Source organism: Prionailurus viverrinus, chromosome A1, assembly GCF_022837055.1.
Source record: "Prionailurus viverrinus isolate Anna chromosome A1, UM_Priviv_1.0, whole genome shotgun sequence".
NCBI classification, from domain to species: domain Eukaryota; kingdom Metazoa; phylum Chordata; class Mammalia; order Carnivora; family Felidae; genus Prionailurus; species Prionailurus viverrinus.
The window spans coordinates 123,310,217-123,454,395 of record NC_062561.1 but is presented as its reverse complement, the minus strand read 5'-3'; the positions used below and the strand labels follow the sequence as shown (position 1 = coordinate 123,454,395).

At 43.7% G+C, this 144,179-nt stretch overlaps 1 protein-coding gene across 2 annotated transcripts; it reads left to right on the top strand.

Annotated features, from left to right (window-relative positions):
- Nucleotides 1-24,327: 24,327 nt before the first annotated feature.
- DPYSL3 (dihydropyrimidinase like 3) lies at nt 24,328-139,197 on the top strand. 2 transcript variants are annotated; one of them, XM_047867215.1, is made up of 14 exons: nt 24,328-24,988; nt 104,147-104,235; nt 109,327-109,511; nt 112,224-112,388; nt 114,435-114,496; nt 115,412-115,492; nt 119,763-119,831; nt 122,714-122,834; nt 126,733-126,889; nt 127,571-127,712; nt 129,647-129,817; nt 131,055-131,234; nt 134,134-134,296; nt 135,880-139,197. In XM_047867215.1, the coding sequence occupies exons 1-14, from the start codon at nt 24,599-24,601 to the stop codon at nt 135,966-135,968; spliced, it is 2,064 nt and encodes a 687-aa protein (XP_047723171.1). In that variant the 5' UTR covers nt 24,328-24,598; the 3' UTR covers nt 135,969-139,197. The 2 variants fall into 2 exon arrangements, with proteins under 2 accessions (XP_047723171.1, XP_047723178.1); XM_047867222.1 differs by lacking the exon at nt 24,328-24,988 and adding an exon at nt 75,717-75,926.
- The last annotated feature ends 4,982 nt before the right edge of the window (nt 139,198-144,179 follow it).

The following is a 144,179-nucleotide window of genomic DNA, read 5'->3' as shown; positions in this document are numbered from 1 at the left end:
ATTTTCACCAGAGGCCTTCACAGCGGCTATTTTGCCTGTGGGAAGCTCCCCTCGCCCTTAGCTCACTAACCCTCTGCATCCCACCAGTCCCAATCCTCCAGGGAGGCCCTCCCCAGTCACCTAAGCCATCGGCTCTTGTGGCATGGCCTATAACAAGCACCTAACAAGTGATAATTATACACTAACCTCATTGTCATTTAGAAGCTTAATGCTGTAAATCCAATACATGGGAGAAGATAGCTTTATAAAATAATGATGTTATAGCCAGTGACATTATAGCCAATGTCTTTCCACCTCTTGTTGTAAGTAATCAGATTATAGCAGAATGTATCACATAGTGTTGGCTGGGTCTCAATAATTCTTATATTAATATCATGGGTTTTGCCATGTCTGTACAATATCTATATTATTTGCCCAGAATTCTCTTTATATTGTTTAGGTTAATTTGTTTTGAGGAAATAGTAAATATCATAACCATTAATGAGAAACCAGTCTTTGGGAACCACTGATCTACTTCACCTCTATCCTTTTCCACGTTAGGAAACAGGCCTAGAAAAGGGAAGGGACTTATATACCTTTTTTACCAGGTAAAAACTTACCTACCTACCATTCTTTTACCAGGCATATATACATCAGTGATAGTAATTCAGCTCTCCCACCTAGCCTGCATCCTTTACAGTGTTCCACACCACCTTGAGTAAATTTTATCCCTGACAGGACCTGTTTCAGTTTGGTTGACGCATGTGGAAGGGAATAATAGAATAATTCATACTCGTTTTGAATAACTTACAAAACTAACTTAAGGTTCACACTGGTGACAGCTGTTTCTAACAGAAAATAGTGCCTTGATCCAAGGGTATGATTTGTGTTTCCGAAACCATGATAGACCAGTGACTTTCTTTCCTGTCTCTTAAGATCCACTCCAGTAACTTCTCCTTAGTTTATCGACAAGTAAAAACAATAAAGTTAATTAGAACAAATTTCATCATTGCAGTAATGGTATTGTAATGGAAAAGCTGCCTCTTCTTTTTAAAAAGCTTTGTTAAGATAAATTTACATGTCCTAAGATTATAGTATGCAATACAATGTTTTTGGTATATTCCCGGGTTGTGCAACCATCACCACAATATAATTTTAAAATATTGTTCCTCCCACCCCCCGCCAAAGAAACCAGTATTCATTACCAGACAATCCCCTTTTCCCTTCTTTCCTACTCAGTAGTGTTCCCTCAGCACTAAGTAATCACTAATCTATTCAACCTACTTTCTGTCTCTATGAAATTGCCTATCCTGGACATTCCATGAAAGTGGAGTCATATGAGATGTGGTCTTTTGTGACTGGCTTCTTTCACTTAGCATCATGTTTTCAAGGTTCATCGTGTTGTAACATGTATCAGTACTTCATTTCTTCTTTAAAAATTTTTTTTAATGTTTATTTATTTATTTTTTTGAGAGAGAGAGCATGACAGAACACAAATGGGGGGAGAGGCAGAGAGAAAGGAAGACACAGAATCCGAAGCAGGCTCCAGGCTCTGAGCTGTCAGCACAAAGCCCAACATGGGGCTCGAACCCATGAACTGTGAGATCATGACCTGAGCCGAAGTCGGACACTTAACCAACTGAGCTTCCAGGGTGTCCCAGTATTACTCAGCTTTATTTTTTTTAATTTTAATTTATATTTTTTAATTTCCATCCAAATTAGTTAGCATATAGTGCAACAATGATTTCAGTAGTAGATTCCTTAGTGCCCTTTACCCATTTAGCCCATCCCCCCTCCCACAACCCCTCCAGTGACCCTCAGTTTGTTCTCCATATTTATGAGTCTCTTCTGTTTTGTCCCCCTCCCTGTTACTCAGCTTTAAAAAGGGATGAAGCACTGGGGCACCTGGGTAGCTCAGTCGCCTGGAGCTTGATTCAGATTCTGTGTCTCCCTCTCTCTCTGCTCTGCGCTCTCCCCCACTCATCCACTCTCTCTCAAAAATAAATAAACATTAAAAAAATAAGGCTGAGTAACACTGCATTGTATGAATATACATTCATTAGTTGATGGACATTTGGGCTGTTTTCACTTTCTATTATAAAATGATGCCATTATGAATATTCAAGTACAGGTTTTTGTGTGGATGTATGCTTTCATTTATTTTTCCTCTTCTTTCTTTCTTTCTTTCTTTCTTTCTTTCTTTCTTTCTTTCTTTCTTTCTGAGAGGGAGAGCACGATTGGGGTTGGGGAGAGGCACGGGGAGGGGGGGGTGGGCAGGGGATCTGAAGCAGGCTCTGTGCTGACATCACTGAGCCCAACACAGGGTTCCAACTCACAAACCCTGAGACTGAACTCACGAACCCTGAGATCATGACCTGAGCCAGAGTTAGATGTTCAACCAACATCTGAGCCACCCAGGTACCCCATGTATGCTTTCATTTCTTTGGGGTATATATACCTAGGAGTGGGACAACTGGGTCATATGGTAATTTTATGTAAAACTACTGTTTTTCCTGCCTAAAATCCTTGGCTCCTCCTTCTAATAACAGTTCTTCCTGCCTCCATTCCATTTTGCTGTATAATTTCTTCCATGTTGGCTGCAGTCTTGGTGAAACTGTCAATCTCCTAGTCTGGAACTTCCCTGCCAAGGGGTGAGCATGTGACCCAGGTCCTACCAATCAGCTGCCTTTTCCCTGGTATTTGATTCTTTGTTAGAGAGAGAGAGTGAGGCTAAAAGGAACAGGGTCTCATCCATCACTGTCCATTCACTTCCTACCATCTACATCTCAGAGCTGCATGTACACATCAGCTTTTTAAAGTACTGACTTCTACCATATCCTTCCAGTCACTTCTTTGATTTTGTTTTTGCCTTAAGCAGGCCAAAGATATCTTTGTTGCTTGTTTCCACCTTTAGCTTCAACTGGAATACTTTCTTTGGATCAATAAAAAAGTATGCATATTTATTACCCCAAATGAGTCTTTCTGTTGATGCTATCTATAATTTAATCAACTCAAATCCTCTCCCCATCCCAGTCCATCTTCTAAGAAGGAAAGGAAAACCACCCTCCCTTATATGCCCTGATCCCAAAAGCCCTGAATTCACCCTTTGTCCCAAAGACAAAGATACAGATGCCAGAGCCACAAGAGATGGCTTTTTCCTGGTCAAGCTGTGTTCTGAGGCTTTCACAGAGCATGTCCCTGCTTCATCTATATGAAAAGGGTACAGTTAAAACAAATTAAAGATTTTCATGCCTTCATCCTGCATTAAGCCACAGACCCACAGAAGTGTTCTTCAAACCCAGAGATTAGGTTTTAAACCCTCTTCTTTCCAATGGTGAAACATAAAATGCACAGGACAATTAAAAATATGATTTTATTCAGGTTGTTGCAGTAAGGAAAATGTTCATTAATGAAAAGCATCTCAAAGAAATGCATGAGGACCTGTGGTTTTATAGAGGGAAGTAGACAGGGGAATCATGAGGTAGACAGTGGAGGTGGGTCTTAACTGAGGCATATGGAAAGAGTGGTTCTTTGTGGTTAGCTCTTTCCTGAAACAGTGAAGCTAGGGGAGTTCTTTTTTGGTAGAAGAACTTTTTTGTAGCAGAGTGCCTAGTTAAAGTTCAATGTCTTCCCTCTGTCCCTTCCTCCCTCCCTCCCTCCCTTCCTTCCTTCCTTGTTGCCTGCCTGCCTTCCTTCCTTCCTTCCTTCCTTCCTTCCTTCCTTCTTTTCTTCCTTCCTCTCTTCCTTCTTCTTTCCATACTTTTGTTCATTCTGGAAATACGTATTACGTATCTATTTTTATGCTGGCACCAGAGCTCTGGCCTTAGGAAGGGAGTCTGATGTCAAGGTCCCTATGGAAGGAAACAGAGCTTAGTAGATGCTGGACCTGCACAGGTTGAGAGAGCACTGGGTTTTGAGCCAGATGCTTAACTTCCTCTTTCCTGTCATTCCCATGTCCATGTCACCTCCCCTCTCTTGGTCTCTGTGCTTTTGATCAAGATGCCCCTCTGTCATGTAAAATGTAGAATAGCACTTCTAAGTTTTCCGACTCCCTCTCAGGTCAATCTTAGTGCTTTTTCCTGCAAGGAACTTTTCTAGATTTCCAAGTGAGTACATGAAATGGCTTTAGGAAGCTTCCATGGTCCCATCTAAGCCCCATGGCATTCTTTAATAGAGATGGTTTACTTTTTCTTGTTTTATGTAAAGTGGTTTCTAAAACCAAGTGCTTTCTTACCAAGAGGTAAGCTTGAGGATAGCCTCCAGTCCTCTCTAACTGGACTGTCTCCCCTAAATGCCTCATATACAAATTCTGTTAGTTTCCTATAGCTGAATGAATCTCTCCTTCTCTTACTTATATTCTTTAATAATCTGCCTTCTTAAAAGTATTTATAAATGTCTGCCCTGGGAGTTTGCAAAACTCTTTTTATTCACATGACTGTCTCCCAAAATGCCTTTTATACCGATCAGGTATAAACCTTTCTGAGTTTGAGGAGCAAGGGTGAATTGTAAGCATTGTTAAAAAAAAAAAAAAAAAGCTAGTGCTTTAGCAGAAAACTGTGCATTGCCTGTGGCACATCATTCTGGTGTTATCTTACTCTGATTACATGGGAGCTACAATTCTGTACAGTGTAAATAACTGATAACAATGCAAAATAATTCTTGTCTATAGATGTAAAGATTCTTTTTTTTTTTAAAGTTTATTTATTTATTTTGAGAGAGAGCATGAGTGAATGGGGGACAGGTGGAGAGAAAGGGAGAGGGAGAGAGAGAGAATCCCAAGCAGGCTCAACACTGTCAATGCAGAGTCAGACGTGGGGCTCAATCCCATGAACTGTGAGCTCATGACCTGAGCCAAAATCAAGAGTCAGACTATTAACCACTGAGCCAGCCAGGTGCTCCTGTACAAATTCTGTTCAGTGCATTTCTGTCTTCCATTGTGGAGAAGTTCAATTTTGCCTCCATTTAACTTTCACTTCAATATTTCTGACTTATAAATGTGTCTCTTTCGTGTCTATATCATTTTAACACATCTCTAATTTCCTCATTAATGAGTTAATAACTTTGACACATGGTCATATATATATCTACATGAGAATCATCATTTTACCTATTTTTGAAAATTATATTTTAACAAGATTGAATTGCATTAAATCACTCGGATAATCAAGATACTCTGAGGTAATGCCCAATACGCCTGAGCTCGAGGGTAGTAGAGTGTAGTAAAGAGTGTAGGATTTGCAGTTAGACTCCCTGGGTCCAGATCTAAGCTCTGTGTTTTCCCTCACCTCTGTGACCTTGGCCTGTCATACTCTCTGTGCCTCAGGTGGAGATCACACTACTGACTTGATAGGATTGTTGTAAGGATTACATGAGCTCATCAAACAATGTGTGACATACAGTTAAGAGCTCAGTAAATAAATACCAGCTATTAATATTATTATTTAATAAGGAGACATGTATGCAAGTAAATCCTAGCCCCATTACATTTTAGCAGGTTAAAGACAAAAAGCATAATTTTGCCAATCATATGTCCCAAGTATTCACAGCCTCAATTCCATTTACAGGAGGACAAGTTGAAATGAGAGAAAGAGGTAGAATAAATCTCACTGGAGATATTATTCCACAACCTTGTCCCACTTTACAAATAAAGCATTAAAATGTTAGCCCTGGACTTTTCAAACCAAGGCCACTTAATTGACAGACAACAGGCCTTTTCTGATTCTCTCTCACTTTTAGACACAATCTCTCATATCCTCACTCTCCCAGGATTTCTTACAAATCACCCCTCTGACTCAAAATGGAAAATGGGACTGAGGCACAATTATCAGGGTTATATCTGTCTCAAGAGACCCATTTTCAACATGCCCATTTAGAATCCTTTTCCAGCCAATTCCTGTTAAAGTATTTTCTGGGACATTATTAGGTCCTTCATGACCTTACATTTTATCATGTCCCTTTTTGGCCAGATGATATAGCAGACTCCTTCATGGGTATATCTGATTGGGCATCTGGAAGATAAAGATAAGAAAGAGGATGAACAGCACAGAAATGGTAGTGGTAGGGAAAGGCAGTGTCAGACTGACTTGGGAAGCCAGATTGGGAAAAGCAGTCTTATCTGCACACACAGGGCAATTTGTGATCTACTGCTCAGGAGGAAGAAATTATCTCAGGGAAACAATCGCAGTGCTTGGGGGTTTGTTTTGTTTTTGTTTGTTGTTGTTGTTTTGAGGGAAAGATTTTTTTTTTTAGCCGCTTTTGTTTTCTGTATCAGAACAAATTTTAAAAACATTTTCATGCATAGCTTTGCTTTGCATTGTCTTGTTTTCTACTCTGTGCCTGTTTCCATAGGTACTAGACGAAAGCCATATTTATTTTTTTCCCGTAGTGTCAAGTTTCTTAATTATGCATTTATTGGCCCATCAGAGGTCCAGACAGATAAACATTTTGAAGCATATATATCTTAATAAGTCCTTCCAGGGACCTTCTTTTGTTAACTACTTAAAAGGGCTCAGGATTAACCCAAATTTAAGACTCACTGCTTCAGAGGATTTTTAAAAAATGGAATAATTTTATAATTTCTTCTGGTTTGTAGGCAATAGTGACAGGCAAGCAAAGAAGGGATTTTGACTCAGTCTTTGTCCCATCTCTCCTCCAAGGCTAGCACTTGATGTGAGTGTAATTCAGAGGGAGAGAGAGAGAGAGAGAGAGAGAGAGAGAGAGAGTGATTGCAAGAAGCCAGAGTATGTGATCACTGCCATTTCCAGAATAACAGAGACTACTTTTCAAAATTCTTGTCTATTCAGTGCCATAAAAAAAAAAAAAAAGAAAAAGAAAAAGGAAAAAGAATCATCTTTCTTACAGAGAAGTAAGCCTTCAAGTTCAACTGGTTAAGTGATGTGGACCAAGTTCATTCAAGTGTTAGATAATGTTCTGATTATTTAGAATGTTTGGAGAGATTTGTTCTCTGATGAGGCAGAAAAGGCATCACATTAAGGCTATCAGTGACTCATCAAAAAGGTCAAGGGAGACAAAAACTATTCCCTCCCCTCCCCCAGTACAGAATAAATGGTTGAATTCATTCTCCCAGCTTTGAACCTACTTCTGAAATACTCTGAACTGGACAGCACAGATGGGTATGGGGAGAGGAGGGAGTCCATTTATTGTCCAGGTTGATTCCTCAGTAGTCAGCACAGCCATATTGAAAAAAATTTTTTTAAATCCTGTATTTAGCAAGCCTTAAAAAAGGAGGTTGCTTTTGACCAAGGAATTTTATATTTAAGAATTGTTTACCTTTGAACAACTCAAAAGAATCTTCAGGGGTGGGCCCTGGTCATCATTAGTTTTAAAAAGTCCTCCAAATGATTCTAATGTGCATCCAGAACTGTGAATTGTTGGAGTCTAAAAAGTCTCGATTGTAAACTCCATTTCACTATGAACCACTTGAGACTCAAAGCCTGTTTCCTTATCTGTAAAGTGGAGACATAACAAATTTTATACTAGACCTTTAATAAATATGGAAAAAGAAAGAGAAGGGCACACCCTCAAAATTACATGTTAATCCTTTTCCATCCTACAATAGACACTCTCCCCCACAAAGAGTTATAAAAGTGACAAATGTCTCATTACCATATTCAAATGTAATGAATCTAAAATCACTGGGCTTTTTGAGATGATTAATTCTGACCAAGCATCTTTTTCTCTTTGCTGAGTGAATAATAATAATTAATTTACAGTAAGCAGGTGATTCACATTCTACTCACACTTAGACATTTCTTGGCTGGAACCAATGGAAAGGATCAAGCCATCTTGGCTGGCTGCCTATTCATCCATGGGATTATTCTTCTTTGCAAACAGACCCAGCCACAGCAAGACGAATTCATGCCCAGCTGAGACAATTGTCCTTATCACCATGCATCTTCTGGGAATGTTCCCCAATCCCTGCCACATGTCCTATGTCTCCTTTTGTAACGAGACAAGCAACCATTTTTGAGTGCTTTCTCTGTGCCAGTCAATTTGTGCTAATTATTTTACATATATTATTGCATTTAACCCTCACAACAGCTTTGTGAATGAAGTACATTATCTCCATTTTACAGATGATGAAATAGGTGTAGAAAGGTTAAAACATTTGCCCATGGGCACAGAGCTAAGATTTAATATATGGATTTGAATTAAAGTCTGACGAGCATTTGTTGAGGGCTTACCAGGCACCAGATCCCTTACATGCCTTCTTCTTTCCTTTGAATCATTTCCTCTAGAGTTTCTACGTGTATTTTTATTTTTTAAACTAATGAAATATTTTACATATTCAAAATTATGTGTATGTACTTACATACATATATCAGATCTACCCATTTTATTTCTCATGTTCTTTGCTCCTCCCCCTCTGTTCATAAAAAGCTTTCCAAGAACCAGCCAAGATCTCTCTTGCCTCTGGTCTTTTGCACATACTGTTGACCCTTGAACAACACTGTTTTGAACTGTGCATGTCCAATTACATACTGTTTTTTTTCAATAGACGCAGTACTGTAAACGCATTTTCTCTCTTCCTTATGATTTTCTTAGCATCTTCTTTTCTTTCTCTTACTTAATCATAAAAATGTAGTATATAATACACATAACATACAAAATATGTCTTGACTATTTATGTCACTGGTAAGTCTTCCAGTTAACAGTAAACTATTAGTAGTTAAGTTTTGAGGAAGTCAAAAGTTATACACAGATTTTTTACGGCATGGTGGTGGGGGGGAGGTCAGTGCTTTTAACCCCTGCTTTGTTTAAGGGTCACCTGTGATTTTCTGTAGCATGGTCTTTCAACACCACTCTCCTCCCTACTCATTGTTTAGAACTAACTTGGTTTCTCTTACCTTCCAAAGATGGCTGTATATGTCCCATGACTGAGCTCATCCTTTTGATAACACTTAGGTTATATTTTAATTTGCAATTTATTTGTTTGTTTCCCTCATGATGTTGAGGGAGACAAACAATAATGACTGATGCACCAGCTGTGTAGAACAAAGTGCCCACAAATGATAAACTCAGGAAATTCTTTTAATAAAGGAATTATATAATTCCATTTTTTGTGATCCACATTAAACCACTTAGTCTGCATCTTGTGTCATATTGCAAAGCCCCATATTGCCAGTCTTCTTGAAGTGGAACCAAAAGCTATTTGGTACCAAATAATAGATATGTACAGAACTGTTTTACATGATCAATGACTTTCTCTTTTCTTTTTTTAAAAAAAATTTTTTAATGTTTTTATTTATTTTTGAGACAGAGACAGAACATGAACAGGGGAGGAGCAGAGAGGGAGACACAGAATCCAAAGCAGGCTCCAGGCTCCAAGCTGTTAGCACAGAGCCCAACACGGGGCTCAAACTCACAGACTGTGAGATCATGACCTGAGCTTAAGTCAGACGCTTAACCAACTGAGCCACCTAGGTGCCCTGACTTTCTCTTTTCTATTTCAGTTATTAGCTTTTTCTGGGCCATTCTCAAGTCTTACCTTTGTTTTTAAAGTTTATTTATTTATTTTGAGAGAGAGAGAGAGCAAGGAGGGGGCAGAGAAAGAGAGGGAGACAGAGAATTCCAAGCAGGCTCACCATTGTCTGCACAGAGCTTGACTCGGGGCTCTGTCTTATGAACAGTGAGATCATGACCTGAGCTGAAATCAAGAGTGGGATGCTTAACTGACTGAGTCACCAAGGTGCCCCTCGTTTTTACCTTTTGGCAGACATGGAAACATTAGCTAAAATATCAGTTTGCTTCAGATGTAAAAACGGCAATAGGGAACAGTTGGATTAATTAAATTGCTAACCTCAGTCCAGATTTCTTCTTAACACCTGGTACACAATTTCAGCTCTTTGAAATTGATGTTAAAATTTAAAACAGAGGGGCGCCTGGGTGGCTCAGTCGGTTAAGCGGCTGACTTCGGCTCAGGTCATGATCTCGTGGTCCGTGAGTTCGAGCCCCGCGTCAGGCTCTGTGCTGACAGCTCAGAGCCTGGAGCCTATTTCAGATTCTGTGTCTCCCTCTCTCTCTGAACCTCTCCCACTCATGCTCTGTCTCTCTCTGTCTCAAAAATAAATAAACGTTAAAAAAATTAAAAAAAAATTTAAAACAGAGTGTTACGGCTTAAAACACAATGAAGCCCAAACAGGACATTATACCATAGAGATTATGTTCAGGACCTTTTTCCTGACTGTAAAACTGTGAGTGTTTGCCTCCTAAGAGAGAGTTAAGTCACACTCTTCAAGGAAAAAAAAAAACAGTTAAAACATTCTAGTGTATTAGGAAAACCCCCAAATTTTGTGATTTGCAGTCCATATGAGGCTGTTACCATTTAAACTGGAGAATCCCAAGAGTTGGGAGGATTTGCTCTTTGAAGAGGGACCCCTCAGTTCCCCATGGGCACTCAGGTGAGTGAAGGCCCCTTGAAAGAACCTGTGGAGTGTGGTGCTGAAAGAACAGCTCCTACAGAAGTGTTTTCACCTATACCAGCATAGGCAGGGAAGTGAGACCTGGGGACCTTCCCCAAGTTGGAAAGCATCCACACCATGTAACAAAAAAAGAGTTTCAATAGAAGTGTTTCCAGAGACACAAGAGAGTACCATTTTGGATAACGTGCCTTGGCTGAGAACCAACTGCAGCAGAAATACCCAACAGATGCATCTTAACATGCAAATTTCTTAAATATGTTCGGACTCTTAATATCTATTGTCAACTGTCCTTTATAATCACTGCATGTTATAAACACTCCTGGAAGCAATGGGAACCTATTTTGCAACACATTCACCAACCTGAATGTGGTTTAGATCAAGAGTTGGCAAACTTTTCTTGTAAAGAGCCAGATAGCAAATATTTTCTTTTTTTCTTTAAATTTTTTTGATGTTTATTATTTTTTAGAGAGACAGAGACAGAGAGAAAGCAGGGGAGGGGCAGAGAGAGAAGGAGACGCAGAATCTGAAGCAGGCTCCAGGCTCTGAGCTGTCAGCACAGAGCCTGACATGGTGCTCGAACTCACAGACAGTAAGATCATGACCTGAGCTGAAGTCGGGCACTTAACCGACTGAGCCACCCAGGTGCCCCAGAAAATATTTTCAGTTTTGTGGATGGTGCAGTCCCTGTTGCAATTATTCATCTCTGTCATTCCAGTGTGAAAGCAATCATAGGCAATACATAAATAAGTATGACTGTCCTCCTAGAAAACTTTATTTTTATTTTTTTATAAATTTTTTTTCAACGTTTATTTATTTTTGGGACAGAGAGAGACAGAGCATGAACGGGGGAGGGGCAGAGAGAGAGGGAGACACAGAATCGGAAACAGGCTCCAGGCTCTGAGCCATCAGCCCAGAGCCCGATGCGGGGCTCGAACTCACGGACCGCGAGATCGTGACCTGGCTGAAGTCGGTCGCTTAACCGACTGCGCCACCCAGGCGCCCCTCCTCCTAGAAAACTTTAAACATTGAAAATCAAATCATGTGATTTTCATACATCATGAAATCTTTTGATTTTTTTCCACTATTTAAAAGTGTAAAAAACATTCTTAAGTTGTATGGCACAGGAAAATAGGCACTGGGCTGGATGCGGCTGTAATTGGCTAATCATTAGGATGTATGCTATTAAGTCAGATGTAGTAGGAATCATAGAAATTATTTTTGGACTAGCACTTAACTTTCACAGCATGTATAACATGTAGAATTTGTTTATCTTCCTCAATGCAATTTCATCATTCCCTTTTAACAAGATACAAGAAAAGAAGAAACTTATATTTCAACTCAATGGAAAATGCCTTGCAAGGGTATCTCCTGGAGAGGTGCCTGGAGACTTAGCCATGTGCACTTGAATTATGTTCTCAAGTCTTCAACTTTAGACCACTTCTGAGCCTTATCATGATAATGTTTGAAGCCCACCTCAAAAGGAAAGGGGCTGCTGAGGCTGCATCTGAAGGTTGCATTGCTGGTAGAATTATTTTATTGTGTTGCAGGAGTCTGTCACTGTTCTGGCTCACAATATTTGACTCCTCTGGCTTAAATATTTGGAGGGCCTTGCCCAGCTAGTAACTCATCAAGATTTTGCCTAGGAGTTTCTCCCTAAGTTTTACATGAATTTCTGTATTATATACATTTCTACAACCATTATCACTTCATCCTAACAGCATTCTTGCTTGATCCTTATAGCAACAATGCAAAATAGGTAAGTCTGTTAGGTTTATTGTTTCGTTGTACAAATTGTAGAGATTCAGAGGACTGGAATGGGCTGCCTGAGAGCACTCTGTTAGTAACTGATGCTGCCTGAAATGAAATCTAGATCCCTTAATGCACTCTCCCACTGTTCCACAGGGCTCTCAAAAACAGACAAAACGTTTGATTTAATTTGGTATATACATTATTGTATATTACTAGGCACTATAATATCATTTTGTGCATTTGTGCTGGTACCCTGAATATCACATCGTAAAATTCTTTTATTAAAATATAATTTGGGGGGCACCTGGGTGGCTCAGGAGGATGAGTGTCTGACTCTTGTATTTGACTCAGGTCATAGTCTCAGGGTTGTAGATCCAGCCCCGAGTTGGGTTCTGCGCTGAGCATGGAGCCTGATTAAGATTTGTCTCTCTTGGGGCGCCTGGGTGGCTCGGTCAGTTAAGCATCCGACTTCGGCTCAGTTCATGATCTCATGGTCCGTGAGTTCAAGCCCCGCGTCGGGCTCTGTGCTGACAGCTCAGAGCCTGGAGCCTGTTTCAGATTCTGTGTCTCCCTCTCTCTCTGCCCCTCCCCTGTTCATGCTCTCTCTGTCTCAAAAATAAATAAACTTTAAAAAAAAAATTAAAAAATAAATAAATAAAAGATTTGTCTCTCTCTCTCTCTCTCCCTGTGACTTCTCCACATCTCTCATTCTCTCTCTAAATATATATATATATATATATATATATATAATTTTGAATCAAATGATCATATAGCCATCATCAAATATTACAAATGTAGCTATTTTAACAGATAGTAAAATTTCAAGCACTGTGTGCTAAACTGAGTTGTATAGACATACAAGAAATGGTTGGGCTGGCCCACTTTTCAACAACTTTCCCTATAGAATAAGGGCATCGGTATGGAATTCTCACGTATTAAAGATTCTGGCATGACTCTTTGTGACTAGCAAAATTCTGGTATGGCTCCCAACTGTCCCACTACTCTGGTTGTATACACATTCTCCCAGTTATTCAACAATTAATCTTGGTGCTGCAATGATGTTGCAGATGTAATTAAGGCTCTTAATCAATTGATTTTAAGGTAGGGAGATAATCCTGAGTGGGTCTTACCTAATCAGATGAGACTTGAAAAGAGGTCAGGGACTGAAAATGAGAATGTCCTGCTGAGCTGGAAGAAGCAAACAGCCATGTTGTGAATTGCCTTTGAAGGGGGTCACATGACAAGGACATTAGGGTGGTTTCTAGGAGCTGGGAGTCACCCCAGACTGATAGTCAGCAAGAGAATGTCTGGCAGTCTTGTAACTGCTAAGAACTAAATTCTGTCACCAACCAATGTACTTGGAAAAGGACCGCAAGCCTGAGATGAGATCTCATCCTTGAGACCTGAATGGATGACCCAGTTAATTTGTACCCAAATTCTTGACCCATGGAAACAGTGAGATAACAAATCAGTGTTGTTTTAAACCGCTAAATTTGTGGGGTATCTGGGTGGTTCCGTCAGTTGAACTTCGGACTCTTGGTTTCAGCTCACATCATGATCTCATGGTTTTGTGAGTTCGAGCCCAACTTTAGGCTCCCAAGTGGAGCCTGCTTGGGATTCTGTCTCTCTCTCTCTGCCCCTCCCCAATCTCACTGTATCTGTCTTTCTCAAATAAATTCTAAAAAATTTAAAAAAAATAAAGCCTTTACAAAATTTTTTTAATGTTTATTCATTTTTGAGAGACAGAGGAAGACAGAGTATGAGCAGGGAAGGGGCAGAGAGAGGGAGACACAGAATCTGAAGCAGGCTCCAGGCTCTGAGCTGTCAGCACAGAGCCCATCACCGGGCTCGAACTCGCAAACCGTGAGATCATGACCTGAGCTGAAGTCAGACACTCAACCAACTGAGCCACCCAGGTGCCCCAAAATAAAGCCCTTTTAAAAAAATAAATAAGCTGCTAAATTTGTTACACAGCAATAGAAAACTAGTACACTCTCATACGGGGACAACGAAAACCTTTCTTTGATGCCTCCGTGTATAATTTAATCTTCCATTTCACACCCCATCCCCAGTAAAGCAGACATCTATCTGCTCATCTCATCAGTCACAGCTCTGAGCTTGCTGCACTGTTGTTGGATCTCTGATTTCGCAACAACTGCTCTCCACCCACAGCCCCAGACAACAAGAGATCACCTCTTATCGTGAACACACTGCCGATTCATTTAGAAACTTGCCGCTTCCATGGTGAAAATTTGCCTCCGAGTTCCAACCCCTTCTCCAAATATTCCTTGCACTACACATTGAGATTTCACACTCCAGCCTTCACTGCACCTCCCAAGCCTGCTTAGCAAGGGACGGGAAATTCAGGGGCTGAGGGCGGCAGGAGTGCTCACTGTCAGGAGAATTTGTATCTACAAAAGCTTTGAGGTCTTAAGTAATAGAACAGAGGCCACTGGGCATCAAGCCGAGGGACTTAGGACTGTAAGTAAGGTTAGTATTGCAAAGCAGGTATGAACCAGCGTATAACTACTTTCTTAATCAAAAAGTTTCTCGCTTTCATGCAGGGTGCCCCACATTCAAGCCCTGTTCATTCTTCCTGGCCTCATCCATGACTCCCCTACAAGCATTGTGCTTTCCAGCCAAGCAGGCCTGCTCACTGTTTCCCATTTCTAACTCTGCCAGGAATGACCTCACCCATCTTCCTCTGTCAAAACCCAACTCACCCTTTGTGACTTGTGGTTTGCTTTTCAGAAGGCCTTTCTTGATCTGTAGTTTTCTTTTTCTTCTTGTGACACTTACTACAGTCTGAGTAACATTTGATTTCCCTACTTGTTTTATCTCCTGTATGCTAAGCTCCCTCAACACCTTGAATATTCCTTGGCAAAAAATCAGTACTCACTACATATGTAATGAATTGAATTGATTAAGCAGACTGTTTCCCTTTTGTTACTCCAGCAGAGTTCTGTTCTCCTCTTGGCTAAGGGGGACTGGACTTGGCTCAGATTTTGTCTCTTCTGCATTTGAATTATTTTAGGACAACAAACAGAACTGATCTTTGGATTAAAAAAAAAAGAACAAAAAAAGGCTTTTTCAAAAATTCATAGTTGTTTTTTGTCACAAGGACACATTTCAAAGTGGTTTCTTAGACATTATTCACTGTCTTCAAAGGTAAACAAAACAAAGCAAGCAAACCTGATTTCTGTATCATCAAGTATACTATAATTTTGAGAAGAGTACTTAAAGATCAACAGAAATACTTATGTTTGTAATAAAATTGGATTTGCCTTCCCCATGAGGAATTTTCATTTATGCCTTGTACTCAATTAAAGATTTCTCAGGATCCAGATGTAAAAGATACTGGTAAATGGTGAAATTAATCATCATTATATGATTTAAGATTATATTATTTTAATTACTGATTATTAAATTTTTAAGTAAATAATTATGAATTTGCCAGCCAATGTCAAAAATTATATCCGTTACAATGAATAATCCAGCTAGCTAACAATATTACATCTTTACTGTGTTTTGCTAAAAGGCTAATTCCCAAGTTCTATATCTACCAGACTTACCATAATGTTATGGACGTTTTATGAATCCTATCTGTCTTAAGTCATTCAAATTTTTTAACGCAATTAATTTTTAGCTAAAATTAAGCCATAAGAATAATGATTATATTAAAAATAAAATACTTCATCAGATAATTAATCTACTATAATTTTCACAAAATATTTAATCTCAGATTTTCTTTTGAAAATGCTCCTAACTTATGTATTTGATAAATGTATGGTTTTGAGTTTAGATTAGCCCACCTTGATATACTGTAGTTATTCCCGGAACTGCTCAGTCCATTTTATTGCAGAAGACAGCAATATATATTTTTGAAGGTGTAAATTTTATAGCCAAAAACTCCTTTTTGATACAACTAATGATTTTGTAGTATATTATTTGGATGTATGGTCACACTGAATATTTTTTGGTAAGAAATAAACACTTCAGCAAGTTGAATTGTACTTTAAATGTTATAATTCCTAGTGACCAGCCGATATTAAGAATTATTAACTTGTTGGACATCATATAGTCAAAACTGAGTAAATTTTAATGTGGGCTCTGCTTTAAAACATCAATCTTTAAAAGTGTTTATCCATATCTTATTATTTTTAGTATATTTTTATATAATAATAAGTTTCACGCATACATCTGACTATACCTTTGGTTTAGGATACTTTTAGGGGACAAATGTCTAAAACTTTTAGGATTGGAATAGGAGGTAATCTGACTTGGTTTCCCAAAATAAAATTTTCACTTCGATCACATGTAAGACTGATTAGTGATTGTTAGCTATATACTACATATAGTTCTATCTACCGTTGAAAAACAAAAGTTCCAGATAGCATTAATGCAAGACCTGTTGATTGTTACATACGGAGTCTTAGAAACTGGGGCAAGCACTGAAGAAAATAACAATTACTATTTGTAGAAAGCAGTTATAGGTTAGTATGCAATGATTCACTTTTTTTTTCTCATACCACAGCTTTTTATCCGCATTTTATTGATGAGGGAACAGAAAGAGAGAATTAATGTAATTCCCCCAAATTCACTCAGCTAGTGATGGACCCATAATTGTAGTACAGATTTTGTGACTTCAAATACTGTCATTTTTCTCAAACTCATCATGTTCCATGTAAATACTGATATTTTGTAGTAAGAAAAGGAAATTAGGGCTATATGCTTAAACTAATTGTCTCCTTATTTTTTCCTTCATGTTTCCAATATAAATCACTATAAAAGCTTGAAACATTGACGGGATACTATTTCCTATCCATTCATCTTAATTATGAGGGATCTGGAGGAATAAGGCGTTCCAAGGAGCTGCCTAGACAAGGAGTTATTTATCAACAGAAAAATGAACTCAGACAAAAGCACTGGGGTAAGAAGGCATTACCAATGCATTTATGTCTTCTGAATTTATACAGAGCTATAACATTCTCAATGAAAGAATTATTCACCATGTTTCCTTTTTTTTTTTCTTCCATATCTCTTAGTATCTGTCATTTATACTCTGGCCTGTTACCCATTTAGTTGGAGCCAGGATGTGGCCTCGTCTTGTGGAGCCAGCAAATTTGTGTCTGGAATGAAAGAAGCTTCTCTTTTCAGATTGTCATTTCATTTGACTACCTTTCTTTGTCCATTATTTATTTAGTTTATGCTCAAGGGGATGCTAAAATGAAAGTTATCTTTTTCAATGTTAAGAGCGAGTTTTATGTCCAGTTTCCTGGAGCCACTCAAATCATGATAATAGCAAAAATATTCCCTTCAAGAGGAAAATGGTTGGTTTTTGAGCTTGCCTCTCACAGAGCTAGTATCTGTTGATCCAGAAACCCAGTGATCTGAAGACACACACCTACTCATATAGCATGAGTGCCCTGGTCCATGAGTTATATGATTACCTTCATCTAGCAGGACAAACTCTATTTCTGCAAGTCTTAGCTTTCTAGGAGTGCGGGGCTTCTGTATATCAACAATGTCATGGTTATTCTTTAAAAGCAAATAATTGGGGCGCCTGGGTGGCTCAGTTGGTTAAGTGTCCCACTTCAGTTCAGGTCATGGTCTCACTGTCAGTGAGTTTGAGTCCCGCATCGGGCTCTGTGCTGACTGCTCAGAGCCTGGAGCCTGCTTTGGATTCTGTGTCTGCCTCTCTCTCTGCTTCTCCCCCACTCATGCTCTGTCTCTCTCTGTTTCTCAAAAATGAATAAGCGTTAAAAAAAATCTTAAAAAAAACAAATAAAAGCAAATAATTAAACAAGGACAGTTTATTTGGCAGGACACAAGTTTTAAAAGTCTGAATCAAAGAATCAAGTTAGAACAGATAGCAGTCTCTAGAAAAATATGAGAGATTAATGCAGGTCAGTGGTTCTTTTTCAGAGGGAAGAAGAGAGAGAGTAGAATAAGTAGGGGGCACTTGAACTCTGTTATGTGCTGTTTCTTGAAAATACATGAAAAATATGATGAAAAGTTACATTTACAAATTCTAAAAGAGTACATGGGAGTTTGTTATATGACCATCTGCTTTTCTGTAGTTTTGAAATTTTCATTGAAAAGGAAGGAAGGAAGGGAGGGAAAATAGACAAAGGATTCATTACTGTTTTTTTTCCTCTTTAGATGGCAAAAGAGAGAATTATTTTTATTTTCAATAATCAGAATGAGATTGTCATAACAATAATTTAAAACTAATGTGATTCTTTCATCAATGGACAAAAACCAGGAAATGTAGCTGGAAAAGTAACAAAAGGAATACATTTTTTAAAACCTTGGAAATATATTGTGAACTGTGGTAGCTAGTAAAGAGGTTGGACAGATTATTGCTTTTTTTTGTCTTTGTTTTGTTGTTGTTATTCTTCTTCTTCTTATATTGTTCTACCCCGCAATTCATTTATTGTCTGTCCCTTACTTAGAGATTTTTCACTTAGGACAGTCAGTTGTACCTGTGAACCTGCACTGAGGAAACTAGAGCATCAGAGCCTTTGAGGTGAATATCTGTTTTATCATATTGGTCAGCAACTACTTAACATTTGTCTCCTTCCCACATAAGGCAAAAGGAAATCCTGTGATTGGAATTGGCTTTTGAACATTTGAGAATAGAAACATCAAAGAGAGATGCTCAGGGTATAAAAATTGGGAAAGAAACGCCAACAACTCCTCAGTAGGAAGGTGATTATGTCATGTCTTATTAACTAATCCTTTGGTGGAAAGGATTTGCCTCAAGGACATTTATAAACCCTCACTTCATGTCCTCCCTGTAATGATCATTTTCTCATTCACTTGTCCACCTGCTGATTCACTTTGCATGAGGTGACAACTAGATTCTGATGAAGAGTCTATTTGTCTTTTCCTTTGATTTTTCATTTTAGATCATACATCTTCAGAATACAGTAGGGAGCCAACAGCTGGGTTCAATAATTCTCCATCAGCAATTTTCAACATGCTCAATAAATGTGTTTTTATCTAAAATAACATCCTGGACACACATTGCAAAATAACATTCTTTGTTTATAAAAGTAACTCACACTAAAGATTTTGGAAAATATAGAAATGCATAAAATAAGAAACTAGAACTTACTCATAATCCTACAACTCACCTTTTACGAATATTTTGATATATATTCTTGTTCATTTTTCTCCCTATATACATATATTTATGAGATAAAAGGAGTTTTTTCTGCATGCGCAACTGGGATTATTAAAAATGTTAATGAACTGGTTTTAACACTGTGTATATATTTGAAAAATGACCTGTTTTGGGTTTCTTTTTTTTAAATATTTATTTAATTTTGAGCGAGCGAGAGAGAGAGAGAGAGAGAGAGAGAGAGAATGGGGGAGGCACAGAGAGAGGAAAACTGAGAATCCCAAGCAGGCTCCATGCTATCAGCACAGAGCCTGATGCAGGGCTCGAACTCAAGAACCAAACCATGAGATCATGACCTGAGATGAAATTGAGTCAGATGCTTAACAGAGTGAGTTACCCAATGCCCCCCTGTTTTTTGGTTCCTAATGAACACTTTAGTCACCAAATATTGAGCTGACTTTCAATAGTGGTCTGTCAGAATTCTTTAAAAAAATTTTTTTTAATGTTCTTATTTATTTTTGAGACAGAGAGAGACAGAGCATGAACGGGGGGAGGGGCAGAGAGAGAGAGGGAGACACAGAATCTGAAGCAGGCTCCAGGCTCTGAGCTGTCAGCACAGAGCCTGACGCGGGGCTCGAACTCACAGACTGTGAGATCATGACCTAAGCTGGAGTGGGGCGCTCAACCAACTGAGCCACCCAGGTGCCCCAAGGTTTGTCAGAATTCTTAAGGTGTGATGAAGGTATATTGAAAATAGAAGTCACTTTTTAACATGTATACTAAACATTATCATAATTTCAATTTGTTCCATAAAATCCTCCAAAGCTAAAGTTACAGGACAAGTTCAAGCTCATTAGGAACTCTGTGATATTAATGACACATCTAAATATACCCTGAAGAAACGGGGGACTAATATTTCCTGAGCATCTCTTGTGTGTCAGGCAGAGTGCTGAATATCTTGCAAAGGTTGCCTCATACATATATGTCATCTGAAGGGTGAAAAATGATGTTTCCCATCTCTGTACCCTTAAAATGGGATAGAAATAACTGAGGTTCAAATTCCTGCAATTCAAGGATGGAAAAGATGGGATGGGTTTTGATCAGAAATATTTAAGTTCACTGTTGAGTCAAGGTAAAATGTATAAATCCTCTATTCTCCCCTTATTTTAAGTATGGAGTCATCACCTTAGTATGAATATCGTATCTTCCGTTGGATAGATTTTTGCTTTTAAGAATTCAGCACAATTTATTTTCCATAAAAGACACTCTATGCTGTATCAGGATTACACGTGCACATATTGCTTACTATAGAGGAGTCTCTGCCTTCCACTGATCTATAGGTAATAGAAGATGCCTCCAGAATACATTTCCCTAAAGTTATAATTGGATATGCCATGGGCTCACATAACAAGTCATGTCAATGCAAAGTGGCAAGTCATTTACTGCAGAGTTACAGGAAGTGCAAATTTGATCTGGTGTGTGACAAGTTGAAAGCTCTATTTTGCTGCCCGTGTTATAGAAATAGCTTGCTATTTGTGCATTGTTTTAGATAAACCCTTCGCTGGAAAGAGTGACCTGAGGTGGCCATAGACATATAGCTGACCTTATGTTTGTGACTGTCATAAGTAATGTTTCCTCTACCTTGCTAGAGACAGACATGATAAAATCAGCAGGTGTTCATGCAACTATGATGCCTTTGTTAGGAGGACACTGGAGGGATATTTCTTTATGTGAGTGTTTGTCTTAAAGTTTACCTTTGCCCCAAACAGCTGGGACACTTAGGATTTTTCAATTTGTTAACACCTTACTTCTGGTGTTCCCGTTATTACCTCTCTGAATCCTTAGAACAGAGCTCTGTCGTGGGGTGGTTTTTAGGAGCACAGTCTCTGGACCAGCTATCAGGGAAATGAATTCTAGCTTGACATGCTAGTGTGATACTTTGGGCAAGAAACTTAACTTGTGTAGGCCTCATTTTCTCCCCTGGTAAAATGAGGATAGTAATCACACCACAGTTACAGAGTTGTTGTGAAGGTTAAGGCAATGCAGGTGAAATTCTTAACACAATGGTTTATTCAAGGAATGAAATCCTTACAGTCCCGTTAGGTGGGTGAGGCAAATATGAAGCAGAAAGACATCAAGAAGTTAAGTAAGACACTCGGCCTAAGGCCACATAGTTGCAGAGTTGGATGGAGTCACATCAGCCATTCCCATTTTAGTCTTCTTTTAAAGGCTGCCTTGCTCTCTTAATTAAACACATATGTGTATATGCAGCTGTTGACTTTCAGATGTGATGTTTTGTCAACAAATGTAATCATGGAGCTTATGCATTGCAACAGACATAGTTGTGAGGCAACGTGGCTGCCGCGATGGGGCTTATCTACGCCCAAGCGCCCACACACCTAAGCACAGACAGGCACGCATCTACATTCAGAATGTTCCCCTCTCAAAGGAAACTTCAGACTCTTTGCGCATATCTTCCTTCTAGTTATGGTTCTGTCACAACCTGGGCACTCACTCAGAGCCTCAGCCTCCTTGCTAGTAAAACAGAAATAATAGTACATGACTTGTAGTATTATTAATTAAGAGATTACTAATCAGAATTTAAGATAGTGTATGGAAAGTCCTTAGCGACTGAGCCTGGCACAGAATAAAGTCCTAATAAATGTTAGCTAATATCTTTATTGTTGCCCTTGCTGATGGGGCACCGTGCTGGTGTCCGTGGTGTTTGTGAGGAGTCAGAGAGGGAAGACTCTCCTGACCAAACAATCTAAAAGTTGGCTATCTTAGGGGCCCCTGGGTGGCTCACTCGGTTAAGTGTCCGACTTCAGCTCAGGTCATGATCTCGTGGTTCGTGGGTTTGAGCCCCGTGTCGGGCTCTGTGCTGACAGCTCAGAGCCTGCATCCTGCTTCGTATTCTGTGTCTCCCTCTCCCTCTGCCCCTCCCCCACTCATGCTCTGTCTCTCTCAGTCTCTCAAAAATAAACAAACGTTAAAAAAAATTAAAAGTTGGCTATCTTTTCCTCTGTTATGTCTCATAACTCTTATGATTGACAATCTGAACTGATCTTTCTTATTTATCATCTCTTTGCCCCTATTAGAATTATGTTCCACAGAGGAGGGAACCCAGGACAATGCTGGACACATAGCAAGTGTCCCCCTAAAAGTCTGTAAATGAGTTAATGAGTAAAGAAGAGTTTGAAAGCAACGGGGAAGAGGAAGGAAGTAACCTGTGTGAGCAAAGAGGGATGGAAGAGCCTGTATTACCAACCTGTCACATGAATTTCTGGGTCTGTCAGCCACCAGCATTTGTTAAGAAGGAGGCAGCTTCCCAGAGGCAGTCTGCTAAAGAAATCAGGAATAATGTGATAGAGCACATGCAGTGAATGAAGCAAGCGTCTTTCTCCTCATGGGGATGGGGGACAAGTAAAACCTGTGTCGACATACTTGTCTGTGATCAGAGTTCAGGTCAACCTCATCCCCCAACTTTTCATGACTGTCACGATCCTGCTATCGAAATCCCGTTTTCCAATATCCTAGTTACTCTCCAAAATTGCGGTTGCAAGTTTCAGTCGACCAAATTGATTGCAGATGCCTTCAAAGATAGTGTCTGTGTGCACAAAGAAGCCTGCCATATGCTGATGAGCTTTAAGTGAGTTACTATATGTGACACAATTACAGTAGTGACTGGCACACAGCAACAGCTCCATAAATGTTCCCTGTTGCTGCACTTGTTATTATTATCATTACCATTTATTCAAAAGGGATTTACGGAGCTCCTATTATGTGCCTGCAGATGTTCTGGACTCAAGATATTTCATAGTAAACTAAACAGACCAGCTCTTGGACTTCATGAAGTCTATGATGTAGTGGCGGGGTTCAGAAAATAAAGTTTAGTATGTCATGCGGAATAGTGATTGATTGTGCTCCCTAGGTGGGTGCCTGGAGACTACACTCTTGGTGAGGACAGGCCCCCATCTGACTTGTTAAACACTGTCCCTTTAGTATCTTGCGAAGAACACAGCAGGCCTTCAGTTCACACTGGATGAATGACTAAAGGAGTGAAATTCTGAAAGGGGGCCTAGTTTAACGTGGGCGCTGCAGATTCTTGATTTAGGCTCTGTGTGCAGATACCATGCGAGCTCTGCAGGTTCGAGGACTCTGTGTTTACTGGCAAAGTCTGGGTTAGAGTATATGTGGGTGGACAAGGGGGAAGAGAATGAGGCTGTGAGAGCAGACATATACATAAGCAAAATCTGTGTGGAACTGAGGTAACGCGCAAGGCAAAGTCTTTGGTTGTGTATTTTTGAGGTAAACCTTAGCTTATGTGTGAGGCCACGTGGAGGGTTCTGACTGGCGTAAACCTGAGCTTGAGTCACCTTGTGGGGTATTAGCGATGGGTTGGTTGTATGAGGACAGGGTATTGGAAGTATTCTGCAACCCAGGGACCTGTGCATGCCTTTGACCTGTAATGTAATTGTCTGGGAGGCAAATTATGGGTGCTTAAAAAGCAAAATCTAGGGTGCTAAATATGAGGTGAGAATGGTTCGAGGGTAGATTTGTCTGTGAGTCAATTACAGGCTTTTGTGATCGTCAGCGAAGAGGGTACCCATTCAGAGGTTCTTTATTTGAGGGTGCAGGTTTGTGAGGCAGATTCTAGAAGCGGGGACAATTGTGAGACAATTCTAAGATGAGGAGGAGACAAATCTGGGATTATGGGTAAGCAAAGTCTAGGATTGTGAGTCTGGTACATCTGTGCGGGTGCGTGTTGTTGTAAATCAGAGCCCGGCTTTGACACGAACACACCTGAGCCCACTAGGTTTGCGTGCACGAGTGGGGCAGAGAGGTTTGTGTTTGAGAGGCACACTCGGAAGTCAGTGTGGGTGAAAGAGGGTTTCTGTGCCTGTGCGAGAGAGGCGAGTTCTTGAGTGTGAATCTGGGGGCCGCTGGGCGAGCGGGAAGCGTGCGTGCGTGTGTGCGCGCGCGCGCCAAGTTGGGATTTCTACTTTCCAAGGGGCCCCCAGGCCGCGCGACCCTGCGAGGCCACGTTAGGGTCGGGTGCGCGCCGAGGGGCGGCGGGCGGGCGACAGGTCCCGAGCCGGAGCGCGCCGCTGCCCCGGCCCCTGCGCCGCGCGCTCGCTGGCTGGCTGGGGACTGGCAGCAACCGGAGCTGCACTGCCGCCTCTGGCGCGAACGCTCAGGCGCCTCCTCCCGCCCCAGTCACTGTGGCTCGGAGCACGCTGCCGGCGGCTGCCCTTTCCGCCTCTGGGGGAGCAAAGCCGCGGGCCCGCCGTGCGCCTGAACCATGGCCTCGGGCCGGAGGGGCTGGGACAGCTCCCACGAGGACGATCTGCCCGTGTACCTGGCCAGGCCGGGCACCACGGACCAGGTCCCGCGGCAGAAGTACGGCGGCATGTTCTGCAACGTGGAGGGCGCCTTCGAGAGCAAGACGCTGGATTTCGATGCCCTGAGCGTGGGGCAGCGGGGCGCGAAGACTCCCCGGAGCAGCCAGGGCAGCGGCCGCGGCTCCGGGAGCCGGCCGGGAGTGGAGGGGGACACCCCGCGCCGGGGCCAAGGCCGGGAGGAGGGCAGGGAGCCCGCGCCCGCGTCGCCCGCGTCGCCCGCGCCCGCCGGGGTGGAGATCCGGAGCGCCACCGGCAAGGAGGTTTTGCAGAACCTCGGCCCCAAGGACAAGGTAAGGGGGCCCGCGGCTCTCCTCCTCCCGCCCTCGCTCCCTTGGCAGCCCGGGGCGACGCGGCCCGGGCACAACTTTCTCCCGCTCACTCAGCTCGGGGGAAGGGGGACAGGGAGGTGAAGGGCATCCTCTGCTGAGCGTAGCGCGACCTCTCAGCCCGGACCGATATTCGCGCGGGTTCCTAACTGCAGCATCTTCGTGGGCGCGGGACCCGGGTGCGCGGGTTTCCCCCGCTTCCCCGCAGCACCCCCGGGCCGGCGGGTCTGGGTGGGTGTGTCAGCCGGGCCAGCCAGGAAGGCTTCGTGATTTCTAGCCCTTCTCTCCGTCTGAGTAACCATTGGCACAATTGTCTTGGCCCCACTCTGGCCCTCGATTAAATCTCAACCGGGGTCACCAGGGCAGAGGGCACACTGGCGCTGGGAAGATGGGGGTCATCTCCATAGTCCCCGGATGAACGTACAGGATGGGCGGTCCCCCCTCTCACTCTTGAAACATCAGCTCTGTCCCTGAAACTTTCGGGTGTGGAGCCACTAGACTAAACACCCTCATCTGCGTGCCTCTCTTCTGTCCTAGGTCGACATTTCACATCTGTGTTTGTAAAGTGTACATTTGTGTACAAAGCTTGTTGCAAGACTGGGTACCACAGGGATCCAGCTGTCTCTGGAAGACTATCACTTATTTTTGAAAACAGGCAAGAGTATTAAGGGTGCACTTTAAACCAGCACAAGCTGCAAATTCTCTGCTGCTTTTCCATGTGCCAAAGCCAATTTCTTCTGTATGTGTGTTTTTGAGAAACTCGTGACACCCTGAACTGGCTGAAGGTATGGCACTGAAATCCAGCCTGCTCTCATCTATTTGTTTATTTCATAGAAAATCAGAACTGTAGTTCAGAAAATTCAGGGTCTGGGCAGGGCTGGAGTATTCGAAGTTCAAACTGACGCTTTTGAGTTGGGGAACAATAGTAATCAGATACGTCACTCTTGTGTAGATAATGGCTGCAAAATCCATCCACATATATTATTCTCTGTGAATACTGGTATGAATAATAACCCAAAATGGAAATGTCTGCCCCAGAGCAATTACAGTTAATGCTTACCCAAGTTTTAGATGTTTTTCCATTCAAATGCAGTGAGGCAGTCAAAGGAAGGCATATCTCTGCACTGTTTGATTTTGGGAAGTTTAAAAAAATAAACAAAGCTTTAATTATTGATACCACTAGGGAAAGAAAGCACTGAAGTTAGTATTGTGTAAAGACACCTTTGGGAAACAATGTCCGTGCCCCTTGGAATCACTCGTTTAGTTGGTGATTTTCATATCATCCTTAGAGTATGGGATCCCTGTAGGCCCTGCTCAAATACCCTTTTAGGAAAAACTTCGGATATTTTGGAAAAGCTGTGGCTGATTTCTAAACTTAAGAATGGCGTTCCAGGAAGATTATCGCCTCTCTTCAGGTCTGAGCTGATCCCTATTGAAATGTTCCCTTCCTGACTCTAAGGGGTGGGAAAAGTGATGGAAACGGTCGGTAACAATTGCTGTGAGTCAGTGCTATTCCCTTTGCTGGAACACCCCTGATGTAAGCCAGATAATATGCCTGGTTTGCAAGATTTAAGGATGGTAACTAGAGAAAGGGAAAATGTTCCTCCTTTAAACCCAGACATTCTCTTCGTTTTCTTTCCTTTTGCAAACCCTATACTTTTGGCTCCTAATTGAAAAATAATAATACAACTTAAGCATCAGCAGGATTTCTAGTGCTACATGGTTATTTGTAAGTTCAGGCTTGCTGTCAGCTTCATTCAGGCCCTGTTATTATCTCTAATTTGGTTGAATCACACTGCTACAAGAGTCAGCAGACCTTATCTACTTCTGTTCTTGATGGCTATTTCCTTGAGGGAAGGGATTGTGTGTTTGGATTTATCACTATAGCTGAAATGCCTGGAACACTGGAGGTGTTCCAGAAATGGTTGGTATATTAAACCTCCTTAATGAATCCATATTTTTTGCTACATAGATGCAGAATGATTGTCTGGTCTCTCATTTATTTTTTATATTTTAGTTTTGAATGTTTTAGAAGTAAACTCTAGGCCCAATGTGGGGTTTGAATTCACGACCCCAGGGTCAAGAGTCCCATGCTCTACTGACTGAGCCAGCCAGCTGTCCCTTTTGGCCTCTTATTTAAATACCACCATTTTCAGTGAGCCTGTACCTTGAGAAGCAGCTTTCAGAAAACGTCACTTTAAAAAAATTAAATTAAACCCAAATCTGCCTACTTGCGGTTTCTATAAACTATTCTCGGTTCTGACCTTTTAAAATATAAGAATAGAGTTTTTTTTTTAATTTCTGAGGTATTTTAATGACTTGAAGCATGTGGGTTTGTTTATCTGTCAGAAAAGTTGGGTATTGCCACAGTAACAAGCAATCCCCACATCTCAGTGGCTTAACGAAACAGTCACAGTTGATTTCTTGCTCCTGTTACTTGTCCACCATGGGTCACAGGGCAGCTCTGCCCATCATTTCCCCCCCAGGGACCTAGACTGATGGAGGTTTCACCTCTATGCTCTCATGTTAGGAAGAACATGGGCGCGTTGCTCATAGGCTCTGGAACTCCCTTGCTGAGGTTGTGAACATGACTTAGGTTCACATGTCACTGGCCAGAGCAAATCACTAACCTGTGTCCAAAAGAATTGGGAGGGTGTAATCTTACCATGATCCTGTAAGACAGAGATTAGAAATATTTGGAGGGGTTCCTGGCTGGCTCAGTGGGTGGAGCATGTGATGCTTGATCTCAGGGCTATGAGTTCGAGCCTCATTTTGGGCATAGAGCTTACTTAAAAAAATAATAAAAAATGAAAAAAAAAAAAACAAAGTATTTGGAGTATAGCTTTCATATCTCCCCTATACCTGGGGCCAGACTATTGGGATGAGCTCTGGCTCCACCCATCCAAATTATGTGACTATGAGCGTATAACTCGGCCTCTGGGCCTGTGCTTTCTCACCTGCAGAATGTGAATAACACTGAGTACTTTACACATATTGAGTACTCAGCACATATTAGTTATGATTACTCTTTGAGTTTTCACTGCCCTTTATATGTTTGAGGGCAATTGTATTCTTCCTAAAATTCTCTCTTTTAGCCTTATCATTCCTGCCTTCTTTAGCCCTCTCTTATGTAAGCCTTTCACCCTTCTGATTTACTTTTCAGGTTTTCCTATATTTTATAAATATTCTTTCAAAAAATGCAGTGCACAGAACTGAACACAGTGCTTTAGATGGGATATGGTCGTGGCAAAGTATATTAGGCTAGTTAATTTCCTTGACTTACATGGACATCATATGCTTTTGTAGTAGAAGAGCCAGAATTCAAACAGATTTTTCTGAGTCCAGAGTCCATTTTTCTGAGTTCTGACTCCTTCTTTCCAGACAGGGAGGCTGCTGTTTTATTTTAATTCAGTGAGCCTGACCCTGGTGTCTGCTCCTGATGTGTTACTGTCATGCAGGGCAAGGACAGAACTTTCTGCCACACCTCTAGTACTTTCCTCCATCTTGCCGCCAGCCCATTATTCAGAGCAGTTGGAGAACAGTTGCCCAGCCTATGAAAAGAGTTGCTGCAAAATCCTTATTTTTTCAAGTTGAATGCAAAGTTATTAAAAGAGATTAAAAAAAAAATGTCTTGATAAACTCACAGTATGCTTTGTCTACAGCATACCTCCTTATTAACCCCCACCTTAAGGAAATAAGTTTAGTTAATAAATGCATAAATTATGAAGAGATTCTACAACAAACTGTGTGGGAGAATAAAAGTAAAAAAAGGTCTCTGAGTTATACTTTGAATGACAAGTGCCATATTTGAGGTATGATTGGGTGTTTATATTGTGGTTCTGGAGCTACCTGTAAACACCTTGTTAAATAATGTACCTAGATTTTTTTCTTCTGATAGGCATTTATACTGCCCAAATCCTCCCTGGTTGGCTCACATAACTTTTCGTTTGTAACTTTTGACAGTAAGTGCATAAAAAAGCAGTTGTAAATGAAAAGGAAGTATTTTTCACCATTTCTCAAGATGGTTTCCAGAGTTTTTCTTGCAGCAAAGAAATTACTAAGGGGAGGAGAATGATGATATATGGTCTGCCAAGAGCAAATGATACTGCAAAAACTCTGTCATCCAGTGAAAACAAAGTAATGACATTATGATTACATGGGTCTATTGATAACTCCCAGTCAGGAGCCGTGGGTCATTTCTAGTCCCCTGTTTCCCACATGGGCCACTTTCGTGCAAGTTGTTTCCTTTGTGAAGTCAGTAGGGGTTCTGGGTGTAGGAGGAGAGCATTTGAAACGGGCAAGTTGTGGCTCTTAACCTTTTTTTTTTATTTTAAATCATTCGTCCTGTGCCTGTTTGCTCCTGGGTGGAAAATTTTCAAAACGATCCAGAGAAGCTGAAGTTGTCCTCCTTACCCCATGCAAGAGAAGACAGCTGGAAATAGAATTCTAGGTTTATAAAGTCCTCTCCACATCATCAGAATCCCTGGAGTGTATGAATTTTTCAAAGCTGCTCTGACAAACCCAAAGTCCGCACTTAGGCTGGGAGAAAAGGCTCTTGGGTACCTGGCCCCCAGGCCACACTCGAATCAGGAACTATATTAACTTACCCAAACTTGGAAGTGTTTGAAACCTTTCAGAACTTTGGTTTAGTTTGACAGTAGGCATTTGAGGAACATAAAAAAACGTACTTTCCAAGTAATGCTGCGATTGGCAGGGTTCCCTCAAAGTAATGGTCCCTGAAGACAGGGTATTGCTGACGGCTCTTGTAAGTAATGTCTAAGACGGCCAGGGGACTGTCCGTGATGTTTTTCTGTCAGTGATTTCTATAGCTGATTCTCTTTATGATTAATTTCCCCTGGGCGTTATTCCTGCAGATAATGTTCCTGTGAGACAGTGGATAGAGCTTACTAGGAGTAGGGCAGCCTGCCTGAGAATGCAGGCTATGACTGGCAGCTCAGCTCTCCATTTTTGAGAAGAGGCAGAAGTCCATTTATGTGTGTAAGCACTTTTTAAAAGTTAAGCTTATAGGAAGATGGAATGTTAAAGTTTATCTGTACTCTTTTAGAAAAAAATTTTTTTTAATGTTTATTTATTTTCAAGAGAGAGAGAAAGAGAAAGAGTGTGAGCAGGGGAAGGGCAGACAGAGAGGGAGGCACAGAAGCCAAACCAGGTTCCGGGCTCTGAGCTGTCTGCGCAGAGCCCGACACGGGGCTGGAACCCATGAACCGTGAGATCATGACCTGAGCTGAAGTCAGACGCTTAACTGACTGAGCCACCCAGGCACCCCAAAGTTTATCTGTACTCTTAACCTGGACTTATGTGGCTTTGAAAAACCAGTTCTACTCCATCAAAAACCAATGAGATGAGGCAAACAAACAATAAACAAAGCAACAAACAGAAACTAAACCAAGAGGATAAAGCATTAGCAGTCTCAACTTGGAGACCCAATCTTTACCCAGCTTGGGCAACTCACCTCCCTTCTCTCTGAGACTTAGCTTCCTCCTTTCTAAAATGAAGGGCCTTGGGGCGCCTGGGTGGCTCAGTCGGTTAAGCGTCCGACTTCGGCTCAGGTCACGATCTCGCGGTCTGTGAGTTCGAGCCCCGCATCGGGCTCTGGGCTGATGGCTCGGAGCCTGGAGTCTGCTTCCGATTCTGTGTCTCCCTCTCTCTCTGCCCCTCCCCCGTTCATGCTCTGTCTCTCTCTGTCCCAAAAATAAATAAATGTTAAAAAAAAAATAAAAAAAAGAAGTAAAAAAAATAAAATGAAGGGCCTGGACCAGGTCTATAAGCTTCTTTTATTGTACACCTCTATGCAAAAATTTTTTGAGCATGGTCTCTCTCTCTCTATGTATAGGTACACACGTGCATATGTATAAATTACATGCACAACATACATACAATTGACCCTTGAGAAACACAGGGGTTAGGGTGCTAACCCCCATGCAGTCAAAAATCCATGTGTACCCATGGACTCCCCTGAACCTTAACCATTAATAGCTTGCTGTTGACCAGAAGCCTTACTGATAACATAAACAGTCAATTAATACAGTTTATATACAGTTTGTATATAAAATACAAACATTTTGTATGTTATACGTATTGCATGCTGTATTCTTATGAGAAAGTAAGCTAGAGAAAAGAAAATGTTATTAAGAGAATTGTAAGGAAGAGAAAATATATGTACAGTACTGTATGGTATTTATAAAAATAAATCCACATGTAAATGGACCAGTGCAGTTCAAACCTGTGTTGTTCACTGGTCAACTGTATTAATATCTTATGACTGTTATACAATACAAAACAAGTACAAAGTAAAATATTGTATATACAAATATAGATCCTGATATTTTTCTCTTGTGCCCTAGTGGCTTGTCTTGCCCACACAATTCGGTAAGTGCTCGTGAGTCCTTTATCTTCAGATCAAAGCCATAACAGTCAGTGGTTCTAATATTATGGTCATTAATGAATTCATTGTCAATTTGAGTTCTTCAGTGATATATGCTCTTTTATTGACCAGTTTCTAAGAGAAATAAACTGTGGAAGCCTTGCAGTGAGGCTACAGACTGAGTGTTGGTAGTGTTCAGTATACTCTCTTTCGGTATGTGAGGTTGGGCCAGTGGGGTGTGGACAACAAGGTCACCATAAATAGGGTGAGGAGTCCCCAGACCTCCCTTCAGCGTCTAATTTTTTCTGTACTCCTTTATTCTAAAAACACTTATTAAGCACCGGCTATGTAGGTGCACAATCAAAACCTAAGACGAACCAAAGAGATAAACAATAGGAAAGCATTAACTGCATTTCCTTGTAGTCTCCCATTGAAAATTGCTGTTACTACAATGATGTATTTTCTTTACATCTGTGTGTGTGTGACACATATGTTTTTCATTCCAAAATAAAAGTGGGAATATACATTATTATATATTTTTAAACTATTTTTGACCACTTTAATGCATTTTAATAAACTTTATTTCTGAGAACAGTTTTAGGTTCACAGCAAAAATGAGTGGAAAGTACAGAGATTTCCCTTGTTTCTCCTGCCCCGACACTTTCATAGCTCCCTCCGTTATCCACATCTCCCACCAGAGCAGTACATTTCTTACACTTGAAGAACGCTCACTGACACATCTTTATCACCCACAGGCCATAGTTTACATTAGGGTTCACTCTTGGTGTTGTACAGTCTGTGGATTTTGACAAATGCATAATGATATATATCCATCATTATAGTAGGAAACACAGTATTTTCATTGCCCTGGAAGTCCATTGAGCTCACCTATTTATTCCTCCCTTTCTTCTAAACGCTGGCAACTACAATCTTTCTATTGTCTCCATAGCTTTGCCTTTGTTAGAATATCATATTTTGGGAATCATACAGTCTGTAGCTTTTTCAGATTGCCTTTTTTCACTTAGCAATATGTATTTAACAATCCTCCAAATCTTTTCATGGCTGGAAAGCTCATATCTTTTTAGCATGGAATAATATTCCATTTTCTGGATGTACAGTTTATCCATTCACCTACTGGAGGACATTTTGGTTGCTTCTCAGTTTTGGCAATTATGACTCAAGCTTCTATAAACATTTGTATGTAGCTTTTTACGTGGACATTTCATTTGAGTAAATACCAAGGAGTGCAGTTGTTGAATGGTGTTGGATGAGTACTTTTAATTTTGTAAGAAATCTCTAAACTGTCTTCCAAAGTGGTTGTACCATTTTTTGTATTCCTACCAGCAATTAATGAGAGTTTCTGTTGCTCCACATCCTTGTCAGCATTTGGTGTTGTTACTGTTTTGGATTACGGCCTACAATAGTAGTAGATGTGTAGAGATTTCTCATTGTTGCTTCAATTTACAATTATCTGATGACATAATGTTGAACATCTTTTCATATGCTTATTGTCATCTGGGTATCTTTTTGGTGAGGTGTCTGTTCAGGTCTTTGGCCCATTTTCTAACTGGATTATTCATTTTCCTATTGCTGAGTTTTAAGAGTTCTTTGTATATTTTAGATAATAATCCTTTGTCAGGTGTGTCTCTTGCAAATATTTTTCTCCCAGTCTATGGCTTGACATTGTTTTTTTGTAGAAAAGAAGTTTTTAATTTTACTGAAGTCCAGCTTATCAATTTTTTCTTTCATCAGTTATGCCTTTGGTGTTGTATCTAAAAAGTCATTGCCATACCCAAGGTCCTCTGGGGTTTTTTCTATCTTATTTTCTAGGAGTTTTATAGTTTTCATTCTACATTTAGGTCTATGATCCATTTTGAGTTAATTTTTGTGAAGGGTTTAAAGTCTCTGTCTACATTCATTTTATTGCGTGTGGATGTTCAATTGCTCCAGCACCATTTGTTGAAAAAGACTATCTTTTCCCGTTCTATTGCTTTTGCTTCTTTGTCAAAGATCAGTTGACTCTATTTATATGGACCTATTTCTAGGTTCTCTGTTTTGATCTATTAATCTGCTTGTGTATTCTTTTGCCAATACCACATTGTCTTATTTTTTATTTATTCACTTTGAACGTTATTATTATTATTTTTTAAGCAGACTCCACACCCACTGTGGGGCATGAACTCATGACAGCAAGATCAAGAGTTGCATGCTCTTCCAACTGAGCCAGACAGGCACCTCTAATACCATATTGTCCTGATTAGTGTAGCTTCGTTGTAAGTCTTGAAGTTGAGTGGTGTCAGTTCTCATCACTAAGTATGAGGTTAGCTGTAGGTTTTGAATTGATGTTCTTTATCAAGTCGAGGGCATTCTCATCTATACCTAGTTGGCTGAGAACTTTTATCATGCGTGGGTGCCAGATTTTGTCAAGTGGTTTTCCTGCATCTGTTGATTTTGTTCACTGTTCTTTTTTAGCCTCTTGATGTGGTAGATTACATTAATTTTCCAGTGTTGAACCAGCCTTCCATTCCTTGGATAAAATCCACTTGGTCATGGTATGTAATTCTTTGTATACATTGTTGAATTTGATTTGCTAATATTTTGTCAACAGAATTTACATCTGTGCCTAAGAGAGGTATTGGTGTCTCCTTTTCTTTTTTGTAAGGTCTATCTGGTTTTGGATTCGAGTAATGGTGTTCTCCTAGAATGAGCTAAGAAGTATTCCCTTTGCTTCTGTCTCTGGAGGAGCTTGTAGAGAATTGGCTTAATTTCTTCTTTAAATGTTTGCTAGAGTTCACGAGTGAACCCACCTGGGCCCAGTGCTGTTTAGGAATTAATTATTGATTAAATTTCTTTAATAGATATAGACCTATTCAGATTGTCTATTTCTTCTTGTGTGAGTTTACTAGATTGTGTCTGTCAAGGAAATTATCTATTTTATCTAGATTATCAAATTTGTGGGCATAGAGTTTTTCATAATATTCTTTCTTATCTTTTTAATGTTGATGGAATCTGTAGTGATGTCCCCTCTTTCATTTCTGATAAAAGTAGTTTGGGTCTTCTCTTGTTTTTCTTAGTTATCCTAGCTAGATGCTTATCAATTTTATTGGTCAAAGAATGGGCTTTTGGCTTAGTTAATTTTCTTTATTGATTTCTTATTTTCAATTTCATTGATTTATGTTCTAATTTTTATTCTTTTCTTCTGCTTACTTTGGATCTAATTTGTCTTCTTTTTCTAGTTGTAAGATGGGCGCTTAGATTATTGATTTTCAGTCTTTTTTTTCCTTTTTAATATGTTCATTCAATGTTATAAATTTCCTTCTAAGCAATGTTTTAATTGCATCCCACAAATTTTGTTATACTATATTTTCACTTTAATTTAGGTCAAAATATTTATAAATTTCTTTTGAAAATTCTTCAGTGACCCATGTGTTATTTGAAAGGTATTTAATCAATTATTTTGGGGTTTTCCTGCTATATTTTTGATACTCATTTATGTTTTAATTGTGTAAGAGCAGACATTATATGATTTATATTATTTTAAATTTAAGATGTGTTTTATAGGTCAGAATGGGGTCTATCTTGGTGAATGTTCTATGTGAGCTTGAGAAGAATGTACATTCTTCTTTTGTTAGATAAAGTAGTCTGTGGTATCAGTAATATCTAGCTCATTGATAGTTCTATTGAATTCAACTATGTCCTTACTGATTTTCTGTCTGCTGGATCTGTCCATTTCCTACAGAGGGGTGTTTAGAGTCTCCAAATATAATAGTGGATTCATCTGTTTCTCCTTGCAATTCTACTGGTTTTTCCTTACATACTTTGATGCTTTTTTTGTAGACACATATATGTTAAGAATTATTATGTATTCTTGGAGAATTGACCCTTTTATAATAATACCTGATGAATAACTTTCCTACTTTGAAGTCTGCTTTGTCTGAAATTAACATAGCTATTCCTGCTTTCTGTTGATTAGTGTTAGCAGAGTGTGTTTTTTCTCTACCCATTTACTTTTGGTTCATTTGTGTCCTTACATTTAAAGTTGGTTTCTTGTAGACAATGTATAGTGGGGTTGTGTTTTTGACCCACTCTGACAATTTCTGTCTTCTCATTCGTGCATTTAAACCATTGACATTCAAGGTGATTATTGATATAGCTAGACTCATATTTACTATATTTGCTGGTGTTTTCTGCTTCTTTTCCTTTTCCTTGTTCTTATTTTGTCTTCCATTCTTTTTCTGCCCTTTGTAAAGATTTTAATTGAGCATTTTATGTGATTCCATTTTCTTTCCTATCTTAGCATGTCAGTTACATTTAAAAAAAATGATTATTTATTTATTTTGAGAAAGCGAGTGAGTGGAGGAGGAGCAGACAGAGAGAAAAAGAGGGAGAGAGAGAATTCCAAGCAGGCCCCGCACTGTCAGCACAGAGCCCTACGTGGGGCTCGAACTCAGGAACCATGAGATCATGACCTGAGCTGAAAACAAGAGTCCAAGCTTAACTGACTGAAGCACCCAGGTGCCCCTCACACTTCTTTTTTACTTTTTCTAGTGGTTGCCCTAGAGTTCGTAGTATGCATTTACGACTCACCCAGGTATACCGCCAAATAACACTGTACCACTTCATGGGTAGTGCAAGTACCATAAAATAACAAAATATTTGCAATTCTTCCCTGCTCTGTCCCTTGTATTATTAGTTATTCACTTCACTTATACAGAAGCATATATAGACATATCTAATTGAATGCATTGTTGCTATTATTATTTTGAACAAACCATTACATGTTAGATCAATTAAGGATGAGAAAAATTACATTTTTATATTAGCGTCACTTATTCCTCCTGTAGTGCTCTTTCTTTTTTTCATGGACATTCACATTGCAGACCCCTATCATTTCTTGTTTGTGAAGAATTTCTTTTAACATTTCTTGCAAGGCAGATGTACTGCCAACACATTCCCTCAGTTTTTATTTGTCTGAGAAAGTCTTTATTTCTCCTTCCATTTTTTAAAATGATAGTGGACACATGTCATTAGTTTCTGGTATACAACAAAGTGATTCCACAAGACTACATGATATGCTACGCTCGCCACCCGTGTAGCTACCTTCTGTCACTATACAGCCCTATTACAGTACCACTCACTATATTCCCTGTGCTGTTCCTTTTATCCCAGTGACTTACTCATTTCATAACTGAAAGCCTTTATCTTCTGCTCCCCTTCACCCATTTTGCCCCTCTTTGACCCTCTTGGCCTCTGGCAACCATCAGTTTTTTCTCTGTATTTATGGGTCTGTTTCTGCTTTTTGTTTGTTTGTTCATTTGTTATGTTTTCTAGATTCCACACATAAGTAAAATCATATAGTACTTGTCTTTCTCTGACATTTCATTTAGCATTATACCCTCTAGGTCTGTCCATGTTGATGCAAATGGCAAGATCTCATTTTTTTATGGCAGTATAATATTCCATTATATGTGTGTGTATACATATATATGTGTGTGTATACATGTATACATATATATGTGTATACATATATATGTGTATACATATATATGTGTGTGTATACATATATATATATGTATATATATATCACATCTTCCTTATCCATTCGTCTGTGGATGGACACTTGGGTTGCTTCCATATCTTAGCTGTTGTACATAATACTGCAGAAAACATAGGGGTGTATGTATCTTTTCAAATTAGTGTTTTTGCTTTCTTTGCGTAAATACCCAGTAGTGGGATTACTGGATCATCTGGTATTTCTATTTTTAATTTTTTAAGGAACTTTCATGCTGTCTTCCCGTATGTTTTCCAGCCACTGTTGGTGGCTCCACCAATTTACATTCCCACCAACAGTGCATGAAGGTTCCTTTTTCTCTGCATCCTTACCAGTGCTTGTTGTTTCTTGTCTTTCTGATTCTAACCATTCTGACAGGTGTGAAGTGATATCTTAACTGTGTTTTGATTTGCATTTCCCTGAGATGAGTGATGTTGGGCATCTTTTCATGTGTTCTTTTTCACTTTGGAAGGATATTTTGCAAGGTCAGAATTGTAGGATGGTGGGTTTTTTCTCTCAACACTTTATTTTTTGAATTTCTTTAAAAAATTTTTTAATGGTTAGTTTTGAGAGAGAGAGAGAGAGAGAGCACGCGCGCGAGAGCAAGCACTGGTGGGGGAGGGGCAGAGAGAGAGGGAAACACAGAAGCTGAAGCAGGCTCCAGTACAGAGCTGTCAGTACAGAACCTAACATGGGGCTCAAACTCACAAACTGTGAGATCATGACCTGAGCCGAAGTCAGACACTTAATGGACTGAGCCACCCAGGCACCCTTCTCTCAACACTTTAAATATGTCAATCTATTCTCTTTTGTTTGTATGGTTTCTGAGAAGAAATCCGATGTAACTTTTATCTTTGCCTCTGTTGTGATGTATTACATATTTAGCTACTGGTTTCTTAAAAAAATTTTATTTAAAAAAAATTTTTAAAGTAACTTATACACCCAGTATGGGGCTTGAACCCACAACCCTAAGATCAAGAGTCGTATGTTCTGCTGACTGAGCCAGGCTTGCTGAGTTACTCATTTCTTTTAGTTGGGCATTTATATTTTTGCTTTCAGTTTCAATTTCACTTTTACTTCTCTTCTTTTGTCATTGTAAATAAGGAGGTGAGAGATGTTCTTCTAGCCAAATCTTTGTGTGTATTCATTTCTTTATCATTCGTGAATGGAAACTTCCTGGAAACGGTTGCATGTGGAGGGGTTGTTTTCATGCTACGGGAAGAGTGAGCATGGGATGCTTGCTTGCCATGTGGGACTGCAAGGGCAGGACTCTGGGTAAATCAGGGAAGAAGAAGGAGGAGTGCAGGCTGGGCCACAATGCTCAACAGCAGAGATGAAGGGGCCACAGGAGCCAGGCAAGGGGGTGGGGTGTAGAGTAAAAGACGTTGGAAGAAGATTTTAGATCTTAGCTGGAGATAAAATGTAGAAAGAAAAAACAAAGCGTCTGTTCTCTCTCTACTAAAGTAGTTGTCAGCATAATCTCTTGGAATTCTACCTTTCCTTGGCTTTAGGGCACAGAGACGAGGTTCACGGTGTGTTCTAATGAAAAGCTCCATTTATGGAGTACTTGCTCATGCAAGGAACCGCTGCTACTGGCAATCCTTACACTAACCCTACGGAATAGGTATTAATATCTACATTGACTGGAAGAGAAACCGAATCTTGGAGAGGTGCCTTGACTTCCTTTAATTATACAACTAGAAAGGGATAAAGTCCAGATTTTGGCCTAAGGACTGTCTGATGGATTTTTGCATACTATTTTGCTGTTCTTTTATGTGGTGGCAGCTAAACATTGGTACTGAGTGGGGTCCAGCACTAGAACTGGCTTGGTTAAGAGGATCATCCCAATAAAATTTCTACCAGGGGGACTTTCTGGAGAGTGAGTGGACGGGGCTCATAGAATCAAAATAGGGAAGCTGAATTTGATCAAGTCCAAAAGGTGAACACAGTTACTGAACCGGAAGACATTAGAAGCTCTGAATCCCGGGGGCACCTGGGTGGCTCAGTCAGTTAAGGGTCCTACTTCTGCTCAGGTCATAGTCTCATGGTGTATAAGTTCGAGCCCCGTGTCAGGCTATGCACTGACGGCTCAGAGCCTGGAACCTGATTTGGATTCTGTGTTTACCCCCCTCTCTCTGTCCCTCCCCGGCTTGTGCTCTCTCTCTCTCTCTCAAGAGTAAGTAAATAAACATTAAAAAAGAAGAAGAAGAAGAAGAAGAAGAAGAAGAAGAAGAAGCAGCAGCAGCTGTGAATCCCTAGAAAGAGGCCAAGAGGCGGAGCAAGGGAACAAGTGGAGAGGCTCAGAGAGTTTTCATGGTATTCCCCAAGTGCTGATGATAATTTTTCTTGGATGCTGTGACTTGTTGGTAGGTTTGCCTCATTTAAAGCACTTTTACTATCTGCTAAGGGCAGATCCTATTCAAAGGATGGTGCCAGAGATAGGGCTCAAACTGAGATCTACAGGAGGCCTGGGGATCGCTCACACACCACTTTTCTAGACAATCCGTACCAAGGACAGAACGATTTGGTTTATTTCCAAGAAGCTAGCCTGTGTCCGAAGAGAAAAGATTCAGTGCTTATGTTGAGTTGAAAGTGGGCTAGGGAGGGACTGTTTTCCTCTTACTAATATCCTCACATTCTCTCACTTGGATAGAAAGAAAGAAACCCACTGAAATGGGAAGTTGAAGTTGTGGGATAAATGGATCCTAAGCGAGAAGTAAAAAAAACAAAAAACAAAAAACAAAAACCATTGATGAATAATAATATCTCACACAATTGGTAGGGAGACAAAACCTTTCCAGAGATACAGTTTTCTTCTACTTACCAAGCAAGAGTGAGGAAGCCAGCCAGATCTTTCAGTGAGATTGTAGAGTGGAGTATAGGGAGTTTCTCCTGGGTGTTGGGGAGTTGAAATGAAGGCAGTATCTGGCAATGCATGCCGTCAACTAAGAGTTTGTAAATAAAGGATGAGATATCCCTCACGTGCCTACAACAAGAGTCTATAAAGGCTTAGATAATAAATATTTTAGGCTTTGTGGGCTATCAGGTGTCCACCCCAACTTCCAGAGTCTGTATAACAAAGTTATCCATAGACAATATGTGTGTGAATGAATGAGTGTGGCTGTGTGCCACTAAAACTTTACAGAAATCAGGCAGTGGGCTGGATTTGACCCAAGGGCATTTGTTTGTCAGCTCTTGGTCTTGAATATAAGAGGGGCATAAGGGTGTATGGGATTGTGTGTTTGCATGAGCATTGGAGTAGCAGAGGGGACCTTAGCAGCTTTTCAATATGAAAAGATTTAGAAATTTGAGGTAACTAGGCAAAACCATTTGAAAGGCTCAGAAACACTTGCGCTCCTTTCAGGATGTCTGGAGTTTGGAGGAGGAAATTAAAAATAAACACATACCTGGCAATGAAGAGGAGAACACTGCAAGATTTTTTAGAGATGGCAAATTTACGAAGCGGAGACAAGGTTTTGTAAAGAACAAAGACGGGGAAAGGTGGGGGGGGGGGGGGCGGTCGAATAGGATAACCTGGAAATGACAGTGAGAAAGAAACAAATACAGGAAGTCCGAGTGATTAGGAAGAAGGAGGTCAGGCTGAAAATTAAGCTTTCCTGCCGCGCTAGAAAAAGCAGAGGTGTGAAGGCAGCCAACATCTTGGAGCTGCAAAGAGGAGAGCAAACGGTGGAAAATAGGTTCTCTTGGAGTCCTTAACAGAACGTGACATTGTTAAGTGAATGGGGAGAATGCTTACTCACACGGAGAACATGCAAACAGATTTAAAAATGGGAAGTTTGGGGAGCTGAAATAATGCCTTTATAAATATGTGCTTAAGAGTGTTCAGAGAAAGGGTGTACTCGGGAGGGTGTGTACTGCCTTTTGGAACATGTATGCTCACCATTCAGGAAACCTGACTTGAGGTCAGGAATTCAGCTGGGGCTAGCTCCCCTCGGGGCATGCAGTGAGAGTCAGTGGCTGTCCCTCTGAGCTTTCATTCATTTATTTATTCTTTCATCCATTCATGAGTCCAACAGATACTTACTAAGACTCCATCCTTAGCCTTTTCAGGGTCACTAGCAATCAGAGATCTGTCAGGTACTCGAAGGGATTTGCGAAAGAGGTGATGGCAGCTTTAAAGTGAGTGCTCAGAGGAAGGGCACGGGTTCCCCTTCCACCAAGGGAGGGAGAAGGAAGGAAATAGATATTCACAAAAAAGATTTCTCTGTCACATGGCAGATTCATCCGATTAGACTGTAGAATCTCAGAGCAAGGAGCAATTTCAAAGATTATTTTTCCTTTTCACTTTATGAATAGGAAAACTGAGACCCCAAGATGGGAATAAGGGTGAAAAATAAAAATTTTTGAGTGCTTATTATATACCAGGCACTCTTTTTTTTTTTAACCTTGGTAAAATATGCATAACATAAAAGTTTTCCATTTTAACTTTTTAAATTTTATTTTCTTTTTTTTTAATTGAAGTATAGTTGACTTTTTTTTATTGGAGTATAGTTGACATTAACAATTTTTTTGACATTAACGATTTTAAAGTACAGTTTCCATTTACAGCATTGTGCAATCATTACCACTATCTTGTTCCAGAACTTTTCCATGATCTCAAATGGAAACTCTGTACCCGTTAGCAGTCCCTCCCCATTTGCCCCTCCCTCCAGCCCCTGGCAACAACAAATCCTCTTTCTGTCTCTATAGATTTCGCTATTCTGGACATTCCATAAAAATGGAGTCATACAATATGTGGTCTCTTTTGGTTTGGCTTCTTTCATTGAGTGTAATGTTTTAAAGGTTCATCTTGTAGCATGTGTTGGTATTTTATTATTTGTTATGGCTGAATAATATTCCATTGTATGGCTATACCACTTTTTTTTCACGTCCTTTCTGAATAGATTTTTTTTTTACTTAATAGACTTTATTTTCTTGTGCAGTTTTTAGAAAAACTGTGCATTTTTTTACAGAAAAAAATGAACAGAAAGCACAGAACCCCAACATACCCCCTTACCCTCACCCATCATTGATTTCCTCTATTATTAACATTTTGCGTTAGTATGGTATTTTGTTACAATTGATGGGCCAGTGTTGATACTTTGTTATTAAGCCCACAGTTTACATTAGGATTCAGTCTTGGTTTTGTATATTCTATGGGTGTTGACAAAAAGTATAATGACCTGTATCCTATAGGATAGTTTCATTGCCATAAGTGAGTGTCCTATAGAATGTTGTGCTATAGAATAGTTTCCTATAGAAACTATGTCTCCTATAGAATAGTTTCATCGCCATAAGTGAGTAGGATTTAAAATTTTATTATTGAAGTGTAGCTGACATTCAGTGTTGTATTCCTTTGAGGTACAGGATATGCCACATTTTGTTTTCCCGTTCATCAGCTGATGGACATTTTGGTTGTTTCTACTTTTTGGCCGTTGTGAATAGCGCTGTGCCAGGCATTTTTTTTTTTAAAGGACTTAACATTTATTAATTTAGTCTGTTCACAGAAACCCTTGGAGGGAGGCTTTATAATTACACTCATTTAATAGACAAGAAATGAGAGATTAGATCATTTGCCAAGTTACACAGTTCATAGAAGGGGGCTGAGGGGAAGCTAAGACCCAAATGTCCTGTTTCCCAGCCTCCTGCCCCTTCCGCTCTCCCCACTAGCTCAGCTCTAAGGGCAGGACGCTCCACTGTCCCTGTTCTTCCTCAGTGTTCACAGTCCCATGTGCTTAGTGTATATGCTGTAAATTAGGTGACTCAAGCCCCTCTGCTGAATAATACATAGGAAACAAGAGGAAAACCGGAGATTATTTATCAGAAGTCACTCTCTTGTAATGGTGAATATATAAAATAACTGACTCACTCAGTAACAGGATATTGTAAATAATTTATGGCATAGTCACACGACAGAATACCCTAGAGCCATTAAAAATGATGCTGTACAAGAATAATGGTGTGAGAACGTGTTCCTGGCTTATTTGGTCCTTCATCATTATCAAGTCCCTGGGCAGGAACACAGAGGTTTAGAGAGGTTAACTGATCTCTGCAAGTTTAGACAGTTTGCAGAGCCAGAATTCTGTCTGAATCTCCAAACCATAAAAATTACACGGAAGTTGAACAGAATCTTAGCAGTGGCATATTTCTGTGCAGGACAATAATACCTTGTGTTTTCTTCTATTTCTTCAGCAACATTTTCCACATTTTCCACAATGACCTAGCCTTGCTTTGGAAATTGAGTAAAACCATTACATTTTCTCTTACAAAGAAGAGAGGCCTGTTCACATTAACCTCAAAACATGGTTGACAAAAAAAGGAAAAAAAAAAATTTAAACCTGTCACGGAAGAAAATACGGGCCACAGCAAAAGTAAGGAGGGGTGCTGGCGACAGAGATCCTACGGGGAGGTAGAGTTCTGTGCCTACTTTCTTCTTTACCGGCTCAACATTTGGGAACTATTAATGGCTGCTGACCCCTCCTTTTCCCTTCATAAGCATTTCTGTTTCCCAATTCTGTACAAAGTTCTCGGGATGACTTGGGAGAGTGGTTAAGGAGCCACACCAAATGCTCGGCGGTCGCAATGTGGTCTCGTGGGACACGGCAGAGGTTTGCAGTGTGGTTATTCAAGTGACACCCCTGCCTGAAGTTTTCCCTTGCTGGCACTGCTGAGTGTGGCCGGGGAGCCCTTGGTTGGGGCCTGACTTTTGTCTTCTGGGTACTCTCCAGGAGGGATTTGAGAAACAAGCCTTCCGCAGATTGTTCATACAGGAACAATATTCACGTGTTAGTGTTTGTTACCGTTGATAGGAACGACGTTCCAAAAACCAGTCATTGTCTCCGAGGCCTTAGGTTGTTGATGTTTAATTCCAAATTTCCCCTTTTCAAGTCCTGACCCCTCATTCAGTCAGCCCTGATGCAGCTTCACAATAGCTGTAATATTGTCATAATATCCATAGAAACCGTCAGCAAAGCTGCAAACACAGGATTACACCCTCCCTGCCGGCTGAGGCAGGAAGGCCAGATGGGCTTTGAAGGGGAAAAGGCCCTCAGTGAGACATCAATCACTTGGTAGCGGGGGAGGGGAACTCGATGGAGGAGGGGTGGGGAGGAAACCACTTTAGGAGGAAAATTGCGTTTGGTACAGTGTTTGCCACAGGGTGAATTTCCCAAATGAAGTGGCCAGCAGTGCAGGCTCCTTTCCAGGGCCCGTGTCTGGGCCTGGTTACTTGCTTGGACTCTGATGCTAATGAGGCGGGAGACAAAGATTTCTTCCTATATGTGTTCTCGACTTCATTGATTATTAACCACAGACAGACATAAGGTCCTGGTCAGCACTCGTGCATGTGAACATGGAGACGGTAACGTGTAACGCCATGCCATTGCGATGGGCCAGGCCGGCCCCTTCATGTGAATGTTTCTTTTGCATTCACAGCATCCCAAAGGGGAGGATATTATTATTCCCAGTTTACAGAGGAGGCAACTGGGCCTACTCTTACTTGCTTTCCTTCCTACCTCAGCTTCATCTTGAGTGTTTTCAGGGATTTTCCCTGAGCCCTCAAGGTCAGGTAAGGTTCTCTTGTGTGCTTTCTGAGATGCTTGTGGCTGTTACTTATTCTGTATTAGAAATTCTTGTTTGTCTCTTTCCTACTAGCCTGGGAACTTTTTTTTTTTCTCAATTTCAAATGTTTATTTATTTTGAGAGAGATAACGAGCCAGGAACGGGAAGAGAGAGGGAGAGAATCCCAAGCAGGCTCCACGCTAACAGTGCAGAGCCGGACGTGGGGCTCAATCCCACGAACTGCAAGATCATGACCTGAGCCGAAATCAGGAGTCTGACGCTTATCTGACTGAGCCACTCAGGTGCCCCTAGCCTGGGAGCTTTTTGAGTCAATGCCCTTCATTTCTAACACAGGGTTTGACTCATACATAGTAGGTGGTCAGTACATACTTTTGAATGAATAAATGGATGAGTAGGAAAGTTTCAGTAACTTACTTAAAATCTGTGTTCTGTACAATTCTGTCCTGGCAGTTAGCACAGTCCCTGGCATGTAATGGACCCTCAATAATATTTGAATGAAATAGTGAATGAAGGAACATCAATTAGCTCATCACTCAGTGCGTCAGGGAGTCATGCCAAGCTTTTCTGACTTCCGAAACTGTTTTGAATTAGCTGGTAGGAGCGATCATTCTCGTGTCTGGCCAGACAATTTAAAGTGCATGGCTTCCTGATAGTGGCTTGGTCCTGTCTACTTTTAGAAGCACATCTCATTATATAACAGCTCTTACACTTATCTGAGGCCACCTCCACCCTGGTGGAAAGAACATTTGTCTGAAAGCCATGAAAGCAAGGGAGAGACATGGTTCTGTTAGTCACTATGTAAATTTGGCCAAGTCCCTTCACCTTCTGGGCCTTCGTGTCTCTATTTTTAAAACAGAATTTTATAATTGTTGATGTTTTCTCATTAACACGTGGGGTTTGTTATACTTTCCTCTCCATGTCGGTGTATGTTTGAAATTCTTAAGAAATAATGGTCTTAAAATACTGAATTCTAAAAAACAAACAAAAAAACACTCCCCAACCCCTCAAATTTTAGTTGAGTGAAATTTGAGATTTTCCTGGAACGTGTAGGTTGGCACGGTGTTTTAGAAGTCCAGTGCACTATCCGTTGTGCCACGGAGCCACCTGGCACAGTGTTTTAAATGGAAGTATAGGTTGACACAGTGTTACATTAGTTTCAGGTGTACAACTAGTGATTCAGCAAGTCTACATCATGCTATGCTGTGTTAGGCATATGTGTTATGTTCTTGCTACAAGTGTAGCTACCATCTGTTACCCTATAAAACTGTTACGATATCATTGACTATATTCTCCATATTGTGCCTTTATCCCTGTGACTTACTCTTTCCATACCTGGAGGCCTGTGTCTCCCACTTCCTTTCACCCATTTTGCCCCTCTCCCCTACTCTCCTCTCCTCTGGCAAACCCCAGTTCTGTGGTATACCGTCCCTTAAAAAAATAAAAACATAATCTTATGCAGAGTCCCAAAAAAACAAACTTTATGCCTAGAGGTCTTTCCCAATCTTCCCTTCCTGTGCTCACGCACACTTTTTTTTTTAAATTTTATTTTTTATTTTTTAAAATTTACATCCAAATTAGTTAGCATATAGTGCAACAACGATTTCAGGAGTAGTTTCCTTAGTGCCCCTGACCCATTTAGCCCATCCCCCCTCCCGCAACCCCTCTGGTAACCCTCAGTTTGTTCTCCATATTTATGAGTCTCTTCTGTTTTGTCCCCCTCCCTGTTTTTATATTATTTTTGTTTCCCTTCCCTTCCCTTCATCTGTTTTGTCTCTTAAAGTCCTCATATGAGTGAAGTGATTTGATTTTTGTCTTTCTCTGACTGACTAATTTCACTTAGCATAATACCCTCCAGTTCCATCCACGTAGTTGCAAATGGCAAGATTTCATTCTTTTTGATTGCCGAGTAATACTCCATTGTATATGTGTACACCACATCTTCTTTATCTATTCATCCATCGATGGACATGTGGGCTCTTTGCATACTTTGGCTATTGTTGATAATGCTGCCATAAACGTTGGGGTGCATGTGTACCTTCGAAACAACACATCTGTATCCCGTGGATAAATGCCTAGTAGTGCAATTGCTGGGTTGTAGGGTAGTTCTATTTTTAGTTTTTTGAGGATCACTCCCACTCTTGATAGCCTCTGAGAAAGCTCAGGGGACAACTAGCTCCCTGGTAAATACAGTTCAGAACCTACTAGAATAGACTAGATTCTAAAGCTTAGGAATTTTAGAAATATGGGCCCTAAGCCCTGCAAACTATGTAGCCAGTTCTGAGCTAAAGGTAAGCGTGACCTATCTTTACAAATAGGTGTCTTGATGGAGATGACTGGGCATGGGATTTGGGGTCATGGTTTCTGATTTTTGGACCCAGAACCACAACTTCCCCAAAGGTTATTACCATGGAGCAAGTCCTTTCACTTCTCTGAGCCAGTTTCCTCGTCTATAAATTGAGGAAAGTATTCTTTCACGATTGGGTTTTATGAGACTCAGTGAGAACTACCACTTACTATATAATTACTGGGTATTTAGTGAATTTTGTGGAAGAGGCAATCCAACAGGGGCTTTGAGTCTCCCTGCATATTTCTGTGGTTATCCCCAAAATGCCAGGCCCTGACTACTCTTTACCTGGATCATTGCTCATGGTTATGTTTTCACTGAGCAAGCTTGAGAAATGAGGTAGTGTTTCTCTCAAAGACTAGTCTTACTTCAACTTACTATATAAAAGTAGTGAATTCCCCAAGCACAGTGTTCTCTTATAACACAATGCACTGTATGTGCAGGCAGCCATGACAGGCCCTTTGTGTCATCCTGTGAGACTTGAGGGGCATGAACAACCAAAGAAAACCAACGTGCGACTGTGGCTAGTGCTTTTGTCATGAGTAATGAAGTTGTTGGTCTCTGACCCAGGAGTGTCCTGTCTTCTGACACCAGCCATGACATAGTAATAAGCTCACGTGTCAGGTTGTAAGTGTGATAAAATCTCAGGCACTGCACAGTTCTCGACATGTTATATATATTATATTACATGAGTTAAATGATTACAGCAGCCATATGATGTAGGTAGTTCTAGTAACCAGATTTCATAGAAAACAAAAGTAAGTTTGAACGAGGTTCGGTAACTTGCCAAAGGTCACACAGCTGTTATGCAGTCATTCTTTAACTGAGATTAAACGAATGTCTGTCTTATTCTAAAGGTTAAATCCTTAACTATAATATATTTATTTTCTGAGTCATACGAAGTAATGGCTATGAAATCCCTTCCAAACCTAATGCATTATACACACAAATTATTATTAATAAAACTATAATTATCATGTGAGCACTAAGAACGTGGTTTATTTCAGTGTATCTGTATTGATTGTCTGTGGTGATCCTGGCCTCCCCACGACAGATAAGCTGCCTATTCCAGCTTCTGTGGAAAACCTGAGTTTAGTAATGGCCATGCTGCTCGCTGGCTGTGTGACATTGGACGAGATATGTAACTGCTCTGTATCGGTCCATGTGGAGTCGTAAAAACAGACACAGTACTAAGTACATCAGATAGAGGGGATTTAACAGAGAGAATGGAGTATATACATGTTAGAAGCTGAAAGAACCCAAAGGAACATGCATGTAAATCCAGAGAGAGGGGCAAGAAGCAGCAGCCACCCAAGGCTGAGTGAACAAAGAGATAAGGCTTCCAGAATGGAGGCGTGTAGAGGGGCTGACCCACAGGGGTGGCGCTCGGATTTCTGAGAGACTCCAGCTGGCCGCTCTTGGTGCTATTGAGCGAGTGTGCAAAACTAGAGGTAGCAGTGCCCGAAGAAGCTGAAGCCTGGAGACAGCTGCTCTCCAGGAGTGATGTGGCAGGAACAGAGAAGCAGGAAGGAAGTTCCCTTTCCCTTTCTTTAGCTTTCTCTTCTCCATGTGCTGCCTTTTATTTACAGAATTTAATAGGACACTAGCTGATGGAGGGTCCTGGGTCATGTGGTGTGCAGAGTCCCAGCCAAGTCGAGATCAGAGAGGAGGGACCGTGGAAGGATGGATTTGGGGCTGAGAAACAGTAGGCAAGTATCAGGCACGATTGCCGTCTCTTGGTCCCACGTCTGTAAAATGGGGATAATGTTGATCTCATTATATCCTTTTGGAGGATTAAATGAAATAACCACTCACTTGCTTGAAAGTGATTGCAAGTGCCCAGTAAACGTAAGCTTTTATCATTCTTATTATGCTAAGCTTGCTTTCTGTATAATCTGCCTTTGCCTGTTTTCCAGTGGGACTGGGGTGTTACGCTGGCTTCAGGGATTATCAGGCCAGCTGGAAAGCTGGCTTTGCTGAGCCCCATGTGGAGAACAGGCTTCAGAACTCAGCACTTGCCCTTGTGAGTCAAGACGGGAACCCTCTCCCCAGGGATGTTTAATTAGCTGCTTGTCAGAATGGTGTTGATGAAATGCTTGTCTCAGATGGGCTCTGGGGCTGCTCTGATGTGGGATTCTCAGTTTACTTCCTTTGTCATCCTGCTTCCTCTCTTTCCCCAAATAAAGCCCGCCGTGGTCCTTTCCCTTCTCTCTCTTCATTCTTCAGGCAAGATAAAATGGCCTTCAGTGAGTCAGCAAGGATGGCACTACCAACCAGCTGTTTGCTCTTCTGGAGTTTCAGGCTGTGGCACCTTCTCAGAGTATACGGCCCCCTTGAGTTTCCATGCTGTAGCCTGGTAGGTAATTCAGGATTTAGACTGTGGAGTGGAAACAACCAGGTTCAAATCCTGGCTCAGCATTTTATTAGCTGTGTGACCTTAGGCAAATAACCTCCCTAAGCCTCAGTTTAGTCATCTGTAAAATGAGCATGGCTGTTACATGTGTATCATGGGGTTGTTGGGAAAATGAAAGAAGATAATTCCTGTAAAGCCCTAAATCCAGCATGCCTCAGATTTCATAAACCCTCAGTACGTGATACCTTTTATTACTGCCTGTCACCATTATTTTTTTTATGAACCCCTGAAGCAGGTTGAACTTAGGAATTTATTCCACAAATGTTTATTGGTCACCTGTTAGGTGTCAGATGCCGTGGAAATAATTGGTGAACCCAAAAGGAGCAAAATGCAAACCTGACCTGTGCAATTAGAAGAGAGTTCTTGCCTTTAAGGTGCTAACAGTTTGGGAAACGTGGGGTGGGGTGCAGGAAGGTTGGCCGTGTTTGAAACCACACTTATAGTACAGTGTGATGGGTATTACAATAGGGGTGTGCACAAAGGGCCAGAGGAGTCAAGAGACAGATGGGGGACAGAACCAAGACTTGGGGGACAGGGAAAGCTTCCCGTGGCCTCAGTGCACATTTGAGTTAGCTTCTAACATGTGGTATTAGAAATGTATGCTTGTGTGTGTGGGCAGGGGAAGAGGGACTGTGGCGTGGGAGGTGGGGGTTCCAAGCAGAGGATCTGTAAAGGAGAAAGCATGGCAAGCTTAAGTACCTGAGGTTCTATAGATAGGGCGTAAGTTGGGTAAAAGTCAAAGGCAGAGAGGTCAGCCAGGGCCAAATTATGCAGAGTCTTACAGAGCATGTGCAGGGCCACACATCCCCGGAGCCACCGTGGACTCTCTTGGCTGCCTCCGTCTTCGCGGAGATGCCTTCTGCATCTCGGAACATAAGTCCTATATATTATGGCATTTGTCTAACCAGTAATCGATTGTCTCCTTTCTTACTAAGACAGCCCTAATTTTGTTGAGGGAGCCAGTGTACCCTGCTTGAAAAACTCCCATTTTCCAGCTTCCCTTACAGAGTTCTGCATAGCTGAATGCCAGTCCTAACTGACAATGATGTGTTCAGCCTGGAGATACAATGAAAATCATGAAGTCAGAATGGATATTAAGAAGATCTGTAAACCTCCACTAACAGACCAATAAACACAAAGGGAATGTTTGAAGCTTTGACAAATGTGTCATCTTCTACAGTGCATAACCCAGGATAAATCCTTTATTAAAGAACATTTTTATAAAAGCAGTAATTAAAGAGAGAGCTCAAAATGTTAGGACACAGGAGATATGAATTCTGGTCCTAGTTCTAAACAGTCTAATTGTGATCCAAAATGAGCCATTAACTATCAAATAATATAATTCCCTGGGAAAATGGAAACAAATAAAGTCTCTACTACAGTGCTGTTGTGAAATCAAATGAAATATGGTAATGACAGTAACACTAGCTAACGTTCATTGTTTCCTATATCGCAGGCACTGTTTTAAGCCTTTTACATGTATCATTTCACTTAAAGCACGAAACATTCTGATCATCTACGAGTGCTACCATTTTATAAATACATGAAGTGAGGCAGTATAAATAACTTGCCCAGGGTCAGAAAGCTTCTACTGGGAAGAGTCAGGGTTAGAATCACTGTGGTGTGACTCCAGAGCCAGAGATCACATTCTTACAACCAAACTCATCAGGTAGTAGAGATATTGAAAAACTATATTGCACACAAAGGGAAGATTATTATCATGTCCACCTGTGACTTGATGGATTACTGAGAATTAAAATAAGTAAAATATGGTAAATACGAACGTTTATTTGGTGTTTGAGGATTCTTTTTTTTTTTTTTAATTTTTTGTGGTTTTTTTTTTTTTTTTACTTTTGAGAGGTGGGGGGCAGAGAAAGAGGAGACACAGAATCCAAAGCAGGCTCCAGGCTCCGTGCTGTCAGTACAGAGCCACACACAGGGCTCGAACCCATGAACTGTGAGATCATGACCTGAACCAAAGTTGGACGCTTAACTGACTGAGCCAACACGGTGCCCCTGGTGTTTAAGAATTCTTTAAAAATGCCAGGGGTGTCTCAAAATCTGATATAGTTTCAGAATCAAAATTCCTTTCTCTCTGACTACCTTTGACATCTTTTCTTGGTTTTCGAGTTGTATAATTTTAGTAAAGGCTTAGGTGTTTTTCTTTTTCCTTTTCTGAATTTAACATAGTTTCTGAATCTGAAGATTCATGTCTTTTTACAGTTCTGGAGCTAAACGTAGGGTGAAACAACCTCATTGATATCCAGGGCTCTCAGCCTCTTTATCCTATTTTTCCATTTCTTTTCATTCTTTGCCACAATTAAAGTTATTTCATCATATTTACATTCCAGTTCACAAATTCTCTTTTCAGTTGTACTTAATCTGCTGTGTAACTGTCCATTAAGGGTTTGCTTTCATTGGCTATTTTTTTTTTCATTGCTAAAAGATCATTTCTAGAAGATTTTGATCATATCTTATTCTGTCCTTGAACTTAAGTTTTATTTGTATTTGGAATTTTATCAGTTTAAACATTCTGATTTTATTTAATCTATCTGACTGTTTTATTGTATGGAGTTTTGAGAAGTCTTAGCATATTATATTAACTAAATCTTGTTCACAGTAGATTATTTTATGTGTTTCATCATTTATAATTTTGAATTGATGTTAGGTAGTGCTTTTTTAAAATGAATCTAACAAACCTAGGTCCAAGGTGTCTCTTTTGAGTAGTTTTGCTTTTGCCAGATGCCCCAGTGGTATGTTTGCCATGACCATTTTTATTTTTTTAGTTTTATTATCATTATTTTTTAAAGATATAATTTATTGTTAAGTTGGCTAACATACAGTGTATACAGTGTGCTCTTGGTTTTGGAGGTAGATTTCCATGACCATTTTTAGTATTAATATTTCACTTTAGGAATTCCTAGTCTGTGAGAATGGAATCCAGGGGCACCTGGGTGGCTCAGTCAGTTAAGCATCTGACTCTTGATTTTGGCTCAGGTTATGATCCCGATGGTTAGTGAGTTGGATTCCTGTATCAGGCTCTGTGCTGACAGTGTGGAACCTGCTTGGGATTCTCTCTCTCACTCTCTCAGCCCCTCCCCACTCTCACTCTCACACACTCTCTCAAAATAAATAAAAAAAAATAATAAAATGAAATCCAAACCTGGGTGAGGGCCCACCCGTAATTACAAATTCTGAGGAGACTCACCCTAGAGTTCAGAACACCCAATACCTAGAATACCCAATCAAGAGCATGGACCCTCTTCTATTAATAAAACAATGTGATGCATATCCCCCTCTTGTATTAATAAAAATATTTTATTAGTTTATTTTTTTCACAGAAGGAACAAGATTTACATGGGAATCTCTGCCTAATCCCTCTTGTTTTAGTGTGGACCAAAGGGTCTTCCTTGTTTTTTGTTCTGTCTGGAGTTTAAATGCAAACCCTTGGTTACTAAGGTAGACAGATTCCTGTAAGACAGACGAAGCATCATCTCTTGCTTACTTCTATTTTTAACTCCCTTGTTTTGGCCTTAACTATGCATATACATATTCTGTGTTGGAATAGCTAGTTTTCTAATCTAATCTACTGTATTAAAAAAAATAATGTACTCTATTGCTCTGCTCATCATTATGTCAGTTATTTTATGTATGTATGTATGTATGTATGTATGTATATGTATTTTTTAATGTTTACTCATTTCTGAGGGGAGAGAGAGAGAGAGAGAGAGAGGGAGAGAGAAAATGAGTGGGGGAAGGGCACAGAGAGAGGGAGACACAGAATCTGAAGCAGGCTCCAGGGTCTGAGCTGTCAGCACAGAGCCCGCCATGGGGCTCGAACCCACAAACTGTAGATCACAACCTGAGCCAAGTTGGATGCTTGACTGACTGAGCCACCCAGGCCCAGTTATTTTATAGTCATAAAAAACTGTCCTCTGATTGTACCCTGGACAACTAACAATTTATGTTAATTCAAATTAAATGAATTTATTTCTTCTTTTGCCTAAGTAACTAAGGAACTAATGGGTATTAGAGCTTAATTTTCCATGCTAAAATTATAGACTAATTCATATCCTTTATTTAATTTTGAACTTCAAAATGTGGTTTATGACCATTTGTAACTATACCAGTTCCAGCCCTAGCTTCACCACTTGCTATATGAGCTCAGTCAAGGAACAAAATATTGTGCATCCATTTCTTCATGGTATGAAAGGACCATAGCAATAGTATCAACAATAGTAGTAATGATGTCTTGGCAGGCTGTTGTGAGAAATAAGTGAATATGTGTCAAACATCTACAGAAGTTCCTGAGCACATGACACTTACTCGTAACTTCTGTCATTATTACTGTTACTGTCTGTAGAAGCAGTATAATAATCACATACTCGTTTCTGAGGATATCTTTGTTCACTGCTGCTACTTTGTGTGTGGACTTGTAATCTAAATAAAGTAGCCTCAGATTGTTTTCACTGTAATATTCCCTGTAAAAACCGTTAAGAGTGTTTTCAGGAGTTTGAGTCATTGTCCTCGTTACGATAACATGTTAAGACAATCCTTTACGTGGGATTTTTTTCTGTAGTTCCTAATTAGTAGTTTCTAATTACTTTGGTCTTTCCACCTTTCTAAAGGTATCTTTTACTTCTTTAATGTAGTAGCCTTGAAGCTCTGCTTTTATTGTTCTCTCCAGGCGCTCTTTCCATTCTCTTGAATAATTTTCCATGATGAGCAATTTGCGTTGTGATTTCGATCTTTGTATCCAGTCTTTAGCAGTGAGGATCACATTTATAAGAACAGTCAGGAAAATCATATACATGCCGGCTTTCAGGTCTGGGTAACTTCTTTGAAACTCACCTTGACTTTGCTTTTGAAATGCCACTGTTTTAACTTTTTTATTTTGAAATGATTACAGGCTCCCACAAAGTTGCAAAAGGAATACACAGAATTCTTCGAACACTTCCCTCAGCTTTTGCCAATGGTCACATCTTATATACTAGCAGCACGATATCAAAACCAGGACTCTAACAATGGTACAATGATGTTGACTAGATGCCAGGGCCTTAATCAGGTTTCACCAATTTTTACATGCATTTTATGTGCTTGTGTGTGGTTCTGTGCAATTTTATCCTACGCATATCCATATAACCACTCTTAAAACCCAAATACAGGATCGGCCCATCACTACAAGACACCCGTCACTGCCAGTTTATTGTCACACCTACTCCATTCCTGTCCCCTGGCAACCACTCATCTGTTTTCCATTGCTGTAGTTTTGTCATTTTGAGGATTATACAAATGGAATCACACAGTGCATCACTTTGTGAAGTGATTGTTATTCATTAAGCCTAAGGCCCTTAAGAGCCAGCCTAGTTTTTCGTCTGTGCAAGGTTTAACCCTTTTTATTGCTGAGTAGTATTGCACTGTGTGGATGTACCAGACTTTATTTGCCCATTCACCTCTTGAAAGACATTTGAGTTGTTTCCACTTGCTGGCTATTGTGAGTAGAATGCTATGATCATTTGTGTACAAGTTTTTGGGTTTTTAAAATAATTTTTAAAAATGTTTATTTATTTTTGAGAGACACACAGAGTATGAGTGGGGCAGGGACAGAGAGAGAGGGAGACACAGAAGTGAAAGCAGGCTCCAGGCTCTGAGCTGTCAGCGCAAAGCCTGATGCAGGGCTCAAACTCAGGAACCGTGAGATCATGACCTGAGTCAAAGTCAGATACTTAACCAACTGAGCACCCCTGTGTACAAGTTTTTGAAGGAACACAAGTTTTCATTTCTTTGAGATAAATGCCCAAAAGTGCAATTGCTAAGTTGAATACTTACTGCATATTTAGTCTTGCAGGAAGCTGCCAAATTAGTTTTTGGAGTAGCTGTGCCATTTAACATTCCCACCAACAGTGTATGAGAGGAGTACTATTTTTGACACAATGGTATTTTCTCTTTTGAGAAAGCTACGAAGGGGCGTCTGGGTGGCTCAGTCAGTTAAGTGTCTGACTCTTGATTTCAGCTCAGGTCATCATCTCGTGTTTCATGAGACTGAGCCCTGCTTTGGGCTCTGTGCTGACAGTGCAGAGCCTGCTTGGGATTCTCTCTCTCCCTGTCTCTCTGCCCTTTCCCTTCTTGTGCACGCGTACTCTCTGTCTCTCAAAATAAATAAATAAACTTAAAAAAATATAAGACTATGGAAATCCAGATTAAAAAAATAGTCATTTGGGCCCCTGGCTGGCTTAGTTAAGCATCTGACTTTGGCTCAGGTCATGATCTCACTGTTCATTCGTGAGTTTGAGTCTCGCATTGGGTGATCACGAGCCCTGCTTCTCCCTCTCCCTCTCTCTCTCTCTCTCTCTTCTTCTCCTTCCCTCCCTCCCACCCTCTCTCTCTCCTTCTCTCCCACACACTCTCTCTCTGCCCCTTGCTCACTTGCCGTCTCTCTCTTTCTCTTTCTCTCTCTCAAAAAAAATTACTCCTTAGGTTGTGGTGATGGTTGTATAACTCTGTGAATATGCCAAAAAAAACCATGCTGAACTTTAAGTGGTGAACTTTATGGTATGTAAGTTATATCAATAAGTATGTAGAAAGAAAAAGGATGTTACAAGAAGGGATCCAGTGGTATTAACGAAAATCTTACTCTTTCACCAAATTTCTATTGTTTTTTAAGAATTTACCATGTGGCATGCATTACACATAATGTTTTGTACACATCAAAATCCTGACCCATTTACTAGCTAGGATGTCATTTACCCATTCTCAACTTCCACATCCTGTTCGGTAAATGGGAAAAAGAAAATTACCTCCCTTTGTGAGGATTAAATGAAATAATGCATATAAAAGCATTTAGAGCACTGCCTGCATAGTATCATTCCCCTTATTACTAAAATCATGAAAGGACATTTTCCTGTGAGCAGTTCATAACTGCCTGGTAATAGTGTTATGAGAAAGTGAGCCATGTGTATTAATAAGAGCTGGCAGGTTTTGTGCACCATTGTGTTTATAGGACAAGGGAAGCAGCTGATACTTACTGATCACCTACTATGGTCCAGACACCGTATTTCCTGTTTTGCACACTTACTCCAAACATTGTTCTGCAGCAGAAAGTAGTATTCTCCCTATCTGGTGGAAGAGTAGTAAGCAAACCCAACAAAGTTAAGATTTCCCAGTTTCGTAGAGCAAGGATATGATGCAGCCAGGATAGAAACCCACGTCTGTATCCCAAGTTCACGCTTTTCTCCTTTCACACATAAATTGATGTAAATGAGACTTTTTTCAAACACTGCAGTTAACTTACAGTACTTTGATTCTTGCAGCTTTTTTCTCCTTTTTATTCAGAAACTAAAATTTAGCATATCCATGGTTGTTGTTTCTAGGTGTTTTAAATGTGGGGCTCCTGGGTGGATCAGTTGGTTAAGTGTCCGACTCTTGACTTTGGCTCAGGTCATGATCTTCATGTTCATGAGTTTGAGCCCCACATCGGGCCCTGAGCTGACAGCGCGGGGCCTGTTTGGGATCCTCTCTCTTCTCCCTCTCTCTTTGCTTCTCCCCTGCTTCTCTCTATCTCTCAAAATGAAAACAAAAAATAAATTTAAAATAAAATAAAATATTTTTAATATATTTTTAAAAGATCCTTAGGGTAGTTCAGAAAGAAGCCCAAGGTTTCATCCAACATGAATGTCCATCTGTTTAGAGCTTGAATGAGAATTGAACTACAAAGGCAGAACTCTATCCAGGGAAGTCCATTGCCAGAAGTGCTCAGGAAGAGAAGAGATATATTCTAGAGGTTAGAAGAAGGCAAAGCCTCCCTGTGCTGAACTCAATTAAACAAAACAAAACAAAACAAAACACTAAATCCAAGCTCAGAAGAAAAGAAAATTGTTTGCAATAATATGTGATTGAAACCATTTCTCAAGTTTATTCACCCATGGATTAGTCTTTGTGTTCTTTTTCTTCAGAGTCCTTCCTCTTTAGAAACTGCCAAGTGTTGTAATGGAAGCAAAGATGGGACTCTAATGTCAGCCAGTTTACTGAGAAAAACAACAAAGAGAAGTTTTTTCCTTTGTAGAGAGCCTCAAAGATTATGTATCCCATTCCTCAGGTTTATGGAGGAACTTGGCTGTAGGTTTCCACTGGAAAGAAACACAGGATTTGGAATTCCACTTGGAAAACTTAGGTCTTCTTGATTTCTGGATCAACCCAGAGACAGAATCCCTGTGAGCATTCTCACATTGATGCGAGACAGGGGATCTTTGGCTAGGAACCCACTGACTTATTTCTCTGGGCTTCAAGTGCCCTGCTTCATGTGTTGGCATGTTATAACTTGTTTTATTTTAATTTCTTTTATTGATTGTATTATGGGTAGGAGAAACAAGGTCTGGTTCCCATATGATTAACAAAACAAAACAAAGCAATCTTGGATTGGGTTAGGAAGGTTCTGTGAACCATGCAAAATGACCTTGAAACTGGCTGCAAACCCCACCGAGAATGAAAAATGGCGTGCACCAAGTTCCAGGAGGATGCTGCAGAGATCAGCCACAGGCACATTTCATTATGTGTTGTTATGAATGACTTGGAAGGAGGCTGTAAACCTTTTCTGGTAATTAGATCTGCAGATGAGGGTAAATAGGGTGGTGTCACAGACCCTGGTGAGGAAGAGACATAGTGCAGAGCAACCTAGAGAGTAGAAAGATGGACAGGAAATGAACAAATGAGATCAGCCTGGAAAAGTAGAAATGTACATCTGGAGAAATACATAATTTGAAAAGCAGAGAGGTATTTAAAGGAGGGTCATACTTGGAAAGCAACAATGGTAAATAGGGCTTTGAATGGATATCAGTCCTGGATATGTTTGTAACATGATAGAATCATAATAGTAAGGCTTAGTGTTCATATAACATTTTGTAGTGCATTTTTTTTCAAAATGGGCATTTCCATGATCTCATTTGATCATCAGCTTAAAGACATTGGAAGCGAATAATTTATTCTCTATTAAAGAGATGAAGAGAAGGTAAATGAATTGGTTGAGGTCAAGCAATTTGTTAATAAAATGGTCATGGCTAAAACTTGGGTCTCTTGACTCCTTATTCGTTTTTTCTTTTCACAATGATACCTTCTCGTTATGTCTTAGAGCTCACAATAGTTAATTGTGGCTCAGCATTTGCCTGTCTCTTTCTGATACCGTGCACCATCTTATTTCATTTGAGACTGAATTTAGTGTTACTGAAACTTTGATGAGGGCATGAATCCCGCCCACCCCACCCCTGTATAACTAGGATGAAGTGAGACAGCGTGAGACGGATGGCAGATCTCTGGATGAAGGGTCAGAACCCCACATTAGAACCCCACATAGCCGTTAACTATGGGCTCAGGGGTGCACAAACCACATGCCTGCTCTAGTCTCATGTGTTTCATCTGTAGGACTGAGTTGATAGCTGTGGTCTCGCAGAGTGATCTCTTTGAAGATCTAAGAAAAAAAAAAATGAAGCTAGTGCAAACAGAGATGGAGCCAGAGAGGCTGGAGAAGTAGCCGGGGGCTGTGGGTACAGATACATGAAAACACCTGGACTGAGGACACTTAATTAGCATATGGCAAGCAGACAGACTTAAGTTTTCAAGGATCACCTTTACAAAGTTTATCTCATTCTATTCTTCTGTACCCTCTTAGAGATTTCCTATCTTGAAGTTCACTGTCACTGGTTTCTTCTCCTTGGTAATGATGTATGGGTGTCTGTGCACCCTCGTCTGTCCCTTTTGTGTGGACAGCAGATAAGAATCTGCCTTACTCATCTTTCTGGGTTCTGCCAAGATCACAGTGGCTGCCTTTGCTCTGAGAAGTGCCCGTGTGTCCACATGGGTGGGCTCCTTGCAGCCATGTGTGTGTGGTGATTCCTCCAACCCTTCTCCATTGGTGAGTAGATTGTAGAGTCACGATGGACTCAAGAAGAGCCAGTGAGATGTTTTCCAACTGGGAGTTGGAGCCCAGAGATACTCATTTTATTCTCTCACTGTGATTAGAATGAAGAAATATGGAGTGGCCGAATGTTTAGAGAAAACCTGTAGCTAATGTAAATAGCACTGCATGCAGGACTGTGAGGCCTCAGAAGGTAAAAGTGTCTGTGGCTGACGGATCCTGATTCCAGCCTGTCTGGATACTTACACTTGAATCCTTTTGATCTAGTCTCCTTTTTTAAAAAATTGTTTTACTGCCATGGTTATCTTAACTTTTTAACTAAGAGCCAACCTTAGGGATATCCCATTAACATGCGAGTGAGTCTATCCAAAACTTTCTGCCACTTCAGCCAGCCCAGTATCCTTCAGGATTCTGCTCTCAAGTAGGGTTTACGTCTGGTTCAAGTTTGTTTATGCGTGTGTGTATGTATGCAAGCGTGCAGAGATGTAAATATGTATGTTAGCATGTATTCATCTAAGGCAGTCTTTCAACAAACATCTCAGGGGTGCCTTCATCTGTATGCTAGGCACTGTGCTGCCACTGGGGAGACAATGCTGAATTGTATCAGAGCCCCACCCCTTCCTCAAGGAGCCTGGGGAAGAGGGCCAGTTAAACAGATAATCATAACATACTCTATAAACCCAGTGCTGGAGGTTGGCAGAGGCTCTGGGAAGCACCAGGGGGCACTGAGATGTTGTGGAAAGCTTCCTGGAAGACAGGAAGATTGAATCATTAAAGATTGTTTGGAGGTTTCCAATTTAAGAAAGGGGACAAGTGTTTCTGGCAATAGGTCTGATATGGACAAGTGCTTGGAGGCAAGGAACAGCGTGATGTGAGAGAGGAGCTCCGTATTCCTAGGGTTACCTGAGCCTAATGTGCAAGTCGTGAAGAAAGGTGAGGCCGCAGAGGTGAGCAGAGGCCAGGTGGGAGGGTGGTTTGTGCATGACATTCAGAATCTTAGACTTCAGCCACAGAGTATTGGGGAATGATTGGAAGCCCGCAGCTAAGTGAGGAGGTGACATTCAAGATGACAGCTGAATGATAAGAAGGACACCAACTGGCTGAGGTTGATCCAGACTGAAGGAGCAGACAGGACAAAAGCACCCAAGATGGTTAAGGTTCACCCAGGTTTCTGGTTAAGATGACCAGGTAAGGCGAGGTATCACTGGCTGCACTACTAAGCACTGGAGAAAGTGCAGAAAATTCTGGAACCTATCTGAGACATGCTGAGTGTACCAGTTTCCCTAGAAAACAGATTGGCAAAGATTAACATACCAACAATTTATCAAGAGGATGATATTGAGATCATTACCAGTGGAAGGGAAAGGAAGGGAAGGATGCCAAAGTGGGCCGATGAGGTTGCAGACTCACTGTTCAAAGAGAGAATGAACCTCCAGCTCTGTTCCCAGTTTGGATAAAAGGGTCAGACACTTGGTACCAGTGTGGACCACCCCTGCCCCCAGGGCAGCGTCCTCTCCGGCAAGGTGGCTCTCCTCAGCTGAAGCAGTCGTGTTCAAAGATGGTTGACAACTGTGAGCATCTGCCACGGGCACTTGCAGCATCTGGGATCATAAGCCCTTTTTCCCAAAGGGGGATGTGGGCTGTGCACCGCAAGGAGTGAGGTGGAGTGACACGCCTGTGCATCACTCACATGGACACTTCCTGTGTGCACTTGGATGGATGAGCCTGGAACTGAGGAGCAAGGGCTGGCCAGAGGCAAGGTTTGGAAGACAGTATCTTACAGTGGCATGAATGCATGAATTTGGGGGGTCATGCACACTTTGAGAGCTTGAAGAAAAAAATAGAGACACCCTCTCCAGAAAACTATTTGTTTGGCTATCTTTGAAGTGGGTTCACTTAATAACTTAGGTCACTTAGTAACACTCTGTACTCTGAGCAGCATCACACAATATTTTAATTAATCTGAGTTATTAATCCCATTTCTTGGAGCATTCGCAGAACATCAGGTACTCCACCTCCCATGATTTCACCACTTGTTCATACTATAGGAGTTAACAGTGTTATCCCCCTGTTAGCAGATGAGGAAACTGAGAATTTGTCTGAGGACTCCACAGTCAGTGTAAGACAGAGCTAGAACTGAAATAGCCATCTGTGTGACTAGTAGAATTGAATTCCAGAATTCCATTTCTGGGCTCCATGGCAGGTTCTCTGTGCTCCCGCTTTGGCACTCTCAGGGTAACAGTGAATTCTTGCCAAGTAGGGAGGAGAACAGTTGACCCAAGGACCGGTGAAGCAGGTTGATTGGTATCACCTCTGACGGCCATCACTGATGCGTGACGTGCATTGCTGGGGAAAGAGATTACTGCTGGCCCCTCCAGCATTGGGGGTGGTGCTGGCCAAGTCTCCTGGGGTGCTATGTTAGCTTGAGGGTGCCCCAGTGGTCGTAGGAGTTTTGTTAGGGGTGAGGAGCAGCTAATCCCCCCATTCTGTCCTTAACTGTCGATGATTGGGTGCCTCAAATATTTTTCTCGTGTGGATGTCATCATGGAGAGTAGAGGGCCTATCTTGTGTTCCCAAGTTAATTGGCTAGTTATTGTCTATTTTACTTGAAAACAAATTTCGTATGAGTGTCATTAGTTCTGTCTGTACTTCCAAGAGTTTTTTTTAATCTTCTAATCCCCTTCACCCATTTTGCGCACCCCCCCCCCCCGCTTCTTCCGCTGGCAACCGTCACGCTGGCAACCGTCAGTTTGTTTTCTATTTATGGGTCTGTTTTTGCCTTTTGTTTGTTTATTCTTTGTGTTTTGTTTTGTCTTTGTTTGTTTTTGTTTTTGTTTTTTTTAATTTTTTTTTTTCAACGTTTATTTATTTTTGGGACAGAGAGAGAGACAGAGCATGAACGGGGGAGGGGCAGAGAGAGAGGGAGACACAGAATCGGAAACAGGCTCCAGGCTCTGAGCCATCAGCCCAGAGCCCGACGCGGGGCTCGAACTCCCGGACCGCGAGATCGTGACCTGGCTGAAGTCGGACGCTTAACCGACTGCGCCACCCAGGCGCCCCTGTCTTTGTTTTTTTTAGATTCCACATAGAGGTGAAATTATGGTATTTGTCTTTCTCTGTCTTACGTATTTCACTTAGCATAATGCCTTCTAGGTCCATTCATGGTGTCTAAATGGCAAAAATCACATTCTTTTTTATGGGTGGATAATACTTCATTATATATGTGTGTGTGTGTGTGTGTGTGTGTGTGTGTGTGTGTGTGTGTATCTTCTTTATCCATTCATCTATGGATGAACACTTGGGCTGCTTCCATATCCTGGCTATTGTAAATAATGCTGCGGTAGACATAAAGTACATATATTTTTTCAAGTTAGTGGTTTTTTTTCCCTTTGGGTAAATACCAATAATGGAATTACTAGATCATATGATATTTCTCTTTTTAATTTTTGGAGAAATATCCATACTGTTTTCCACAGGGCCTGCACCAATTTACATTCCCACCAACAGTGCACGAGCATTCCCTTTTCTCCACATTCTTGCCAACACTTATTACTTCTTGTCTTCTGGAGTCTAGCCAATGTGACAGTATAAGGTGATCTCTCATTGTGGCTTTGATTTGCATTTCCCTGATGATTAGCAACTGACACTGAGCTTGTGTCTATTGGCCATGTGTATGTCTTCTTTGGAAAAATGTCTATTCAGATCCTCTGCCCCTTTTTCAATCAGATAATTTGTTTTTTAGTGTGGAGTTGTACAAATTCATTATATATTTTGGATGTTAGCCCCTAATTGGATATATCACTTGTAAATATCTTTTCCCATTCATTAGGCTGCCTTTTTGTTTTGCCAATGATTTCCTTTGTTGTGCAAAAGCTTTTTATTTTCATGTAGTCCCAATAATTTCCATTGTCTGAGACGTATCTAGAAAAGTGTTGCTAAGGCCAGTGTCATAGAAATTACTGCCTATCTTTCTTCTAGGAATTTTATGGGTTCAGGTCTCACATTTAGGTCTTTAATCCATTTTAAGTTTATTTTTGTGTATGGTGTAAGAAAGTGATCCCGCTTCATTCTTTTGTATGTTGCTGTCCAGTTTTCCCAACACCATTTGCTGAAGAGACTGTCTTCTTCCCACTGTATATTCTTTGGCTCCTTTCTTACAGAGTAAAATTTTTTTTTCTTTACTGTTTATTTATTTTTGAGAGAGAGACAGAGTGTGAGGAGGGGAGGAGCAGAGAGACACAGAATCTGAAGGAGGCTCCAGGCTCTGAGCCATCAGCACAGTCCGACATAGGGCTTGAACTTATGGACTGTGAGATCATGACCTGAGCTGAAGTCGGACACCTAATTGACTGAGCCACCCAGGAGCCCCCAGGCTGTTAATTCTAAAGTTATACAATTTGAAATGAATTCAGAAAATCAAACAGTATTTCTCTATTTCAGTCTCTCGTTTTGGTTGCTTATGTTCACTGTCCTCAATGAAAAAATGTGTACCTGGACCTTCAAAACTGACCAAACATTCTGCTTAGGCCCAGGTCACCAATTGATACTGAGTGTCCTGAGCTCAGAAATCCAGGGTTTCATGTGGAACCAGTGTGTAGAGGTGAGCAGTCCAGGAAGCAAGTACTCATTTGTTGACTTACCACTTATATGCAAAAAGAGCCTCTTTTCATTCGGTAGCTCCTTAGGGAATTTGCTCAGAGAAACCTGTGACTAGACCCTCAAGCATATGTTTCTGCCACTCCTGCTTCTCTGCAAAGATAAGGATCCAGAGGCTGATGAGGCTCCATAGCCCTGGAGCATTTGCTATGACTGAATACAGGAAAGCAGAGGAAAAAAAACCCCAAAAGACGTGCAGCCAAAGTCCCTTCTGGAGAGGGATAGGAAACCTGGAAAATATAAACTGGGGTTGCCGCTTTACATTTGGGGGCTGGCTTGCTGTTTGAGCCTCCATCCAAGAGTGTGTCTCATGTCCCTCATCTGGGAGTGAGCCCTTGTGCTGTACAGGGAGAGGGCTGAATCCAGTCACGTGTGTTTCCGTTCAGCCCAAGGGTGAAACTGACTGCACTTAACCGTAAATTCTGCAGCTCCAGTCATGCTTTCACACAGGCTTTTAACACATGCACGGTCTGGTAGTTCCGGGATTCAATCTTGTGGTTTAGGGCGCAGTGGGAGTGGAGTGGGGTGGGCCAGGGAGGAGGTAGTTCCCTGGAGATAACTCACTGCTCTCTCAATTCTGAACAGGCAACAAAGACTGCTTTGGAAAGAACAAAACAAGACAAAAACAATCCTCACCTTTGAGGCACAGAGTCCCTATTCTCTAGTGCCTAAATAACACAAGAATGTCTTAATGATCTAATGTCAGAAATTCACATGACTCTATGCCAGGCAGGTGGCATAAGAGAAGCCAACACTACGTCAAGGAAAAGGAAGCAGCAGACACACATAATGCAAAAGTACGTGTTCTATCCAAAAGACAGCCAGTATTTGACTTTAGCTGATGGGCTCCAGTGTGTATCTGGAAACATGGAATCACCAAGTTTTCCAATTAAAACATTTTTTTTTCTTTTTTATTAAAATTTTTTTAATGTTTATTTATTTTTGAGACAGAGAGAGACACAGCATGAGTGGAGGAGGGGTAGAGAGAAAGGGAGACACAGAATCTGAAGCAGGCTCCAGGCTCTGAGCTGTCAGCACAGAGCCTGACATGGGGCTTGAACTCACAAACTGTGAGATCATGACCTGAGCCGAAGTCAGACACTTAACCGACTGGCCACCCAGGTGTCCCTCAGTTTTCCAATTTTTAAAGATATCTAAATTTGAGTGTGAAATATGTACTTTTAAAAATATCGGCTAAATTAAAAAATTGTCATTCCACATATATATTCATTTAATACCAGCCTCACTTTGCATATTGGGTTTCCTAGGAAGCAGATTCTGAGAAGGGTAATGTGTAGGAAGTTTATTAGAGAGTGTTCCTGGGATCAGGATCTGTGCAAGGGAAGGGAAGGGGATGGTTAGGCAGAGGGGGAAGTTGAACTGTGATGTGGTCTACAACGCTTTAGCTAACCTGACAGGCTTTGGAGTTGTTACCCTTTTGTGGTTAGGAGGCCAGGCCTTTTTATGCTCACATTAACCAATTACTGGATCAGGCTGCCCTTGGGGTGGGGACAGGGTTACCTGAAATAAGGGCAGTTTTCAGAAAGGGCTGATGCTGAAGGACGAGAGCACCCGGAGGACCGAGTCCTTCCATCCTAGATAAGGGGGGCTGGGTGGAGTTACCTCATGTCTGCTACAGACCTCTCCTTGCACTGCCCACATTCACTTCATTGTGTAAGTTCTGGAATCACCAACTCTAGAACCTAGGTGTGCCTCTTCTTTTGGGGGGTCAGGGCCTTTTTCACACAGCCGGTCTTAGAGCCACACTAATACTCATTATTGTTCTCTACTGATCATTCTAGATTCTCTTCATTCTTAGCTAACTTCTTCCCTGGTCCAGGTGATTTGCTTGGTGTTAGGACACGGACCCTCCTCTCCAAGGGTTAAGAGTCCCTGGTCACCATGCCCTTCTCAGGTTATGGCTGATGTACTTGTCTATTTATTGGCAAGACTGGGCACGGTAGTACCTACAAGAACCCATGTGGATCACAAGGGTGTCATACGTACTCTTCCCTGCCCCCATTGTGTAACAGCAGCCCTTCCTGCTCCTGATAATATGGGTCCTATAAGGATGCCCCTTCTTTCCTTGCCTGTTTAGTCCCCTGGCAGAGAAAGGTCTGTGTGCCCCATAGCAGCAGTATCTTTTCAGTCAGTAGGACTCTTGCTATGCCCCCTGGTGGAAAGGTTCCCCCTTTGGTGAAAATATACGAGACAACTCAGAGTTACAGGGATGTGAAGCACATATATATGTCCCACTTGGGTCCCTCGGAGTGATGGTCAAAGGGGTCACTCTTGCTTCTTCCCCTTGGTTCTTAGACTCATGTAATCTTCTTTTGGGGACATAGTACCTTATAAAGGGCACGGATTTAAAATTTACAGTGCATTCAGGAGGATGGTGCCTTATCCTTGCAAGGAATCATTTCTGAATTGGTGCTGTGGTTGTGCCTTCAGGAGATCATCCCTCCACGTTTAGGATGGCAGCTTCTAGGTGAGGCAGTATTTGATATAACTACAGCATCCTGTAGTCACATGACCTTTCATGCTCCTTATTTACTATTAAATAGGCACCTTAGTCTGATGTGATGTTATGGAACCCATGTCAACGCATCAAACACTCCTTAGTGTTGAGCTCAGGCTCTAGCAGCAGCAGAGACAAATCCATACCTGGAATATGTGTTCATTTCTGTAAATGATGTGTCTTTACTGTGTGAAAAGTGTCACTGTGTCTTCCAGTGTGAAAGCTATCCAGTGTAGTCAACTTGTCTCCCTTGGGTGTGTGGATCTTTGAGGGGTGGTGCCATACTGAGGAGGCAGTGTTGGTTTCTCTTGCTGGCAGGATGGACGTTGGACAGCATCGTAGTTGAATTAGCACCTATGGGTAGGTATCGGTTCCCCCATAGTCTCTATCTGTGTTACTCTGTCTACTCCAGTCATGTACCCATTGAACCAACACTGGGCGGTTGATGATGGAGCCTGACCGATGTCAACTAACTGATGTCACTTCATCTACCTTGTTCTTTAGTTCCTCTTCTGTGACAGATGAGTGTTTCTAGAGCCCCCAAGTAACCCCTCTCAGGCTTTTTTGATCTCTTAGGACATATCTTGCCAACAGATGCACAAAACAAATCAAGATAAAGCACAGATGCTCACAGTTCAGAGCTGTGGCATCTTTTTTTTTTAATGTTTTATTTATTCTTGAGAGAAAGACAGACAGAGCATGAATGAGGGAGGGGCACAGTGAGAGAGGGAGAAACAGAATCTGAAGCTGTCAGCACAGAGCCCGACGTGGGGCTTGAACTCACGAGCCGTGAGATCATGACCCGAGCCGAAGTTGTACGCTCAACTGACTGAGCCATCCAGGTGCCCCGAGAGCTGTGGCATCTTGATGCTGAGATGCTGAGTGTAGCTCCCAGGCAAGGAGATTGGCGGTGTCCAGGGTGCACATTGCCTCTCTCACAGCTCACTGCCAAACAGATGCCAAATGCTATTGTCACCTTTTTTTTCAAAGAAGCAAAACTCCTCTTCAAATTTCTTTTGGTTAGCAAAAACAGGTACTAAGATAGGTCTTTCATGGTAGCGAAGTGGTGTAACATGAGCTTTCAAAGAGCGGGGCGTACCTGTACTCCCAGTGCCATGGGATAGACAGCGTCCTGTGGCTAAAGTGGCAGGGCTGTCAGCACTGTGCCAAGGATCTGCAGAGAGCCGTTTCCTGCTCCAGGTATCACTCAGAGCTCACAGCTTTGTATATAAACGGGCTGTGAGAGCATTTCCAGCTATGGAATATGTTGCTCCTAAAACCTAAAGCACCCCCCCCGCCCTCCCCCCCTCCCAGGCTTTGTGCTTTTTTCTTTGCAGTGGGAGTTGTCCAATGTAGTAATTTGTTCTTTACTCTAGAGGAAGTGCTGTGGCATGTCCTGGTCCACGGGACTCCCGAAATTGTCAGCTCCCTGAAGCTTTGTGGTCTTTATCTCCCCCTCTCTAAAGTTCTGGTGTCCTTTGTGAACACTCTGCAGCTCATGTGTCTTACCAAAGCCTTCAGCGAACTTGGCGCTTCTTGTTCATCTCATCAGTTTTGCGTAATGTCATCAAAAGAGTGTACCAGTAGGATGTTCTTCAAGATGTCTGGACAACTTAGATCTTTTCAGGCTGTATTATAATGGAAGGAAGGATAATTAACATGGCCCTGGGGTCAGACTCTTCACGCATATTGTCATCGGTTTGAAGGGCATGCAAAGTGCTTTTCTCTTCTTTTCTGACCAGGATGGAGAAGAACTCATTGCATAGTTCGGTGGCTGTGTACCACGTACCTGAGGCCATGACAGTATGTCCTAGAGAAATATCACAATACCTTCAATTTGGGCTATTAATTGATTGAGTTATGCATTGGGCTTTGTCTGACTTTTGTAGTATCCAGACTAGTGAATTAAATGACTATATAATGGGGAATCCCAGCCCCATAGCATTTCAGTCTCTTAGGGTGTTGATGACCTCTGCCATTCTCTTAGGATGCAAAATTTTTTAAAATTTGCTATCTTGATTTAACATCCTGGGGTAGAGGTGGGGAACAGTTTTAGAGCCTTCTGCTTGGTCTTCCCAACTTGATTGCTGTTACCCCACAGGCTAAGAAACCAACGTGGGTGTGCTATTTGCCATATTTTTCCATTGCAATTAATCAATAGTGGTTTGTGAAAATGACCAGTAGGTTGATCTGTAAGCCTAATCAGCCAAAGGTAAGGCAGAACTAGACCAGGAGTCCATTTATTACCTGGCCTTAGCATGCTTTCACTGTAACAGAGGAGCTATGTTGATGCCTCGTCTCTTGGTATCATTGTCGGCTGGGAACTCATATCCACCTGCCTTCTCAGTGTTTAGGGCCGTATTTCCCACCTTACAGTGGCATTAGTATTTGGCCCTAGGACTCTTGAGGAAGGACAAAGGACCAGAGGAATCATTACCATATGTACTGGTCATGGTGTTGCAGGATCTTTCCTCATGATAACCCAGCTTCTCCTTCAGTTAACATTTTGCAAGCCTCAAAACTAGGTCAGATCTAGAAAGTAGGCGTGAGGCTAGGACTTTTTAGTGGAGTAACTGCCTTCAGCCTGATGATCATCCATCCTTGATTCATTTTGACTACTACCTATTTTAGTTTCCTACAGCAGTTGTAGTACATGTGACCTCACCTGTGTGTCTAACGTGTTGGGCCAGAGATGGAGGTGAACACAGTAATTTATCCCTCCACCCTCCCAACCTTACCCCCTAACCCTAGCCAGTATGGCCCTGACTGTGGCTTTGAAATGAACTGCCATCAAAGCTTATGAAGGTTGGAGGCCTTCAGAACCATCCTCTACTGAAGAAATAAATGAGAATCTCTATCTAGGGAGAAGTAGGTTTGCACACCTTCCTCAGGCTGGTATCAGTATAATTTTGGAATAAGTTTGTGGAAATATTTTGTGTGTGTCTATGATATATTGTTTTTCTTTTCTGGCTTATATGTATCAAAGGTAGAATTGTTTGTCAGGTTATTTCTGTGTATTTAGTGTATAAACATCTAATTATAGCAGGTGAATCACCACCTTGATTTTCATTTTGAGATACTGGAAGTACATGACTAAGATTTCCTTTGTTTGAACTGTGGGCAAAATTAATGGACCCAAATGACTTAATGGACAGTTCTGAGATTAAATGTGTATTTTTACTGATATTAGAATAGCTTATATGTTTCACAAAGGCCTGGTGTGTGGTTCTTGCCCCTTCAGAACTCTTTCTGTATTTGTTTGGAGCTATTTTTTTCCTCCATCCTTCAAAGCAGGACCAAGGGAAATGATTCCCCATATTAATATGGCAAAGTATAAATTTGTTTTTAAAAAAGTAGAAAATATTTTCAATGGTCAACACTGTGTAAATGGCTATTTCAGATATTTTGGAGATTAAAAGGAAGGCAGAGAATATTCTTGAGTTTCCCCTCTATTCAATGTATTTTTTATTGCATTAATTCTACTCTATTTCAAGCATTGTGAAAGAGCTGGGGACTGCAAAAATAAATAAGACATAGTGCCTGGCATAAACAAGTTTGGAAAATCAGAACAGTAAAAGTCATGGCAGAATAGTCATGTCATACCATCTAGTTAACTTGCTTTGTGCTAAAAATTTTACATGAATGATCTTCTTTAATCTTCAATATGTTCACTATCTTTCATCTCTCTGTGCACTGATGCCCTCCTTTCTTGCTTAACCAGCCTAGATCCCATACTTCATCCTCAGTTCCCTGTGGAGGAACCATCTTTGCTCTTTGCTATGGGCAAGACCTCCATTTGAACACTAGATGTCACCTGTGTTGCCCATCCGAGAATGATAGGGCTCTGGTCTCAATTCTCTCCTGGCATCTTGAAGTTTCTTCTCAGCCCCATCCGCCTACAACCATGCTGTTATTTCTCTCACATGAGATTCTACTCTTTCTCCCTGTTACTGCCCCATTTCCCTGTGCCCATTTACAATAAAATCCACTGAGAGAGGTGTCTACATTAGATGTCTCCAATTTCCACTTTGATGGTCTCTTGGAAACGCTCTGATCAGTTTCCACCACCACGACTTCATTAGGACTGAGCTGGTACACATACATACATAGAAGGTACTCGGTAAATATGACTTGAAGAATTTAATATATGGTCCCCAGAAAACCACTATGAGGTGCCTGTTAAGATACTCATTGTAGGTGAGTATAGGTGCTCAGGTCAAGGCCTCAGAGACCTTGACAGTGTTTTTCATGCACAGATTAATTCTCACTTCTCCAGTAGCGTTTAACAAAGTGAACACATTCCCTCTTTGAAATAGTTTAGAGTCTTGACCTTCCAAACACCATGTTCTCACAGTGTACCGTCTGTCTCATTGACCACTCTCTCCACTTCTTTTTCTGGTTGCTCATTTCTCCTCAGAACACTTACTTCCTCAGACCTGTCTGCCCTCTGTCTCCCTCATTTCGTTGGTGGTCTCCCCCAGCATTGTTAAATAATACCTAGAGGCTGACACCTCCCAAATCGGTGCCTCAGGCCCAGATCTTCCGTTAGCTTTTCAATCCCAGATACTCACCTTCCTGCTCAACATTTCAGTTCGATATTTAATAGGAATATCCAGAGACCTATTCCCAATCTTTCCCCCAATGCTATTCCTCCCACTTTTCCCCTGTCTCAGTGAGGTACACCTTCATCTTTTCAGTTGCTCAGGCCCACAAATTTAGTGTAATTCTCAATTCCTCTTTTTCTCACACCCTGGTCAAAAGTCCGTCAGCAAATACTGTTAGCTTTACCTTGGGATATATCTGGTATGTGTCCATTTCTCAGTGCTTCTCCTGTTACCATTTGGTCCAAGCTACCATCATCTCACCTGGCTTTCTGTGACCTTCCTATGTAAAATTCCAGCCGAAACTCAAGACACTGGAATGACTTTCACCTTCCCACCCTAGGTTTATTTATCCTCAGTTCACTTCCTACCACTTTAAACAATACATATTGTAATTCTTAACCCTTGACTTGTTCCTTTACTAAAATGTAAATTTCAAGAGGGCATGGATTTTGTCTACTTTATTCAAATATTTGTATTCCTAATGTCTAGGTGCCTATCCTATACAATCAATCAATCAATCAGTCAGTCAGTCAACCAGTCAATAAGAACCAAGATCCCTCTGTTTCCAAATCCACATCCTTAAACAACACACCATTCTTAGTCCCTAGTTTTCCCTCTAAACCCAGTTATCAATTGTTTTTTAATTCTTTAAGTTAACACAAGGCTCTTGATGTTCTTATACATTTTGATGGTAGCTCCTTTCAAAGGCATGGCTCTGTAATCAGTGCTCAGGCACCAAATCTATTCTACTGAGTCATTCTTTGCCCCATGCATTGCCTTAGAGTCTTGTGACTGTATCATATTAACAAAGGGATTTCCTCACCAGCTTGAATTCACCTGCTGTGAAATCTGGAATCAGGAGACTCTAAGAAGCCTTAGGAGAAGGAAAAATAGATATTCTTAAATCTAGATTCTAACCACATGCACTTTAGCTGTAGAAACATTTTTATTCCTTTTATTTACTCTTTCTTCAGACACAATTTAAAAATCACATAGTTACTCACCTAATAATTATTGAGCAATTTCTATGGGCAGAGTCCTGTTTCACACACTGAGGATAAATAAAACCAATACATTCCCTGCCCTCGAGAAGCTTACATTCTAAATGATGGGGAGAAGAATACTCCATGATAAATTAATATAGATAAATGAATATACATATGGTGAAAAGTACCATGAAGATAAAGCAGGCATGAAAGGCACCAATAAATGCCTTATTTTAGAGTAAGGGTATAATGTAAAGTGCATGAGATCTGGGATATTATTATTATTATTATTATTCACCTCTATAATACTAGCCCCTGGAAAAGTATTAGTGTGTAATAAGCTCAAGATAAACATCATGTGAATATTGTGAAAATGAATGGATGAATGAATGATGGAAGAGACCCAGGGAGGAGGTTACTGCATTAGTCCAAGGGATACATGATGGTAGCTAGGCACAGAAAGAAGCTTTGCAGATTAAGAGATCATAATATTTTCAGACGACATGAAGAATACAACTGATTAACTAGTTTGATGTCCTTTATTCAGTGGAAAACAATCCATAGATTGGGGGAGTACAGTGCCTCACAAGCAGTGAAACATACTTCCTGAAGGATTTCGGGCAAGAGTGAGTTTTACAGGGAGTTAGAAGAAGCAACTTGGAAACAGGGCATGGTTGACTAGGGATTTCCTTATAATACTAGCAGGTCCTATTTTCTAGGGTAAAGTAAGCTAGCTAGACAGGTTGGAGAATTGGGATGGATGTTTATTAGGTTTCCTTGACTGGTGTTTCTTCCTGTAAGCGGAAGCTGACTTAGGTTTAGGTTTGTGACATGGTGCTGACCACTGGAGCAGTCTCCATTTTGTGGGTCTCAATATATGAATTAACTTTATCATTCTGCATATAGTTAAGAGACAGAACAAATAGCATTTCCTGGAAGACTGGATATGGAGTGCAAATTGGATGGATTGAAGGAGAAGAGTCAAGGACGATGCCACGCCTTTGGTCTGAGTAACTAGAATAAAGTAGCTTTGATTGAGGTGTGGAAGTCTACCAATATGATAGGTTTGGTGGCCAAAATTAAGTTTCTTTGGGGCCATAAATTGTCTCCCTGTGTCTCCTTTCCTTTTTCTCATAGTTTCCTGAGATACCTAAAGCCAAGCACTGCTGTGTGCCCAAGGAAAACCATTCAGAGTCATTCTTCTGTGGAAAACATTCATGCTGGTTCCACTCCTCATTCTCTTGGCCAGACACAGAGGCATCCTGTGTCGATGGCTGCCTTTCTTACTCAAAGACAGGCCCAGCCAAGGAAGGCTTTTTCCTTCAAACTCATCCTGGACACTTTCTTTTGATTTAAGAAAGAAAAAGACGATTGAGGGGACACCAGAGGGGGAAAATAGTGTTTGTTGTACATTTCTGATTGTAGCAACAGCTTGAACCGATTAGCTGGTTATTATGCATTCCTGTGCCTGGCTTGTCACTCTGGAGAAACACATCACAAGTCCATTCTCCATGGCCTCTAGCATGCAAACCTGACCTCAAAGAGTTTAACCCCAAGTCTTCTAATTTGAAACAACACACACACACACACACACACACACACACACACACACACACAGTCGAGTGATCAAAAATATGGCATAAATCTTTTTAGTACGGAGTGTTCTGGGTTATAATGACAGGAACACGGGAGATAAATAGGATGCAAGGAAGGGAAAGAAACTCATAATATTAAAAAAGAAAAAAAGGCAGTGGTATTTCCTTAGGATTGTAAATATCCCCTACATATTTTTACTTTTCTGAAGAACTTGCAAGAACCCTTCCAGCAAGTTTACAGCACATCTTTGGGAAAGATACAGAGAGAGCTGTGCAGGGTTTCATAGTATGTAGTTAATTCTCTTTTTACCCTGTTCTAAATATAATCCTGCTCATTTGCATGCCAATCCCCAGAATGCTTTGTAATTTCACAACTCTTGGCTAGTGGTCTCAGCATAAGAACAAAGCAAAATGTTTTGGGCGTGACTTTGGCCTTAAACCCTGCTTGGGCTTTGCAAAAGAGTACGGTGACGTGACTTTGCCTGGCATTCATCCTTCTAGCCAGAGTATCACAGAAATAAAGTGGGAACGGCTGTGGACTTTTCCTGGGAAGACTGCATTCAGTCCAGTTATCCATGAATAACCAGAAGCTTGGGTTAATTCACTTGAGAGGAGGGTGTGTTTCAGGAGGCTTGGTCTCCCCTTCCTTTATGTGACCAGGCTGGTTCATTTTAGGTTTATGGAAAGCTCAAGCTGGAGTATTCTGTATCCTCTTCGGGTGGATGCTTTATATAGTTCCTCTATTTCAGAGAAGGCCTTCAATTTAATGAAACGCTGTCCAGAAGTGTGGTCAGTGGCCTGCCTTATAGAAATGTGAATTTCAGATCCTTAACAGACCTAGTTGTGCATAGTGACATCTGCAGAATATTTAGTAGGCCATTAGCAATGACAGCTGAGGAGTGGGGATGGTATGAGACTGGTCTTGAAAGGGTTTTACAATTCTCACATAGCAAGCCATTTTTGTTATTTAAATGGTGTTTGGAATCATTTTTAAGGAGAGCCTAGGGACCGCCAGTTAACCCCCACCATAAAGGCCCCTCCAAAAATGTCTCCTTTGGCCATTTAATTTTAGTGGGTAGGCGAAGGACCATATATTCCCGCGTCAAAAGGCCATGTTTTTGTTTGCAATAACAATCAGCCCTGCCAAAAGTAAACCAGGGATTTTGAGCAACGCACATGGTTCACTACCCAGGGCAGGCAACAGTAGTGAGCACACATCCATGGCTGCGCACCAGTAATGTGCCAGGGCCCTCCACGTACAGGTGTTTTCTGCTCTGCTCTTCACCCACAGAGCAGCTGTAATGCTCTTTCATCCGTTCTGAGAGCCAGGCAGCGGATCCTGTAAAACATACTGTTTTGAGAATATTTTTAAAACACAGAGAACTGTTGATGGTAACTGACACGATAGCCCCTCGCAGCCCTGCGAGAGTGAGTGGTTGCTTTACATTTTCCGATAGGTATTGCCAGGGTCTCCGGAGAGCAGCGGGCCTGCCGGGCTGCACAAAGTGTGAGCAGGTCTCGGCTTTCTCGGGGTTTGCGCCGCGGGTTTACACCCGCAGCTACCGGCAGAGGCGGCCCTTCGCTGTAACAAAGACCGCGCCGCCGCCTGTAGCCCGCGCGAAGGCGGAGCAGAGCGGGCTCTGCAGGAGGGTAGTCGGGAGCCGTCCTCTATCCAAAATGAGGATCGGGATGGTGGGAAAGCAGACCCGGGGCTGGCCGAGGGCGTTGGCGCTTCCCGGCCCTCGGCCCCAGAGGCCAGGGTTGGGCAGCCGGGCGAGGGGGCGGGGGCGGGAGGCGACGCTCGCGCTCTTCTTCCTCCACCCGGGACTGCAGCATCCCCGCCCCGAAAAGTCCCTCGCGCCCCCTGGTGGCTGTGAGCGGGCTGGCTCCGCCGCACTCGTAAGGCACAAAAAAAAGCAGAAAAAGAAAAAGTGGGTGAGGCAGATGCAAAGAGGGAAATCAATAGGGATAAGAGAGAAGAGGGAGGAGTCGCGGAGCAGCCATTCCTGTCTCACGGGGTCCCAGCTGGCACGGCAAAAGAAAAAAAAAAAAAAAAAGCCCGGGCGTGAACGCGAGTGGAGGAGGGTGTGTGTGGCGGGGGGGTCGGGGGTGAAAGGGGGACCGGGGAGATTTACTATTGTCTCTGGCAGCCGCCGCGGGAGCCTGGGAGGGGGGCGGAGGCGAGAGGAGGCGGCGGCCGCGGCCAGCGCACCATTCGCTCCACCTGATCTCCGGCGCTGCGCGCTGAGGACGGCGCGGGCGAACGGGAGCAGGAGCAGGAGAAGGAGGGAGGGAGGCAGCTGCTGCAGCCACCGCCGCCACCATGTCCTACCAAGGCAAGAAGAACATCCCGCGGATCACGGTGAGTGGGGCTCCGGGCGCCGCCGCCTGCGTCTCTCGCTCGTTGCTCGCTGAGCTGCGGGCGGGGCGCCTTGGATCCCGCAGGCTTCCCGGTCCGGTCCCCCGGGAGGGACTGGGACCCGGGGTCCCGGGGGTGGAGAGCGGTGGTCAGCCCAGCCGGCGCGCCGGGCGCCACCCAGACGGAGCGACCCTGCCGTTTGGGGAAAACAAAACAAAGAGGAAACCCAGAGTGGCGCCGAGAACTTTGGATTATGTATCCTCTTTTCCCACCAGCCGGTAGTTTCCAAATAACGCCTGGCTCACGGCCCTCCCTGGACCCTCGCGCCGCCTGGGGTGTCAGTATGCGCTTCCCCGGGCAGGGTGTGCTTTTTGTGTTAGGTGCCTTTTGGCGAGGTGGGCTATGGAGAGGTGACACCTTTCCCCAGGGGTGCCTGGTAGCACGACCGCGCCCCTCTCCCAGCTCCAGCCCGCGGCTCTGCCTCCCGCGCCGCCAGGGTGGCGGGGTGTCTGGACCTTCTGTCTTCACCCTGTCCCCTTCTTGCCTGCATTCACCCTTATTCATATTTCGGTACGTCATATTCGGGTCTGAACTAACGTGGCTGTGGCGGGAAGGAACAACTTTTTTTTTTCTCTCGATGCATTTTATATTTTTCGTGTCACCCCCCCACCCCTTATCCCAAGAATAGGCTGAGTTTTAAGGTCAGATTTTAGTAGGGGGTCGCAGACACACGCTGGGTGCAGTCCGTGCCCAACTGCCATTGTGTGCAAGATCGAGCCACCCGCGGCGAGCGGGTGTCAAATGCCCTGGGCGGGGTGGAGAGGGGACGTGCCGTTAGCAGGTAGAGAAGCCCCATCTTCTCCAGAGCCAGCTCTCAGCGGCAAAAATACCGCGCCCAGGCTCGGGATTTCTTTGCGCTGCGCTGAAATGAGGCTTACCACAGGCTGGGGTGGGCATTACTGGGAAGGAAAAAAAGGGTAGGGGGCAAAACGACAATGACAAAAAACACTGACATTTATTAGTTTAGCATGCAGCTGTGTGGTAGTGCTTTGTCTTTAGTGAATGGTGTGTGTGTGTGTGTGTGTGTGTGTGTGTGTGTGTGTGTAAGTGGGGGAATGGGTCGCTACTCCATCTTTGCAAGGCGAACAAAGGAAGTGATCCACTTGCCCCTGGGAGACTCTGCAGCTGCCCTAGGGTAGAGCTGTACCTGCTACGATAGTTCATTTGCCAGGGATCCACCAGGTTTTGCTGCGGGCATGCGTCTGTTTGCACTTGTTCTGCTATGTTTGGAACGCCCTATGTGTGTGAGATTGCCAATGGTGGACCTTAGCTCTGTAGGCAGGAGGTCGCTGTTCTTGCCTCTAGTGCACTTTATTCTCAAGTGGTTTATTTCTGTTGAAACATTCTTTTTCATGCACCTGAGCTTCACCCCACACAAGTGCACCCCACCTCCAGCTGCTGTCCAGCTGGTATTAGGGAACAAACACTGCTTAGGAGAAAGAGTGGGGATGGGTGGGGGTCCTTTTTCCAGGTAAAGGTGTGGGGTGTAAGCACATCCTCCTTTATCACTTTGTGATACTGACTTCAGGTGTTTTTGAAACATTGTGGATCTTAGCGTTGGCCTTGCATTATTGAAACATTGTGGATCTTTTACAATGCACTGGATTTTCTCAGTGCCAGTTGTCTTTGCAGAGAGCTGTGGAAGGTATCATTAAAAAAAAAAAAAAAGACTGGGACAAAAGCTGAATTTTTATACTGTTTCCCTAACTGAGGAGGGATGAAGCCCAGCTCTCATGCTCTTACATGTGTATGAGCGCTGTATGCCACTTGCCTTACAGCCAGTGTACCTTTGCCAGTTCTCCTGTGTGGGGTAAGCAGAGAAAAGGTTATTTGTTTTCTTTCTGGTGGGAAGACTGCAAGGTTCTTCTTATGGACTCAGCCTGTGATATGGCATTGAGGGCCACGCCCATTCTTGTAGGTATCACTTAGGCTACCTTTCAAGAATGATGGAGAAATATAGTCCGGATAACTTGCTTTCCAAGCCCCCATAACGTGCCTATGCCCTAATCCCAGGGCCCGGTTTGCAAGGGGTTCCCTTTTGTTCCTGTCTGGATGCTCTTCCCTGGGGTGCATCCTTCATTTTCAGTGCAGCTTCCATTCTTTCTTTCTGTGCATGGGGCGTGGTGCTGCATAGCCACCTCTCCCTTGAAGCTGGGGCTGGGTGTCTCCAGCATTTGTGACAGGAATGGACAGTGGTTGTGAATTTCTTCAAACCAGACTACCTCGTATTCACATTGTTGGAAAGGGTGTGGGGCCAGTGGGGGTTGGCAGGGGGAGGAGGAGAGGAGCATGGCAGGAGGGGTGTATTGGTCTTTGGGGGCAAGGAATCCATTTGTAGATTTTCCTCAGGCTTTGTGTTTGTATTTCTGTGAACAAGGGTCCTATTAGATTCAAATGTTTTTGTACGTTTGCATGTCTTTTGATGATTATAGTTTTCTATATACTAAAAAGGTTGAGATACCCTTCCTAGATATAATCAAAAACATGAAAATATGGACACAGATATACATACACATAAAATGTCACTGAAGACCTAAATGCAACATATATCCCCTGCTGTCATTCTAGCATATTTTTTTTTAAATGGTAAGATTATGGAATTTGAATTAAGTTTTCTAGCCTCTCTGTATTCCTTTCCCTGAAGGCTGCCCCACCCAGTAGCTAAAATGTCACTAGAATCTGAGGACTGATGGGGGCAGTCTTTCTTGCCGGATACCTTTTGCCTCCCCAGACACCACCCTCTGCCACAATTTGGGGGCCCCTGTAAGGCTTTGTTTGTATTGTTTTTCCTGCCACCTATTTTTGCTGCCTTCCTGAGATCAAAGCCTTCTTACTACCCTGTGTTTATTACTTTCTTGGAAAGAGAAATTTCTCTTTGCTGGTAGAATTGCCTGGGGCTTTCTCCATGAGTGTCTCTGGCCTCACATCTCATTGTTCCTACTCAGGTTATCTATGTACATGACCTGTATGGTCTACCTCCACACTAGCCCTTGCTTCTGAATGTCAGGCTGGCAGTTTAGGGTGGTTCTGCAGATCAGAGCAGGGACCTTGTGCTGCTGTTCACCTGTCTCCACTATCTGGCATGGTGCCTAGCACATCGATGTCTCATGGTCATCAGTTAAATCAATAAGTAAATTAAAAATTATAACTAATAAGAATAGCTCACACCTCTTGAGAGTTTTTGTGCCATTTATTGTGTTATTTGCCTTATATGCATTGTCTCATTTGATCCTTGACTCAACACTGTCTGAAAGGTACTATAGTTATCCTCATTTTATAGATCAAAAACCTGTGGAAGATCAAATGCCTTTGCCCAGGATCAGTGATAGAAGAAGTGTTGGAGGCAGGACTCAAACATACACACCTGATTGGAATCAAAGTGCATGCCCCTCACCACTGCATTCATTTTGGGGTTTCTGCTTCTACCATTACTATTACTTGGTGTTACCAGGGCAAGTGGTAAAGAGGAAAGACTCACATTCTCTAATTAGTCCTGGGAGGATCCAGACAGCATATTTTTCCTGCTACTCTCAACAGATCCCATAACATGGTCTCTCTTACTTTTCATATTAAATAAGTATGAATAACATTTAGGGGGATGATAGCATATGAGCTCTGCAGGTAAGAAGTTAGGATAGTTACAGTCATTGTTTTCCTCTGCTGTGAGCTACCACTTGTAGCGGACCCCAGGAGAGGTCGGGATCTCACAGTTAGGTTCCAGTGTTTTCTATGTCTTTTCTTGTCAGCGTCTCTACAAAAACCCATTTTGAGGAAATTGGGGCACAGAGAGGTGAAGTTAGTTATCCAGCAAGAAGTTTTGGGCAAAGCTGGAAATAAACGCAGGTCTTGTCTGGCTTCACAGTCTCAGCAGCCCAGGTACAGCTGCCGCCTCCCAGAGGCACATGCAGCAGAAATTTGGAAGGTGTGGATAAAGAGTTCCAGAATTCTCTCTAGGAGACATATCACAGAGAAGTGGCTTTTTGCAAACACTAAGTGGATTTCTGTAAATATTATCTTGCAGAGAATGCCTTTCTGCCGCATTGGAGGTAGATGTGATGTGTTTGGTGTGTGTTTGGGAATTCCCAGAATACATGTCCTTGGATGGGAACACGACCTTGAGAGTTGTTTCCAGGGTGCTGTGGTGTGATGAGAGGTGTGATGGTGAGCGTCGCGGGCGCCGTGGGAAGTCTGTATTCCAGGCGAAGGGGAGGGGTCCTACGAAGAGCAGCGGCTAAGAGCTGGGGGGCCTAGACCCAGCCAAGAACCTGGAGGACACCTAGGTCCAGCCCCACCCCTGCATCTCTGCTTCGTCTCGCTTCACTTTGAACTGGGAGCAAATATTTAGGACATGGAGAACCAGCGTATAGGAGACCAAAAGAAGAGCCGTCACCCACACTCGGCTCTACCCATGTAAAGCATCTTGGAAGGGAAACTCCAGAGTAAAAGACTGAGGGGAACTATCAAAGGCTTAGGAATGGAAAGCATCTTAGATATCCGATCATGGACATCTCAGCTCAGGGCCTGCCTGCGCTGTTCACTTGTTGCTTTGTATTTTGAGCAGCTCGTTGGTGATTCTCAGCCAGGGTTTTCCTCTTTCTGAAACGCTAGCCAAGTGCCTCAGGTGTGTCAAGAGCTCTGCCTGTTACTAGCTGTCATGGGGCAGCGGGTGGGGGGCATTTGGGGGAATTCTGGAGGGATAGATTTCCTCAGGGAATTCTTGTCTATGTGGTAGAACTGTCAGCTTATAAATGAAAATCTTCCCGCTTATCTCACTGGGCTGTTGAAAGGCCCAGAGGAGGAGAGTGACCCTGAAAGTGGTCTGTGAGCCCCAGTGTCTTCAAAAGAGTAAACACTGACTTATTTATAAAATCTCAATTACTTTGCAGTGTGGAAATTAAGGAAGGGGAAGACTTGATAAAAGTCTGGGGTAGAAAGAGGCTACTTAGGAAACTATTTTTTGAATACAAGTTTTCAAAACCAAAAATTAGTACAATGTCATATAAAAACTGTTATTTTTCTCTTGCTTTAGTTATGTTACAAAATTAAGCTTCTCATTCATTTCTGACAGTCTAATAGAGGCCATTGGATTGCCTTTGGACTTTGAGACAGAGACTCTTCCCTAACCTAAATAAAGGGCATTTTTTAATTAGTTGAACTGCAGTGTTTTTCAATCCTCATCAACCTGTAGCCTAAAGTGACACAGGTTATGAATTCCCTTTCTAGAAGTTTTTTCACAACTCCCTGTTTAGTAGCTTTTTCTCTGCCTTTTCTCCACAGTTGGAAAAAAAAATAGAATTGAACTTGAAAAACAACAACAACAAAAACCCTTCATGTCCTAATAACCCTACTTTCTTCACCTGTTGACATACTTCATAGAACTACTTACTTTTGCTTATCACATTTGAAAAGTTACAGAATGTTTATAATAGTAGGAATGTCTCCCTAGGATATAAAACTACTTCTCTTTGATTGCATTTGTGCTTCAATCCTAAGGGGACTGGAAATTTGAGTATGTCATTGCCTCCCATGATGAATGTTAATAGGAAGCCTGACTAGCTCTCCAGTGTTCCTTCCTCCTCAAATCAGTGTTCCATTTTAGCTTTTCTCCCATTTTCCATAGGCCATTCAGAAACAAATGAGAAAGACTCTGGACAAACCAGAGAAATAGGCTATTTTCTATTTTCAGACTCTTCTGTTGTGAAATCCCTCTTTCAGTAAACTCAATATATGTCTATTTCAGTGTATGAAATAGACCAAAAAAAAAAAAAACTGTGGTGGAATAGGATGAGCCACTCCTTTTGGCCTCTTCCTTTGGCCCTCATCTTGCCGTGGAGTCTACTTAACAGAAACAACTTCTCTTGAGGAACTTTCTTCTGTTAATTAGATTGTAGGGAACTCAGTGGTTAGGAAGATGGGCCTGAGCATAGTGGAGCTTTTAATAACTACCATTTACTGAGTGTCTTAGCACAAACTACATGGATTACCTCATTTGATGCACAACAGCTCCTCTAGCTGCAATGATTCATCATCATTTTGCGCTCTGGAGAGAGACTCCAAGAGTTTCAGTACCTTCCTTGACGAACGTCACACAGTCGGAAAAGCAGGATTCTGGGATTGATCCCTCCGGGCGTGAGTTGGTTTCTTAGGCAGGAAAGCAGTCACTCAGTGTCCACAGGTGGTTTTCCCCACCCCCATCACCTCCAGCTGTCCACACCTGTTAGCTCACAAATGCTGGTCCCTGTTCACAGGGTGGAATGAGTGGGGAAGATCTGGCCAAACCTATCACATCACCACCTGAACAACAACTGAGTGAGTGCAATGTCCTTCTAACAGTGGCTCCCGCATTGCTTTGCCAGCTGTCTGAGTTAGCTCCTGGCTTTTGCCCAGATGCATGTAGGAGTGAAGGGTGGAAAAGCAGATGCTATTTTCCTGTCCTGCATAAGTGCAGATCTGGGCCCAAGGCCCCTTCTCACTCTGTCCCCGTCCGCTTCCCAGACACAGAAGGAGCCAAGCTCTCTGTTCCCATTGTGCCAGAGAAATATAGGGCATGCCCAGCACTCTAAGCCAGATGGGGGAGCTCCACTCTAGAGTGGTCCAGGAACCTATTTGGGACATCTGGAATTCAAGGACACATTTCTCATAGCTTAATTAATCTCTTTTTTCCTGGGAAGCACTGGGCAATGAGATATGCAGGAAAAAGCGAGACTTGAGTTTTTAAGAGAGGGGTCTGCTGGCTAGCAGAGAACAGGAGCCCTCATGTTTCTTTGACAGGGAAGGGCAACCATGGATGGAGTGTCAGCATGTTGTGGTTCAGACCTGCCCTTGCCTCTAATTTATATGTGACTTTGGGCAAACCTTATTATCCCTCTCAATTCTGCGTCAGTCAAATGAGGGCATTGAACTAAATGATCCACAAGGTCCCTGCCAGAGCAGATGACCCTGTGAGCCTTATTTTGTCTTCTCTTTATCCTGAGATCTTGATCAGCCCTTGTCACTGTGTTCTGAATTCAGAGAAGAATTCTAAGTCCTTCCCATGAGGGAAAAGAACATAGTGAGAAAAAAATCAGGGCTTAAACTGAATGCAACCAGCCCAAATCTGTGTTGGGTCTAAGGGTCTTTGGTTGCTTGCCTTTTACACTTAAAATCCCAGGCTTTTTCTCAGATGGTAGACTTGATTAATAGACTCTGTGCAAGAGAGAAATGGAGTAATGATGACTGATAGGTCCTTTCCTTAGCAGAACTTTGGTATTATTTCAAATGAGTATTATTAATATGAGACCATGATTCCTTTGCTGACACATACAGTCTCTCTTTTGGGTAAGGCTACCATCAACAGGGGCACAAAGGTGACAGATTGTCCCAAGTCTGGACTGGTCGAACAAATAGGCAAAACAACAGAAAACAGCTCCAAGTCAATATATGCTCCACCAAGCTCTTTCCAGTTGCTCTTGCCAGTATTTTAAGGGTAATGGCTGCCATCCAATGGAAATAACCCATCCCCAAAGGCCAAATCATGCCATGGACACCCCATGGGGTAGGGGTGGTTTTGGTTTTGTTACCACTGAATCTGTAGCACTTAGTCTTTGGCTGGCACATATTAAGCCCTCTGTAAATATTTGTTGAATGAATGGATACATATAACACTTAGTTTGCTGGAATAATTTCAAGTCAGAAGATGATCAGAAGATGACCAGAAATGTGCATACATTTGTGCTTGTACATCCTCCTCCCTTTTGCTGACAGCTCCCTTGAATATTAGTTTTTATGAGAGAAGTCTTGGCTCTCAGAAACCGGCACAAAATCAGAGCCAGGAGAAACATGACAGCCCATTGGCAGAGCAAGCCGAGTCAACTCCGGCTCAACTCTGACTTGGGCAGTCGGAGCCCAGCCCTCATTTGTTCTTCTCTCTTCTCAGGCCTCCCTTCCTCCTCTTCTTCCAAATCCTGCTTCTGGCCTCATTCTCAGTCTGTGTCAGGGCCTACCTGGGTACTTCTTGCTTGCAAACGGACCTGTTGTTTCTCTTCCAGCAAATGATTTAAAGAGACCTTTATGCGTTCCTTCAAATAGACAAAGTCGTCACCGTGACTTTTTGAACCAGGATCTAACATAGGTCTTAACTGAAGCCTTTGTGTCTTTGCATAGAAACCACAAGCCATTGGAATTATTAGCAGCAGTTAGAGAGGCCAGTCTGCATTTGTACAGAAAACTCCTCCTTTTAGAAAGCTTGGTGAAGGAGTCGCCCATAGTTCTTTTTTGCTTTCCGGTTTAGGGTTAGCCTTTTAGATGGAATGTTCCTATGCTTTTGTGTGTGTGTTTACTCAAAGATTTTTAGTCCGTCACTCCTTTGCATCTGTCCACTTTCTCGGGGCTTGTATTTGGAGCTATTCCTGTGATTAGCAATTATTCTGAAGTTCATTTTTTTGCTTTGATGGGTGAGGATAAACTTCAAGCACGTTTTACCAAGTTCATCCCTGGCTGTAAACCATACAGTTTATGGTCTCAATAATCTCTGTGTAATAATAGTCACTAGATCCTTTTAAAGGGAGCACTTACAAGAGAAGGCAAAATGAAGAATCCAAATGTATTTATGGAACCTAAAACTTCAGGTCAGAAAGCACTTGAAATACTTTATATATTAGAATATGTGATGTATAACATGATCAAGTATAATAGCATTAACTATTTTTTGATTATATAATAAGTATTGACCATTGGCTCTGGACTTAGCAATGTAGTGCTTGTCCCTGGAGCATCTAGTCTAGAACACAGAGGGGAAATTAGTTTACTCCTACTTCTAATATCAATAACAATGACAACAAGCATTTATCTCATCCTGTGCTAAATGGTTTTCTTTCATTATTTCATGTAATCCTCAAAACTGTGCAGTTACATAGATGGATTTCCAACTCACTCTTCCCATTTTATTGAGGAGGAAACTTAGAGAGGTCAGAAAATTTGCTTAGGATCACACAAGCCATCAGCGGTGGCACCAAAATTCAAACTTAGCCCACAGTCTTAACTCTGCCCTGCAGAGTTACCTTACATTCTCCCTTCTTTTATCATCTCCCACCTCCAGTGTCACGAGACAGTGGTTCAAATTGGAGTGCCTTTAATTCAAGTCCAGGGTTAAGTCCTTCTCTGCACCTGTTTCCTGTGAGGTGTGAACAGGCTGAGGTTTTCTGGGAGGTGCAGAGAACAGCCATTTGGTGCCCTCCTCTGCATGAGCACTGCCTGGTTCCGGAAGCCCTCCAGTCTTCTCTTTAGGGGCAGCCTTGCTTCCCACGTCCTGAGTGGCTGCAGACTGTTATATCTACAGGGCCAACCTGTTAGGGGGCCACCCCTCGTAGCAATGAAGGCCATTTTGCATTGAATTAACAAAAATACCAATGAGGGTTTCTTCTTAACATGAATTTGAATCCTTCCTTCTCATTCCATAGCCTACAGGACACTCCCCAGCTTCTCCATAAATCCAAAGCAAGATTCTGCTGAGGTTTTGATTACATGTAGCTCTGTGAGATTCATAGAGTTGGAGTTCCCTTAGAGATTATTTTAGTCTAGACTTCCCTTACAGATGAAGAAATGGAGACGCAAGTGGGACTGAATGAATTAGGGCTGCTTCTACTGTTTGGTTTATGGTAGGACACAGAGATTTATTTATTTTTTTAAGTTTTTTAAATGTTTATTTATTTTTGAGAGAGAGAGACAGAGACAGACAGACAGACAGCGTGAGCAGGGGAGGGGCAGAGAGGGAGACACAGAAGCTGAAACAGGCTCCAGGCTCTGAGCTGTAAGCACAGAGCCCCACGTGGGGCTTGAACTCACAAACTGTGGGGTCATGACCTGAGTGGAAGTCGGACGCTTAACCAATTAAGCCACCCAGGCTCCCCGCAGCACAGAGATTTTAAAATTAAGTAGGATTTTTTTTTTCAAATACAAAAAACAGCATGAGGGTTATAGAAAATTTTACCAAAAACAAGCAAAATGAGAACAATACAAATAACTAGAGTTAAATTACTCAGAGACAGCCATTATAAATTCTGTGAGTACACCCATCTAGAATTGTTTCTTATGACTGTAGATGCCATTTATTAAAATCGTACCACATAGTATTATGCTGTTTTATGTCCTGCCTTTCATTCCACAATATATTATGGCATCTTTCCATGTTTCAAATATTCTTCCATACCATAATTTACAAAACCCACGTATTATCCCAGTGCTTGGGGATCTGGTTAAATTAATCCATCCCACTTTGTTTAATTTTTTTGTTTGTTTCCAGGATCTTGGTCTTAACAACAAAAGTGAAATTATGGATTTGTTTCCAGTGGCTTTTTTTTTTTAGCTGAAGTGAAGTCAAAAGCTGTTAGAGGATGACAGGTTGAGTGACCTACCCAGAGTTTCTCAGCTCAAGACTGATGGACTACAGATTTGCATCCCGCCATCTTTCATCATCCTCCAATATGCTTGTCATTGCTCTGATTGCTTTGGCAGTTGGGCCGTTTTCAATGGAGAGTTCCGCTTTCCCTCTCTCTTCTTCTGCTCTTGAGGGAGCACATTGGTTTTCTCACTGCCACCCTTGCTTGCCTGTCTGAGTCGCTGCAGCTGTGACATTTGTAGAGGTACACAGTGTCCTGAGACCTGAGGCTACGCAGCTGGAGGGGAAGACATGCCCAGCTCCTTCTCTCCTCTCCTTAATGGCTTAACCTAGGAGCTTGGAAGCTGGTTTTAATTTTACATTCCCTGTGTGTATGTACGTTTGTTTTTAAAAGTCCTCCCCCCTTTAATTCTTTCAAGGAGACCTTTATTTGAAATCATATACTCTTTCCCTCAAAGCCAATTTGTGTCCCCAGTCTTGATGAGATTACTTTGTTTGGGGGATATTGATAAATTCAGCTTGAGGTTTCTGGTTTATCCAAGTAAATTGGTTTAAATTATGGCCTTACAGAGACAGAGGGCATAAACAACTTAGAAGGTTTTAAAGCAATTGGATTTAATACTCTGCTTCTAGAGACTTCATCCTGGGCTGATTCCACAAAGAAGGTATGTTTTGTTTTGTTTGTTTTTATTTCAGTTACTTTATTGCATGCTCTATCTCAGATTGTCTTTGATGTGAGAAATTATGGGGAAAACTTAGCTTTGCTCAGTTGAGGGCAGGCAGAGAAATAAGGGATCCATTATTACAACCCCTTCATTTTAATGATTAAGAAAATATGGGCCAAAGAGGGAAAATAATTTGCCAAAGGTCACACAGCAAAACAGTTAAGGAAAAAGAAAAAAGAAGCATAGAATCTGTTTCTCTTGCTTTAGTTCAGTGCATTTCTCATACTTTTTTTTTTTTTTTTTTGAGGTGAAAAGGTTGAGGATGTGTTAAGGGCTGAAATTTGTCCCCTCAAAGTTCTAGTGTTGAGTTCCTAACCCCCAGTACCTCAGAATGTGACTGGATTTGGTGATAGGGCCTTAAAAGAAATGATTAAAGTATGAGGTCATTGGAGTGGGCCCTAATCCATTATGATTGGCTCTGTAAGAAGAGATTAGGACCTAGTCACAGAGTGAGACCATCTGCAGACATAAGATGGAGAAGGCCACCTGTAAGTCAAGGAGAGAAGCATCAGAGGAAAACCAGTCCTGCCCACACCTTGATCTTGAACTTCTAGTTTCCAGATTATGAGACAAAAAAAAAAATCCATTGTTTAAGACGCTCAGCCTGTGGGACTTAGTTATGGTAGCCCTAGCAAACTAATACTGGGGGAAGTTAAGGGCAAAGACATTTGAAAACTCAAATCTTCAAACTTGGGAAGTTCTCAATGAACAGAGAAGAGAAACCTAAATGACTAGTATGAGAAATTATGTCCTATTAGATCCTATCCTAACTGATTTTTAGTTGTAATATTGTATATGGCATCTCATTCCTCCTTATGCCTAGATGGTAATTATTAATAGTTCCACTTTACATATGAAGAAACTGAGATTCCGAAGGTTAGCTTATGTAAAGTTACCCAGTGAGTAAGTAACTAATAGAGCGAGCTCCCAATTCACCTCCTTGTCTAACTTTAAACCCTTACTTAGTACATGATGCTACTTCCCAATAAGGAAGTTAATCCAAGCTGTTTGGTCACCAGTATTATCTAGTTGTTTAAAGTTAGGAAGAAGAAAACACTTATTCCTGAACCTCAGTGACTTAGAATCCACTTAATGGATTGGACAGGAAAAATTTTGCCCCTGATTTTAGGATAAATATAGAGATCAGGGAAATTTTAAAAGATAATTAAGCCAGTTGAGTTGTACTACAAAGTCTTCCCAAGTGGCTCATACCTTTACTTGAAAAATGGGCAGTTGTACAGAGTGAAGAATTAAGGTTTGGGATGATGGACCCCAGGCCCTGAAGAAATCTGACCCTTCGAAGGGGAATCAGTTACCCACACTGGGTCACATTTGCTAAAGCAGGAATCCGGACCCATACATCTGTTGACATGAGTGGATGTGGGAACTATCTATGCCAGAGTTTTATAATGGCATAGCTTAGAAGAATTTTCAGCAGTAAGGCCTGATAAATATTCAGTCAGCTAAAAAAGAAAAGAAAAATCAAATTAATTTGATCTACTGGTAAACCCAAAGAGTAATATGGGAAATGTGGGAAATCATATGGGAAGTATGAGGTGCTTTATTTATTGAATGTAAATGGCTCTCTTGCCGCTTCGTCCTCCCTGTTTTGTGTGGTCTAGCAGTGCTTAAATGTAGAGGTTAAAGCTACTCGGACTTTATTGGTAAGGAAGACACTTTCAAGTTGGGAGGTGGATAGGGTTTGTTTTCGGCAGAAACTGTCCTTAAGGCTCAGCTCAGCTATATACCAGCTCAGCATCAGAGTGGAATCTGAATCTAATCACTTCTCACTATTTCTCATCACTCGGCACCATCCTAGCTCAAGCCTCCATTGTCTTATTGAAGCAACCCCTTAACTGATCTTTGTGCTTCCACTTTACCTACACATGAGGTCATTCTTTATGCATAACCAAGGTGATCCTTTAAAAACGTAAATGAGATCAAGTCACAAGAGACAGTGGCTGTCAAGGTTCCATCTGGCTTGGCCCTGTGACTTCCTCCCCAGACTCCCAGTCCTGCCAACCGGTCCTCAGTGACTTGCATCAGTCATCCTTTGCCCTCGCACTCCCTGGGACCTGACACGTTCACCTCCAGCTCAGAACTGCTGTGCTTGCTGCTCCCTGGGAGTGGGGAACAGTCTTTCCTAAGAGCAGTCCTCTCCTTGGTTTGCTCCCTCAGATCATTCAGAGTTCCGTTCAGCTGACAGCTTCTTAGACATGCCTTCTTTGAAAACATAATCAGAAGCAGTTCCAGACTCTTCCAAGCCTCCACTGTCCCCTTGCCTTCTTTCTGAATTCCACTGTCTGCTGTTGAAATTAAGTTATTAATTTAGTTAACTTACTTATTCTTTGCTTTTTCAACCACTGCAGTACGATGACAGAGAATTTATTTTTGTTCGTGTACTGTGACTAGGAGGCATTTGTAAACATGAAGTGACAGAATGAATGGATAAATAGATCAGTGAATGAAAAGCTAATGTGCTTTCCTTAGGGCCAGTGGTTTGTGGAAAACAGGTGTCAAAGAAACAGGGTTGTCAGAGGGCTATTGAGGTATCTGCTCTTTGGTCAGAGGGATCACGTCTGTGTCCTTCCCCACTGTGTCACCAAGGCTTGGCTCACTCTAACCTAGAATGAATGAGACAGTGAATGAAGGTGACAAGATTTGGGATAACGGACAAAAGTGGTAACACGTGGATGGAAACCTGCTCTCTCTGAGCCAACTTGATGGCACTTGCAAAGCTTGTTATATGTTTGCTGTTTTTTAGACACAATTGGAAACATGTCACCATGCACATCTTGCTTGGGTATGCATCAAACATTTGCAACTCTAAACTTCAGTCTTTGTACCACTTTTTGAAACATTTCTGAGCAGGGACAGGTCATAAAAGAATGGACTATTTTGGAATTATTTCAAAAGATGATTCTCCTGATGTTAGAATCCGAGAATGTTAAATAGTGATTATGAAGCAGAGAAGCAACGTCAAGACTTGGCAGGTAGGAATGAAGTCTGCAGGCTTTCAAGAATGGGGAATGTAGTCTTGTGATTGCAGCATGATATTTGCAAATAGAAAAGGCAGTCTTAAGTACATTCTAGGAGGTGCCTATTGTGTGAATAAGCTTTTTGTTATAGGATTAACTGCCTGCCAATCTCATTTTTTGAGTTCTGATCATTTTTAAATGGAGGCTCAATTGTATTTATTTCAAGGGTTCATTTCATTCAAAGTCCACCTGACTGCTTGAAGTCCTTGTTCTCAGAGCACCTGCAGTTTTCTCTGCCCAGTAGAACTTGGAGAAGTTTGGGGCTCAAGAGTGAAAAAATAGCTACTTCTTTAATAATCACCTATCTGTCAAATAAAAACAGAGCTGTGGGTTTGCAGGTTTCTAGGCAGAGAGAAAACCAACCAAGAGAATCAGTTATTACCATTGTCTGCGAATTGTGTCCAGAAAGAGCCAGAAGAAAGAGTGAACTGGTGCATCCCCTCAGCTCCCCGTACTCCTTAGGAAGTATTTGGGTTCTTATAGGAAGATAGTTAAGATACATAGACACACATGGGGTACCTGGGTGGCTCAGTCAGTTGAGTTTCCAACTCTTGATTTTGGCTCATGTAATGATCTCATGGTTCGTGAGTTCGAGCCCCTCTTCAAGCTCAAGTGCTTTCATCGTGGAGCCTGTTTGGGATTCTCTCCCTCTTTCTCTCTCTGCCTCTCTCCTGCACGTGCTTTCTCTCTCTCTCAAAAAACAAACAAAAACAAAACAAAACAAAAAACAAACCCTAAAAAAACAAAACAAAAAACCCCACAAAAAACCAAAAAACTTAAAGGGGAGCTTGGGTGGCTCAGTCAGTTGAGCGTCCGACTTCAGCACAGGTCACGATCTCGTGGTTCATGGGTTCACGCCTTGCATAGGGCTCTCTGCTGTATGTGTAGAGCCTGCTTTGGATCCTCTGTCCCCCTCTCTCTGCTCCCCCCCACCCTTTCTCTCTCAGAATAAATAAATAAACTAAAAAAAACCTTATAAATAAAGATATAGACACACATACATGTGCACACTAAAAAGAAATGAAAAGCCAAGCTATTTTTCAGGGATAGAGGAGAGAGTGAGCAGGCATCCAGGTGAGAAGCGCTGACCTGAGATTTGTGTCCCAGCCTGTAAAGAAACCTGCATTTATCAAGCACCTACCATGCACCAGAATTTGGGCTTAATTTTCACTTGAGTCCTTTGGGGTGGATATCATTTTCCTCATTTTGCAGCAAGGACTGGGACTCCACAGCCCTTCCCCTTTCCCCAATCCATCTGGCACTGATTCATCACTTGGGTTCTTTAGCTACAAAGTGAATGATGAGGCCCCTCTTTGCTCTCCTGTACAGACCCAATCTCTGACATCTGGGCTCCAAGGCAGAACAAAGTGGGAAACGTCTTGGAAACAGTCCCTTCCTCCCACGATCTCTCTCCAAGGACCCTTTCTGCAGCCACGTGATGTGAGCTGGAACATCACAGCTGTATGTTCTCTTAATGCATCCACCACAGGACCAGTTTTGGGAAGTTGCATAAGTCAGTGGTTGTGTGCTTATAACCGCAATGCCTGGGCAGCCCCGCCAATTTTAAAAGTATAAGGTCAGACTTGGAGAAGAATCCCTGTGGCCTCCACAAATAGATGGGGAGCAGTCGCCTATCATTTGAAGGTGCCGCTCACACATTCTGAGGCCCAAGCCCGCATTTCTCCTCTGGGAATTGCCTTGGGCCGGCTTTCAGCCTCAGTGAAAGAGTTTCTTGTTTCCGAGAAGCAATAGGGTTGGAATTCAGTAGGCTTCCCTGTCATTCTAAAGGCCCAGTCAAAGCCAGCTGCCAGTCGGAAATGATCAAAGAGGAGTCCGCTTCTAAAAGAGGAAGGGAATACCACTCATTGGATAGTAGCCCAGAGAGGCCCAGTGCCTTGCTCAGGGTCACAGAGCTAAGACCAGAATCCAGGGCTTCTGACCCCCATTCCCAGAGTCTTTCTACTATACTTTGTTGCCTTTCAGTTGGTATCGCCATTTTGAGTAGGGCATTAGCTCCAGTCCGTCCGTTGACACTTGCCCATTCTCCTAAATCACAGGCCTCCATCTCTAACTTAGCTTCATGGCTGTGTGGTTGACCAGCACCTCAGAATTGTTATTTATACTCTTACACCTCAACTTTGTTACTCTTTTCTGTTCTCCATTTTTTAAAAATATAATTTGTTATCAAATTGGCTAACATACAGTGTATACAATGTGCTCTTGGTTTTGGGGGTAGATTCCCGTGATTCATCGCTTGCATACAACACCCAGTGCTCATCCTGACAAGTGACCTCCTCAATGCCCATCACCTGTTTTCCCCTCCCCCCTATCAACCCTCAGTTTGTTCTCTGTATTTAAGAGTCTCTTATGATTTGCGTTCTTCCGTCTTAGTTGGTAACTATTTTTCCCCCTTCCCTTCCCCCATGGTCTTCTCTTAAGTTTCTCAAGTTCCACAAAGGAGTCTAATCTGTTCTCCATTTTTATTCATAAGTTCTTCCTGGCCACCTTGCCTTGAAACTTCGGTCAACTTAGACATGTCATTTTCCATTCCCCCTCAGTTGCTGAGTGAATTCTAGCTTTCCTCCATGGCATGCCATGCATTTGCTAGTCCATATTCTTGCTGTCACCTGGAGCATAGCAGTCACCCTGTTCTTTTACCTCTTTATAATTTTCTTTATTAAACCCCTTGTAAAGCAGTTAAAATGGCATATGCTTTGCGCAACTAGTGAAATAATGTCAGTAAATACTGGAGAAAAAGAAAGGAAAAAGTTTCTAAGTTTTCCATACCTCTTCCCTCTGCATCCCTTCCCCCTACCATATCTAGTGTTAATAATGTGGTGTACATCCTTCCAGACCTTTCTCCTGCTCACACAAAAACATCATAAACCCATTTACATGTAGTATTTATTTATTTTTTTTTGCTTTTGCAAGAATAGTATCATATTTGTCACACTGATCTGTGACTTATTGTAAAGTCAAGAGACAGATTTAGCTTGTTTAAAAAATAGCTGTCTGACAAGCCATTGTGTGGCTGTATTGCAGCGTATGACATCATGTGCCGTGGTTGGATATTCAGGGACTGGGTGGGATATTTTCGGCTTGACTCTCCACTTGCCCGGTCCACGTTTCCTGCCCGGCTCCAGGCTCCGGCGCTGTCTGGCCTTCGTCTCCAACCCCTTTGGCCTTGGGCTCCTACGTGGTGTCAGTTCCTGCGGCACAACTAGGAAATTGGATGGTGGGTGAACAACCGGGTATCTTGGCCTCCTGATTCCTTCTTGCTGGGTCACTGAGGAGTGGCTGCATGCCACTTTGGAAGGTCACAGCTCCTGTCAGGCAGAGCCGTCCATAAAGCTGTGCTCTTCAGCCGGGTCATTACTGCCTCCCCTTGTCCACTTCAGGCCTGGGGATGGCGTGGCTCCCTGCTGTTGGTTGGCCCTGGGGATGCTGCACATCCATTTAATTTCCCAAACCCTGCCCACACTTTGTCAAACTCTAATAATCTAGTTTGGATATTCTCTCTTTCCTGGAACCCTGAACGGTATAGGTTGTTTCTTGTATTTTTCTCTGGCCACTTGCTGTGACTCTTTAACCAGCTCCTTTATCTCCAGCATGGTTATTCTGTCAGCTTCATTTTCTTTTCTGCTCTGAGATTGTATTTCATTTGTTTTCCCAAAATCCTTCTTGAGCTCCGGGATCCACAGAATAAAGGTCAAATTCTTTCACTGACCATCTCTTGCATCCCCCATTCTAGGATCCTAGGCATCAGGGACCCTGCCCAACACCACGCTGTCCCATAGAAGTACATTTCTTGCCCTGATAATACTGGCTCTCCAAGCAACTGGTTACGTGATGTCCGGCCATGAGCCAGCCTCCCCATAAGCTTTCATGTCTTCATCAATTCAATGAGGAGAATAACAACATGTAATTCTTAGCATTTCTCTGTGGATACATTGAACTCTTTGAAGAGTTTGTAGTGCATAAGAAGGTTTCAGTAAATGCTTGTTATGAATTATTGTTCCCCCCCCCCCCAACTCTGATCAGAATTATCTTTGGCCATACCTGTGTGTCCAGACCAGTGATTTTTCCCAAGATCTACTTTGATAGGGCCTCTGTGGACCCTTCTTTGATTTCTACCGGAAAGAGGATTTTTCTCCCTTTCTCTTTCTCTCTCTCTCTCTTAATTGATAGACTTTTTAGAGTGCTTTGAGGTTTACAGAAAAATTGAGCAGAAAGCACAGAGCACTCTCATAAACTCCCTTCATTCCCCACCCGCCACCCCACCCCATTGTTTCCCTTTATTATCATTCTGACTGGTGTGGTACATTTGTTACAAATGATGAACCAGTATTGATCTGTTATTAGTAAAAGTCCTTAATTGTACATTAAGGTTTACTCTTGTGCAGTTCTGTGGTTTTGACAAATGCATCCTGTCACGTATCTACAATTAAAGTACCTTACGGCATAGTTTCACTGCCCCGAAAATCTCAGGGCTCCGTCCCTTCACCTGTTCACCAGCACACACCCCCATCCCCCTCACTCACCACCTCCTCAAACCACTGGCAACCCCTGATCATTTTACCGTCGATAGTTATACCCTTTCTCTACTTCATCTTGCTATTTGTGTTCATACCTTACTTTACATGCTCCTAACATACAACTTCACAGGTGGCGGTCACACAAATGTGTGTTTCAGGAATGAATTATTAAGCCCATCGAATCAAGGCCTGGGTTGAAATTTCATGCACTCCTTCCTGATGAAGTAGGCATTTGGCTTTTGCACAGGCTGTTGAGCTGAAGGGGCAAGGGATCTTGTTGGAATGAAGCTGGATCTCGGGGTTCTAGCCTGCATATGCGCAGAGCACTTTCACCCATAGCACGTGGATTTGAGTCCTAGTAAGTAACAGTGCACAACAAAAACAAAAACATAATAAAACACAAAACTGTCACATAAATCCAGACCCAAGATAGCCACGAATTAATTCTTTAAAGCACTGGCTTTTCTTTAGTCTATATTCTACTTTACATTCTGGTCCTGAGCTACACATTTTATATACTGCTATTACTACTACTACTACTACTAAATAATTTATGTATAATAAATAATACCTACATTACATTTCTACGGTGATTTGGTTTTGCCTTTGTGTATCCGTAGAATAAGTTCAGTCAAATGGCGGTGGCAGCACGGTGCTAGCGGCAGCTGTAGTGGCAATATTTGCGATGCCTACCACGTAGGGAGTGTTTTCTAAGTGTCGACCCTGCCTGATAGTTAATTCTCACACTAGCGCTATGAGGGTAGACGTTATTGTACTCGATATCTGTTGAAATTTATCTGTACTTTACAGATCCATCAGCAGGCCTTTGTAGAGAGCTAAAGCTAAGGAAGCTGAGATTAGTTGAGTTCCACTCATCTAGGGAAGTTGAGGCCCAGACATAGATCAAGTCACCTGCCTAAAACCAGTACTTAGTAGCAGAGATGCAAATGCAGGTCTGGCTTGCACACCCCCTTGGTCTTTCCCTCAACTCCGAATGGCTCTGCACACTGCTGGCAGGGCTGGTTGCCATCCAAGACAGTCACCTTTCCATATTTCCCTCCCAGAGTCCAGCTAAATATGTGCCAATTTCTTCTTTTATCCAGGCCCTGGCTCTTCCTGCTTTCTGATATGGCAGGTGTATCCTCACACTAGATCTACCCGACTCTGCCTCTTTCTCTCATTCCGCATTACCTTCTGACACAGTGATTCTTTGTGATCCCTGGTAATCTCCTTCCTCTGCTGTGCTGCCCAGAATCTCAGAGATCCCTGTGACTCTGCTCGGAGCCCTGCTCTTGCTTCTGACAAGCCCATTTTGGCCCATGGTAGTCTAGGTCTCGAGGGTGGTATCCCTGCTGCTACATTTGATCGTTTTAAGTCATTCTGTCAGAGGGCATTCTAACATTGTATCCCCCAGTAAGACATTTTGTCCCCTTTCTAATTATTGTTCTAACCTGTTTGAATAGTTCAAGGAAGATGTCTCAGTGTACTGCTGTTCTGAATTGGACACCTGCCCGATACTTGGTAACTTCATTTTAACGAAGGTAGCAGATCTGAGCTCATCCTTTAGAATCCTTTCGAAGGCAGCAGAACATAGCCAAAGTGTAGTGATGCTTTTATAGTATTCATTCCTAGGTTCGCCGTCTATTTTTGGTAGGTGATACTAGCTTAGAATTTATAGGAGTAAGGCAGCGTTTACTTTTAGAACACATTGATGTAAGGCTAATATTAAGTAAATGACAGCACAGTTTCTAGCAGGTTATGTCAAACGTCTGAAAATGGTACATGAGCATCTGAGGTTTGGGCTTCATAGGCCCAGCTGACCTTCCTCCTTGCGAATGAAGTGGCCTTGTGGCTCCTCCTGTCCACCTCCCCTCCCCTACTCTCATTTCTAACCTGGTTATCCACTTGTGCTCACATGTGTCTGGAATGCTGCTGCAGATGGAAAGACTGTTATCAGGGGGCTAGGATTAAGATACCACCCACAGTTCACCTCCCTCTCCATTCTCACCCAGGGCAGGCTACATAACTTGTCTGGCCCTTTGATAATCACATCTTTAAGACGGTTAACATGGCTCTGGGGAGGGAAGAATGCACATAGATGGCTTTGAAGTTCTTAGTTCCCAAGACTGAGTGGCCACCCCACCCTGGGTTAATACTCTCCGTGACTACTGTTTCTTCTGTGTTCCTGCCTTTCCTTGCCTTGGGTTCTGTCCCTCCAGGGCCAAACTGAACGTAATAAAGAAAGTGAAAATGGGACTTCCCATTTGTTATGAATTCTGCTTAGTGGGCTCAGTTTTGAAGGGAATGCCCCAGGTTAACCTCCGTCTAGCACACCTGGGCATGCATTTGGGTGAGGAGAGAAAGAACGTGAGACTCGTCTGTAGCACTCTAGAGGTTTGGAGCAGCCGACACCGTGAAACTATCCTCAGTTGCAGTACAGACACAGAATCATGAAACTGTGTCACTCTTCGGTATGTCTATTTTCTCCTGGACCTTTCTCTTTCTCTCTGTCTCAATGGCATGTTTGTCATTGAGGATCCAGGAAACAGATCCATACATTGAGCAGGGAGAGTGGGTTTGGGGGCAGGTTTAAGACCTTGCCGTAAGAGCAAGTGGTTTGTTATATCCTCATGGAGGCTTATTTTCAGAGGAAGAATGACCTGGAGGGGCCATGAGAACTTGCCCTCTGGGGGGTGGGGGTGGGGAGAAGTTTAAAAGGAGAAGTCTTGGCTGAGCTTGGCTGCTGGCGGCAGGAGCCGAGAACAGTTGCTGAGGGTTGACTGGAGACTGGCGTCTCTGGCATTCCCTTTATGGCAAGATCTGTTATATTTTGATTAATAAAATGCTAGCTCACTTCTTCCTGAGTATTTGTGAGTGGGCAGTTTTACAGTAGCCAGTTCTACTAAAGACGGCAGCTCACATGTATTAAGCATTTAAGAGTTCAGCCCTGTACATACAGTGTCCCCATAATCAAGGTATCATTGTCCCCTTTGAGGTGACTGAAGCCCAGAGAAGTGAAGTCATTTGTCCAGGCATCTGTGTGTCTCACCCAATCCTGCAGAACCAGGATGGGAACTCTGGTCTCCTGGAGCCTATTCGGTATGCTTTCCTGAATACTATATTGTGTGAACTGGACTACCTTAGAATGCCCTTTCTCTCTTTAAATGATGCCGCTTTGGGGAAGAAAAACAAGTTTTCATCCACGTAGTCTACCCATCCTCATGTATTCTTACGAGTAGGAATGTCTCTAGGGAGTTAAATCTAATTACCCAGATGGGAATTTATTTTGGATAACCACCTGCGCCTTCCTCTGGACTTTAAAAGGATCTTGAGTCCCCACTGAGGGTCAGAGTCTGTGCTTTGTGATTTGTACACAGGTAACACAGTATTTGATTTTGGAAGACAGTCTTCATTTTATATCCTCCTTTTCTGTTCTCGGGATTATAGTTTTTATTCTGAGCTGCTGGAATGTCGGCAGAGTATAGAACAGATGTGTCTTAAGTACTGTTCTCAGGCTGACTTTATTCATGGGGAAGAAGTCCACAGAGGGCTCTGGTTTCTCTGGGAGGCGTATTCTCATTACTTCAGACAGACAGAGGTAGTGATTTAAGTTCTTTTAACTTGAAGATTAGCCGAGAAAAACTAAAATGGGAACCCACATCTCCAGTAGGCTTGAGTTCAAGATTCTGTTCTTTCATTCTGTTCTAGTTTGAATCTATCCATCCATCCATCCATCCATCCATCCATCCTTTTTTTTTTTTTTTAAGTTTATTTATTTTGAGAGAGAGCGCACACAGGGGAGGGGCACAGAGAGAGGGAGAGAGAGAATCCCAAGTGGACTCCATGCCAGCGCAGAGCCCATCACAGGGCTAAAACTCACAAACTGTGAGATCATAACCTGAGCTGAAATCAAGAGTGGATGCTTAACCAACTGAGCCACCCAGGTTCCCCTGAGTCCAGCCATTCTCAACAACACCCCTTGTTACAGACTTTATTTTCTCCTCTCTCTCTCCTTCCTCCTTCCTCCATCCTTCTCTCCTTCTTTCTCCTCCCTCCCTTTTTCTGACAAACTCCAAATTTTTTATGGTTGATTTTTTAAATCATTATCATACATTAGTGAAGGAAAAAACATTGGTCTTTGTTAAACTTGAAGGGCTGGTGCTACCCTGGATTGTATATGAGACTCCTTTATAATAAGCTGCTGTAATATAAAATGTAAAAAATTACACACTCAGGCTGTAATGGGCAGGTTTAATGCACTACTTTTATAAGTAATGGCTTAAAAGTTCTTCGATTCCTGAAGTTACCTGCCACAGAGATCTGGTCAGATGTTTTAGCACTGGAACAGTCAGATTCAGTATCAAACAATGAGGAGAGCTCTGTCAGAATGAGCCACTTGTCATAAGGTTTCAGAATAAGTGGTTCAGTGGCCTCAGGTAGAAATCTGTCCAGTGTCCAGAGGTAGGAGACCTGGATTTGCTTCCGACAGGAACTAATCAACTCTGTCATTTGGAGAAAGTCACTTGCCTTTATGTGTATCTCCCCATTTGGAAAATGGGAACAATCCCTTTCCAATATACTTTTTAATTTAAGACTTTTAAAAGTATTTTATTTTATTTATTTATTTTTTAATGTTTATTTACTTTTGAGAGAGAGAGAGAGAGAGCGAGCAGGGGAGGGGCAGAGAGAGAAGGAGACCGAATATGAAACAGGCTCCAGGCTCTGAGCTGTCAGCACAAAGCCCGACATGGGGCTCAAAGTCACGAACCATGAGATCATGACCGGAGCTGAATTCGGATGCTTAATGGGCTGAGCCACCCAGGTGCCTCTAGACTTCTAAAAATACTTAAAAATGCTGTAAATAATATGAACAGAATCAATATAGCTAATATTTAGTAGAAGTGTTTACTGTGTGTTGGCTATCTGATACGTGTATATGCACTCACAGACACATATTCCCACCCCCCCGACCCCCCCATTTATTCCTGGCAGCTGTGCTGTGAGGTGAGCTAGGTATTATTATCCACTCTGAGCTAATAAAAACTGAAGTTCTGAGGGGTTAGGTCTTAACTCAAGATCACACACCTCATTAACTGGTCTACCTGATTCTCCTAGTGATAGGAGAAGCCAGCCAGACCCAGCCTGGCCGGCTGTTATGCCTTGCACCCCACTGGCCTTCAAGAGCTCACCATACCCAGCCCTTGGCAGCTGGGCAGGGCCCAAGGCAGTCAGAGTCCTCAGTTATTTTAGGCTCTGAATAGTTTTATTTTGGGTTCCATATACCCTCCAGATTATCCCAGTGTGCTCTCAAAATACCATCACTCTTTGTATGTATCATTACATGAGAAACGTTGGTGGATGTCCAGACTAGACCGTTTTACCTCTTCTGGCATCACCTCATGGATGCTTGACATCATCAGCCTCTGGTAACAGAAAATGAAGAGTCCTGCAGGACCACATTGACCAGTCCTAACATCATCGAGGATGACTTTTAATCACAGATGTCAGATTTGTTTGTCTTGTTGGTTTTCAGGCCTAGCTTGTGTTAATCTGTAGAGCTGGGTTGTGAACTCACAGACAAGCATGCTTTGTACCCAGTGAGGTTTGGTTTTCTATGACCAGGGGATGGTCAGTAGTGATGCCGTTCTTCAACGCCAAACCCAGGACTTGCCTTTCAGATTTTCCTGCGTCTGATGACGCTTTGCCTAAGCTACCCTTTGTGGCAGATCCCACATGCACGGCAAGAGTTAAATGAATGAAGTAGTTTTATTTACCACTTTAATAAAAGGTAGGGGACAAGCTGAGGATCCCCAGGGGCAGCATTTGTTTGAGCTCTGTGAATTGAGGTTTAGATATTTCTGCTCTGCATGATGAAAACAAATAATATTAGCACTAAAGCAGTCCATAGAGCAAGAGCCCTGTTAGTCCTATCTCTGAAACCTACACGAGGCCTGTAATTCATCTCTGTGCTCTATTTACTTAGATTCTGGATTATTGAGCCGGAGAAGGTTTATCTAATTAGCATTTGAGGAGTCTCCAGCGATGCCATCTCAATGATGTTAATTACACTTGGATCACCTCTTACTATCCCCCTGATGTACCATGGGCCTGAGATACCACGCCCCTTTGCTAACATCTGATGCTTGTTGAAGGAAGTAATGATCATGCCTGTTGTTGTAGGGTGGATGTTCCCCTAGGCAGGAGGATGGCCATATTTCATAGCTGGGCTCAGTATGGGTGGTAGCTGGCCCCTTTCCAAACAGCAACTTACTTCAATTCTTTGCTAGGAAGATAAAGAACATCAGAAAAGCACTGAGCTGTTAGAGGGAAACCTTGTAGTTACCAAGACTATTTGTTTTAATGTTTATTAATTTTTGATATAGAGAGAGCTGGGGAGGGGCAGAGAGAGAGAGAGAGAGAGAGAGAGAGAGAGAGAGAGAGAGAGAAGAGAATCCCAAGTAGGCTCCACCCTGTCAGCACAGAGCCTGACACGGGGCTTGAACTCACAAACTGTGAGATTATGACCTCAGCCGAAGTCAGACGCTTAACTGACTGAGCCACCCAGGCGTCCCGTTTTTATGAAGCTTCTTCTGCCTTCCCAGACACACAGAACTGTGCCTGGAACACACAGAACAATGGTTTCTGGTGCTCATCTCTGACTTGGTGTTGGGCTGGCTGATGGCTGTGTGCGAGCCACTTCTGGAGTTTATAAAGCACGGATCTGGTGGTCTGCAGCAGGCCCTGGGAATATATTTTTCTAATGTGCACTCTAGTTTGGGAAGCACAGCTCTGGGACCCCCTCATATAATTTTGCAATTACTGTAAAAATGATAGTCCAGTTTTCTGGTCACAACACATAGTTTTCTGGCTCAGATGGCCTTTCCATCATAATGATATGACCTCCTGTGTCCCACTCTTTACCCATTCATTTTACCAGTATTTAACAGCTGTCTAGGATGGGCTCCAGGAACGAAGGTGAAAAGATCAAAAGATGCATGGTTCCAAGACTATAGTGTCTTTGGTCTGGTTGGGAGACAGTTGAACAGTCAAGCAACTATTGTAGAACAACAAAGTTGTCTGAACTGAATTGCAAGGGGAGCAGGTGGAATTTGCTCGCAAGTCAGGTAATGCATCCTACAGGAGAAACCCTTTGACTGGAGGCTTGACAGAGGAGGGGGTGATTGTCAGAAACTACATGAATACATACGGGAAGGTGGAGGGAGCTTCTTTGTAAAGTCTTAGTGCCCAGAGAGCCTGCTACATGACAAGAACTACATGTCTCTTGGTTTGCCGTGGTGTGAAACACGAGGCCATACATGATAGAAATGAGAGTGGGTATACTGGCTAACTGCCAAATCAGGAGAGGCTTGTGGGTCACGTGTGGTAGGAATTTGTATTTGACTTCATTAGCACATTTTCCCCGCATATGTGGGTATTTTTATAAGTGCCTCATTGATCCATATCTCTTTCAGATCCTCTCCCCTGACAGTCTGTCATGATGAAATTTCTTACTCTCCTGTAATACCTTGGAAGGGGCACTTTGCTATATCCCATGTGCAGCCCTAGCCTCAATTCTCATTTTCTGGCCCTATTCACACCATTTTTTTTTTCCGAAGCTAGAAATCAGCGTCTTTGGGGGCTTCCTTCCCCGTACAACGTATGTCCTTTTTGAAAGCCAGTTACCTGCCTTGCCACCTTCATCTCTGCCACTTTCCTCCTTGATCCCTAAGCTCCCTATCTTGACACTGATCTTTTTCAGGCTTTCAAAGAAAACCCATTTCTACCGCAGGGCTTCTGCACATGCTGTTCCCTCAGCCTGCAGTTCTCCATCATCACCCCATCTAGGTGATCTTCCCTGCAAGAGCCTCTTTCAGCCTCTGTTTAAAACAAGCCCACTCCCCTATGTTTTGTGACACTTAATACAATTTTATATTGTTTTATTTGTTTTGTTGACTTTCTTTTTCCTTTATTGCCAGATATCCCGTTTAGATTTTATAAAAGCAACGGCATGGTGTGACTTAGTAATTGCAGCCTCCTTATGTATTTAGTCAATATTAGATAACTGCTTGCTGGATGAGTGGATGGATGGATGGTATGTGGATGGATGGATGAATAATGGATTGATGGATGGATGGATGGATGGATGGATGGATGGGTGGTTTGATAGATGGATGGATGGATGGATGGATGGATGGATGGATAGATGGATGGATGGATGGGTGGATAGATGGGTAGATAGATGGATGGATGAATAATGGATGGATGGATGGATGGAATTGAAGTCTGTGAGTTGAATTCTTAAAAAATGCAATGTACCATTCTTCTTTCAAGCTGTAGTCCCACTTGGCCAGGCTCCTGAGATTTCTCTTCTCCCCCTGGAGCCCACTGAAGCTGCATCCACCCCTCATGCCACAGTCTAAGCGCCATTCACTCATTTAAATTTTTTTTTTAAGTTTATTTATTTTTGAGACAGAGAGAGACAGAGCATGAACGGGGGAGGGGCAGAGAGAGAGGGAGACACAGAATCGGAAGCAGGCTCCAGGCTCTGAGCCATCAGCCCAGAGCCCCATGCGGGGCTCGAACTCACGGACCGTGAGATCGTGACCTGAGCTGAAGTCGGACGTTTAACCGACTGAGCCACCCAGGCGCCCCGCCGTTCACTCATTTAATGGCATCTGTGATTTCAAAAGCTGACACTGATTTGTCCCTCTCCTGACATGTATAAAATATATGTTTGTGTTTTTTTAATTAGCTTGGAGTGTATTTGCATTGTTTCTAATTTGATCACTTATCCAAACTTCATCTAAGTTACAGTTTTTAAAAAGACTTTAATTATAAGAAAAGCATTTTTTTCTCATAATAAAGGCAACAGAACCATTTCAGAAAATGTGAGAGTTTCATGAAGCAAATGAGCATCCTGCACAATTTCTGCACCCTGGATTAAATACTATAGAATATCATAGGTATTTTGTCTTTTTTCCCTTCACTGCTTTTCCTATACATTCCACAACCTTATGTGCGTGTGTGTATACATGTATATGTATCCTGAATTGTAACATGATATGACCCTCATGTCATTATAAAGACTTTTAAAGGCTATTTCATTGTATGCATGATCCTAAGTTCTATTTTCGAGAATCATTGTTGAGTGCCAACAAGGTGCCAGGAACTGAGGTGTATGTTACGTACCACTCTAAAATTTACTGCTTAGTGAGCCGGAGAAAATAATAAAAGAGTGTCTTTCCTCAAGCAGCTCTGTTTCTATGTGGCTGTGGCAGGTTGCAGAAGCAAGAGGAGTTTGAATTAGAGGCAAACATGAAAGACTGGATCCCCAACAAATATACTCAGTTCAAACACTGAGTGCATTGAGCACACAGATGTCTTAAGTAAATGTGTTCCTCCTAGACCTCTAGAATAGTGAATTGGGTTGGAAGGTGTGACTTCTTAATTCCTAGCTGTGAGACTGACTTATGTTTTCCTTCTTTTCTAGAGTGACCGTCTTCTTATCAAGGGTGGCAGAATTGTCAACGATGATCAGTCCTTTTATGCTGACATTTACATGGAAGATGGATTAATAAAGTACGTATATAGAGCCTTATCTTTGTCTTTTTGTACTTCCTCTCTTTATTAGAGGCTCAGAAAGAAGCTTCCTTCTTTTTTGCTTACTAGACCTTTGATTCTTTGTGTTTCATTTCTTCTCCTTAAAAAAATGAGTCTTTATTTAAAAAAAATTAATGTTTGTTTATTTATTTATTTTGAGAAGAGAGAGTGAGGAAAGGAGGGGTAGAGAGAGAGGGAGAGAGAGAATCCCAAACAGGCTCCGTGCTGTCAGTACAGAGCCTGACATAGGGCTCTATCCCACGAGATGTGCGATCATGACCTGAGCTGAAATCAAGAGTTAGACACTTAACTGACTGAACCACTCAAGCACCCCTAAAACTGAGTCTTTATTTTAACCCTTTGTTCTGGATGCACATAATCCCTTAATATGGGAACTGGCTTTAGTTTATTTGAATTCCATGAATGATGTGAAAAATCTGAATTCAGTCAACCAAATGATGCTGTAGGCCCCTTTGTGCAAGTGACATTGATGGGCACTCTGTGCATCTTGGAGAAGTGGAAGATGTGACATTGTCCGTAAGTTCAGTGAAAACTGTGCACAAAAATTACAGCCCCCTAAAAATATAAGGCCTTAGGTAATTGGTATCAGAGTTCAAGTGAGGATAAGTGATACAGAAGTGCACCAAGAGGAGAAATCCCTTCAGAGGATGGTTTACAGGGCCGGAGAGGCATTTAAACTGAGCCTTGACTTAGGTAGAGCTTAGGTGACTGGAGCACAGATAGGACCTACATCTCAGATAAGATTTTCAAATAGATACTTTAGGGATGTGTACTTACCTTACAGAATGATCCTCTGTCCCCTTTCTCTCTGCCCCTCTGCCACTGGTTCTGTCTCTCTCTCAAAATAAACAAATGAACTTCAGGAAGAAAAAAGTGGGGTTTGGTCTACACACAAGCCTTTCCTCACATAAAGCAAGGTATGCCCCAGACACACAAAAAATAGTGTCTGAGACTGGTGGGTACAGGCCATCCTGTTCGCCACCCCTGGCCTTGCTCAGTTTTATTTTTACATTATTTGGCTAGTTTCAGATTCTGGTTATAGCGGATCTCTTCCTTATCTTTGAAAACTTGGCCGAGGTATAACTTTCTGTGGGTGGGTATTCCTTATGAGACCCCAAATCTAGGCTCATGTCCCTTCACTGAGCCTCAACACACCTTGTTGTGCTTTTATCAGTCACAGAACTTCTGGCACTGTTCGGCGCCCTGAAGGGGAAGGACCCCGTCTTGTTCAGCTCTGTATCTGAGCATTTCACCCAGTACTTAGCATGTAGAGGCTAAAGAGCTACCTTTTATTGAGTATGTAGTATGTGCCATGCACTGTGTGAAATGGTTGACATGGCTTACTTCATTGAGTCTGCCAGCAATACCACAAAGTAAGTACTGTTACTACCTTTTTCTCAGATGAGGAGAAAGAGGAACACAGGGAGTAATTCACTTGCTAATGATTAACATATTCGTCAAATACATTGAATGAATGAATGAGTGAATGAATGAATAAACAAATGCATGAATGAAGATATTCTTGTTTAGTTGCCTTACTAAGACACTTTTTCATATTAGAAAGAAAACATATGGAAATAGTAGGCAAGCTAACGAATGTGAAATAATAATTTCTTTAAAATGTAAGTGATTTCATGGGGCGCCTGGGTGGCGCAGTCGGTTAAGCGTCCGACTTCAGCCAGGTCACGATCTCGCGGTCCGTGGGTTCGAGCCCCGCGTCAGGCTCTGGGCTGATGGCTCAGAGCCTGGAGCCTGTTTCCGATTCTGTGTCTCCCTCTCTCTCTGCCCCTCCCCCGTTCATGCTCTGTCTCTCTCTGTCCCAAAAATAAATAAACGTTGAAAAAAAATTAAAAAAAAAATATAAGTGATTTCATATTTTTCTCTTACTAAAAAAGTTAAAAAAATTTTTTTTTCATTTTATTTATTTTAGAAAAGAAAGCATGAGCAGGGGAGGGGCACAGGAGAGAGAGAGAGAGAGAGAGAGAGAGAGAGAGAGAATCTTAAGCAGACTCTATGCTCAGCATGGAACCCAGTATGGGGCTTGATCCCATGACCCTGGGATCTTGACCTGAGCCAAAATCAAGAGTTGGTCACTCAATCAACTGAGCCACTTAGGTGCCACTTGCTAAAAAATTATTGTATATAGTTGGCTCTCTCTGGAGATAGCAGGTTCCCTGATGTAGAGATTTTCAGAGATGAAAATAAACATAGTACCTAATGTTGCTTCCTCATTCCAGAGCTCATGACGGGCATCACTAATTGATCACAGAACTTTTCACAGTTGAGCCTTAAATACAGGCTCAGAACCCATCTTCACACAGTGACTCAGGCATCTACTATCGGAGTTGAATATGTAAATCCTCTTTGCCATCTCTGTTAGAATAGCCTAGAAGGCTGCTTGCCAAGAATGTTCTAGAAGGGATGTAACCATCAGAGGTGTGTGTTGGGGGTGGAGCGAAGGGTGGATTAACATGTTCTTCATCCAATCCTGAAATTTTATAAATCTTCAAAAACATTCTGAAATCACAGAGCATAAAAGCAGAAGTAATTCCCTATGGTTGTTACATAGCTGTTTGTCTATCTGAGTATTTATGGAGAGCCTGCTGTGTGCAAGGCAGTTGTCTAAGGCATGGGACACGTTCTATGTCACATGCTATAGTGGATATCATTGAGACCCACATCTTCCCCTAGGAACCCCACATTCTTTTAGGGGAACTGAGGGAGATATCTGTATTTATGAAAAAGGCATAACATTACCTGATAATATCAGTAACAAGTATTAAAGTAACAGAGTAGATGAGATTCAGGGAGAGGGCTATATGGGATTAGTACGGTTATTGACTATAATAGCTGATGCTTATTGACTTCTGTGCCTAGCAGTACGCTATGGGCTTAACACATATTAACACTTAATCTACATGACAAACCTATGTCATGTTTTTTTACATCTCACAAATGAAGGAATCAAGACATGGTGAGGTTAAGCAACTTGGCCAAGGTCATAAAGCTAGTAACTAACAGAGCCAGAGTTGTGAACCCAGACAGTCTACATCCAGGGCACATCTACACGCTTAATTATTAGACCTGGCTGGCTGTCAGTAGGGATTTGAGCAAGGTGGGGAGATACAAGCCAAGCCTTCAAGGATTAATGTGACCTTGAGTGACTCAGTGGAGAAAAGGAGGAAGGCATTTCTGATTCAGACATGGTATTACAAGTGCTCAAAACTGGTGGAAACATGAATATATACACACATGGGCTGGACAGCTAACTCTTCATGCCTTTTGTTCTCAATTTGCCTCAGAGGGAAATCGGGGAGGGAGGAAAATGGGAAGACAATGGCCAGTATCTGGACTATAATGGAGTTACAATCAGAGGCTACATTTTTTCCACAGTGTGTTTTGAATTGTGGTGTCTCTGGAATGGCCCGATGGGGATGTGGTGAAGTTGAACTCTTAGAGATGTCAGGAATACTTTATTTTAGTTGCAGAACTTAGATTTTGGCAGGCCAGTGGTGGACTTCTTACTATCCCGAGAGAGTGTCTGTCTTGGCTGGCTATGCACAAAAGGGGAATGTATTCATGCCACTGGTAGTGAGGTACATGTCTCCCCAAGGTAGGATGTGGGTATTAATAACGTCAGGGCTTGTGACTCTTAAGTCTACCTAGAATTAACTGGTCATTTAAATTTTTTTTAATGTTTATTTATTTTTGAGAGAGAGAGAGAGAGAGAGAGAGAGCGAGCACGAGCAGGCAAAGGGTAGAGAGAGAGGGAGACACAGAATCCAAAGCGGGCTTCAGGCTCTGAGCTGTCAGCACAGAGCCCGATGGGGGGGCTCAGACTCATGGACTGTGAGATTGTGACCTGAGCCAAAGTTGGACGCTCAGCCAACTAAGGCACCCAGGTGCCTCTTTTTTTTTTTTTTTTTTTTTTGGTGAACTGGCCATTTAAATCAACAGTGTGAAATCACATGTAAACCAAGCAACACTGGATGGTCTGTAAGGTAACATTTTGCCAGGAGTAGGTGTCTTAGTTACTTACCTTGTGTAGGTACTGTGTCTCTGGTGTACTCATCAGCTTCCTTCCCACCTGAGTCTCCCATTCTTCTTCCCGGGGATTCGCTGAAGCTTCATGGGCAAAGGTGTGTCTGATAGAGGTTGTCCTTATCACCTTCCTGGCCTCGAAGCTTCTGCCAAGATCCTGCCCACCAGCTGGGTGTCTGTGTCTTTGGCTTCCTCCTTTCGAACCTGCCCTTGGCTGTGACTGACAGATTAATTATCAGGGGGAAGGGTGGACTTGGGAGTGAAGAATGAGGTGTAAAATGACCCACTCAGATTCTTCTTGTTAGGAGCACCGGTGGACTCACTTCGAGGATAGCTAACTTCACATACGTATTCTTTAAATGATTCATGACCTCCTTCAGTCTCTCCTAATGGTTCCTTATTTGTTTTTCCAAATGTTACTCTTCATCCTTCACTAAAATAAAGAACACAATGAAAGGGGTAACAAAAACACCTCTATTTAAAAAAAATATATATTTATGGGGTGCATGGGTGACTCGGTTGGACATCTGACTTCAGCTCAGCACATGATCTCGCCGTTTGTGGGTTCGAGCCCTGCATCAGGCTCTGTGCTGACAGCTCAGAGCCTGGAGCCTGCCTCAGATTCTGCGTCTCCCTCTCTCTCTGCCCCTCCCCCGCTCACACACTGTTTCTCACTCAAAAATAAATAAATAAACATTAAGAAAATAAAAAAAAATAATAAAATGTTTATTTCACATTCTGTATTGCAGACCCTGCCAAGTGCTGGGGTTGCAGTACAAGCCAAGAAACATGTCTCCACCAAAAAGCAGATCAGCTTGTTTTGAGTCTGTAAAAGTTGTTTTCTGAGTGTATGCCTGTCTTGCTTGGTTTCTAGATTGTGAGGCTGGTGAATCACTTGCAAAGATTACTCTGATAAATATAAGTTACAGTATCTCAAATCCTCTCAGTACTGTGTTTGTCTTCAGAGTTGCTTCTTTGAAATCGTCAGTTGCTTTACTGTCTCACCAGGCAAATTGGAGACAATCTGATTGTCCCTGGAGGAGTGAAGACCATCGAGGCCAATGGGAAGATGGTGATCCCGGGAGGCATCGATGTCCACACTCACTTCCAGATGCCATACAAAGGAATGACCACAGTGGATGACTTCTTCCAAGGGACGAAGGCTGCCTTAGCGGGGGGCACCACCATGATCAGTAAGCCGCCCAATCCTCCACACTCCTGGTCCCGACGAGTGCCTGTTTAACTAACGTGTTAACCCCTGTTGCTCTCTGGCCATAGCTCATACACATCTCTCAACTCAGAGCATTGGCCATCTGCCTGATGGGACCCGAGGAAAGCAGATGGTAGTGAGGATGCTGGCAGGTCACTGAAATTGCATAGAGGAGATTCACGAGGCTCCTGGCCATGAAGGCAGCTGTCCTCTCTTGTCTGCCTCAGAGCAGGGTGTGGGTGTGCAGTGGGTGGGGAATCAGCACTTCTCTCTGGGCCAGACACTGGGAAGAGTCTGAGGGGCCAAAGTGCAGAGATGGGCAACATGTTATTTCAGAACTTCCCACTTGGGCTTGAGGCAGGAGGGGGCAGAGAGCACAGGCAGAGCAGTGTGAACAGGGCTAAGCATCCCAGAGAGGGAAAGATAATGGAGACCTGTGGTTCTGGAGAAACCAGGGGGTTCATTGCCATTTACTGTTATCTGGTCTGCACTGGGTTTTGACCAATTCGTATCTTAAGATTAGGCAAGCTGTGGGGGTGGTTTCCTTTGTTTTTTGTTTCTGTTTTGTCTTTTTTTTTTTTTTTTTTTGTCTGGGAACAGTTGCAATTCCAGAGAAACCTAGGATGTTGCATGCCATTGCATGACTGAACACATAGCATTCCAGGGCAGTCCTTCCTGTCCCAAAGGAATCCCAGGGAAGTGGGTCCCATCCCAGGCTCGGCCCTAAACTTGGTCAGCAAGAGCACTGTTTATTTTAACACCGTATACATCCATCCAAGAACACAGAACAGCCTGAGCTGTAGAGTTTATTCATTGTTTTTTGCCTCCTTTTGATGGGAGCACCAGCTGGGTTGAGCTTCAGCTAGTTGGGTGTGGAAGCCCAGGAAAACTGCCTCAAGGCCATAAAAGGTGCAATTCAGGGAGACCAAAGCTTTTCTCCAGCTGAAGGGAGGAAGCCAGCTGCCTTCCCTGCAGCCGCCTGCCCACAGAGGCCCCGGTGCACGCCTCAGTAATGCAGCTCCTCGCGTTTGCTTTCTGATAAGCACACGTGGGCTGCCTGTGGTAGGAGGCTGAGGACACCAGAGATGTTGGTTTGGCTTTCTGCCATCGGGCAAGGCGTTGGACCTGTTCAGTGTCCTGGGAACATGTGTTGTGCTTGGTCCTCAACGTGAGGGAGGGAGGGGAGGAAAGTCAGAGTTGTGGGTGTTGAGAGAAAACCATACAGAGAGACACAAAACTGTACGTGTTCTTTGTAGATAATTTAAAAACTGTAGATATGCAGCAGGAAAAGCAAACCTATAAAGCTCACATCACTGTCAGAGTGTGGCTGTAGTTTTCTTCCTATTTAACAAAAATAGACCCTAATAGACATACTGTGTTTTAGTGGTGTTTTAATCCACCGTTTCACTAAATAACCATGTCATGAGTGTCTTTCCATTCATTTAATTTTATTCCACTGGAGCATTTAAAATAGGTGCCTAATCATCCATTTTAGGAAGGTATGTTTATTATTTAGCTGAACTTCTCTATTGTTAAAGATTTTGGTGATTTCCAAGTTTTCACTTTTATAAACATTTAAATAATATTTGCAGTGGCAAACATCTATAGTGCTCAGATTTTGCAGACAGCCATGTTTTATTAGGAATAGTTCTTAGGCCCAGGAATAATTACTGAATTAAGGTATGAAAAATCTCAGATTTTTGATGTATATATCAAAATTGTTCTCAGGAATGTTGTAGCAATTTGCACTTCCCCCAACTGCCCCAAGGGAGCTGTGAGTGTCACTTTTGTGTTATCCTCATCAGGGGTGAATGTCATTATTTTTAAAACTGCTGTCCAAGGTTGCACACATTGTAGGAGTAGATTTGGGCCTCAAAGAACACTTCTTTTTTAATTTTTAGAGAGAGAGAGGGCACAGTGAGCAGAGGGGGAGAGGGAGAGAGAGAGAAAGAGAGAGAGAAAGAGATAGAGAACCTTAAGCAGTCTCTAAGCTCAGCATGGAGACTGACATGGGGCTCAATCCCACGACCCTGGGATTATGACCTGAGCCGAAATCAAGATTCAGACGCTCAACTGCCTGAGCCACCTAGGCGCTCCAAAAGAAAACTTATTCTTGGCAAAATGTTTGTGTGGAAATAAGATCTGTGGGCAGAGCTTCAAGTTCACGTACCTGATACTGGCTGTTTCCTATGGTGGTGAGCACAAGGATGTCACTGTCTCCTTACCTGACATAAATTTGAAGTCCCTCCTTCCACCCGTAGAAGGGAGTCTGACTTTCTTCACTAGCAGTGACTTCCCGTAATACTGGCAATAATGGCACATGGTGGACATTCATTGACATTTATTGAGCACTTACTATGTGCCAGGCATCAGGTGAGATACTTTTCATGCATTTTCCCTTTGAATCATATAACACAATTAGAAGGAAGGCACTATGACACTCCATCCTCCATCTCCCTGAGCACCCATTTCAAGGATAAAAAAACCGAGGTTTAGAGAGGCTAGTAGTTTGTCCAAGAGCAACATGGGTAAGTGACAGTTCAATTATCAGCCATCTGGAAACTGCCTGAGAACACTTTGTAAGGTTAATTCCACGCTCAGGAAGTGGAGGCTTTGCAGCCCTAGCTAAGCACGTGGGAGCAGGGGAGCAATGGCTGGATCCGTGAGTTACCCATCTGGGGCCTCTGTTGTTCAGTTGACCACGTGGTGCCTGAGCCCGAGGCCAGCCTAACCGAGGCCTATGAGAAGTGGCGAGAGTGGGCAGATGGGAAGAGCTGCTGTGACTATGCCTTGCACGTGGACATCACCCACTGGAACGACAGCGTCAAGCAGGAGGTGCAGAACCTCATCAAGGACAAAGGTGAGCCTCTGTGCGCCCCCCCCCCCTCCCCCCTTCTCTTTGCTTGGAGTCTGGAACCTTGAGCTAGGTGCTAGGTGCAGGGCGACTGCTGTGTTCCAGGCACCTTGTGTTAATGTATGCCATCTTGCTCCCTCCAGGGTCCCCACAAAGAAGATTCTTCTCCTCACTTTGCAGATGGAGAGCCTGAGGCTCAGAATAAGTGGCCCAGGCTCACAGAGCTAGTAAGCAGTAGCTATACCCAAAGTCTATGCCCTTCGTCTCCACACGGCCCTGCCTGTTTTACAGAGGAAGAAACTGAGGCCAGGAGAGGCTAACATCTTACAGAAGGTCACAAAGCTACCAAATATGAGAGCAGGAATTTTTGACCTTTGTAACTTTCACCGCAAAGATCAAACCACTACTGTTCTAAAACAGTGGCATCCTCAGAAAAGGCCGCGGCATTTCTGGGGGCGAAGATGCGTTCTTACCCAGGCTAGGAGCTTAGGACATGGAAACGTGTGTGTGTGTGTCCCCTCAGTGAGCACATGACTTATGTTTCCTTGTCCTTGATCATCAGATATTTCACATACACGCACCGCCCCCCATACACGCACACAGACATGCAATATGCTGGGCATCATCACATCGCCTGGGGGATTTAGGGAAGTATGGGAATGGTCTCCCTTGAACGTTCAGGGCAAAAGGAAGCAGGCCAGTAAAGAGGAACAGGAAAAATGCTGCAAGGTGCAGAATATTATTGTAATAGTATTAGCCTCATACTAATTATATTACAATATTAGTACTAATGAATGCTAGCATAGTAACATACACTGTTATAACACTAACCTAGTGATCCTATTACCAGTGAGCTGCCTTAATGCAGATGCCGAGTGCAGTGGAAGAGAGTGTGCTCCGGGTTGGAGGGGAGAGGATGGGTTCCCAGAGGATGAGGTTTTTCTTTCCATCTCCCCTCACCCCGCCCCCAAGCTCTGCTCAGACCTTCCTGATACAGGATGTGGAAGTAACCCCCTTCTTTCTTGTGATGCCTCTCACTCCGGGCATCTCCAGTGGGATAGAAAATGGAATGGCCTTAACACCCACTTCTCTGCCAAAGGGCCCGGGTCATTCCGCGGATGACAAAGAGGCTTATGGGAAGGGTAGTGTTGGGAAAAGCTGCCCTGAGCTGAACCACTCTGGGTCGGGAAGTTCTCAAATTACAACCCACTTTTGGCCTGGAACAATGTGGGCTGAGATGGCCCTAATGGTTGGAGACCAAAATTATCCGCCTTTCCTCAAAATGATTCTCTGTTCCCTAGCCCTACCTACTTATATAAATTACTATATTAATGGTTTACTTTGGGGTGAAAAATTAAATAACTCTTTCCTAGCAACGCTTACAACTTGGATATTTAAGCATAAGGTGGACCTTGACCTCTGCCCATCAGCTCTGTAGTTTCCCGAGGCCATGGTCGCTGTCTTAGAGGCAATAGCCGGCAAGGCTTCGTGTAGAGCAGGCATTCATTAAGCAGTGAAATAAACCCAATCCCAGGAGCTCCATTAATGAAGCTCAAGTATGTGCCAGGTCTGGTGCTAAGAGTTAGGTATGTGTTGGCTCATTTAATGTTTCCAGCTGCCTTATGAAGCAGGCTATTGTAAATTTTCCATTTTACAGGTGAGGAAACCAAGAGGCGAGGTATTCCCAGCTCGCTGAGCTAGAATGTGGTGCAGCCGCAGTGTGTGAGCCTGACTCGTGTGCTACAGTGATTCTCAATGAAAAAATACTGCCTCGAGCAGCAGCCAAGCTTGCTGACCCTCTGGGGAGGGGAATGGGGGTTAGGGGGCAAGGCAAGAAAGAGGCACAGAAGAGCCTGTTCTGCTGTGACCCCACGTAGGCATTGTTGTTTTTCTAGGTGCGGGGAGAATGGAGAATGGGAAGCATCTGCTTTATATTGGACAGGTGCCCATAATGCACTCGGTCGGGCCCCATGGGCGATGAGAGCAAAGGATAGAGAGTGCTTGGGCTAATGTTGTCTTCCTCCTGTTCTCCCTCCCTTCCCTCTCTTGCAGGGGTTAACTCCTTCATGGTTTACATGGCCTATAAGGATTTGTATCAAGTGTCCAACACAGAGGTAACAAGCCATTGCTGTGTGGTTTGGGGTATCTGGATGGGTTTCCTATTGTTGCTATGACCTTGGCTCTTTGAGCATTAGTCACTGTGGTCGCTGTGGGAGACTGCTGGGCCAGAGTGCTTCTTAGAGCCCTCGCAGTCCATGGCACTGCGAATAAATAAGGTAACAGGCAGGGTGCCCATGGCAGGGCAGACCAGGAGCTAGAATTTCCACTGGCAGCAGCTTTCTCCAAAGGATGGGAGGAAGGGTATGCCAAAATCTGTGTCTACCAAACAAGCCCTAAGCCCTGCAGGAGCTCAGCACAAGTGTGAGGTGCTATATCCTGCAAGACACAGGAGGGGTTAAGGAGGGGTTTCTGCTGTTTGGGGTAATAGCTTGCCCGTGACTCTCCCGAAGGCATTCTCGTGGCCTGTGTTGGTTTTAGACGAATCTCACGTTTTCAGAGGAAATTCAAGAAGTTAGTTCCCATGCCTCCTGGTTGGGAGGTGAAGGGAGGTCTGCCTTGGTGGGTTAAGAAATAGGGGTTTCAGCTTTTGCTTTAACTCCTGGCCAGGCTGTAGCAGCTTTCGGGAGCACTTGTGGAGAAGAATAGTGAAGGTCTATCTCAGCAAAATGGGAAATTATACCATTAAAAACGTGTGCTGGAGGCAGAGTTAAAGTCTCGACAGCACTTTGTTACATGTTTGCCCTGCCGAGGAGACATGACCCGTTCTTTGTATAGACGGTTTCCTGGAGTTCCTTTGGACTCGCACTCTTTGGTCATGCATATTTTAGTCTGTATTTCTCGCTCTAATCGCTGGTTTCCTCTGGTTCTCCTCATTTGGTTTTTTTATGGCTCTAGTGAGTGACCCTTGTGTGAAGTTGCTGGAAGCATCCGTGCCTTGTGAAGGTGACAATGAGTCCTTTCTCTTGCAGCTGTACGAGATCTTCACCTGTCTGGGAGAGCTGGGAGCCATTGCGCAAGTTCATGCTGAGAACGGGGATATCATCGCCCAGGTGATGTTGTGCAGCTCCCCGGAGCACGCTGTCTGCATGAGCTCTGGTCTTCAGCCCATCTCTCTCCTCATTCCTTCAGTATTGCTTGAGCTCTTAATGTGTGCAAGGCACGCTCATAAACGCTGTGCTAAAAACAGAACCTGCCCCAACAACCTCCCAATCTAGGAGGAGGGAAAAAGGTGAAATGAAGACAAGTTGAGGGAGAAAGGGGAGGCCGCTCTAAAACAGGGAGCCGTCTGGCCATACTGGGGAATCAGAAAAGGCATCGCGGGAGAGGTTTTCAAATTGGACCATTTAAGTGGGAGAGCATGGCTGATTCTCTTTTCGAAGTGAGTCCAAGCTACGTGACATTCTCTGCCCCAGAGAAAAACCGTAAGGCAGCACGTCTCAGAAATCTCATCCAGGACTGCGGAACTCACGGCTTTAGATAATAAAGAACGTAGGTCTGTGGGGATCAGATGCCCCACTGGTTTCCTAGAAGTTGGACTGAGAAACCCGACGCAGGAGTGAGGAAAGTGAGGCCCCAAGGCCCAAAGTGATCATTTGTGAGGAAGCAGAAAGCACTCTCTCCATCTCCTGGGTCGCTTAATGGGCTGGATGCACAGATGTCTCTTAGCCAGGGTTTTGTACATGTCAGAAGCATTCAAGATTGGCCCCCACTAGGAGGAAGCAGCCAGAAGAGTGGGAGCTCTCTCGGTCCATTTAATAACCTTCACAGAAAAATCCATTACTCATTCTTTCAAAGAGTATTTCCTGTGCATTTTGTGCCAGGCACAAGGCTACTGAGGTGAGCCCCCAACAGACGCATTCCTTAGAGTTGCCCAAGAGTTGGTGAATGTGGTCAGCAGGGGTGTGGGAACAGTGTGGGGCCGACTCTTGTCTCGGCCCCACTGGCCTCCAGCAGCAGGTACCCTCTGGCGAACACTGACTACGGTAGGCACTGGGAAGTGCTCTAGCACATTTTCACTTGATCTGCCCTGCACCCTTGAAAGATGGCTGCTCTCTGCCTGGTTTTGTAGATGAGCATATTGGGCTCAGAGGATCAAGTCACGGGCCCAGGTATCACAGCCAGTAACTGGAAGAAAATCTTAGCTCAAAGGGTGGCTCAGTGGGCATCCTCCCCCAGAGTTGGTGTGTCCTGGGCCCTTTGCTCCCCCAGTCCGGCTGCAGGACCTCCGCGAGGCAGCGTCCCCACAGAGCCGGGCTCCAGCTGTTACCATTGCAGACGCTGGATGTTGTCTCACCAGTGGAGGAGGTGAGCTGAATGTGTCGTTTCCTCTTGCTGACCAAGGAGATTAATTAGTCAGGTCCCTGACAGCCTTCTCCCACGTCCCCCACACACCCAGAGATAATGAAATCATTTTCCAAAGAGGGTCCAGTGTCTGTGGGAGGCATCCTGGTCGTGTTAGGGCTGTTACTCCTCCTCTTTCTCCACGTTTTTAGTGCAGCAGCCAGAGGCCCCAGCCCTCTCTCCAGATGCCCTAGAAACCAAACTCCCTGCTACTTCCTTCTAAGCCCTGTGGAGGCAGACAGGTTGCCATTGCTAAGCCCCTTGTCCAGCTTCCTCTTGTGGCTCCACAGCACAGATATATTTCTGGTTCCCTCCGCCCCCACTCTTCCCTACCTTGTGAAAGATCTCTTCTCAGTCAGGGAAAGAATAAGGGCGTTTTTCCACTTGGATGAGTTTCTTGTGTGTGTTTATTACATGGAGGTGGAGCCGAAAGATTTTATCATGTTGTCTAAATGAAGGCAGCTGCTGTACTCAGAGTTTAGGCAAATGTCACCAAAGAGCGAGAAGAAATCTCTCTCAAGGATACCCACGATGGACATTTTCAACAGTTTCAGGCTGGCAGGGCATTCTGAGAGCACAGCATCTTGAGCTCGTCATCTGACAGTATTTATTGAGCACCTACTATGTGCCAAGCCTTGGGGAGGGAAGATGAAAATGACAGGGTCCCTTTCCTCATGGAGTAAACCAAAATTGTATCCTGCCCCAAACCGTGATGTGATTACAGCAATGATCAGTGCCCCAAGGAGCCCACTGCTCCTGCACCCAGGTAAGCTGGCTTCACTGGGTCTTTGCATGCCCTTCCTGACCTCCCAGCTCTAGGAACACCATGGCCTTTAAGAATGGGACTTCTCAGGGACACCTGGGTGGCTCAATCGGTTAAGCCTCCAACTTCGGCTCAGGTTCATCAGTTCGAACCCCACGTCAGGCTCTGTGCTGACAGCTCAGAGCCTGGAGCCTACTTTGGATTCCGGGACTCCCTCTCTCTCTGCCCCTTCTCTCCTTGCACTCTGTCTCTCTCTCAAAAAATAAATAAATGTTAAAAAAAAAGAATGGACTTCCCAGCATGAGCAGTGCATTGAAATCACCTGTGGAGCTTAGGGATTCCTGAGATTCTCCAACTTCCAGAGATTCTGATTTAGGAGGTCAGTAGTAAACTTCAGGCAAGCATAATTTGAAAAAGTTCCCTTGATGATTTGAATGTGCTTGGAAACCACCTCTGGAGCAAGCTTCCTCCCATGTGCCATCCCAGCCCTCTTGAACATGAGCGTCCTATGAGACAGGAGAAGCTTTGGTTGGACACCTCAACCTTTGTGTGACTTGAGGAGGCAAAGCAGGGTGGAAACTCACCAGCGTTCAGAAGAAATCGTATTCAGTCTAAGGCTCCATAAATGGAACAGTAAGAATGAAAAGTGAACTTGGCTGTAACAATCAGCCTCTGGCCCTTGTTTTAATCCTGCATAGCTGGACACTGTGACCATTTCACTGCTCACAGCAGCTTGAAATATATGACATGCGTCTTTCTTCCTACACCTTAAGCAAAATTTATATTACTCAAAGCAAAACAAAACAAAACAACAAAACAAAACCAAACAAAACCAAGAAAAACTAGATTTTCTTTTCCAGAAAGAAGGAATCCCTTCCCTTCTAAACATCTCATAGTTTCGAAGTGAAATGAGGTTTCGTTCCCTTCACTCTCTGTCCTCCCTCTCCCTCCCTGCCAGGGCAGGGTTTCATTGGATTTGGCCTTAGCATTTTGGGAGCAAAGGCCAGCCAAACTGCAGATATGGAGGCTTAGGATTTCTGCCAATTCCAATTAGCCCACGTGTGTGCTCACTGCCCAGCCACCTGCTTCTTCCAGAAAGCTGGCCAGAAGTCTGAAGAATTTAGCCATTAGCTGTGAGGGGTGCGCAGTTCTGCCACAAAACAACCTAATTAAATAGAATCCGACCCAAAGAGTAACTCAGTTAATGCTGTTTGGAGGCATTATTTTGTCTGGTTTAATTCTGAGTCCATTTACTTCAGCCATAAATTCAAACCACAAAATAGCCTCGGGGCTTTGTTACAGTGCAGATTCCTAGAATTTAGCCTCTGTATTTTGACTTGGAGAAGACCACAGAGCTGCTCAGCCAGGAAAGGCAACCCAGGGGATTCTGATGTAGGTGGTAGGTGTACCAGACCTTGGGAGACACAGCATGAAACTGTCAGCAGTAAGTGAGCTGGTGTGACTTTTGATGTGTCATGTAGAAAAAAAAAAAAAAATGATCCTCTAACAGACTGCCATCCTTTTAATTTAAAAAAGCCACCCTTGGGGCGCCTGGGTGGCGCAGTCGTTTAAGCGTCCGACTTCAGCCAGGTCACGATCTCGCGGTCCGTGAGTTTGAGCCCCGCGTCGGGCTCTGGGCTGATGGCTCAGAGCCTGGAGCCTGTTTCCGATTCTGTGTCTCCCTCTCTCTCTGCCCCTCCCCCGCTCATGCTCTGTCTCTCTCTGTCCCAAAAATAAAATAATAAACATTGAAAAAAAAAAAAAAGCCACCCTTAAATGATTTTTTTCTCCTCTTATTTAAGACTTGACCCTATTTCGCAATTCCAGATAGAGCATTAACAAATGTATTCAACATACGCATTTTATTCTTTTTGTTCCCTTGAACACTTCTTCAGATTAAAATACACCAGCACATCGGGGCGCCTGGGTGGCGCAGTCGGTTAAGCGTCCGACTTCAGCCAGGTCACGATCTCGCGGTCCGTGAGTTCGAGCCCCGCGTCGGGCTCTGGGTTGATGGCTCAGAGCCTGGAGCCTGTTTCCGATTCTGTGACTCCCTCTCTCTCTGCCCCTCCCCCGTTCATGCTCTGTCTCTCTCTGTCCCAAAAATAAATAAACGTTGAAAAAAAAAAAAAAATTTTTAAAATACACCAGCACAGCTTTTCTAGACCTCAGTGGAGCTTATCTCAAAACTGGTCTGTGTTCTCATCTCATTGTAGGAGCAAACCCGGATGTTGGAAATGGGGATAACTGGTCCGGAAGGCCATGTGCTGAGCAGACCAGAGGAGGTGAGTTGCACGGGGGCTGGGGGATGGAGGAGGGGCAGGTGCTCTGCTTTCCAGCATCTTCTGGGAGACTCCTCTTAACTGCAGTACCTTATGGCTGCTGCTCATTTGAGGGTTTGTGTTCAGCCCGCCTTTCCTAGGCACATGTGCACACGGTGTATATGAGCAAGTATTGCTGGAAGGTGAGAGTCTCTGTGAATACCAGATAGCAATCCCGGAACCTTTTCTCCAAAGACCACTTCTGACTGACCCAACTCAGGGGACTCTGAGAAATGGAATGTAGGGGAAATGTTTACTTCTGATCCCCTAATCTCTCTAAAGATAACACGGGTTGGAGTGTACTCCACAGTTATTCAGCTGGAGAGGTAAATCCCCAAATCCTTTCTTAATCAGTGTTAATCTTAAAGACATGTCCATGTTATATTCTGAGTCCTGCAAAATAAAATATTAGCGATATGGATAGTAGGGGGAGTGGGCGTCTCACAGACATTATGTCTGTCGCTTTGTGTGATGAAGTCCAGGTATGGGAGTTTCCCACGTGTAAGATGGGTGGTGAATAGTGACTTCTTAACCCCTGACGAGTGAATAAAAGGTCACTAGTGGCTGATTGCATGTGTTTGGGATGTCGGCAGCTTCAGCTGCTGACACAGGACACAGAGTAGGGACTTGGCTGCCCGTGTGGCTGACAGCATATTGGCTTTGGGAGGCCAGCCTGGGGTTGGCACCTGGGGTGTGTTGAGAGCCCTCTGTGTGAGTGAAGGGAGCCTGGCTCTTGCTTTGTTATCCCCAGCCCCACACTCTACAGCAGGTAAGAGGAGGCAGAACCAGACGTCCGTGTATCCCTGTTGCCCATCTCTTCTAGAGGCTTTATAAAATGAAAATGTAACACACATACAGAAAAGTGCCCCAATCATAAAGATACAAGGGGTTTTCACAAGCCGAATACACTTGTGTAACCAGCACCCACTTGGAGAAGCAGAGCACTGTCAGAACCCCAGAAACTCCTCTGTGTCTAATGATATCATTTCCCAGTTAAAATAATTTATACCTATTTCATAATATGTATTATGGGTCCTTTCTATGGAGCCCTAGCTCATACCTGGAACTGTGCTGATTACCTCAGTTGTCCTTGCTGCTGCTCTGGGCAGTTGGTAGTGTTGCTGGTGGAAGAAACTGAAGCTCAGAGAGGTTAAGCTACTGGCTGCTTCCATGTGAAGGATTGGAAAGCTGTTTACATGCTGTGAGTAGGGCCAGAGTGATCAGCACTGTTGGTGAAACTTTTCCTAAATGCTGGTCATTGTAGCAATTTGCTGGCAAGATTGATTCCTGTAGCAGCAGCCAGGGGATTTCTGAGCAAAGTCTATTTTTGTTCCCTGGTTTGTTTTTCCAACCCCCCCTTCCCCCCCCACCCCACTCCTGTTCCCGTCTCCTTTTTAGTAAAAAGCCTCTCTGCCGCAGATCTGGACAATCCTGGAAACCCTTTTGGGTGAAGCTGGAGGGTGATGTAACCTTCCAAAGATAGTCATGCTGTCAAGGTCCTGGAAACTTGCTGTGCCACGAGGGCACGGGATCACGGGTGCCAGGACCAAGGGCGTGGGGAGTGGCGTGGTCAGCACAGGTGTAAAGAGGGTGGGATGGGCGTAGGAGGGACCTACCCCTCTTCAAGGCAGAGCACACCCGGCCACCTTCTCCAGTGATGCTGTGCAGAGAGCTGAACCCCAGGTTTGCTCCAGAAGTCTGGGCGATGCAGGGAGGTGGCCACATTCGCCTGTGGTCAGGGGCTCCAGGGCCCATCCCTTTGGAACAAAGGGCAGCTTGGGAACCGCCAGCAGGGCCCTGCCAAGTTTTAGAGTCTGTCGGCTGAGCCGCACCCACCAAGGGCAGTGGCTGGTTTACATTATGCAAGCACCGGGCATCTGCACGCTATTTTTGGTATTTTTAAAAGTGATGGGTTGCATAGGCTAACCAGAATGTCATATCCATCCAAAAAGGAGCTGCTGCTGATTGAATGGGAGAACACTAGTATCTCTGCTGCGGGCTGAATAGGACTGAGTTGGGCTTTGGGCAGCAACACAGGCTCTCTCACCCCCGTAGGGATGTGATCGGCAGTAAGACCAGTAGCCAGCCTGCGAGGACCAGGAGTGGGGCACTTGCCTTAAAGGATGAACCCATAATCACAACAGCCCTGTGTGCCAGGTCCTGTCACTCTTCCCCCTTGGTAGACTGGAAACTGAGATTTGGGGAGGTTGTGTAACGTACCTCAGGTCACCCAGCTTCTAGCTGGCAGAACCAGAACTCCAACCCAGGCTGTTTGAGTGAGCCTGAGCTCTAAAGACCCTGCTTTGTTGATAAAGTAAGGGGAGACTCATTATTTCTTCCTGAAAAAATTCAGCCGAGTTGGTTAGCACATGTGAACATATAGATTCTACTTTCGGGTGGGAAGAAATAGATAATAAGAGAAGTCTCTGCTGAGAAGCCTGGGAATTACTAGTGTAAGAAATGCCTTGTGGGATTGCCATTGCTGACCACCCGTTGCTGCAGGAAAGGATTGATGTCTAATTGCCTTTACTGGTTAATGCTGACATATTGGTGTTGGGATTGTGTTTTGCCAGAGAATCTGCCTGGGAAGATTGGCGAGCAAAGGCTTCCATCACAGGCAGACGTTGGGATAATCACAGGGAGAGAGAGAGAACCATCCAAGGGAAGTGAGGGCGAGGCTCTGAGAAGCCAAGTGAATCGCCCCAGCTTTGGATCCAAGGACTCTCACTCCAGATCTTGTAGGCTTTCAAGCACTGTGCCGCACTACCGGCTCAGTTTGTGGAGGCAGGGGAGTGGCTCTCCGGGAGGCTCATGCTTGTCTTGACTCCTGGGACTTCTTTTTGCAGCTGGAAGCTGAGGCTGTGTTCCGTGCCATCACCATCGCCAGCCAAACCAACTGTCCACTCTACGTCACAAAGGTCATGAGCAAGAGTGCGGCTGACATCATCTCCCAAGCCAGGAAAAAAGGTGATTGGTGTTCCCAAGAGCTCGGAACCAGTCATGTGGCTCCCCTCCACCTCCCCTCCGCCCCAGCTCCCCTGCTGTTCTGTACAAACGGTGCCTGTTTTGCTCATTGCCGCACTGTCTGGGAAACCCTTCCTCCGAGTTAGCCCAGGTGATCTTTTTGGCGTCCCGGGTGGATGGCAGGCCCCTGGCATTGCTCCTGCTTGTCAGATGAGTTAACTAGACTTAGGAAGGGTGAGTGGTTTGTCCGAGATAGGACAGCTTCAATCACTTCTTTGAGACTTGGTGCATCTTTCTCCCTCCCTTTGATCCTTCATTGTCAGTTCCTGTTATCTGAGCTTTATAAATGGACACGCTAGTCAAGATTATACTGGGGGCAGAAGTAAAAGATCCAACTCAAATGGACTTAAACAAGCAAAAGTAAATTATTGGTTGGGAGTGTTTCAGGCATAGCTGGATCAAGGGGTTTAAACAGTGATTTGGGGCTCTATCACTGTTCCTCCTCTCTTGCCTCTGCTTTCCTCTCTGTTGGCTTTTTATTTAGTGTGAACAGTGACAAGAATAAATGTTAAGAGGCACCTGTTGTCCTCCACACTTGACAGGAGGTGCATAATGAGGAAGTAGAGTCTATTTTTTCCAATAGCTCAAGCCAGAGTGCCCAGGAGAACTGTGATTGCCTTGGCTTGGGTCATCGGCCCGTTCCTGAATCAGTATCTGCTCTGGGGATGGTGTGATTGATTGTCCAGGGTTGAGGGCAGAGTGCAGGGGCAGGGTCCCACCACCTGAGCCATACAGATTAGCACAGGTCATTTTGGGAAAGGGGCTGAATGGGTCTCTAAAGCACACCTAGTGGCCCTTCATGCCCCAGGGCTTCTATGCCCTTCATGCCCCAGGGCTTTGTCCCCACCTCCTTCTGACTTGGGCTGCTTTCCTCCATTGCTGTTAACTTGGGCTTCAGTTGTTGCTCATCTGGTGCTAAGCAGAAGTTTACTGTCACTTCAGAGCTTTCTTTTATGCCTTTGTTCTGGTCTCCAGTGACACACTAAAGGGCTCACTTGAGAACAGAGTGTGGTTGAGAGCCTGCAGGTGTAGGGCCCTGTGTTTGGTTGGGAGAGAAGATTTACTAGGCCCCTGTGTATGATCATTACCACTGTAATGGAGAGCCAGTCTGGGGGGGCTCATCTACCAAATTCTGCATGTAAGTGGCTGGGGTGGCTAAAAATAGTCCCACCGACTCTGACGGCTGAGTGTTCAGTCGTCTGCCTTTCCGGAAAAGGGCACCCTTTTCTTCTGGGGCGGGGTGGGGGGGGGGATTCTTCCTACTTGTCTAGACAGTCTTTGTTGCTAGCACATTCTGGGGCATCTCCTGCCGTACCCTGCTCACAGTAAGCCTGCTGGTTTTCTTTTCCTGCTTTTAAATGTCTCAACATGACATGGTGTGGTTGCTCCACTGGGTGTGAGTCACTGGGCGAGAACCAGGAAAGGAGCCCAATCTTCCTTACCCATTCTTGGAGAAAGGCAAAAAAAAAAAAAAAAAAAAAAAAAAAGAAAAATGCATGGGGAACACCTCTACCATTTCTCCAAGACTCCCTCTCTCTACCACACTCCCTCTCTCAGGCCTTTGGCTCCTGGCTACATCCTCCCTCGAAGCTATTCTCAGGATTGCCCGAGGGTCTCGAGGACAGGGTGTTTCAGCTATGTGCTGGGTCTTATTTTAAACCCATGGAGAAAGATTCCTCACCCTCGGCCTTCTGGCTCATAGTGGTCTCGCATAAAGAGCTTGTACAGCTGTGTCTCCCAGGTAGCAGGGTGGCCTTGTTCCCATGTTGAAACCTTGACTCCTGATGTGGAAGCCAGTAAACGTCCCAGGACCTGTTCTTCTCGGGGAAGGAGTCGAGAGTACAAGAGCAGGAAGAGAGTGTAGTGGGGTTCACTCTTCCCTCCTGAGCCCAAGTCCCAGTGTATTCAGTTACCAAGTCGTCTTCTTTTTTTTTTTTTTTTTAAGTTTATTTATGTGTGTGTGTGTGTGTGAGAGAGAGAGAGAGAGAGAGAGAGAGAGAGAGAGAGAGAGAGAAAGCACAAGCAGGGGAGGGGCAGAGAGAGAGAATCCCAAGCAGGGTTCGCACTGTCATCCCAGAACCCCATGGGGGGCTTGAACTCATGAACCATGAGATCATGTCCTGAGCTGAAATCAAGAGTCAGATGCTTAACTGAGTGAGCCACCCAGGTGCCCCCAGTCACCAGTGTTCTCTTAAGTAGCTCTGTATGGTTGCTCAGAATTAATATTAGGAATCCACAGTTAAAGGAGGACCAGCCGTATGCCCTGCACTGACATAAATACTTAAGATTTAGTATTCTGTAGAATTGTCAAAGAACCCTGAGAAATAAATAGCCTTTATCATCCCCATTTTTCAGATTGAAAAATTATTATCCCCGTTTTTCTTATTGAAGCACAGTGTGTCAGGATCTCCCAGTTGGGAGAGCTCGTATTCAAACCCAACTATAATTACAATTTTTCTTATTCTACTCTTCCATCTAAAGATAGTCCAATGGGAGAGTTCTTCTACTTTAAAGATTGTTTTTCTCTTAATAGTACCTGAGGGCTTGTCTTGACTTTTTCTTTCTTTCTTTCTTTGTGGTTCTGTATGCTTTAGTTGGGTAAATAGTTTTAGAGAGCCCTTAAAATTCTCATTAGTCTTGTGTGGCTCCTTTTTCCAGCCATCCCAAAGAGCAGGGCCGTCATAGATGAATCATTGTCATTGCTTCCTTCTTTTGCCCATGGCAGGCATCACAAATCAATCTTCACTCTTGTAATGACACCAGAAGCATATTTAGAATTCTTTCGATAAAAAATTCCAGGGAACCGAAACAAATAGATTGGAGTTGAAGGAAGGCAAGACCTACTTATAATTTTGGCTATAGAGCCTTCCTAAACTTTGACATTGTGAGGAACTTGAATGTGGGAGATGGAGGACTGAAGCTGGTGAAATCCAGGGCTTTATGGACCATTTTTTGCCCAAGATTCTGGCACAGAGAAACTTGGTACTAACCAACCTTCTATGAGACAGCATTTACCTTCTGTCTCTTTATCCCTTCTTCTTTAAGAAGGTCAGCTCAGATCAGTTTATTTCCCAGTATCCCTCCTCCCCACTGCTTGTTTTGGGCGAATAAGCCCCAAATTCCAGACACAGAGTCTAAGGAGCGAGCCCCATCTTTGATGTGTCCCAGGTTTTATCGGGTGTCCTTGAGCAGATCACTCCTTGCTTTAGGTTACGGAGTAAGAGGCACGATGGAAAGATCATGAGAGCCTGTTATCCAAGGGAGTGGACTTGACTTTGTGGAACCAAAGCATTTCCTTGCAACAAGCATGATCTAGCAGTTCCCAGTGATGCAGGCACGTTGGGGGTTTAGGCCCCTACCATGGGAAGGAATATCAGTAGCATAAGGAAATCGCTTTCACTGAGCATCTGAGTATCTGTGTGCCAGATACTTTGTATGTATCAAATCCTTTCATTTTCAGAAGCCTGAGAAGTAGACATAGTCTTATGCATCATTCCAAGACTGATCTAGTCCACATTTTAATATTTCCGAAATGTTGATGAATCTCGTAATCAGTATACATTTTTTGTTTTGCCTCAAATATTAATTTGCCTCAGGGTTTGGGAATTAAAGCTGCGTCTTATAACCAACGGCTTCTTGTGAACTAGGGAATGCAAAATTGTTCATGTTTAGCAGATAGAAAAGCAGAGGCTTAGAGAAGGTGGGCGCATGGACTTGAACCCAGGCCTACCTGTTTTCAGAGCCACAGCCTCGAGTAGGGCTAGGGGCTATGATTACCTGACCCAGGCCTGGAGCAGCACATATGTTATGCAAACCCACCGCCTGTTTCCTACCCTTCCAGGGAACGTGGTCTTTGGTGAGCCCATCACTGCCAGTCTTGGCACAGATGGAACCCATTACTGGAGCAAGAACTGGGCTAAGGCAGCTGCATTTGTGACATCCCCGCCTCTGAGCCCTGACCCGACCACTCCCGACTACATCAACTCCTTGCTGGCCAGGTTGGTGTGGGATTGGCAAGCAGCACGTATCACGTAGAAACATCATGGGGCTAGGGGAGGGATGAGGACTGGAGCAGCCCATCCATCAGCTAGGCTGGGGTCTGCCGTGAGGAAAACACATGGAGAATTCCCCTGCAGTCCTGAGCACAGACAGCGGGCTCTTCCCTGTCGTGTTTTATAAATTACCAACCGTAGCCATATTAATAATGGGAATAGCGGTTTACACATATGATGTGCCAAGCACTGTGTGAGGCTACGCACATAGTCTCATGGTTCCTTATGATAACTATGAGTGAGGGACTGTCGTCTCCACTTCACAGGCTAAACAACTAAGGGTCAGGCCATTTGCCTACTTTGAACAGCACCTAAGCGAAATTACAGGGAGTCTCGTTTGCTGGTGCCCCCCGAGGACATACAGGACCAGTCGCATCATTTGTTTGGGTCCCTTTTATTTCGTTACACAGAGATGATCTAACCCTGCCCCCTCGTTTTCCAGATGGGCTGTCTGAGCCCCAGGGAGGGAGAGAACTCACTTACACTCACACAGCTGGTAAGAGGTACAGAAAGGATTTTAAACTCAAGTCTTAGCTTCCAAATGCTGACATTGGACACTCGACTCTTGTCCCCCGTGGTGACTCTAGCCACCTCTCTGGTTTACATGGAGCTTTTTTCCTTTGCCAGTGGAGACCTGCAGCTCTCTGGGAGTGCCCACTGCACCTTCAGCACTGCCCAGAAAGCCATTGGGAAGGACAACTTCACAGCCATCCCCGAGGGCACCAATGGTGTGGAAGAGCGGATGTCTGTCATCTGGGACAAGGCTGTGGTAAGGATCAAGATCATGGGATGGGGGCCAGGGCCAGATCAGCATCGCCTGCTGTTGCTGCTTTTTTAGGTGAACGCTCACGCCTGCTGAGATGTTTCTGGAACCAGGTGTCTCAGGTGGTTTAGGAATGTTGCTTCTAGAGAGATGAATGTTGAGATTTTGACAAGATCTCCTTATCTAGACTGGGAACTAGGAAGCAAACATGCAGATCCTTCATCTGATGTAACCCCTTGAAATGGTAAACAGGGGGTCTGTGTCCAAGAGACCCAAGTCAACTTGCTCATCAAGGATGCTCTTGACTGAGTGTGTGGTTATCCAGGCTGTACAAGTGATTGCCCACCAGTGTCTTTTGACATTGGCCTGGTTTTATTTTCCTTAATAACATAACAGAGCCTGACAAAAGAGCTGTGCAAATGAAGGCTGGACCAAAGGTTTTAGTAAAATTAATAATTAACTCATTATTAAGTTAGTTGATCACTTCCTTTTCCTTTTATTTCATTTTTTTTAAGATTTTATTTTTAAGTAATCTCTGTACTCATTGTGAGGCTTGAACTCACAACCCCAAGATCAAGAGTCACATACTCTACCAGCTGAGCCAACCAGGAGCCCCACTTCTCTTATTTTAAAATCTCTAGGGGCGCCTGGGTGGCTCAGTCGGTTTAGCGGCCGACTTCGGCTCAAGTCATGATCTCGCGGTCCGTGAGTTCGAGCCCCGCGTCAGGCTCTGTGCTGACAGCTCAGAGCCTGGAGCCTGTTTCAGATTCTGTGTCTCCCTCTCTCTGACCCTCCCCTGTTCATGCTCTGTCTCTCCCTGTCTCAAAAATAAATAAAACATTAAAAAAAATTTTTTAGATCTCTAAAGCCACTCATTTCTGAGCTACATGCATTGCATATAAACTAATGCCTCATTCATCTACCCAGTGTAAGCCACCAAGTTTCTCTCCTCGTCTTCACTCCTAGGAAGCTCAAAGCTAGATTTGAAACTAAATTCTTTTTACTGTATCCAGAATTTTTTTGTTTTGTGAGGAGGAAAAGCGTAAGTATTTTTGTCTCTCATATAGATTTTTATTTTTTAAAACATGGTCATGTATTTATGAACATACATGCACAGTTCTCTTGGTCTATGTGGAATTGTTAAAAATAATATATATATATGTGTATGTATATGTATATATATATATATATACATATATAATATTTTAATTACCCACATATACACTCTTATTAAAGAGCACTTGGAAAGCATAGAAAAGCACACATACAAAAGAAAACAAAAGTCAGTCAATAATTCCAGAACCCAGGGTTAACCATGGTTATCATTTGGGTGAGGCTCTTCTGTATTTATCCTATGACCATGCAAATACAAACACATATCTAAAAAATAGGCTCATAACCACATTAGTTTTTACTAGGAAATTTATAATTCTTTTTCTTTTAAATGCATTTGTGCTTTTATAATGTTTATTTTTGAGAGAGAGAGACAGACAGACAGAGAGTGAGAGACAGAGAGTGAGTTGGGGAGGGGCAGAGAGAGGGAGACACAGGATCCAAAGCAGGTTCAAGGTTCTGAGCTGTCAGCACAGAGCCCGATGTGGGGCTCGAACTCACAAACTGAGATCATGACCTGAGCTGAAGTTGGACATTTAACCTACTGAGCCACCCAGATGCCCCTGTAATTCTTTTTGGAATGTGAAGGCAAAGAAGTAACCGTATGCACATATCCAGGAAAAAACGCCCATTTCAGGAGCAGTTAACTGCCTCCTCCTGTAGCCATGTGTTAACTAACCGTTTTGCCTGGCAGCCAGAAAGGCACAGCCAGCTGTTCGGCTTGTGGGTCGGCTTCTGTGCTCATCTTCTCAGGGGCCCGTCTGTGATCACCCTGCCCCGAGCTCAGAAGCCCTGCACTGACTTTTCTTCTTTTGGTATTCCAATAGGCCACAGGGAAAATGGACGAAAACCAGTTTGTGGCTGTGACAAGCACAAATGCCGCCAAGATCTTCAACCTGTATCCCCGCAAGGGAAGAATATCTGTGGGTTCTGACAGCGACCTGGTGATCTGGGATCCAGATGCGGTGAAGATCGTCTCTGCCAAGAACCACCAGTCGGTAAGGCTCGCGCTGGCGGGAGAGGAGCAGAACGGAGAAGGTGTGCACGGAACTCGGTTGGGAGAGACATGTAGATGTGGGGTACCCCCGGCCACCTGGGCCAGGATGGGCCGCAGTGACAAACCCTCCCAATTCTCAGGGATGTAACGCCTCAGCAGGTTATTTCTCCCGGCTGAGTCAGCAGAGGGCCCCTCCCAGCTCGGTCACTCAGACAGGGAGGCACCGTCTCCACACGCGAGTCCGTGATGGCTGAGGCCGGCGACCTGGTCGTGGTCCCTGGAGAACTGGCTTGGAAGCTTTCCTTAGACAAGTGGTACCCATCACTTCCTCTCATGCCGCACCGGCCACAGCCAGTCCTGGGCTTCCCCTCACCCCAGGAGGGCAGGCAGTGCAGCGATCCCCTGTACCTAGAAGGAGAAAGAACAGAGAAAAACTTGAACAGCACTGACACCGTCCTCATGAGGACTTTGACGTGGAGGTAATAATTAAAGCCCGGTACCTAAGGGAAAGGGCTTAATCCTTGTTAGTAAAAAGAGTTAGTATTTTTAAAGCATTTACGTTTCAGGCAGTGGAGCGTGCTTTTTTAATTCCCGGAATCTCCGTAATAGTCTTCTACAGGTAGACACTGTTACCATCCCCGTTTTATAGATAAGGAAAGGGAGGTGCAGAGAAATTAAATAATTTATGCAGCAAGTAAATGGTGAAGTTAGGACACACACCCCACAACTGGACTCCAAGCCGATGTCCTTAACCCTTTACGATAATGCCTTGCACTTGTTGAATAAATGAAGATAGTAGAGAGAAATCCCATCTTGGGAGGGGATGGCCTTTGTTTAGACATTGAGTCACATCACATTATTCATTTCCGGGCTAGTGGAGACCTAAGGGTCATCCAGCCCACCTACTCACCCACCCCATACAAGAGTGCCAAACACAGCATCCCCGAGAGTTCCCGAGCTTCTCTTTGAGCACCGCCAGTGACAAAAAGTACTTCTGCATGAGGGCCTTACCAAAGACTGATGCTTGTCTATGCTGGCAAGTCTAGTCTCTACTGTCTCCCCCTGGTGGCTTGTGCCCATGAAGAGCTCACAGATGGCGTTGTAAGCTTTTCCTGGCTTCCCTGGTGCTTTGGCCATAGTGATGCCAAAGGCAGGGTCCCAAGCACAGGAAAACCACATACCTCTCCGCCCCATCCTGTGCCCACAACTGTGGCTTTGCCCCTCACCCCCGTCTCTAGGCTGCAGAGTATAACATCTTTGAAGGGCTGGAGCTGCGTGGGGCTCCTCTGGTGGTCATCTGCCAGGGCAAGATCATGCTGGAAGACGGCAACCTGCACGTGACCCAAGGGGCCGGCCGCTTCATCCCCTGCAGCCCTTTCTCGGACTACGTCTACAAGCGTATTAAAGCTCGGAGGAAGGTGAGAACAGCTGGTGGAGCCTGGGGGTGGGGGAAGGGGCTTTGCCCCATTCAGGCATGGGGATGGTACCCAGGAGATCAGGAGGGCTCTGTATGCTGTAGACCTTCCCAAGGAAATTCTCAGCAGTGGCCTCTTCCCAAGAGACTACTGCACAGATGTAAGGTACTATAAACTGGGGGTTTCCAAAGCTTTTTTTGGCCCAAGAAACCTTTTTTTCAAATGACTTTCCTCCACGTTTATAGTATTTTTAATTAAAATAATTTGAAATTATAATAATTGAAAATAATGTTTATATGTATATTTTTAGGGTTTTTTTTTATAAAAGTTTATTTATTTTGAGAGAGAGAGAGCATGCATGCACAAGCACAGGAGGGGCAGAGAGAGAAAGGGAGTCCTAAGGAGGTTCTGTATTGTCAGCCCAATGTGGGGCTTGATCCCACGAACCATGAGATCATGACCTGAGTCAAAACCAAGAGTTGGACACTTAACCTACTGAGCCAACCAGAAGCCCCAATGTTATATAGGTTTAGAAAATAACTAAGGCTTACAGTGAGAATTAGCAGCCCACACCCACCCCTCCCGGTCCCATCTCTTCCATTGTTGCTCTAGAGGCCAAATGTTTGTAACTCTTTTATCTAGTTGTATGGTTCACATAAAACCTTGTGTGTGACCCTGGTTTCATAGACAGGTAGAAAAACAGATATGCAGATGCCTATTTATTCTGTATGTATCTACCTACCTACCTACCTATCCACCTACACTTTTTAAAAAAATTTTTTTTTTAACGTTTTTATTTATTTTTGGGACAGAGAGAGACAGAGCATGAATGGGGGAGGGGCAGAGAGAGAGGGAGACACCGAATCGGAAACAGGCTCCAGGCTCCGAGCCATCAGCCCAGAGCCTGACGCGGGGCTCGAACTCACGGACCGCGAGATCGTGACCTGGCTGAAGTCGGACGCTCAACCGACTGCGCCACCCAGGCGCCCCCCACCTACACTTTACAAACCAATCAGCTCCAGTTGATATAGGGGTGAGGCCCAGAACCTTGTTTTTTTTTTCAGCCCCTGCTACCCCCACACCAATCACAAGGTCACCTTCCAGTAAGGTTTGGGCTCCACAGAGCAGGGTTAAATCAGCCTTGGGATGGGGTGGAATTTTAGCCCTGGTTCCAACCTTGTCTGTTGGAAGACACACGGTCATGCATGCACATGGGATGGGTCAGAAGGAGTCATGATGGTGAGGTTGGGGGCTGGAGGCAGGAGTTTGGGCACACACCACAGTGGCCATTAGAGAGAGGTTCATGGAAATTCCATATGCAAGCACCCCATCCCTCTCCCAGACCCCCCAGTGATCCCACCGACTGGTCACCCAGCTCCCAGGGGAGGCTTCCAGCCTCCCCACCAGAGGCAGCTACCAGCCCTGTCTGTGAGGACCAGCTTCTTCCTGCCGGCCGGAAGTCTCCCTCCCTAAGGTCAACCAGCTCCTTCCGTTCCGCTCCCTGCACGCGCACAGAACGAGGTGCACATCTTTTAGGGCATGTGTGTGTTTCCCGACTCCTCTGTCGTGTAGTCTCAATATCCCTGTAGCCTCCACTGTTTACTTCATGACCACGTTTTAAATCCCTCCACCGTTCTTACCTCTTTATTAGCGACCGTTTAAAGTTACGTGGGATGGAATAAAATTCCACACGCCAGGTTTGGCCTGATAGAGAACAGAATGAAACCCAACCTCCCATGTACATCATCTCTTGATTTCCATTAATGTGACTTAGATCCTGCACCCAAAGAAATGTCGATGGTCTGGAGGCTTTTCAGGGAACACGGAAATAGAGATGGCCCCACCCGAATCGTCAGCACCTGCAAACGTGAAGAGCTTTGCCCCTGTGCCTGCACCGGGGTTGTGAACACGGGGCAGGGAAGGCTCTGTGGTAGAGCCTGCCCCGCACTGTTGGGCTCCTCTGCAGCCAGTGGGAGGACGTGGTTGGAGGCGGTGTGTGTCCCATAGACCGTGAGCCGGCTGGGGGAGGGGAAAGGTGTTGTGTGACCCTTCCCCCCAGCTCATGGCAGCAGGCCTAGCACAGCACACACCCACGGCTGGTGTTGCTGGCTGGCTGCTCAGTTCCAGGTCGGGTTCACAGCCACAGCCAGAAGCCTGTGGATCAGACCACAGGATACTCACTTTGAGGTTTGGCACCTCTGCTCTGTGCTAAGGAGCGTGTAGGGGGGGGCTCCCACGGGATCTCACATCTACCAGCACTTACGACCTTGTCCCAAACTGCTGCCCTCCCTGCTCCCTCTGCTCTGGTGTGCAGGTGGTCCTTCCGTCCCTAACCTTTCCTTCCACCTGCTTCCTCTGCTGGGAACGCTGCCTTCCACACCGGTCCTCTGCACCTCTCAGCCTTCTCCTTCCCTCAACCCCAGCCCCACAACACAACAGGCTCCTTTGTTCCTTAAGAGTGAGGCTAACCTGGGGCATCTGGGTGGCTCAGTCGGTTAACCGTCCGACCTCGGCTTAGGTCATGATCTCACAGTTCGTGGGTTCGAGCCCCATGTCGGGCTCTGTGCTGACAGCTTGGAGCCTGGAGCCTGTTTCAGAGTCTGTGTCTCCCTCTCTCTCTGCCCGTCTCCTTCTTGGGTTTTCCCTCTCTCTTGTCTCTCAAAAATAAATAAACATGAAAAAATACTTTAAAAAAGCAAAGCCTACCTGTTTCAAGAGGTCTCCACTGACCTGTTGCACCGTCACTCTGTCCTCACACCCCTCTTATGTTCCTTCTTTCCTTCAAATAACTCTCTTATTTTCTGGCTCCCATTACACACTTAATTCACTCATTTATCTCGGCTACCTGGCACAGACCTTAAATGCTGACAGAATAAAGGGTGACGTGCTTTCTCTGCTGCAGATGGCAGACCTGCACGCCGTCCCGAGGGGCATGTATGACGGGCCAGTGTTTGACCTGACCACCACTCCCAAAGGGGGCACCCCCGCGGGCTCCACCCGGGGCTCTCCCACACGGCCCAACCCGCCCGTGAGGAACCTCCACCAGTCGGGATTCAGCCTGTCGGGTGAGTGGATGGTGCCGGAGGGTGAGCAGGGAGGAAGGAAGGGGACAAGGGAGGAGCAGCCCCTACGAGCTGGCAGGACACTTGTAGGGAGAGGGTGCCTGGAGCAAGCAGGAAGCTATGCCGAATCAAGAGAGTCCTGCTGAGAAGGCAACATAAGGCTCAGGGAGGTCAAGGGTCAGGTTTAAATGATGACCGGGTCTGCTTAGACATCACATCTGGTGGGGTGGGGGCAAGATGTTTTCCATTATGAATCGAGGGTGATTTTCCACAGGAGACGGTGGGAGCTGTGTATGGAGGTGTTCTGTCTGTTTGCCCGGGGTTAAAGCTCAGATGGCAGTAGATTCTTCTAACCTGGCATATTTATTTATTTTATTTATAAAAAAATATTTATTTATTTTTGGGAGAGTGCAAGTGGGAGAGGGGCAGAGCGGGGGACAGAGGGTCTGAAGTGGGTTCTGCGTTGACAACAGCAACCCTGATGTGGGACTTGAACTCATGAACCGTGAGATCATGACTTGAGCCGATATCAGACGCTTAACCACCTGAGCTGCTCCGGTGCCCCTAACCTGGCGTTTTTCCTGTCCTCTCCCCTTTCTCGTATTGATGATAGTGCTAGAAGTAGATGCTGTTGATTAAGTACTTACCCTGGGGTAGCCGTACCATTCACCTAGTCTTTAAGAACGGATATTAGCAGAAAATAATTATCTACTTGCTCCATAACCAGTAGTCTTAAAGAGGGGAGAAAAATAAATGGAGATTTGCGTGTCTATGATGAACAATCGAAGTGTGAGGGAAACACGACGATAAGGGACAGGGACAGGTAAAGAGGAAACAGGTATCGGGGAAGAGGAGTAAGGAATGGCAGAAGCAGGAGAAAGAGGGTAAAAAAAATCAAGGGGGAGACAGAGACAGGGGAGGGAGGCAAAAGGAAAGGGCTGAAAGTTTGGAGGTGACGTCGCCACAGGTAAGGTTATGTTTGTCACAATATTTGCTGCCAGTGTGGCTGCCATTTTGAATCGCTCCCTGGCTGACGTCATCCTTACAATTTCGGCCGCTTCTCTGTGAAGGACACGAGTACGTGCACATCAGGGTTTCCTTTTGTGCCGAGGCCGCAGGGGCCCCGACCCTCACCAGGCCAAGCTGTGACACCTTGGGCAACTTGCCTCACTTCTCACAGCCTCAGTCACTGCCTCTGTGAAATGGGGATAATAACAGTAGCTTCCTCAAAGGATAGTGGTGAGGACAAAGTCAGGTATCTGAGGATACGAGGACACATTCCTTGTCGCAGCGGATGTAAGCAGTGATTTCTCCTACCTTAAGGAATGCTTTTCTTAAGTATCATTTTTATGATGCTGAGACGGTATCTATAAGAAACCTAGCTTTTCCTGGTGGAGACGGGATTCCGGGGGACGGTGGATATGAAATGTCTGGAATACTTGACACACCAGAATGGAAGTTTCTTGGGAGACGAGGCCAGGAAGGCACTTGCCAGCTGACACTCTGAAAATTAACCCAGTTTCTCTCTTGTCCACACCCCGCTCTCTCTCCCTTTTCTCTTTCTGGGAATGTCTTGCCCACTGCAGGCACCCAAGTGGATGAGGGGGTCCGCTCCGCCAGCAAGCGCATTGTGGCGCCCCCTGGAGGCCGTTCTAACATCACGTCCCTGAGTTAAGCGACCCCTCCTCACAGAGAGGGGCAGAAGCAAGAAGAGATTTTCTTGAAGCCAAAATGGTACACCGATATTTAAGAAGGAAAGCGAATCCAAACAGTTGTGATCTAAAGAATCAATAAGCCTCAAGCCTTATGTTTCTCCAATGCTACACTCGCTTGCCTAGCTTTACGAATATTGCTTTTGTTTTCTGTTTATGCATAGCCTTGATTTGTTGGACCCTGCCTCCCCCCATTTACATGCATGCAATCAGGCTACTAAGGTAAAAGAGTCTGCTATATAGTGTTGAGAGCGTGTGTAGTGCTGCATCTTATGACAAGGGGACAGACGAAGCTGGGATGCCAGGAAAATCAACAAAAGGGACGTGGTTATTTGGGGTGAGGGGGTGGGGGGAGGCCAGAGCGAGGCGGAAGGCTCAGAGGGCCTGGGGGAGGGGGTGTCCCGGGGAGGCGGGGGGGCGGGAGGGTGAGCATAAAGGGGCTTGTGTATTGTGTCGATGAAGCACGTTTATTTCCATAGAAGGTGGCCACCCTGGGGCAGCCGTTCCTTCATCACGGTCCCCAGGGTCTGCGGAGAAGGCAGGCAGGCAGGCAGTCTTCAGGTTCCAGCCTTTGTCACATCCCCTCCTAGATTTTATTCCTTTGAACCTTTTATTAAAAACACCAAAACCCAAGCATTACTTTCACTGCTCGATCGTGCCAGTGTGCGGGGTGGGGGGAGCACTTTCCCAGCGTTGCTTTCCAATTCTCTTTGCCCGGCTGGGAAGGAAGAGAGGGGATAGGAGACCACCCTTCTCCTCCTCCGTCCTGCCGGCCTCTTTGGTGCTGTTAAAAGGCAACAGCTGGGAGCGCACATAGGCCCCCGAGGCGGGTGGGGGCAGCCAATCTCACGCACCTCCCTGTAAACGTGCTGGAGGTCGCCTCTCCCCTTGGCTGGCGAAACCCAGAAGAGCCACGTGCATCCAGCGTTCCAAGTTAGGACGAGCCGAGGTGGGGCCAGGGAAGGGCTACTCTTGCTGGCGGTGAGTGGCTGCTTCTTTCAGTCTGGGGGTCCAGGCACATCTGTGATTGAATAGGATTGTTCATTTGCAAATATATGCACTTAGGTGTTCTCGAAGTTTTGCAACGAACAGGTGATCTCAGTTGAGATGGGAGTCACGGGAGCATTTGGGAAAGCGAGTCTCTTGAGCTGGGGGAGCATATCCTGGGACCGTGGGTCTGCTTTTCAGGTCTGAACCACCTGTCTCCCCTTCCTTTAGCACATCCTCCGGGGGAGCTTTTTGTTTCCGTCTAAAGTCTCCCAGGGTGAGTGGAAGTGACACGCAGTCTTGGGTGATGCGTGGAACCCCGTGTGCGTTTTTCCCCATCCTGCTGCTTCTGCAAATTCAATTTTGGAGCAAGTTCTGTGAGCCAGATGAGTATCTGTGGAACCAAGAGGCCCGTAGGCAGAATAAGTATATTCACCCTGGGATCCGACTTCTGTGCTTGGGGGATTCAGCTCGTAGAACCCGTAACCCTGTGTACCGGGTGCTTTGAAGAAACGAAGAGCAGGCCTCACACACCTGGCCATGATGTCTGACGGCAGGTTTCAATAAGCTGAAGACCAGAGAAAAGGGGACGACATAGGACTAAATATATCCAAGGAAGAGGATACCCCCCTTAGCAAGCCAATTATTGTTCTAGTCATGAAAAGGATCATTTCTCCTCCTAATAAGGAATCTTGCTATTTTAAGGCTTTTTCATGGTGTCTTTATTTTAAAGGAAATTTAGGGGGAGCATGTACCTTTTCCTTTAGAACTCAAAGATTTAGGGGCCTTTTGCAGAACTCAGAATGACAGTTTTTCGGGCAGAGGCAGATGGTCAGATCTGAAGCATGTACACTATTATACCGCAGGGGTGGGCTGGGCGGTCTGAGGTGTTGCAGTACCAGCCACAACCACCAGATGGAGGAAAAGACAAACTAGTGGCCTCCTCTTGTGTACCATCTGATACTGTTAAGTTAGCAGTTACTGTTACTTAAGCTGTTCTGTTAGCTACTGTTAACTTAGAGTCCAGCCCCTCCCTCCTTGACCTCTCTATGCCATGAAAATAACTCTTGCATGGCCAAATGGGTCATCTGCCCTGGGACTGCTGAATGAAGCATTCAACCAGAACTTCACATTCTACACAAGCTTTCTGTGCTGTGGGAACAACCACCTCTGATGCCTTCATGATGGGCAACATGATCTGGGGAAGCCTCTCTTTCTCCACTTACCATAAGTAACTTCCTAAGCACAGAGATTCCTAAGAACTTCAAGAAAACTCCCTTTATTTGCATCACTTTGATTTCTTGAACCTTGTCACTTTAGTTAAAATTATGTTCACCTATGTCCTGTTCCATAAGACACATCAAAGAGCTCTCCGTATACAAAGGGTTTAGGAAGAGAACATGATGCGAGTTGCATCCCTCTCAGAGTTCACGCCATCTCATCCAAGAGTGGAGGCCATGCTGGACCTTCCTCTCCTGCCCAAGCTTTCCTTTTTCCCTCTCTTCTCTTAGCCTGGCCCCTCTCTAAAGATGGCCTGCCTTCCCCCAACCTTCTCCCATTGTTCCCCAACCCAGGTGGCCATCATCTGAGTTCTGGGAGGGCCACCATCTTGGGTGGTTGAGAAGGTATTTGTGGAATCGTTAAATCAGCCAACCCGGCAGAAGTATTCTATTTCTATGTCTTCTAAAACTGGCAGTGTTGTTGTCATCACGAAAATGGGTTTTCTTCAAAGACCAGTCACCCTCTGGCCTTTTTCTTCATGCCTACACCCAGAGAGTCATGCTTTGCTGCAAAGGCCTTAATCCTAATCCTGGACTTCTGCTCACCCTGAGAAGCCCTTCCCAACTAGGGTGGATGAGCCCTGACTTTGGTTCTTGCCACAAGCTTCCCAGGCCTTCTCTCCCCTAGAAAACTCCAGCTTGAGTCCCAGATATACCCATGGGCTGTCCTCGGCAGCCAGCATTCATTGTAAAAGTTCCCTCCTTGGAAAATGGTGTGTGGGTGTTCAGTTCTGTGTCTGGTGAAAATGAACAGACCGTAAATCTCCCCGTGATCTGTGGTAGCTGTGAGGCAGCTCTGGGACGTGAAGAGCTGTTTGGTTTGAACCGTGAAGAAAACTGTGTTTTGAGTTTAGCTGAGATTAAAGAAAAAGTTCATCAAGTGACTGTTAATGTACACCTGGTTATTAAAATAACTATGAAATTACAGATGTTGTCCAGGTTTCTTCTGTGTGCGACGGGCCATTTCACTTGCAGTATTAAAATTGCACGGTAAAGGGAAATGGTTAATGAGGCGGGCAGATCTGATGAAAACAAGAGGTTTCCTGAGAAAATGTGGGGGGTTTCTGTGTTTTCAGTTGCAGTTGAGTTTTTGTTTTGGCTGCAGCGTTTGATGACCATTATTGAAACTTAGGAGAGTAAAGTTTTGTCTGTGGATCATCAAAGTTGGCATTAATGTAAAAGGCATCGCCATCTGAGATAAAGTCTGGCTGAGTCCAGTACAGATCCTGAAGGGGTTTCTTTCATTTGTTTTTTGGTCACCCCCATAAAGAATTTCTGCTTCTCCCTAAAAGCCTAGACTTGGAGAAGATTCAAACCAAGCATTTCCCAAAGCATATTCTGTCCCATACTGATTCCAGGTTGTCTGAGGAGTGTTGGAAAGGATTATTTACTAAGTGTACTCCTCTGAGAGACTTAAGATCCTGTCATCAAATTCAAGGCTATGAGAAATCTTGTCAGTCTTTGCAAATTTGTCCAATTCAAGATTCTCAAACTTTATTTGACTGCTGAACCCTTCTATATCCTCTTCTAACATCCCCACCAACTTTTTATGCTAAACTCTCTTGGGGAAACACTCCTGTATCAAATTCCACATCGTATGGGATGCTTTTCATTGGAAATGGCAGACTATCGTGTACACAAATTTTTCTTGAAAAGGGTATTTTTTAAAGAGTCCTTTTTTTAAGGTTTTATTTATTTTTGAGAGCGAGTGCACGAGCAGGGGAGGGGCAGAGAGAGAGGCGGAGACAGGATCTAAAGCGGGCTCCGCGCTTACAGCAATGAGCCTGATGTGGGGCTGGAAGTCACCGTGAGATATGACCTGAGCCAAAGTTGGACACTCAACTGACTGAGCCACCTTGGTGCCCCTTGAAAATGGTATTTTCAAGTCTGGTGTAATGAGAACTTAAGGGATAGACTTGGGTGGATCCAAGCATAGCTGGGTCTAGAACATGGTTTCTTTTCATCTCTTAGCCCAGCTTGCCTTTAGTCCTTCATAGGAAAGCTTCTGCGTGTGGGAACAGAACTGGCCATCAGCACCCCCAGGTTTTCATTTTGCCTGCCTAGTGACTTCAGGAGAAGGAGAGAGTCTCCTTAACTAATCCCAGCCAAAGAGACTGATTATGGTTGGCCTGGCTCGGGACACGTGTTCCCCGTGGGACTAGGCACTATGGCCAGGACACTGGGACTGATGGATCCCACCTGGTCATGTGCCCCGCCCCAGAGCTACCTGAACTGTGTGAGCTCTGAATCACACACACGCACACAAAACAGTTTGTGATACTGGGAGGAGAAGGTTTGGATACCGGTTGGGCAAGAACAGCAGATGACCATGGTACGTTTCCCAAGCCTGCTGGGCCTACGTGATTTGCTCAGCTAGGTGCCTATGTGTGGGTGGGGCAGATGGAGGAGGGGTAAGAGAATGATAATTTCTTATTAATTGGTTCTATGTGTCGCGAACCCCTCTTGATTCCATAGAACAATGCTGTCGGTATAGGAACAGAGAGTGACGGTACCTTTTAACACCAAAGCTTAGAAAACATCAAACGCTACTCTCAGAACATGGTTGTTTCAGTTTGAGGTTCATGGTTTGACCCATAGTCAAAGTCTCAGTTGGAAGCTTACACTCAGGATTGGTGAAATACCTCTCCCAGCCCATGACCAAGCAGCAGCTGAGCTCTGCTTAGGGTTAGAGTGGACTCATAGGGCACGGTCAATGCTTAATACAAGTGAACTCAGGTTGCAGGGTTGGCAGGTTTTTTTGTTTTTTGTTTTTTTTTTTTTAAATATTAGTGAAATAGACACCATGACTTTTGTACCTCTGTGGGCTAGAGCTGTTCGGGGCTGATCAGGTGCAGAATGAGAACACTGCACAGGAGGAAAAAGGTCCCTCTGGTTTCAAAGAACTCCCTGGAATCCGCTTTGCTGCCATCAGACCATCACAAAAGGGACACCAACCAGGAGCAGGAAGTGGGGGACGGGAGGTCCAAAGCAGTCTACAGAAATGAAATCACATACTTATGGCTGGCACTCTTCAGGATCAAGAGTTCTAGATCTTGCCCTGTGCGTGGCTGCTGAGAACAAAACAGGACACTTGACATGGTTGGACCACAGGGCACTCAGCATGCAGGAGTTCAGAGCCCACTGACAAGAGCATGGGATTTGCTCAAGGAAAAGGACAAACCCGAGGAACTCGCTGGCCCGCTAGCTGTTAAGCTTCTGGGGGCCTAGGAGGAAGTAGCTTCCGGCCACAAGAATGCAAAGCTGTCTGTGACCCGCCCCCCGCCCTGTCCCAGGTGTAGAATATCCACCTGCTGTTTCGGTATGTGGAATGGGGCGATGCGAAGATGGAAAGGGTAGTAAGGCAGAGTGCTGACAGAAAAGGTCCTTGGGCAGTGGACAAGGTGAGAGAAAGGCAAAATCTGGAATTCTGGGCTGTGCTCCCTAAGGGGTGAATGCTAAGGGGGTCAGGGTTTTAGTTGTTATATATATGAATAAGTCACACTGTGCCGCATTCCACTGTTCTAGAACATCTCTAATACCAGCTCGTCCCTGGTAGAGGATGGTGGGAAGCAGAAGTAATAACAGGTGACTTTGGGCCCCCACAACCCTACCTCTAGGAAAACCAATTACACACACAGCTGACAAAGAAGGATCCATGGCTCACTGTATACAGAAGACATTTTAATACACAGAGAGGCACATTCACATTATATATACACCACATTCAACAGAAGCAGGTGTTTCCCACCCAAGGGCTGCTTGTTTACAACAGCACAGGTAACTGGAGTTTGGATTTTGAACATCAATGTTTAACGTCAATCAGACACATGGAGCGCCTAAGAAACAGCTACCACAGGTGGACGGTGATGCTGTGTGGACAAAGCAGGCACAACGGGATACTGAAACAGACACTGTTTTGCATGCCTTTTCATTCACCTGTTGAATTAAAGCCTCAGCATTATGGCATCATCAAAAGCAGAAACACTGGTTCCTGCTACCTGTACTAGCATTATTTGTCCATCCAATCTATAAAAGCTATGATGATATAAAGCCTAGTCGTTCCTGGTTAGTACTTTCTTCCAATCGGAGGAAGCTTAACTACTAATTAATTAAATTGCTGTAATTAAGTTCGTAGTGCTTTGTACTCCATGACCTAGCAATGACCCCAGCCCAAACCAGTGCTGCCATTGACAGATGTTGGCCATTAGCAGAGCATTTAATTCCCATGGAGACAGGGTTGTGGGCTGGGCTCCCCTGCTGCAGTATAAAAGTGCTATAGCTTCTGGTCTTCAATACCTGCTCAGACTGGAGCTTCACACAGGTCAGGGCAAAAGCAGTTAGGAGAAAAAGACTGGGAATACCAGTCAAGGGGATGTAAGACTCGGCTTGTTTTCCAAACTTCTAAGCCTTGGTTGTCACGACTCTAGACGAGACGTGGTCCACCTGGTTAGGACAGTCCCTTTTGGCCCAAGTTACGGGATCAAGCCAAAGAACCTGATACCAACAAGAAGCAATCACGGTTCAGATCTAGGCATCCTTTTGTTTGGGGGAAACTTTTTGTCTTCCTGATTAAAATGTGTGGTGGTGGGAGGTGCTTTTATCAGTGTATACAGAAGACATTTTAATGCCTTACAGATGCAATGCTTTTTCATTTCTAACTGGAAACACATTGAGGGTCTGTAACCCGATCAGGCCTGAAAACGCATCTTACTGCTCTGGGGCTGTGCTCTGTAGTTGAGGTGTCCACGTCTGCTGAATGCTCACAGAGGTGCTTTGGGCACGGCAGCAGCACACCGGAAATAAAGACTAGGGGTTCCAAGTACAGAGGGGGCATTGGGCTCCTATCCGGTTATAACTGGTACAGATGTGAAGCGGCATAAATGGTTGGGTCCCTTCCCAGGGGAGAGCCTCCTGATCCCAGTGCCCTGTGGTGTCTCCCGCAGCCTTTCCTCTGGGATGATACATGCTCAGGCCCCAACAGGAGGACGAACCAGGTGACCGGAGAGGTACGTCCACAGCACATCAGGGCTTGGGTCAAAAGGCGTGAAAGATGGAAGCTGATAAACACGGAAGTGGCCCCTGATATTCCTGGAGTTGCCAGCCTGGAGCAGAACCTGGTCACCTAGTTGGTTTTTTTTCATATAAAATTAGAAATGGAGTCCGGGCCAGTGCGTACTTCATAGTGCTTGGAGAAAAAGCAAAACCGCGCAAATAATACGTGGGAAATGTAGGACAAAAAGAAAAGAAACAGAACAAAAGAGCTGGTTTTAATTCCTAACAAAAATATGGTTGCTCTTAAAGTCGAGAGGCTCTGCCAGAAATTCCGGGCGCATTAGCTCCGTGAGGAGAAAATCCTGAATGCCCAAGGAGAATCCAGCACTGGCTTCCTACCCATGTTTAATTGCCCGAGTGCTGCTTCCCTCCTGGCTATCTGGTGTGGCAGGTGCCAGATCTGTTACTTCTGCCTACTCTCTCTGTCTGGTCTTCCCTGTTGCCTCCTCCTGGCGTTTTGGCGAGGCCCTTACTCTCTCTAAGTAAGGACAAGGTCTAGATGATCTGAGTGGCCAAGGCGTCAAACAGCCCCCCACTAAGCCTGTTCACTTGTTGACTTCACCCAGTGGCATCTGTCAGGTGCCAGAACGAGGTCCTCTGCAGAGACCGTCTGTGTATCGAGAGAGAGCAGTTGGGTCCTATGCATATCTCACGTGGGCGAATTAAACTCCGTGTTAGGCAAATAAATACATAAAGAAAAAGAGTGAGACATCAATAATTTTGTAAGCAGGCAGTTCCGCCCACCGTTCTTGGAGTGAGCTGTGTTTCAGTCCGTTTCCGTGACGTTAGACCTCTCGGATGTGGGAGCATCCCGCAGTTCTATTATCCCGTCTATAAAGGCATATATGATTGGTT

What these genes read in the sequence shown, in the direction of transcription:
- DPYSL3 (XM_047867215.1), top strand. Translation starts at nt 24,599, where the DNA reads ATGGCCTCGGGCCGGAGGGGCTGGGACAGCTCCCACGAGGACGATCTG. An exon ending in ATGGAAGATGGATTAATAAA is followed by an intron (nt 104,236 to 109,326) that starts GTACGTATATAG and finishes CTGTCTCACCAG; the next exon opens with GCAAATTGGAGACAATCTGA. An exon ending in GTATTAAAGCTCGGAGGAAG is followed by an intron (nt 131,235 to 134,133) that starts GTGAGAACAGCT and finishes TCTCTGCTGCAG; the next exon opens with ATGGCAGACCTGCACGCCGT.